Genomic DNA, 144,179 nt, shown 5'->3' with positions numbered 1-144,179 from the left:
AAATATAATAGCCTTGGTTTAGGTCCAAAGCAGACTGACAAAGACTGAAATATTTTTTGTATGTGCCTAAGATCTTTGGACCCAGCTTTACTGCATAATGGTATGAACTGAACAGTTTGCTTAATGGTATGCAAGTATAATTTTCTGTATGGAGACAGTTTTTGTGTTAATACACAATATTTGTTTTTAATCATTAGAAAGTTAAAATAATAGTTTGAAAGACATATATTTTTAGTCTTCTACATATTTGATTATCTAGATCAGAAATGTATCTCTAGTTATACCAGTAAAATCTTTAAAATGTCTTGGCAGGTAGAAATATGCATAACAATTTAAGTTAATAGGTTTCAATGCTGAACTAATTTATGCATAGTTTTTTTTTTTTTAATTTCTGGGCTAAATCTCACTTTTTTACATGAACTTTATCTACCCTTGGGCAATAAATATAGGAAGAAGAAACATCTGTTCACTTTAAATTATAACACCTACTTTTAAATACACTTGAACCAGAAAAGGAAATTTTTTAACGGGGGGACTAAAATACTAAATTATATGAAAAGGTTTTGCAAAGTGTTTGCTGCCATACAAAATCATTACTTTTTATAATCACAGCAGTGTATTATCTGTTATTGAAGTGAATCCCTACCTGCACAGAACTTTCTGTTTAGAAAAAAAAAAAACTAATTAATTCTCTCTTAATTATGGCTACATAGGCTTGTTCATTTATTCATTCCCAACATTTATTAAGCACTCTGTAAATTCCAAGCACTTTTTAATGTGCTGTTGCTGAAAACATAGAACACGGTTTTAACTTTGGGTAAATAATTGTCTTATTGGTGATCCCTGGCCCCCAGCTATTACCTTTTCTTATTAGGAAAAGTGTCCTTAGGGGTTTTCATGACGTCCACCTCTCTGACTTGTTTACTAATACTTCCCAAATCTCTAACTGAGAGCTCTTCCCTTAGTTCCTATTCATATGCCTAACTCAAGAGATGCTCTCTGCTGCTGGATGTCCGACGTAGACTTCGGATTCACCAGCCCCCCCCCCCATCTCACCTCCCAGTTTGTTCTGGCCCACGAAGACCTGTACTGGTTGATAGTCCTACTACCTATTTAGCCCAGGATTTTGACACAGTAGGTTCACATATCTAAGACCATTTTTGTGCACATCCCTTAAATTTTTTTTTTATTTCAAAATATTAAGAGGCTACAAATGTTTTAGGTTACACATACCACTTTTGCAATGCTTGAGCCCTGGCTAAAGGTGTGCCCAACACCCAAATAGTGTTCATAGTACCTGTTAGGTAGGATTTTGCCCTTCCCCTCCTCCTACTCCCACCCCCTTTGGTTGATTTCCACTGAGTTCTACTTCCTTCTGTGCACATGTGTGCTCATAGGTTAGTTCCAACTTAATAGTGAGTGCATGAGGTGTTTGTTTTTCCATTCTTGAGTCACTTTGTTAGCAGAATGGTCTCCAGTTCCATCCACATTGTTGCAAAAAGTATTAATTCATCTTTTTAATGCCTGAATAGTACTCCATGGTATACATATACCATATTTTGTTAATCTACTCATGAATGGATGGGCACTTGGGGTGATTCCACATTTTTTCTATTGTGAATTATGCTGCAATAAACATTCCAGTGCAGGTCAGATGTCATTTTTATGAAAAGTCTTTTTTTCCCTTTGGCTGAATACCCAATAATGGAATTGCTGGATGCTCTTAAGTTTTGTTTGAAAGGTAATGATATTGCATAAAGACATAGGAAAAACTGCTCAGCATCAAGGAAATGCAAATTAAAATCACAAGGAGGTATCACCTCAACCTGTCAGAATGGCTGTTATCAAAAAGACAAAGGATAACAAGTGCTGGCAAGGATGAGGAGAAAAGGGAACCCTGGTATACTGTTGGTGGAAATGTAAATTAGTAGAAATGTTATGGAAAACAGCATGGAGGTTCCTCAAAAGATTGAAAATAGAATTACCATAGGATCCAGCAATCCAACTTCTGGGTATATGCCAAAGGAAATGAAATGAGTATGTTGAGAAGATATCTGCACTCCTGTGTGCATTGCAGCATTATTCACAATAGCCAGTATATGAAATCAACCTAAGTGCCCATCATGGATAGATGGATAAAGAAAACATGGTATATACACAATGGAATAATATTCAGGCTTAAAAAAAAGGAAATCCTATCATTTTCAACAAAGTAGATGAACCTGGAGGACACTATATTAAGTGAAATAAGCCAGGCACAGTAAGACAAATACTGTATCATCTCATATATGAAATCTAAAAAAGGCAAATTCATAGAAGCAGAGAGCAGAATGGTGGTTACTAGAGCTGGAAGGGTGGGAGGATAGGGAGATGTTGGTCAAAAGATACAAAATTTCAGTTAGACAGGAGGAATAAGTATAAGAGATCTATTGTATTAATACAACATGGTGACTGTAGTTAACAACATTGTATTATGTTTTTGAAAATCACTAAGAGAGTAGATTTTAAGTGATCTCACCACCGCCCCAAATAAGTGAGATAATGCATGTGTTAGCTCAATTTAGCCATTACACAATATGTGTGTATAAACATCATGTAGCATGCAATAAATATATACAATTTTTGTCAATTAAACATAAATTTTAAGAAATGATATTCCCTAAAGACTTTTGAAATTACAGAGTTAGATACTGCCACAGCCTTGTCTCTGGTTTTAAGGGAAGCACACTTAAGATCATATTCTGCCTCAGACAAAGACAAATACACAATCTAGTTTGGAATATCTATTCTGTGAGCTCTGTGAAGTTATATATAGGTCTTTGTCCTGCTATGATCACAAACCATGCTCTCACATTAAAAGTTCACTAGAAGCAATATTCTATTATCCTTATTCTCTTTATCAGGCATCTAGAAATCCTACTAAATGGCTTGAACACACGAACTTCTAGGGATATATCTCTAATGCTGCAGCTACATGCATCACTAGAGTTTGATACTCCATTCGTACAAGAGTGGAGGGTACCTTTAAAATATTTTAACCAAAACATATTGCTAAAATAATTTTTTAGCCACCAATAAGAACTATTTTAACATTTTCTACCTGTCAATCAGTAAAGTGTTAATGTGGATATGATAGCTGGGGTTTCATGTGTGTGGGTTTCTGATATAATAGTCATTGACCATCCTTAGATTGGGAATTCTCAATTAGAAAACTGATTACCCTAGTGTTCAAGTTTAAATTAATGGGACAGATAAAAATCACTGGGTGTATTCCAAAGCATTTTGAAATAAAGACATCACAACCAATTAGTGTTTGAAGTAGACTCACACATTACCTAGCTTAGAAATTTGATCAGGTAGTCCTGGATATAAGTCCTGATTGTTTCTACCAGCTATATACCCTTGGGTAAGTCACTTGGCTTCTTGAAACCTCATTTTCTTCATGCACGTTGATTCTGTTAGTTTTTATTGGTGCCTTATATGTGCCAGTTATTGTGGTTGGTGCATAGGATATAGCACTTGGCAAAAATCAGACAGTCCCTGCCCACATTGAGCCACTGGAATGGCTAGAACTTGATTAATAATTAAAAAAATAAAATAAAATAAAATTACAATGGTAACAAGTAATGTGAAGGAAAAAAATTAATGGCCTGTAATTGAGAGGACTAAGTTAGTCTAATGGGTCAGAGAAAGCTTTTTTGGCAAAGTGACATTTAAGCCAAAATTTAAAGGTTAATACACATAAACTGTGCAAGATGGGGAATACAGAAGGACAGTATTTTCAAAGTTCAGAGATGAAGGCAAACTATGAGCTAAGTTAAGGCTGGAGCCTTGGGCAGGAATCTGAATATGTATGCAGCGTCTTGTTAGGAATCTGTTTTAATCCTGAGGGCCACAGAGAGCAACGAATGAGCTTCACAAAAGTTGTCACATAATCAGATGCTCTCTTTAAAAAGATCGCTCGAGTATACCATGGAGAGAACATGCAGCAAGTTTGCAGGAATAGATGGTAGGAAGCCATTAAGCAGAAAGTAGCACAGGCGAAAGATGAGTGTGGATGAGTCCAGCAAAGGAGACTTGTTCTACTCCTCATCCCACTATAGTTATTCTTTTGCAAGTTTCCAGTATCAGTCATAGAAATGAAAATAATTAAATGGTATTTGGGCCTTCATCAGAAATTATCAGAATGTTTTAAAAAAAGGCAAAAAAAAAAAATTCTACTGATTGTTTAGACATACTTGACTAAAGCACTCACACAAATAAATTATACAGAAATAATTTAAAGTTAGTGTTAGTGAACTTGTGGCTCATGGAAAACATTGGCTCAGTGGTAACAGACTAAAATGGCCAGGAAGTGTTAAGGTCATCAGGGTATACAACTAACAGGGCCCTTAGGGACAATCTATATACTTTTGCTTTATTAAATTCTAAATGCTCAGCCCACCATTCTTTTCAGTAAGAGCAAGTCTGAATTTTGATTATTTGTTTACTGTGTAATTTCTAGGATTCATTTTGAAATATCAGAGGCTTTATCATATTTTAAGTTGAGAAAAAGTGTATCTTCAATGACTTTACTAAATTTAGTTATCTAATTTCTATCTCCTACCAAAAAATACAGATACAAGCAAGTGAGGGAGACAACTTCATGGCACATGTTACCAGTTTATAAGCTCTTGAGAAGCCCTGCTTTACTTGTACTGTCTTTATCATGGAACAAAAACAAATGAGTCAGTTGTGTCTGTTTTAACACACTGTAAATCTTTGATGTCCGCACCATGCCACATGAAAATACAAGAAGCTCTACTGTCAGAATCTAACCACCAGATGAACCTGACAGTTAGAAAATAGAAAAATCAAACTTTGAAGGTATTAATACAACACACTCCATCTGTATCCAGCATGACACAGTGCTCTCGACTGGGGAGAGATAACATATGGCTCATGCAATCTTGGATGCTGATGTCACTGCCTATGTACCCTGCCAACATCTCTGATGTTATAAACTTAGGGGTCAAGTAGTACTGAAGGAGTAGAGCAAATAAATATGTTGACTTAAGCAAAGGGAATGAAACATAGGTTTAGATTTTCCTAGTTATGAGTTACTAAGCTTCTCCAGAAGATAAGCTGGGGGGAAAAATCTGGATTTAGAGTGTCAAGTCCAAGTCACTGAGAACAACCAAGGCACATAATAAAACAGGCATAAAAGAAGAGAGGCCGTGAACTATCATATTCAGTGAAATTTATATGCAGCCAAATATGGAACCATCTGAAGTTTTCCCCTTCTTTCTAGGAGGACAGATCACATTCGTGGCAATGTCAGTTGTCCCTAAAAGAAGAAACAGATACAATTGACTCTCTGTCTTCACACTAAACCGTAAAATCACATATACTTAAATCTCTAAAATGACCTAAATTATAGTTTGTTTTAGTAAGAATATGTAGTAATAACATTTGAGCAAGCAAAGCTAATCAAATGGAGACTGATGTTGTTAGCCTCTGCAGCACTTCTGTGACTAACATTTTTATTTTATTTTTTAAAATTTCATTTTAAGGTTGTCCTTATACTTTTGAATTTTTGATATGATTTAAAAATATTAAGAATGAAAGAGAATGCGTTAGATTGACCATTTGGTGTGCTTTAACTGCTGGACCACCTAAAAATCATCTCGGAATATAGACTTTCCCCAGGGATCATTCTAAGATACAGACTCAAATACTATCTGTACAAAAAATGTATCATTTAATAAGAAGGGTAGAGAACTCTTTTGATTTTTATTTTTTCTTCAGAGATAGTTCAGGCATGATTAACTAAGAGGCAATATAGTGTGGTGGTTGAAGCAAAGCTGTGTTTGAATCCCAGCTCTGTCTTTTACTGGCCATTTTCATTTAGGGCACGTTAACCTCATCTTTAGAGTAGGGAGAAGAGTAGTCCTTACCTCGTAGAGATGGATGAGGACTAAACTAACTAAAATTTATAAGGTTTGGGACAGTGTTTGGCTCACAGTAAGAACAAGGAAAGTATTTATTTTAATTTTAAAAATTGAGAGCATTTCCCCTGAGAGAGCTATTACATATTGTGATGATTAATTTTATGTATCAATTTGGCTAGACTGTGGTACCCATATTTTTGCTCAAATGTCAGCGTAGATGTTGTTGTGAAGGTATGTTTAAGATGTGAGTAATGCTTAAATGAATAGACTCTGAGTAAATAAGATTACCCTCCACAGTGCAGGTGGGCTTCCCCCAGTCAGTTGAAAGCCTTAAGAGCAAAGATTGAGGTCCACTCCAAAAGAAGTAATTCTACTTGAAGACTGAATTTCCAGCATTCTTGGCCTTGATTGTGGAATTCAGACTCAAGGCTGCATTATTAACCTTTCCCTGAATTTCCAGCCTGCTTACTTGCCATGTGAGCCAATTATTTTTAAATGTCTTTCTCTTCCTCTCATCTCTCTTTCTTATTCTATCACTCATTTACATGCACACACACACATACATATATATGCACACAGACATATATATATATACATACACACTTTCCAATTGGCCTAATTTATTCACTCAATGCAAATTTATTGAGGGCCAACTATGTAAGGTTCAAGATGGATCAAATTTCCACTGTCACAGAATTTGCATTCTTGAGAAGAGACTCACATAAATAAATAACTAAATAAATCCAATTCAATATCAGATAGTTACAAGAGTTATGAAGGGTACTATTAAAAGAATAACATAATAATATGACTACATGGCTACATATAACTTCAAAATATATTTGCTGAAATTAGCCCCTGGCTATTGCAGTTCCCTCTCTAAATCACTTGTAACTATTATAGTACTTATCATGTGTGCTGATTTATTAATACATACTACTAATTAATATGTATACATGCTTATCTACACCTGTGAATTTCTTAAGAACAAGGACTCTTTCATGTTTAAATTTGTATTTCTAGAACCAATATATTGCCTTATATATGGAATATGTGTGTACTAAATATTTATTTAACACATATTTATTTAGTACATAAGTGACTCCTTCCTCCTCTTCTGTCAGTCTCTGGGAAACTCCAAAACTGACTATCTTTCAAAAGCTATCTTTTTAGCTTTTCAAAACTACATGTACATGTATATAAGTGTGTGTATGAATTCAATATGTACACAAAGTTCCAAAAAAATCAACTAGTACAGAATGGCTTGTAAGAAAATCATCATTTGCCTAAGTTGTTCATCCTAATGCTTATTCTTGTTCTACGAAGCCATCCATATTTAACTGCTCTGGTTAGTTCTTATGGTGGTGACAATATCCATGTGGCTAAATAATATGTTTGTATCACTTGTTTATGATTTATCAAGTTTGGCTTCTTGTATTGCTTTATTCACATGCAGATATTTAAATTATTATTTTAGATATTTGAAACTATTTTTGAAAAGTTAATATTACATTTAAATATTTTCCACACAACTTAGAGGTCTAGATTTGTAAAATGTTAATAGCACCTCCCCTAGTTTTGCTTTGCTTTGACTTCTTCACACACTTTCATCCCAACTTCTGTCAACTAGACATTTTATTGTTAAGTTTGACAACATTTACGCTGTATTCTGCAAATGTACTTAAATCTTCCAGGCTTTCTCCACAAGAAGATTGCCAAAATTGAAAGTTAGTGATCTATAGCATTGCATAATGGCACAAAATGCAAATAAAAGAAAAACAATTAAAAAGTCAAAAAATAAAAAGGAAAATGAAAAAATTGAGATACAAAAATTTTGGTCAAATCGTCAAGGAACTCAGTGGGCCTATGAAATCCAAGGGATAGATGAAATGAGAGAAAATGCTAAGAAGTGACTATAAGATGGATGTTAAGATGAAATGATATTAAGACTATGCATCCCCTCTTTTATTGGAAAAAAGAAGTCAATTAGAAATCTAAGAAGCAACAAAAATCTATAACATGATTCAATATCCCAGGTATGAATTTAATTATATTAATATAATCAGGTGATTATCATGAGCAACTGGTGGATTTTAAGGAGGGAGAAAAAAATCATTTCCAACATTATCCTTTAAGAGGGAAAGGCTCTCTCAAATCTGAACCAAAGGGAAGAAAATGCAGTTATCTCAGCACTTGCTCTATAGTACATGTTTATGACATTACAGTGATACAGGAGTTTTTGTTCTCTTTCCCCCTAAGGCAATTTAAAAGTAACATCCTGTCAAATACATTTTTTATTTAGGAGTGATGATTTTAAAATTTCTAATTAGCCTATATCTTTTGTTTAAACTGAATTAAACTGTATTCCTAGTCACTGTGCCATCTGAAGCATGTGTGTTTGTAAACCGTAATCTAAAATTTTGTGTTGACAAAAAACAGGACAAAGCATTTTACTGAAATCATTTGGAAAAATTTCTTCACATAGTTTTTAAACCAATTATTTTCCTTACTATATCGCAAGTAGAGAATACATGGGATTGAATGAACAGTTGGGCGGAGTATTTGTGACCTTATTTTCAGTGAAGTCAGATACCATTTAAATCAGGTCAATGACAAATTAATTTCACGTGGGTTTTTTCTGCTTTTCAGTATCCAATGTATTAAAAATTTTTCTTATTCTCACTCCAAACACTTCTACTCTTCTGAAACTTTCGTTTTCTGTCCACAGCAATCCTGAGCACATGACTATGATATATAATATGTTTACATAACTACCTTGATCACTTCTGTCTATAATATTCTGCCCTAGATTTTTACATGACATTTTCTAATTTTCTAATTCAAATTTCAGCTTCAATGTTACTTCTTCAATGAAACCTTTCATGTTTATTTAAATTAAATTATTACTGAAAAATACTTTCAAATACCTTCCAAAGAAAATGCAAAGGAGATAAATTTTCATAATCTGAAATACTCTTATTCCATCCTTGCACTTAATTGATGGTCTATAGAATTCTTTTTTTTTTATTGCAGAACATTACGGGGGTACAAATATTTTGGTTACATGAATTATTTTTCTACAGTTTGAGTCAAAATTAAAGTGTGTCCATCACCCAGATAGTGTGCGTTGTACACATGACGTGAGAATTTACCCATCCCCTCCTCCCTTCCCCCATCTGTTTGATTTCCATTGAACTTTACTGCCATAGGTGCACATGAGTGTTGATCAAATTAGTTCCAAGTTAATATTGAGTACAATGTGGTATTTGCTGTTCCATTCAGTGACTTTTCTGAACCTGAAAAAGTTAAGGTTGATATATTAGTTGTCCTATTCCATGCAAAAATAGCTAGTTCTGAGGAACTCATCTGCCCTTAGAAATCTGTTTCTACAAAAATAAAATTGAGTGTAATGCTTTGTTATTTTGAATTTGCTTTAATTGAGTCCTTGATAATCTGGAAAGTAGAGAGTCATAAACTTCCTTATATATTCATTTATAATCCTTTGAACAATTTACAATAATACATATATTTAACAATAAAAGAAAACCATGGAATCCAAACTTTCCTCTGCCTTTTGTATTGTAAAAGTTTGATTCTACTGAATACATATTTATTTGTCTTTTCTGTAGTCTGAAAAGTTTCAGAACTTGATCAAAATCAGCATTTTGTGTAGTTATTCCAGTTAAGTATGTGTGGTTTACCTATAGAAGGGTAATTTCAGAACAGTTCAGGAGAAATACCAGCATCCTTTAAAAACACAGAGAAAAAAGGCAGAAACTTGTCAAAATACCTGATAAGATCTGGCCATTCTTTTCAATATGTAAACAGGTAGGGGATGGAGCCAGTATCTCGGGCCACTTTCAGAGAGCGGTGTTGTTGTTGGCAGATGACCATTTAATCACTAACTGGAGAGAGGTAACTGGGGCTGAAATAGAGTTAAATTCCATATGGTATCTACATTCCTTCGGCATGATTCAAGCCTATTCATTTAGGAAGTTAACAGTCATTACAAAGCAGCTCGGGATTCTATAGGATAAAAATTTGGAGGTTATTTGCAGTATAATTTTGTACTCAGAAAAAGAAAAAACAGGGCCATTCATTTAATCATGATCTTGGAAAATGTCTTCGCTGTAAAGATTTAAACACTTTAACTAATGGTTACTGGAATCCCTCCTTTCTCATCAAATCTTTGCCTTCTGTGTTCACTTTCTGGCCTTCATTCAACCTCAGCTTCTAATCAGGTATACATATCTATAGCAGAGATTCCCAGAGAGATGATACACTATAAGATCCCTTAAAGAACTATTTTTCTCCAAATTAAACACAAAGTCATCCAGTTCCCTATTTCCCAGATTTTCACGTATCTCACTCTTAAAAATTGCTTAGTAAATCTTTGTAACCAATGGAAACACAATGTTTTTTGTCCCTCAAATATTTTAAGGTACAAAAAATGTTGAGAATAAGAGTTTTAAAGTCATTACTTCCTATTCTATCATTGTTATTGTTATGCCAGATTACTTGGGACACAAAATTATAATTCATGTGTCTACTTCTTATCATCCATTATTGACTTTCTTCCTCCAGCTGATAGCCCAGGTCTAATTACAAACTTCTTATCATATTTTAAATAAATGCATAGCTTTTCATTCATTCTCAACTCTACTGAGTTCAGTACTACTTAACGTGTTCTTCATTGCCTCTGTTTTTATCTATTTTCTCTCACCTTCCTCTAGAGCTTTGTCATACTACTAATTAAAACCATCCAGGAGTGATTATTTCAGCAAACTAGAGTGTGACAGCATTTAAATAGCATAAAATAAAAATGAAATAAATCAAAACATATGGTCCATATAAAGAATATTATTAGTTTGAATGTGTCTATGTTTGTGTGAGGGGGTGTTTATGTGAGTGGTATATAGCAGGTGATGTCTGTATACATACTGGGTCAGGATATAAAATGGATTTCTGACAGTGGATCCTGGTCTAAATAAAAGTAAAAGCCACTACTCCAGGAAAAGCTACACTATTAAATTTCCCGATTTTTCATTTCCATTTTCATGTGAGGAACTGAATTGTTTTTATGATCTTAGCTCTTCCTTTTATAGAAGTTATGTGTGTCTTCTTCATAAATAGTTCACCTATGACCTCTCCAAGATCTCTTGTATCTTATTTTGAAGATGAGATGGATAGGGGTGAACATTTATCCTCTTACCACAATATTTTTCCAATGTTTACCTGATCTATTTTTGCTACCATCCTGCATTTTTCCAATTCAGTAATGTGTAATGATTTATTATTTATCATTCAGACATGCTTTCCATCATGCCTGTATTTATCAGTTTCTGTCATTTACGGGAACATACTCCATTCATTCCGTGCCTGTTTTTAAGCACAGGATGGGCATGTAGTGGACTGAGTAGAAACACACAAACTACGCAACTCTGCATAGCTTTGAAACCTCTCCTTACCACTTAACAGCTGTGTGAACCACGGAAACACAATTAACTTTTGTGTAACTCGTTTTCCTCATCTGTTAAATGGGCCAATAACAGTAAACTTCATGAGTAGGAAGAATAAGTGAGTTAATAGATGGGGAGCAGTTAGTGCTGCCCTAGTACACAGTAATAACTTAGCAGATTTTAACTGTTATTAGAATTTATGGCAGCAATATTTTTTCCCTTGAGGGAGCCATCCAAAGTACTTTTATAGTAATAAAAGAATGCATTGTGATGGCCTACTTAGTTTTCCCATGTTCAAAATCTGCCAAGAAAACATCTGGAGATGAGCTTGAATCTCAATAAAAGAAATTGGAGGGCAGCAGACAGTGGAAATCCACTACTATGTACAAATGGAAAATCTTTGAGCAAGAAAAATGAAGGGCAAGCATTAAAAAGCAAAACAAACCAATAATTAGAGCCTGAGAATAAAAAGAAAGGAAGGAGAAAAAAAGAAAGAAAGGAGAAAAAATGGAAGAAAGGAAAGGAGGGAAAGAAAGCAGACAGGCAGGCAAGAATTTTGAGCGAACTGCTGTGTTCTTGGATTGGAAGATTCAATATTAAAAAAAATACTTTCCAAAACAGATTTAATATAATTCAAAATTAAATCCATACTTTTAAAATATGAAATCCTGGCCGGGCGCGGTGGCTCACGCCTGTAATCCTAGCACTCTGGGAGGCCGAGGCGGGTGGATCGCTCGAGGTCAGGAGTTCAAGACCAGCCTAAGCAAGAGCGAGACCCCGTCTCTACTAAAAATAGAAAGAAATTATATGGACAACTAAAAAAAATCTATATAGAAAAAATTAGCCGGGCATGGTGGTGCATGCCTGTAGTCCCAGCTACTCGGGAGGCTGAGGCAGTAGGATCGCTTAAGCCGAGGAGTCTGAGGTTGCTGTGAGCTAAGCTGACGCCACGGCACTCACTCTAGCCTGGGCAACAAAGTGAGACTCTGTCTCAACAACAAAAAAAAATAAATAAAATAAAAATAAAAAAATAAATAAAATAAAATATGAAATCCATATGAAATAATTGAAAAGTGAATGAACTGATTATTATTTTTATGTGAGAGTATAACAATGACAGTTACTATGTTATGGTTTTATATAATAAATACTACTTGAATGGCAGCCTTAAATATTAAGGCATATTTTAAAATTACAATAAAGAAAATTGGCCTGATAATGGAAACAGAGTAAATAGGTCTGAAATTGATGCTAGCTTACATAAAAACTTTAAAGAGAGAAATTATATTTTCATAAATGATATGGTAAAATTAACTAGCTAGAGGAAAATTTTAGAGGTTTCCTCTGTAGCAAACAAACTATAGGAAGAAGTAAGAATTCAAAATAAAATAATAAGTAATTATTTGTATTAAAATAAAATGTTGGAAAATATTTATTTGACCTTTAGATAGAAGGATTTATTTATAAACAAAAAGTCTGAAAAACTGAATTAATCAAAGACTTAAAAAAGACTGAAAGATGAGCTGAATAAAAATATCAAACTTCTTAAAATTATTATGGAAAACCACAAAGAAATGCTCTATACACTCGCTAAATGGTTAAAGATGTGGAACAACCATCCTTTCTCACATTGGCTATGAAGTATATTTGGCACAACTACTTTGGATAATATTTTGACATCACCTACTAAAATTAAAGATATATGGTCCTTAGGACATAGCAATTCCACCAAATAGTTCCAGCAGAAATGTGGGCAGGAATACACTGTGTCATTAACAAGATGCTTCATAGCAATTTTATTGATAACATCAGCAAGCAGCATACATATGAGCCTCGCAAACATGATGTTGAATGAAATCAGCCAACACAGAAGAGCGTACACTTTATGACTCCATGCAGATCAAGTCCCATGGCAGCTAATACAAATGTATTGGGTTAGAAGTCAGGATAGTGGACAAGAATAAAGGGATAGTCCTTGGGAGTGAAAAACGAAGGATTTCTAACGTTCTGGCAAAGTTCTAGTTCTTGAGCTGGTTGTTTCACAGGTATTATTTTTTCTGATTATTCACTGAGCTTTAGGTTTGGTTTATTCACTTTTGTGAAAATAAGTAGGGTAGCCACGGAGTTGGGTTGCTAAGATCTCCCTTCAAGAAAAAAATGACCCTGTGAGGAGAGTAGTTGATAGACTACGGGATCCCCTATAGCATTCACCCCAGAGTCACACCCTGCCTGAGCTGCCCCAGACGATGGCTGAACACAGTGGGGTGCAAAACCCTGTCCATTTGTGCCACAGGAAAGATTCCTCTGATGGACAATATTTGCTCTGAGAATCCCCAGTGGCCCACCTAAGACTTTCGCAGAACTCTACTATAGTCTGAGGCATTCACTGTCCAATTCTCTATTTTTCCTTTCTTTCCCCTGTCCCAAGTCTTAGGCCTTCATTATGACCTATGATCTCTACCTATTTACTTTTGCTCCTTCTCTCTTGTATCCTTTACCGACATCTCCCCCAATAAATCTCTTGTGCTTCAAATTCTATCTTGGGATCTGCCTCTTGGAAGATCTGAACTAACACTGTTGGGAGCAAAAGTAACCACAAAAGTACTAACAGTAAGATAATTTTTGTGAGTGGATCACTCACCTTCAACTTGCAAGGAGGACCCCATTTTGTGTGATATGTGGGGACAAGGAAAGTCTCTAAAATAAGATTGCCTAATTCTCCAAAACTTAGTGAAATATTAATTTGGAGAAATTTCTCCAGGGGCAGGGAGCCCCTTGCTGATGCAACAATTCTAGCATTTCAAAGATATGAAGGGAACAGGCTGAACTGATACCCTGTAGTGTAATACTGAGGAATAGAGGATGGTAAACCCTTAAAGACAAAGTATGAGATATAAATGTCATCTTTGGTGGTTTAAAAAGAGGTCCAACTCCAAAAGTGTGATAATAAATACAGCTGAGGTTCAAGCATTTATTAACAGAGCTGTAGAATTCCCGAGAGAATTGAATGCCCAAGCAAGGCAGATAGCTCATGCTAAGGTCAGAGACCAGGTTGAAAAAATTTGAGGTCCTGACACATAGAATAAGGAAATCACAGATGTTCTCCCAACAGACTATGGCTCCAAAGAGAAATGTGATGTTTTATTTCCTTTTCAAAAAACAAAAAAAAGAGGAAGAAAAAACTAAATCAGATGTTTTGTTTCCTAGAGGGTCTTCCCATCAGTAGCCAGTTTTCTGAAAGGCAAATCAACAAATGCTTTAGGGAATATTATAAGATAGAAAGTTAAGTAAATTTATCTTTATGAATTTCATTTTTGTTTATATTTGACATGTAATAATTATACATATTTATGAGGTACAACATGATGTTTCAATGCATATATTCATAGTATAGTGATCAAATTTGTGTAATTACCACATCCATCACTTTAAACATTTATTATTTCTTTGTGGTGGTAACATGGAATACTATTCAGCCATAAAACTGAATGAAATCCTGCCATTTGTGGCAACATGGATAAACTCTGAGAACATTATATTAAGTGAAATAATACAGGCATAGAAAGACAAACACTACATGATCTCACTCATATTGATTTCATAGAAGTAGAGAACAGAATAGTGGTTACCATAAACTGGGGTGGAGAGAGGGGAGAAGAAGTTGGCAGAGGTTCATCAACATATACAATATTACTATTAGGAAGAATAAGTTTTAATGTTCTATTACATAGTAGAATGACTATAGCAAATAACAATGTATTGTATATTTTAGGATACTAGAAGTGACTATTTTATTTTTGGTTTTGGAGCACTAAGAAAATAACATAAAAGGAAAGCCCATAACATGTTGTATGCATTATGTTCATGCTTAGTGTATTTGAATCTGGCAGTTAAATATTCAAAGGGTAGTAATTCTATGAATATGTGAGGTCTTCCAGAGCATAGAAAAGGCAGGACATTCACAAAGTGTTTTATAAGGTTAGTATAATCTCAATACCAAAATCAGAAAAGGGAAGTATGTAATAAAGGAAAATTACAGGTTAATTTTACCTTTGAAAAAATTATTTTGTATATCCTACACAAAAAATGACAACTATATTGACATAAAAATCCATCATAATCCAGAAACTTAGAGATGGTTTTGTAGACAATCTATCTGCCTACCTACTATGCATTCCTCTCTCCTTGCTTACTAATAAAAACTATTTACTCAGTAATTTCTCCTTTAAAGTTCCCTTTCATCTCCTCTTTTGCAATGATTTCATTTAACACAATTGTGGGCAAAAAGATGTTATCTAATCTGGTTGAGCATTTGAGTGGAAAGCTTTTTCTCTCCCAATGAAGGGGACAGAGGTTCTGAAACCACACTTCCCATCTCTTCTTTTCCTGAATAATGACATGTTCTCTAAAGTTCTAGTGGCTACCTTGGAACAAGTAGGTAAAACTATGAGGATTAAAACCAATAAGCTAAAAATGGCACAGTGAAAAGATGAAAAAAGATTAACCCCTTATCCCATGATTAAGAAATGACTCAGCTTCATCTACTACCATGTCTCATCTTCTTATTACGTGAGAAAAAAAAAAAACACGTAAGACATTATTAGTTTTATTTTCTGTTAAACTTCAGCTGACAGCATTCCTAACTGATTAAAAAATTCTATCATAAATAAATACTATTCACTGCATTAATAGATTTAATGGATGAAATCCAGATGGTCATCTCAATAGATGTAGAAAAAAGATGTTTGAAAAAAGAACACTAGTATATAATTTTAAAAAAATGCATGGTAGGAATCCAAAGAAACTTTCTAAATCTGATAAAGACCATTAGCTTGAAACCTGAAGCAAACATCATAATTTATAGAGGGATATTTGAGACAGTTTTAAAATCATAAAATGAGTTTGAACAAAACACAATACATGTTATAAGACACAGCTCTGCCAAAATGATAATGATGACTTATAAAATTAGATGGATGTTGAATGGGTTATGTACTGTTATTCTCATAGTTTTGACTAACATCCCAAAGCACTGAGAATATTGGAGAACCACACCAATATTCTAAGGAGATGGATAGCTAAACATTCACATGTAGGACTTGCTAAACTATAACTAACCCTCTGTAATTACATTAAAAAACAACCCATCACTCTCCCTCATCCCATAGACAAGATAGTATTCTATATAATATAAGTATTTTTTCTTAGTTCTTTCTAGGGTCAAGGTGGGAGATTTTCTGGAGCTTTCTGAAATGGCAGGACGTTGCCTGCATTCCCAGAGTTTCTCATGGTAAGCAGAGCCACCAGTTGCACAACCCCATAGGGCATTTCCTCAACTTGTTCAGCGCACAATCCCATGAACTGAGAAGCAAACATTGTGTTCTGTAATGTGTGCATATGTTTTTCTGGGCCAAGCATCTGCCATGGAACATAACTGGCCTTGAGCTATCTTTATGTGGTCTCCCAAAGGAGGGCCAGCTTCCCGAGCTACCTCCATTTGGAGAAATATTTCCAGAAGGCAGGAGGTGAGTTACAAGAGGCCACCTGAGAGTTAACCTTAAGAAATTACAGTATGTATTAACACATATTTACAGGAGAAATTTTGAAGACTCTGTTAACACAGCCCTTGGGAAAGAGAGCATTCGGTTGCTTGTCACATTCATACACTGTCAATGAAGGAAGACTTGTTCTATGGCAGATGTGTGGGGGGAAGGGATGGGTGTATACATACATAATGAGTACGATGTGCACTGTCTAGGACATGGACACGTTTGAAGCTCTGACTCAGGAGGCTGGGGGGGCAGGGCAATATACGCAACCTAAACTTTTGTACTCCCACATATGCTGAAATAAGAATGAAAAAAAATTACTCTCTCTTTCTCAACATGCTTTTTCTCTCAATTCAGGAAAATATCGAAAGAGGAGAAGGGGACAACAAAACAAAACAACAAACACCTAAATGAAACTAAGAGTTTTAGCCCTTCGTCTTCTATGGGTTGTGTAGATATGGATTAGACTTCAACTGAAAGGGAAAGAAGCAGCCTTGAATTAAATGTAAACTTGAAGTTTTGGGTTAGACTGGGAATTTAAACCCTTGAAGAGTAATGGCAATTTTCAAAAACAAACTTATATTTGTAGCTGAAAGTGAACCAAAAGCCAAGGACCCTCCTCGGTTCTCATTATCCAGAGGCAGAAAACAGATTTGCTGTGACACATAGCAGCTAATGAAAGGAGGAAACATAAAGTGAGTTTTGTTTACATACAACTGAGTTCAGAAATTTCAAAACCTGGAAAAATTTAACCCCAGTGATTTTTTTAGAGATTGCAAACATTCTAACATGTTAATCTGTTTAGTGTTAATAATGATTTATGTATAAGTAATAAAACCTGAATCTAATTTTCCTGCAGTCACAATCATGATGAGTAAGAAAACAATACATGGTTGTGTGATTCCTAGTATACTTCTCTGCCTTCTAAATATGATTGACAAGTCACCTATTTTGTCTAGTTTTTTATCTCAAATTCTCTGTTTGCATTATGAGATTAAATCTTTGCTTGGGCCAAGACTTGGTCAATTAAGTCATCTAAGCTCACTCTAAAATTTATCAATATCATGTGTGAATGCAGGGAACATTTGACACTAGCAGTAAGCATACGACAGGGGTTTGAGTTTTACTCTCATATCCCATCTTTTTAGTCACATGAGATTAGAGACATACCTTTCAGACATGCACTGGATAGATAGAGCTACATTAAAGGGATTTTCTTTTCTTCCAATGTGCTCAGATATTACACAGTGAGAACAAAAAAATATCATTTCATAGCAAATGTGGATTTTCAGACTACTATGATTAAATAAGTGAGATAATGAGGCTGAGATTACAAGGTTGAAAGCCATGATTGCTATTCCCAGAGGAAAGAAGAAAGCAAAGAGAGGGAGAAGGAGACTAGGAGGAGAGGATGTGGGTAGAGGAGGAGGAGGAGGTCATGGACTGGCATCCTGAATATTCAAAGCAAACGCTTTTGAATGACACAGCTGGGTTTATTCTGTAAAATCAAGTTCTCTTCTGGTTTTTGAGTACAATCTGTTTACCTAAAACTGTTTAAAAGAATAACAAGAGAATTATTTTAATCAAGAGTCCATCTACTATTATAATAAATTTTGAATTTCTGAATCCTATTTCTGAATTTTACCCACCTGGTCAAATATAGAATAACCAGGGGAATTATTTTCCCTGATGAGGTTTATTTAGCATATTCTCTCAGTTTTGCTGCCCATTCGGATGCTGCCCTCTCAGTTATTGGCTCTGTTTGAGAGGAGCCTGTGGTGTTGTCATGAAAGCTGCAAAGACCTCTGTAGGTGGAAGAAATGAGTATTAACTGAACGCTGAGAACAAAGCACAGTATGTTTAGACTATGGCTGTGTAACAGTTTAGTCCCACTCATTTACAGTAGCTGTTCAAATTGATGAGCTGAAATGTTTACATGTTGATATCAACTCTGCCCTGGTTGGTTTTTGTATTTGCAGGGTTTCCACTTTCAAATGCATGTAGATAAAACAGTCCCCATCAGGGCATCTGGCATTGCTTTTTAAACTATCACTTCACCCAGCCTTTGACTGCTAATTTGTTTTTCTTTCTAACTTGTTCAATTCAGGACAACTCTATCATGATCTTTAAAGCCTCTCTGTGGTGTTTCTCCATTGGGAAAAACAATATGCAATGCAAAGAGAACCCTTCCACCAAGCACTGCACGAAGCATGTGCTGTGCAAAACACAACCATCAATGAGGGGCAGCGATAGTCTACTATTTATTAATCTTTTTTCCCCTCTGTAGTTCTCTTACATAAAGTTTAATTTTCATATATAGCTTGATATATTGTATATTGCATTCCTTGTAAATCAAAACAAAACAATCTCGATGTGTTCAATTGGTCCAGAAAAGGGCCATATGCAAAGAAAAATATTGGGTAAAAGTTTTGAGTTTTGAATGGCTTTGAATTATACTCCCATACTATCTTTATAATAACTATCATATTATCCCCATAGTTACAAAAAGGAGAAAAGAATACAAAATAGTAACAATGAGAGAATATTTTCCAAATCATTGGAAGGTAGGTCCTCATGAAAAAGAGATTACTAGAGAAGTTATTCCACTGTGTTACCCAGTAGTACATTATTTTCATCGGTTAAACACAATGTTGGACAAAATAAGTTTAATCTTGGTGGTAGGGTATAACATTTTGTTCACTGTACATCAGTGTTAAAACATTAAAAATGATTTAGGCCGGGCGCGGTGGCTCACGCCTGTAATCCTAGCACTCTGGGAGGCCGAGGTGGGCGGATCGTTTGAGCTCAGGAGTTCGAGACCAGCCTGAGCAAGAGCGAGACCCCATCTCTACTAAAAATAGAAAGAAATTATATGGACAGCTAAAAATATATATATAGAAAAAATTAGCCGGGCATGGTGGCGCATGCCTGTAGTCCCAGCTACTCGGGAGGCTGAGACAGGAGGATCGCTTGAGCTCAGGAGTTTGAGGTTGCTGTGAGCTAGGCTGACGCCATGGCACTCACTCTAGCCTGGGCAACAGAGTGAGACTCTGTCTCAAAAAAAAAAAAAATGATTTAGTTTTGTCAAAACAAACTATTTAACTGATATTTATCTTTAGCATTGACCTCCAAGGATGAATAAATGTATTTCTTGGTAATTAACCAGTTTTTCTTACTCTAATGAATGCTAAATTTTTGAGAGGTCTTTGATAACCAAAATAATAAATAATACTTTACTTAATTAAAAATTTTGTTTCAATTTGGAAAAAAGCAGAGATTACTATATTTTTAATTGTTTGAAAGAATAATTTTTCTGTTGGACTGAATAATGTATCTTTTGTCTCTTTGAGTAATTTAATTTCTCCAATCTCTATGTAACCTTCATATTTGGAAGGTGTTCAGTAGAGCCATGGATAATGATGTCATTCATCTTTGGATTTAATCGTTAGTGTGACTTCTGCTTATTCAAAGGCATTCTACTTCCATCATCAATTACTGTTGTAGTTTCAGTATTGTCCTATTCAAAAAATAGACTCTCAAATCCTTTTGATCACCCTCGAACAGTGGCCAAATTACTTCATACTTGGCTGTATTTACCTCTTAAAATATGAGCTACATATTGAAATTTATCATCCAGTGTTTTATCTGAAAATGTGTATTCCAAATATAGTAACAGGTTACTAGTGGATCTAAAATGCCATATTACTTAAAAATGGAAGACATGTGATTAATTTTGGTTAATAAATTTCAGAATCCAAGATTAGAGATTCATCAGTCTACTCTATTAAGTTGGTTATCAGGAAAGTAAGTAAAAGGATAACTGTTGGTGAAAAAAAAAGGGACAAAAAAAGATGTCTGGTTTTCAACTAGATTAAACCTTCAAAATGCTCAAGATATGGACTTCACAGTTTTAAAAATAAAACCTGAAGTATTATGTCACATTTTCCAATTTAAGTATGTATAAAGATGATAGGTTTGAAACATAAAGTTAATTTTATTTCTTCGTATTTATGATCATTTTAACTATAAAATATAAGCTATGCTCTTTCATGTCAAGTTCTACATTAAAAGATTATTCTTTTCAAAATTGAAAGAGTTTAATTGTGGTATTTATGGTATAGTTTTATTATACTGAAAACTCTGGCTTTAAGCCTCATCTTGCTATTGAGCACATACTTACTATACAAAAAACTTATTTTATGTAAATCAGTGGACATGGTTACTATAGTAAAATTAAATATCATCAAATCACAAAAAAACTCTTTTACATTAAAGCAATATTTTATCTTTCAGTAATATTAAATGTCAGTGAGAAGAAATGTTCCCCCTTTAAATGATGCAGAGATTGGTAGAGATATGTGCAAAACTCATAATATACCTATTATACTTTAACTTCAAATTAGAGTTAAAAATCTCAGTGTTCATGTACCATGTTCGTAGGTTTTAGAAGTATATCCAAAATGCCAAAGACTTAAATTGAGGTCTCATTGGGAGAACAAAAAAGAACACAAGTGTTCTTGTTCAAAAAGCAATTCTATTCTAGGGAATGCAAGTCTCTATGGTCAAGCCTCAGTTTGGAAATGAGAACAATTATGAAGATAAAGCATCCATCTTGCCAACGCAACCAGCTGAATCAACATTTTTGGTTATAGAGGTAACATGTTATAACACTGTAGGACTCAAAGCTTATAATTTGATACAAAAAGTTGCCATGTTTTCTATAATCATGAATGGTAACATTACATATTTACAAAGTGCTGATTTAAAATGTTAAAGTCATGTTAACTTTCTTTATATGAGATATTTTTCAGCCCAATTCCAACGATGGGACTCAGGGTGTTATGAATCTTTCCTGAATGCCTGAACATTTCGATGGGATAGGTTTATGTATATTCCAGTGGGGTGGCGGGAGGGGGTTAGAAGATCTATGTTCCTCATCAGAGTCTTCAATGAATTTTGACCCATCCGAAAGCTAAGAATGACTGCTATGTTCCATTCTGTTCTGGTAATGGGCCACTTTCTTTCATTGTACTCTTCTATCATTCTCCTTCCTTGTGCAGTGATTTTGCTGTAGGCAAACATTCTGAATAGTTGAAATGAAAGTTTCACTTTTAATTGTTTGTTCCCCCATAATGTAATTTAATAATTCATGGAGCTTTGTTAAATATGTCTGCAACAGTATGCTACTTGTTTCTAAAACCATTTTATATTTTCTGTCACACAGATATGAGAAAATTGCCATTCTGACAATTACAATGAACTCAAATGCCTCCAGTCTCAGAATGATACCAGATGTAATTAACAGATAAGTTTTTTGTTTTTTCTTTTAATTAGACCCTTTAAAATGAACTGTTTCCCCCACAACTAGGTCCTCCATTGTGATGTAAGTGACTTAAATATTGCTGGTGTTTTGTAGGTACAAATTCCATGGGCAAAGAGGAATTTTGAATATCATTTACATGGTTAGTTGGATACATTACTAACAATTTTTTAAATTACTATTAGCTTTTATTACCTTATAGTCTAATTTTTATTACTTTTATTATTGACATTCACAGTTGATTTTTCCTAGGTTGTGATAATTCTACAATACCTCTGTGACATCTCTCCTTTCTATCCATACAACTCTAGAAACAATGACAGCAACAAAATAAAAATCAACATCTGGCTGTTTTTTAACCATTTAAATGCATTTCCACATTTATTATTGTATTTTATATGTTGACACACATGTACACACACACACAGACACATTTACACACACAGTCTTGTGAGATAAGTATGTTATTTTCATCTGACTTTTCTCCAGGCTGTTCTATTACCTGCTGAAATGGTTTCCTGCCATGACTCTCTTGTCCTTTCCATTCATCTTTTTTACTATTGATGAATAATTATCACCAGGCATCCATTCATTGATCTTCTTAGGAAGACCTTAATAATTTCTAACTAGTATTCTAAGTGCCATAAATAGTAAATAAAAAATAATTAATCAAGAAAATAAATAAATGGACCTTGACCGCTATCTTTTCTTCTAGGAGAGGATATCCTTATAGATCAATGCCAAAATTAAGTGTGATAAGTACAATAATAGAAATATATAGAGGTCTTTACAGAAGGCAGAAGAGGGACATCTAAGTCAGATTTGGCAGGCGGGGAAAGCTTCCTGGAGGAAGAAACGCAACATCCAAATTTTGATGGCTGAGAAGGAAGTCAATAGATGGTGAAAGAAGGCAGGACATTTTATTTTCAAGGAATGGTGAGTGTTAAGAGCACAAAGGCATACGACACATGGAGACAGTGGGTGGTTTCATTAACTGAAGAGTGGGATATTAGTGCTCTGGTGGGAAATAATGTTGGAGAGGAAGTAAAACGTCAAGTCATAACAGAATTTGTGGTAAATATCAAAATGTTAACTTAAAAATTTTAGAGGAAATGGATGAATTTCAAGCCTCTGAGTAATGTGATCAAAATTTTAGAAATATTACCCTGAAAATAATTTAGAGGGTGGATAAGACATGAGGTACAGGAGCTGGTGAGGCCAAGCAGCCAGATGCAAGGGTAGTGCAGTGCTGCAGGATACAGCAGTGAGTGTCTTGATTTGAAGAGAATTTGTGTGACAGCAACGAAATGAGAGGGGCTAGAAAGGCAGAGCTCAGAGGTATAAGGAGGAGGTAAGAACAGAAATCATGAATTAAAAAAAAAAAACTTTGACATGTATGATGTGGGCTTGCAGATAAATGGATGTCTCATGGGTACAAATATAGATGTAAAAGAAAGAGCAAGTGCAAGAAATAAATATAGCGCATTTTATTTGGAATATTCTGTGTCTAACAGTAGATATTTGGTAGGCATTTGACTATATTTCAAGTGTTGAACACAGAGGTGTGAGATAGAAAGTTGGCGTTTATTATATTAAAATACACATGAATATGGAGCAAAAAAAAATGGATAAGTTTACTTAGGAAACTGATGTAGGAAGGACAGAGGACGATAGCTTAGGGTACATGCAAGGAACAAAGAAAGAGAAGGCCATGCAGGAGGCTGAGGATACAGGCTGGGTGGTTTTGAAGAAAACAGAGAGAGCAGTAGCATGGATACCAAGGAAGAAAAGGGGTTTTAGGAAGAAAGAGGTGCTCACATTTGCAAAATGCCAAAGAATTTTAGTTAGAAAGAATGGAATAATATTCATTGTATTATCAGTATTAAGTCACCAAAGGACTTACAAAGAGCATTTTTTTCGATTGATGGCTCATGTTGTGGACTCAGGTATGTCCCCCAACATTTGTATGTTGAAGTTCTAATCCCCAGTACCTCAAAATGTGACTGATTTGGAGGTAGGATCTTAGTTAAGGGGTAAATAAATGCAGTTAAATAGAAGTAGTAAGTTCTAATATTCTAAAGCATAGTAAAGAAATTATAGGTAACAATAATTTATTGTATATTTCAGAATAGCTATAAGAGAAGATCTGTAATGTTCCAAACACAAAGAAACAATAAATGTTTGAGGTGATGGATATCCCAACTGCCCTTATTTGATCATTACACATTGTATACAAGTCTCAAAATATCACATGTATCCCCACAATATGTACAGCTATTATATATCAATGGAAAACCTCAAAACAAACCAAACAAAAAAATTCAATTGGAGTCTTAGGGTGGGTCCTAATACAATCTGACTGGTGTCCTTATAAGAAGATAAAATTTGGACACTCAGAGAGACACCATGGGCTTGTGTACATTAAGGAAAGACCATGTGCAGAGGCAGCTGCCTGCAATCCAGGGAGAGCCCTCAGAAGAAAACAAACCTGCTGACACCTTAATCTCAGACTTCTAGCCTCCCAAACTGTGAGAAAATAAATTTCTGTCACCCAGTGTGCTATTTTGTTATGGCAGCCCTAGAAAGCTAAGTCAGCTGGGAAGGAAAGCAATTTTACCAAAGGATGAGGACTAAATTGGACCAATGAATGTGAATAACTCCTTTTTTTTTTTTTCCAGAATATTACAGGTGTACAACTGTTTTTGTTACATGGATCACTTTTGTAATGCCTGAGTCACAGCTATAAGTGCATTCATCACCTGAGTAGTGTTTATTGTACCCATTAGGTGGCTTTTTCCCCCTCCCCTTCTTCCCCTCCCCCGATTGATTTCCAATGAGTTTTACTTCCCTCTGTGCGTCTGTGTGTTCCTCTGCTAGTTCCAATTTAATAGAGAGTACATGCGGTGTTTGTTTTCCTTAAGGTAATGGTCTCCAGTTCCATCCAAATTGTTGCAAAAGGCATTAATTTATATTTTTTTATGGCTGAGTTGTACTCCATGGTATACATATACCACATTTTGTTAATCCATTCATGAACTGATGGGCACTTGGGTTGATTCCACATCTTTGCAATTGTGAATTGTCCTCTGATAAACATTCAAGTACAGGTGTCATTTTGATAAAATGACTTCTTTTCCTTTGGGTGGATACATAGTAGTGGGATTGCTGGATGGAATGATAGGTCTACTTTTAGTTCTTTGAGGAATTCCCACACTGTTTTCCACAGAGGTTGTACCTATGTGCAGTCTGTGTATAACTCTGATAAACCTTAAAGTAAAAGGGAAGTATTTGTTAGGGTAGAGAGAAATGTGAAGTAGAGAAATGGCTTTAAGCTTGGTTGGTTGGTTGGTTTTGTTTTCTTTAAGATAGGACGCAGGTAAACATATTTATACACAAAGAGGAAAAACTTAGTAGTGAGGAAGGGTATTTTTAATGGTCAAACCTTTTAAGGAAACTCAAGAAGAGAATAATCACTCATGCATTTATTTATTTTGGACCAACACACTAGTGAGTACCAACCAAACAGCACTACGAATCATTAAGTGGATATAAAGATAAGTAAGGTTAACATTAACCTTAAGAGTAAGGTTAAATTCTTTCCTTAAAGAGCTCTTTTTGCAATGGAGAAGAAAATATAGTAAGATATGATATACTAAGCAGTATATTCCTGAATATAAGAAATACTAGACCAGAACATACAGAAACATCTGGAAAAAATATCTACGCTAGCCAGATATAGTCTGGGAATGTTACTTGGAGTAGGCTATACTTGACCTGAATATTAAGGGACAATAGACTTTATTCAAGAAAAAGAAGGAAGGATAAAGTTACTAAGAAAATAACAAGGTAAGTTCAGTAGCTTTTGCAAAAGCAGAGAGGCAAAAAGATATCCCAGAAAAATATTGTTGAAGAGGTATGCTCATTGTTTAGTTAAAATTAATTGTTTTCTTTTTCTCATGCACTAAATTGGGTTTACTGAATTTGTTCAACTAAAGATTGTATATGGGAATTTAATAACTATGCTGCAATTTTTCAATAATTATATTTATGGCAGTGCAAAATGGAACAAACGAAATCTGTATTGATTTGGGGTCCAGAGAATTTAGTTACATGGATATCATAAAGACAGTCAATGTTAGTTTCCTATTGGTGCAGTACCATACTACTACAAATTTAGTGTCTTAAGTCAACACAAATTTATTATCCTACATTTGTGGAAGTCAGAAGTCTGAAAAAGGTCTCACTGGGTTAAAACTGATATGTCATCAGGACTGTGTTCCTTCCTGGAGGTTCTAGGAGACAGAACATTTTTTGAAGATTCCAGCTTTTAGAAGCTGCCTATATTCCTCACTCATACCTCACTTCCACCTTCAAAGTCAGCAATGTCCCTTCAAGTCTTTCACACATTGCATCACTCTGATACTGACTCCTCTTCCCCTTTCCAAATTTAAGGAACTTTCTGATTACATTAGGCCTAATTGGATAATCCAGGATAACCTCCCTATTTTAAGGTCAGCTGAATAGGAATCTTAATTCCATCTGCTATCTTAATTCCCTTACAATGTAACAAAATATATTCACAAGTTCCAGAGGTTAGGATGTGAACATCTTTGGGAGGACATTCTGCCCATCACTGTTTGTGCTCTGGCCCCCAAAGAGTCATATCCAACCCACATGCAAAATGCATTAGCCTATCTCACCATCCCCCAAAGTCTCAATACATTACAGAATCAACCCAAATATCTTCAATTTTTATCAGCTCTATCATGGAGTAAATGTTCGGAAGTAGAGGATGTGTGGAACTATTTGTAATTCATTATTTATTTAAATTGCATTGATTTGCAATTAAATGAAAATAACATTGATCAATTTCAAGGAAATATTTTATTCAAGTCTCAAAACTCATATTAAGAACATTGGGGCCGGGTGCAGTGGCTCACGTCTGTAATCCTAGCGCTCTAGGAGGCCGAGGCGGGAGGATTAGTCGAGGTCAGGAGTTTGAGAGAGTTGTAGGAGGGATACTGTGATTTCATGTATCTCTGTGCAATGTCATCAACTAAGTCACAATTCTGTTACTTAGGTGTTGTTTACACTTTGCACATTCTCTTCCTTGCCCAAAGTTACTACAGCAGAGTTGGATTTTGATACTAAGCTTTTCTAATTCAAAATCCTGTAATTTTTTCACTTACCTCAACTTGAAAGAAAAAATGTAACGGTAGATGTTTTCTAGTGAGATCAGTGCTCTTTTTCTGACTCAGGTGATCTGTGAGAACACTACAATACTCTACCCATGAAATGGTTTCAGCAGTCTCTCCCAGGGAAACTGGCATCTGGAAATACTGCAGCCAGCATTTGTGTCCATGTGATTGTGCTCGTCCATTTACAAGTGGACATAGTCCATCTGCTTTCACCCAGATGCCCATCTTCAACTCTCTTTACAACTTCAATTGCCTTACCTCTCTCTCCACATACTTAATTGTTCAGTGAATGCGCCAATCCTGGTTTTGAAAATTGCCTTCGGGCTTTTCAGAGCTTCAGTTCCTTTGGGTTCTGCAGTTCTGGGGGGAATATACAAAGGCAAAGTGCCATACTCATCACAACACATCAAGGATACCTACTACCAAAATGATTTGTTGATATTGACCTTGATCACTTAGCTAAGGCTGTATTAGTCAGATTTCTCCACTGTAAAGTTGCTCTATTTTTCACCTCTTTCCATACTGCCATATTGTACATGTAGCAAGGAAGTCACTACTCACAGCCCACACTTAAGGAGTGGGAGCTATTCTGACTATTGGGAATTTTTCTACAGAGCAGATTTGCCTTGTTTCTACTATTTATTCATGTATCAATATCTGTATGGACTCAGATATTTATTTAATATTTTGGTATATAATCCAATACTGCCTGTTTATTTTGTTGCCAAAATTGTTCCAGCTTTGGACACTTGGAGATCTTTCAGTTAGTTCTGCTGTATCTTTAATAAACTGCATCAATGTGGCTTTTCTTTTCTTCCTTTTTTAAATTTTTTTTTTTGAGCACTTTCCTGACACTACAAGATACAGCTCCAGCCACATCTTATATATTAGCTCGATTTTTAAAAAACAGTATTAAATAGTGTTCACCCTATGATCCCAATTTGGGGAAATGAATTTATAGGCATATATAATAACATGGAATGATATCAAACAGAGTAACAGTGGTTATGCTATCTCTGGGTAATGGAGGTATCAGTGATTTTCTATTTATCTTTTTGCATGTCTATTTTTATTATGATATATCACTTATATTAAAAAAATCAATAATATTGGACGATCAGGAAAAAAAAAGTAAACTGAAGGCAATAATAACTTCTTTATGAGCCTGTCTCTTGATGGTCAGGAGATGAAGGCAATTTTGAGGAGTGGAAAGTGCCCTCTACTGGTCGACAGTTCAAACCCTTTATAGATGAGGGGCCGCCTCCCTTTAGAACACATGGCCCCGCCTCTGTTATCCGAGCACTGACAGATCTGATAGCTCAGGAGTTAAAAAGTATTTGGGCTTCTGCTAGAGAACATATAGGCAGATGAAACTTAGCTACATATTTAAGGGGTCATTATGTGAACTTAAATATTACCACCTATAAAATGTGAAGTCTGTGCTGTGGATTGTGAATAGAAATGGGTACATGTGATAACAGGCCTAGAAAAATATCACACATGTTGACATTCCAATGTTGTACCTCTTGAGTCTGATCTTACAAAAATCTTTTTGGATGAGAATATTTTGTTCATGACCTCTCTGCTGAGAAGGTAACCATGTCTGCTACAGAGTTTAGATAAATAATGCTGAGACTGTTCGTTACAAAGGCCCAAGACTGTTCATTACAAGGCCTATTTCATTAAGTTTAAACTGCCTAGTGTGAAGTTTCAATGAAGGACAAAGTTTAATAAGTGATTTAGCCTAGATTCACGGCTTGAGTCAATAATTATTGAGCACACGCCCTCCTTATATGCTAGGTGCTGCCCTAAGCCGTGTGCAATAGATTAGCAAATACTGCAGAGCTCTCCACCACATGGTGCTTGCACTCTTGAGCAGAGACAGATAATGGACAACAAACATGTTAGATAAGTAAAAATGTGATTGGTTGGAGCAAAAAGAAAACAACAGTGGGGTAAAGGTGATTGGAAAGGGTAGACCTGAGAGTGGAAACAAGTTGCTGTACTGAATAAAAGAGTTGAAATAGGCCTCTTTAAGGTGAGGTTTGAACAAAGTATAAATAAATAAACCTTTTTAGATCCTTTTTAAAAAATCCTGGTAGTCATCTTTTATATGAAAAACTGCAGCTATTTCTAATTCCTCTTAGGATAAAATGCAAACTTTTTAAGGAGGCCTCTGTTTTTTTCTCCAGCCCCTCTCTGTGTTTACTCTGTTTCAGTCATGTTGATTTTAGTTTTTTGTTTGTTCGTTTAATTATTTCCTTTAATGACCAAAGTCTGAATCTAAACACCTTCTATTTCTTCTGCCTGGATTCTCTCCCGCTCTCCATTAACTTCCCAATCCCATCCCTACCCTTCAATTCCCAGTTTGATTATCATGCTCTCAAAGAAGCTTTTTCTGATTATACCTCCCTGCCCAAATGAACAACTCCCTGAATTTCACCTTCTAATGCTTAATGTTTGCTCTCTCCCACCTCCTGCCCTCCTCCACTGCTGGACTGCAAGGTTTTGAGATCAGGGGCTCTGTCTTCATTGTCTTCCAGCACCTGATATATTTAGTTCATAATAGTTGCTTAATGGATATTTTCTTTAAAAAAAAAGAATGTAGTTCTTTGCAGAGTTCCCCCTCTTCCCACCTGCCAATATGGGTAATTATCTGAACAATTAGGAGAAAACCCATGTAGTTATCTTTTCGTAGTACAAAATTTTCCTTACGCCTTCTTTGCTATCAGCCAAGTTTGAATCCTGGAGGCAAGGAGTTAGATATGACGGAGGCAGAGACTCTCCACTCAAGAAGTGTGCCTTTTCCCTTTTGGAAGCTGGTATTTGTGTATGTTCCATACCTTACATCATGCACAGTGATGGAATTATGGGAAAGTGAACTGGCGAAGTTTTTTGACTGTAATAGTGATTAGTTGGGCATCAGTCTCAAAGCAGAAAAGAGAAATGAGGGAGGAGAATAGGGATAGACCCAGAACATCTGATCTTCTACATGGCCAGCAGAAGTAGCTTCCCAAATCACTTTGAGGAGCCAGAGAGCCCTTAAATGAAAGGGCAGGAGCCTAGGTCAGTGCATTTAAAGTGACATGCTTCTTTAGGGCAGCGGCTCTCAATGCTAACTACATATTGAATCACTAGAGAAGTTTTCATGAAATGTAGGAGGTACAGGCCTACATCCTAAGACCAATTACATCAGAATCTCTAGGGTCAAGAGCTAAGTATTGAAAGTTTCAGAAATTCCCCTGGTATTTCTAATGTACAGCCAAGTTTGAGGATCACTGATTTAAGTAAAGAAAACTTTCTTAATACACAATAGGTGAATTACAAGGGCTGTCCGGAAAGTATGCAGCCATTGTTAATATAACGAGACTGCTTACCTGGCTGGATACTTTCCACAGCCCTTGTAATTCATATATTTCATATTAATATTTTTTCATATTTTTATGCATATTATGCACATAATATGCATATTATGCATATTAATACACACATTAGTTTAAATAAAATAAGTGTAAATGAAATAAAATGTCAGATTCTTTCTAGTTTACCTGTCTAGTAAGATAAGATTTTTGAAGAGGGTAGAGAGGGCACTAGTGGGAGAAAGTTCTAGAACCTCAGTTGGGCAGTGAGTGGCTGGGAAGGGTAAGAGGAGTTCTAGAAAATTAGAAATCAAAAGCAGGAGGGGGCAGACTAAGGATGGAAAGTATACAGAAAAACTTGATGGTAAAGTTGACAAAGTACATGTCAACATTCTGCAATTGCATCTAGATGTGTAGTGAACCCCTAAAAGAATGGAGCTCTCAAAGGTCCAGTAGCTGGGAAAGAAATGACCATTCCCAAAGGGTCTGAGAGAGCAGGGAATAAAAATTGTGTGAAAATATGTTCGGGAGAAATAGTCATGGGGGCCACGATTATAAGGCTAGAAACAAAGATCTTCAATTTCTAATTAACAGGGGTGATACTGTGTCTGATATAGACAACACGAATGGAAATTGGCAGTAGCACTCATGCAAGATTGTGGAGCTTGTTTTGATAAATCTGTGCCTGAATTACCTTGAATAGGTAACATAATCTAGAAGTGTTGAAGATTTCAGATCATTGGGGTAAAATCTGGCCAATGAGAGTCAGGAGAAATTGAAAAGCCACAAAATTATTTCTTCACCTTTACTCACCATCCTGCCCCAAAGGGTCCTCTTGAGTAAAGTGTTTTCATTAGCCTCTTCACGACACCTTGCATCACTCATTACTCAGCTGTGTTTCTTGTGGCCAGCTCAGTGACATGCCACGTTGTACGTGATTTCCCCCCCCCACCTTGATGACCTGGTACTGCACCCATTCCTAAAGTACTAACACATAAGCTTTGCTTTGAACTCTATTTTCCAGTGGTACTTTGACTCATCACCCCTTCTACACCAACGCACACACAGAGGCCCTGCCAGGTAGCATGTTTATTTCACTGATGTCAGCAGAAGCAGACCTTCATGTCCAACTATACTGATTCCTTCCTTTAGTCTATCTTGGAAGTAGCTAAGAATTTCTGTTCTGGAGCTTCTCTTTCAATTGAGGACACACATCAAGACACAGCTGTTGCACCAGGAGCTACAATTCTGCAGGCCTGACAACTGGCACATTCCATCGCAGAACAAGAATTCTTGGGATGTGGAGTCTAAAAGGCTAGAAAAAGGCCATGTTTAATATCCTGACAGTGGTGTAATATGGAGTAACTGTAAGCCTTTATGTTATTTATTTATTTTTTTTTGATGAGTGGAAAACTGGAAATGGTACCTTTGTATGGCCTCTTGCTATAGGTGGATAATGCCTTTTCACAAAGGCTTGGGACTATACAAGGGAGCCTGAGCATTCTCTGCTGAATTGATTCTTAACATCTGAGAAGAGAAGAATTAATAACATGTAGTCAGTTGAATAGTGTCTCTCAAAAATTCAAGTCCACAAGAACCTCAGAATGTGATCCTATTTGGAAAAATGATATTTTCAGATGCAAATTAGTTAAAGATCTTGAGATGAAATCATTCTGGCCTTAGCATGGGCCCTAACTCCAAAGACTAGTGTCTTTATAAGAAGAGAAGACAGAGAGACATAGGGTTGAAGGCCACATGAAGATAAAGGCAGAGATTGGAGTTATGACCCCACAAGCCAAGGAATGTTAGGAGGCCCCAGAAGCTGAGAGAGTCAAGGAGGCATTCTTTCCTCCAGGAAAGAGTATGGCTTTGCCTACACCTTGATGTTGGACTTCTGGCTAGCAGAACTTTGAGAGAATACATTTCTGTTCTTCTAAGTCACTCAGTTTCTGGTACTTTGCTATGGAAGATTGAAGAAACTAACAAAGAACACAAGAGATCCTGAAGCAGCTGCAGAAAATGGCACTGGGCTAGGAGAACTAAGTAAGGAGCAAGAGCATACATGGGGAATGGACATAGACAGCAAGAGGCTTGATGCCAAGTCATGTCTTTGCCTCATTGCACAGCTTTTACCTACTTATTAGAAAGCTAGTAGTAGTCCCTCCATCTGGGTTTGTTGTCATATCTGCTCAAGTTACATTCTAAGAGTAGAGCGTTTCTTAATGTTAAATATATTAAATTGTATAACATAGGTGAGATGACACATTCTTCCACAGTCACATGCATGAGTCTTGAAACTAAAGTTTTAAATCTGATGCCTTAAATAATGATACTCCTATGAATGTACCAGATATCTAAGTCAGTGTATTGCTTATAAACCAATTAAAATAAATACATCATGATTTTGAAAGTGTCATAGTTGGAGGTTTTTGATGATTACTTTCGATAACTTGACATTGCTGGATATAATAAACAACTTTAAATTTCTCTCTTATGTGATGGGTTAAAAAAAGTTTTATCATAATCTAAGGATTTAAGGATAACAGTATCAATAATAAATCTAATAACAGATCCAATTTCATATCATTTCAAGATCACAGTTATAGAAAGCTTGAAACCAGTACTTAGAAACTGAAACCACTTTTCTTGTCTTAATTTGCCTGAATTTATAAGTGATGTACTAGCTCTGAAACCTTCTCTGAACCAGTTTTGATTCTCTTTATGACTTATTCTAACTCCTCTATAATTCTGTAATCTTCCATGTGAGAAAAATATAGAACAAAGTTATTGGTTTGAAATCCAACATTTTATTTTTGATTCACTTTATGGTCTTACATCTCATATAGTTTAACTTTTCTCAACTGTGAGCAATTATATAGTTTCACCCTGTAGCTTTTTGAGGTTTCTGGATGTTACACTACAGATAAAATGAGTCATCATAAAAAAATAATGGACTTGTTGCAACTATTGAATGACCTCAGTTTCTTTTACTTGGATGTATTATAGTAACTTCCCTAATTCTAAATGAAGAAGGCTTTGCATATCTAGAATATTTCATTAGGGAGTCAAATTGTCTCCTGGATATAAACATCAACAAACCAAAACAAGCTTACACAAGTGGAAAAGTTGACATTGTTGAAGAGTGAATGACAGAACCTCAAATGTGTGAATAATTCATTCACAGCTGTTGTGGTTTCTGTCTATTTGGCAAAACATGTAAGTCTAGCCATTACCTACCTACTCTAGTCTGAGCAAATTTTTCTTTAATATCTGATGGCTCTCATCATGTAACTTCTCAAGGTGGTGTATTTTCCAATTGATTTTACTCTCCACCCACAGTCATAAAGAGGATGAGGAGGGCAAGAGATGCAAACCTGCATATCTTTAATTAAACATTTTCCTAAAGACTTTAATGTAGGCTTTTTGTAACAAGAAGTTTTAAAGTAGGCTTTTCTTTTTGGTAACAGAATGCTACACATGTTTGTTATGGGTTCATAATGTTTATTATGAGTGCTCTGATGTTGCCTCAATGACCATTTCTTGATAATGGGGCATTTTGAAATTGGTAATTTTCAGCATTAGATGTGCTATTATTTTTAAATGGAAGTTAACTTATTTGTAAATAGCCACCCTCACACAATTAAAGGGGCCATTCAGACCAATTTCCAACCAACTGAAATGATGACACACTTTGCAGGAGTCTATTGATCAAATATGTTGACATTACAGTTCTTACCTGACTTTAACGGCAAATTCCAACTTTTGCAGAATGGGTTTACATTGCTTAGATAAATTCTTCTCATCAGAGCCCAATGGTGTGAATCTCATTTTATGTTTTTCTGCAATTAGGCTATGGACATCTCTGGGAAAATGTTTTTTTAGTTTTTTTTTCATATGGTTCATTAAAAAATCAACTTAAATAGCGTGTGTGTGTGTGTGTGTGTGTGTGTGTATGTATGTGTGTGTTTGTGTGTGTGGTGTTTTCTGGAGATTAAGTATAAATACATAGTGTTCTAACAACTGAAATAAATAAACAAGAGGCAGTAACAGTATACACAGCACTAACAAAGTAGCTCTTTAGTAGTGTGACAGTATTTCTCTTTTCCTTGGAGAATGCTTTGTCTCCAAGTCATTCCTATCACATTTTATTTCCAACTCTCCATTCTAGAGTCATGGGATTTCTTCAGTCATGGATCATTATTTCAAAGATGAGATAATTCCTCAGGAATGTCTTCCAAAGTGGTTTTGCCTCAATGAATACTCTGTTGAATCATTAACATAAGGCTAAGCAATTTAAATTTTATGTCCCATGATTTCTGCACTGAGAAAGTCAAGGAGAAATTACCTATTGTCAAAAGGAATGTGATTTTGACTATATTAACATTCTTCTGAAGAGAAGAGAATAGAATAAATTTAGAAATTACATTTTAATAAAATAAGACTAAGATATAGAATATAAAGTAAGGCTCTTTAAATAAGATTTTAGTGATAATTTGTGTCTTGATTATATTTTTAAGAGAAAAGTAAGATTAAATAACTAGCAATTGTAAATTTCTTTCTCAAATCACAGTTCCCCAAATATTTTATCTAAAAATTAATATCAAACTTATATAAACAATTTTATATCCAATAGGTAAACATAAAATTTAAACTTTTTACAGAAACCTGAAAGGTAATATAAAAATAGGTATTGGCACTAATTACATGAATGAAATGGCTTTTCTCTGGATCTTATTGCACTGAACATTTTCAAAGCCACAGTAAACATTTAAATTGTGCTGAATATAAAATCCACCCAGTCAACAAATAGTTCCTCAGTTCTCTACCTCAGACAACTCATGCTGTAGGAGAGGCTCAGGAGTTAAAATGAGTATAATATATTAATAGAGGATGTGAGTTAGAGAAGAAAAAAACATGCTTTCTTGCATAGATGGAAACTGAAAAGTGACAAGGACGCGTCTAGGCGGAGAAAGGAAGAATGGGAGGTTGAGACAAAAGAATATAATGTGCAGAGTCCTAGATCATGAAACAGACCATTCTGGGAAAGCCATGAAGGGAGAGATGGAGCTAGAGGTAGAGGTAGAGGTATAGGTACAGGTATGCACTTGTATGAATGCATGTGTGCCTCTGTGTGTGTGTGTGTGTGTGTGTGTGTGTGTTTGACGGTTTCTTTACAGCATGTTAGGGAGTTGAACACTAGCATGCAAGACACTGTGAGTTGGTGGTGAATGTCTCTAAAAAGAAACTCACATCATTATATAAATGAAGTTTTAGGAAGGTAATTGTACAACACCTTCTTCCACAAAAGACAGTTTTTTTTTTCTCCTGAATGTATGTTTATTAACTTCAAGCAATTCCATCACAAGAAGCAGAGTAAACTACTCCTCAAAGATAGATAGATGTGAAATTTAGACTCCTAAGATATTATAGATGCATGTTACTGGATAGAACTATGGTGACCAGAAAATTTATCATCCATCCTGGGATACTTGTGAGAGTAATAGAGCACACTAAAAACAATTAAAATTATTTAATTTTTGAAATTTTTGCTGACAAGTAAATTGATTTTACTTGTGGACTTACAGCATAGTTTTATTTTCAAAAGTGTTTTCAAACAAAATCTTTCCAAAAAGAAAAGCACACACACACATACATTAAAGCAATATTTAAAAATAAAATGATACAAACAGAATAATTATCCTTGGCATATATTCACATTCTTAAATATATTTGACTTAGATGTATCTGTCTACAAATACCAGGTCAGTGGTATTCTTCTGAAGTATCTTTTTCCAGTTTTGAGTTTTACTTCTAAGATTATACAAAATTGTCGACAATTGTCATCAAAGTTGCAGTTAATGGTTAAAATGACTTTTTCTCTGTAGACGTTAACATTTCTTTTTATTTCAGCATATTACAGGGATACAAATATTTAGGTGACATATATTGCCTTTGCCCCACCCGTGTCAGAACTACAAGCGTGTGTGCACCACACCCATTAGGTGTGTATATCCGCATCCCCTCCTTCCCCCTCCCACCTGCCTGACACCAGACGAATGTTACTACTATATGTGCACATCAAATTGGTATTAACAGACATTAACATTTTTAATTGAGAAAACACTTTCTCAAAATTTCGGTAGGTCATGGATACCCTTAGGTGTACTATTGGTTTCATACTGAAATATTTTAATACCTCAGCCCAAATACTTTACTAGGTAGTGATTTTCCTACTTTTAAGTGCTCTTCAACAAATATTTGAAAAGACAAGATTCATTATATAAATTGTCTTTATTTATGTTGTTTTTATTAGATTCTGAAACCTGATAGGGCTTCTATTTCACTCATTAACATTTTCACAAATATTTTGTTGTTCAGTTACCCTGTGCATATATAAAATATTGGTAGATTTTGTATAAAATTTACAAATGTCAACCATGCCAAAAAGAAAGAAGTCGAACTTCAGTTTTAATTGTTGTAATATCACAACTTATTAGGATACAATTATAACCAAATTCAACTTAAGTATATTTCTACTCCACGTGTCTTTATTAGATGCTAAGAAATGTAAAGACTTCTCAATGCCACTCTATGGCAGTGAAAAATAGAGATATATTCAATTAAAACTAATATCTCCCACAGGTTTAGCTTTTCCAAAGTGCAGCAAAAGAACATAAAATCCATCAAGTTAACAAATATAATTCTCAGTTTCTTTTCTCAATATACTTTGAACTTTCATCATTTACTTCATTTAACTCTTCCCTCATGATTTTAAAGGTGAAATTCAATGTCTTCTTGCTTGCCAGATTTTTTTTAAATAATTTCAATTTACTAGTAGATGAAGTATTTTAGTTTTCCACTTGTTGACTGTTTTGATTAAAGATTTCCAAATAGTCTGGAACACTGTACAATCAAAATTGAGAAGACTTGTTTATAAAAATATGTAAATGATTTTAGTTAATATTCCAAATATAATAATTCAATGACAAATAGAAAGTACTTACTGCAGTACTAAAGTTCTTTTTCTTTCAAAATCAGCATTTTCACAAAAGTTTTATAATTCAGTTATGTTGAATATATATAAAATATTTATGAATTTTGTGTAAAATTTATAAATTTTGACCATGCCCCCAAAAGTTCAATTTCAGTTTTAATTAGCACAATTTCACAACTTACTATGCTATGTTATGAATTATATGCCCATCATAGCAAAATTCAAGTACATTCTACTCTTAATTTAATGAGAATATTGTTTTTACCATGACACTGTTTTCAAAAGGTCTATTTACATTATCTTCAATATTAAAATTATCTTCAATATAAACTTTGAAACCAAGTTTACAATAACATTAACAATAACATTATACATTTCACTTTCAATAGAATGAATCTTCAAAATTTTACTTTGATTTCATGATTTTTTGAAATGATACACCATTACTGGAATTTACTTCTATGATTCTCTCTCTATTTGAAGAAACTGGTATTACTGATATAAAACTAGAGCCATGACAATCTTTCATTGTTAAAGACACCAACCATTAGGGCTTGTTTTTACACAATTTTTCTTATAGTTCATGCAAAAGGAAACTTGAGGTTGAAAATGAGCAAAAGCAATTTACAATGACCGTCACTTAATCCAAGTGAAAAGTCCATGCTTTAAAGAGTGATAAGGAAACACACCTACAGCTACATGTTTTAAATTGCCATATTGGGCATAAACTTCTTAACATGACACATAACTTTTGCACTAGTTGCTGATGATTCTTCCTCAGAGTTGTGTCTAATTTTCACGGGGCCTGTGAAAATACTGCGGCTCACATAGTGGATGTCAATGTCTACAGCGTTTATGTAAAATCAGTGGTTATCATCAACTTTCTTGAGAAATAGGGATCTGGCCTTTAACATTTTATTAAACATTGTGCAATATTTAATGCCCTTCATTGTTTACTTCTTTGCTCCCTCGTGGGTTTACTGCAAAATTTAAAAACCAAGCAAGCGCATTACCAAACAATAAAATAAATACTTCCCACTAATTACCATGAGGAGAACTGAAGTGGCAACAATTAATAGTTGGTATGTATGAAGTGGTCTCATGAAGAAGGAAACAGGGCCCCTCCAATGAACCATTAGGTCAAAAACTATGCAAAGTCTCAGTCTCTGATTTGACCCTACTTACAAGTTAATGCATTAGCCTACCACAGATTCACATGCATGTACTGAGAGAAGACACCAGATCCCTGGGCCAGAGACACAGATGGCTTATTCCTCACAGCAGAAGGTACAGCCAGAGTGGCACCTTGCTTCAGTTGCTCACCGCCCCACAAATCACGTCAGGGCTGTGTGTTCACCTGTGCATGCAGTGGGTTGCACCAAGGATTTAAGAGAATTTGATCTTTTATCAGAGCTGCTGCTGACTTGTCAATCTCTTCCTGAGAGAAATTACTAATTACCCTGGAAAGTAAGCAAATAGCTTTCAGGGAAGAGGGTGAAGGCACCTCCAGGTCTATTGCCCTAGAATAAAAGCAAATCTCCTCCAAGAATAGGAGGGGATAACTTAACATCCTGAAATATCTCCAAGGAGAGAGATAGTCTCATTTTCTGTATATTATTCAGTCATCCTTGAATAAAGTTTGCTTAGAAGATCTAATGTGAAAAACCGTGGAGAATTATCTTCCAACATGGGTACATAACCCCTTTCCAAGAGGCACACCCTTGATTGATCATAGTTTTAATGGACAAGCTCAATGGCTTATCAGAACAAAAATTTAAGTAGTGCTTTGAGGAGGAGGATGTTTTCCACTTTCCTCATCTGTCTGTCCTCCTGGAGAGTACTCTAGTAGTGAAACATCCCTGTTTTTTTACAACCCCTCATTTCCTTATCTCCAGACAGGATTGCTTGACAAATTTGTGATCAGGATTAGCATGCTTTGCTCCCTTCCTCCGTCTGCTTTCTGTTTTGAGCACCAGTTTGTCCATAGACAGCATAGTTACCAGCTGTTCAAGGCCATGAGGTAAACACTGTATTCTATCTAGGTGGTTGCGGTAGGTGGAAGCTTAATCCAATCCGGTACTGCCTGGGACCGAGTGGGTAAGTCTCTCTGATTCTGATTCTTTCAAGAAATTTGGTAGTGAAGGAAAGAAATGAGGGAAAAAAAGATTGCAATATGAAGTAGAGGTTAATGCAAGATCTATTTACTAGATTTTAATTTTTCAGTTGGAAGCGTTTTGAACATATTTATTGTTTAAAGATTGAGCCCTGGAGAGGGGAGACAGATTAAAAATATACAGATAGTATAAGTTAGGTGCAGAGTAAATTTGCATAAGACAAAAGGATAAATGTCGCCGGGTGAATCTCCTGTTCTAAGGGAGTAAGTATAGGTGCTGCTGAGATAACTGCAGAAGTAGGAGAACAGAAATGGAGGGAGATTGTGGGTTATGACATCTGTTTCCACCTTGAAATATAAAGCAAAGTCATCTCCTAAGGCATAGTAACTATGAAAATATAGCTGAGACCTAAAAGAAAGTGGTAAAAATTTTGACACAATGGCCAAGGATTTTGTCTTAGAACACCGAACTTCTCTACTGCTAACATTACTTGTAAAGATTAACCTTTGTTATTCCTTGTAGATTTCTATTTCTATATATTCCACATATTTTTTTTCTTCATTTATAATTTGAGCCTTTAATTATGTCATCAAAATTACCCATTGGAGCATTTAAATTATTAAGATAAAAATCTAGTTGATAAGTTACATCTACTTTAATAAAAAGAAATATATATATATATATATACTTGTAGAAACACCTTAAGGTCCTACACATATTTTTAATGAAATGAAACAATATTTCTGATATGAATCACACAGTATTCCTCTAATATTAGTAAAAGTTTACAACAGGAACTATGACCTATTGTCTAGTTGAATACATCATTCTTCTTTTATAGAGAAAGTGTTATATCTGAGAGTTTCACCTCCTGATTCACACCACTGAAGTTGTAAATGGTATTTTACTTAGCAGTGTTGATTATGAGTCATCCATATCAAAGAACTCTTAGTTATAATGTGTCTTACACATTCGTGTATCATATAAAAAGTTGAGGTGGAGTTAGGGTGCATTCCACGAGTATGCCTCTCCTCTTTTAAGTATATAATTGTAAACCACTCATCAGTGAAACTCTAAGTCAGTGACACATCTTTAATGATACATATTCATAGAAGGACATCATGGAAACTTTGAGACAGTAAAGTTTTCAATGAAGTCAATTCTATGGGATTCTTCTTTACCCTAATATTTGGCTTTGATAGTTCACCTATATTTTAAAACATAACTTAAATACTATATATACTTACACATACATATATAAACATATACAAACTGTAAAAATTAAAACACAAGTTTAAACTATATAAATGCATTTAAGTTTGAAATTCTTAAAACTTCAATACCAAATTATTTGTAAACATTCTATAGATTATATCTGTTTGTATGTATGTAAGAATGTGTGTGTATATATATTCTTTTCTTTAAATTTTCTTAAAAAATGCTCTAGAAGTATTTTTATATCAGAGCATAAAGAATTTTATTATTTCATGATTTAAAATTATTATAAATGAATAGCATTTGTAGCTTTGCTGGATTTGACTAAATTAAAGATTTCAATACCTCTTTGTGTGTGAATCTATAAAGGCTAATTATACTTGACCATATTGAATACGTTTGCTGTTCCATTTTGAACATGTTTGATTTTAATTCATTTATCATGAGTGATGTTTTAATGCACCTATGTTATCTGGACCACTTAGCATCCATTCTTCCTTTGGGCAGTAACATTCTGATTGACCTACTCATGATTTGGTAGAAGTGAAGGGATTGCTACCAAGTGGTAGAAGGGATTGCTACCCAGGTCTTGGGGTGGGCTAAGTCCTCAGACTAGGACAATCAAAGGCTTCCATCTCCCTTACCTAAGGCAGATCATAGCCAATGAAAGGGGATCTTGAGACTTCCAAATATAGACATACACTGAAGCTCACACTTGTGGTACATCTCTTCTGGGAAATACTTCAGTTAAGCTGAAGTTTCTTTTTATTGTTGGTATTTCCTTCTTTCTTTTGTGAATTCATATTCTTCAACCTAATTTTAATTGGGATATTCACATCTTATGCATATCATTGATAAAGTGTCTCCATTTCCTGAGCCTCATGTTTCTATTTCTATATGAAGGGACTTCAGTTTAAATGCTATTTCTGGCATCTCTCGGTAATTGTCACTTGTTTTTCTTCATGGGAGACAATATGACTTAACTGATTGGCATGTCTGAGGGAGAAAACTGATCATACCGGGACCTGCTCCTTTACCTCTCTTCTTTTCATTGCCTATCTATTAGCAGGACATCAATTCACATTTGATCTTTAGGTTTGAGTTAAGCTTAGTGAGGAGATCTCTGTTTCTGTGACAAAGAATCCATCTGTCTCTACCAAAGCTGCCTTGGTTTGCCTGTGACTAGAGCAGGAACTGTATAATATAGTGAGAAGCTTAAATATTTAGTCAATTATTTAAGTCCCATCTACAATCAAGTTTCTACCAATAATAAAGCATTTATCTTGTACTACATGAAATGACATCTGTCATTTCACGGACTCTTTTGGGGAGGGGATGAAAGAGACAATATTAACTTACCTCTGTTGAATCCTGCACAATCTGTCTACTCTACCTGTTCAATATGCCTTAACTTGGAGCTATCCTATTACAGTATATTTGTAATGCACCTCTCCTCACTTTGTGACTTTTTTCTCCACAAATAAGAAGCCCTCTTCACTATAGGTTTTTGGTTATTATTACCACTGTAAGGAATTCGTAACTATCCTTATAATACCTGGTTAGATACTTTTCCTATTTATAATACTCAGATATAGTATATAGTACTATATTTAAGAATTTGTCCCACAAAATTTTCATTGACTCTTTACTTATCTATGTCTAATATCAGTTCTAGAGGTTTTGATGGTATCAGCTGTTCTTATTGATGATTCTAATGCCCACAACCAATTATATAAACAAGCAGAGAACAATTACATGAGCAATGTGTTTTTAAAAGATTGATCAAAATGGTGGATTGGTAAATAAATAGTTGAATATACATGTGGTCAACAAAGTATTTTTTCATACATGATCATTTTGCAACTTTATAATAGCTCTGTTCAAAGAGAAAAATGTGTGACATTTGAAAACATAAGATGACATATTTTAATAATAGTGTTATTATAGATGTACTTCAGTTAGCTTTTGTTGCATTAAAAAAAAACTCCTAAATTTAGTGGTTAAAACACACACACGCACATTTATGGGTTGATGATTCTATAAGTCTACAATTAGGGCAGGGCTCATCTGGGATGGCTCATCTCTGCTTCGAGTGGGATCAAGTGGGATCACTCATATATTTGTGGTTAGGGGCAGACTGATTGGGGTATGGTTGATCTAAAACGGACTCACTCACATCTCTGAAAGTTGCCTTGAGCTGTCAGCAATGCCACTTCCTTTCTCTTTCAAGGCTAGCTTGGACTGGTAACTGAAAGTGTGAGAATGTTACCTACAAAGCTTCTTGAAGCTTATTTTTAAAGTCCTACAACGTCATTTCTGCCACATACTATTAGTCAAAAGGTCTGACCAAATTCAAGAGAGTGGAGAAACAGATCCTATTTTTTGATAGGAGGAAGAGCAAAGCCATATTGTCAAGGGGTGTGCATGCAGAGATAAAAAATTTTGTGTCCACTGTTGCAATTGCCATAAAATATTCATTTAAGATCATAAGGGTAAAGGAGACTATTTATTGACTGCCTACCATATTTCAGGTATTTTACACATTAGTTCTTTTTTTTTTATGTCAGCTTATTATGGGGGTACAAAAATTCAGGTTATATATATTGCCCATGCCCCCCCCATGCCCCCGAGTCTGAGCTTCAAGCGTGTCCATTCCCCAGACAGTGCACATCGCATTCATCATGTAGGTATACACCCATCCCCTCCCCCCACCCCCCACCTCTGTCCGATACCCAATTGGTGTTATTCCCAAATGTGCATTTAGGTGATGATCAGGGAAACCAGTTTGCTGGTGAGTACATGTGGTGCTTATTTTTCCATTCTTGGGATACTTCACTTAATAGAATGGGTTCCAACTCTCTCCAGGAGAACAAAAGAGATGCCATATCATCGTTATTTCTTATAGCTGAGTAATACTCCATGGTATACATATACCACATTTTACTAATCCATTCATGAATTGATGAGCATTTGGGTTGTTTCCACATCTTTGCAATTTTGAATTGTGCTGCTATAAACATTCGAGTGCAGGTGTCTTTTTTATAGAATGACTTATTTTCATGCTTCCTGTCCAATTATTTTAGCTCTGATAAATTGTTTATTCATTTTACATTTGTCCCAATGTTCATAGCCAATAACTGACCAAACCAGCCTATAAAAACTCAAGCCTCTTTTCAGAGACTGTGTCATGCTATAAAAGGTAAAATATAAGTAAAATGAATAAACAATGTATCAGAGCTAAAATAATTGGGCAGGAAGCATGAAAATGATTTAGCTAGGATAATACTTTCATTGTTTATTGTGTTTATTGTTATCTATTGTTTATCTATTTTTGTTACAAACCACCACAAAACTGAATGCTTAAAACCACTATTTAGCTCACAAATTTATGTATCTGTAATTTGGTCTGGGCTTAACTGTGCAGTTTTTATGCTGTTCTTGACTGAGCTCACTTACATGTCTGCAGAGAGCTGACATTCAACTAAGTAGCTTTCCCTCTGATGATTGACTAACTATTGGCTGATGTCTGGAAAAATGGCAGAAAAATGCTATTAGTAGAGGCCGGTAAAGCTGAGGGGGAAAAAAAAAAAAAAAAAAAGAAAAAAACAACCATAGGAGGATTAGAATATGGTACAAAAACACCTGGCAAAATTATCTTGTGAACTTTGCCAAAGTGATTTCTAGGTAAGATGTTGACAGTATGGTTTGGCTTACTTTATTTCCCTTAATAAGCTATGAAGCAAGAGAGATGAGCCGAAGGGACTATTTATTTCATAATAAGAATTTAGGGGAAATATATAAGGATTAGGACAGGTTGGATTGGAAGACAAAATTTTTCCTAGCCCTAGGCTCAAAAATGAGTAAAATTTCTCAGAATTAAATGTGGGCTGTGGCCAAAGATCATTCACATATAATTGTGAGAGTCTTTAAAGGCTCAGAAGGATTTCAAAGTGCCAGACTATCTTAGCTAGCAAAATGCATTCCAAGAATCTCAAAGCCTGGTCCCACAATAGCACAACACTTGCCTAAGGTAGAGAGAGCTTTTCTTGAAAATAAATGTAGATATAACTTTATTTTTTTTCTAATGGGATAGAGTATAATCTAATGTTTAGAAATCCTACAAAATATTTAGGGAAATTTTCTAATAAATTGCTACCAGTTTGGATTAAGGGGCTGGAAATCCTCAAATTGAAAATACATCTCTGAGCCACTAAATTTCTTTGAAAGGGAAACAGGATGAGAAAACTGTTCAGCTGCCAACCCAGGTTGTTTCTTATGTGAAAGGAAAACAGCTCAGAGGGCAGAGCCCAAAATCTAGAGGGTTTAGCTAAGATCTATGAAATTCCATGAACTAGGGAACTACTTCTGCAAAGCTCTAGAAAAAAATGGAGTGAGGAGTTGCTCCCAGGGAACAGAACCAGACCTTGATAAAGAAACATTCTCTGGCCCCAAATGCTTTCCTTACAAATGTGATATATTAATAGCAGGTGATCCCAACAAGAGATAAAAGTTTTTTTCTCCAGGCCTATAATAGAGTTGGCCACATGGCTTGCTATGGATGATGGGACATTATCAAATGTGATGCAAATAGTCAAAGTGCATTTGCAAGTCATATTTTGCTCTCTTATTGCTTAGAAACTCACCTACTATGCAAAGAAGGCTGGGCTAGCCTACTGGACAATGAGAAATTTATGGTAAAATTATCCCAGTTATGACAGCCAAGTAACACTGTACTGACTATCTGCTAACTAAACAACAATAAATGTGTCTAATTGAAATAAACAGACCCTGGAAGAGATCAGAAGAACTGCTACAGTAGAGTTTTCATTTAAATGCATAACTTTAGTTTAAAGCCAATAATTCTGGGATGGTTACACATCAAAATCTAAATTATAGACCACATAACCATAACTGGCAGTGTTGCTGATGTTATCTATATTTCACACAAATTATTCAAAACTTAATGAGATCTAATTTAAAAGCCATGTTTATTTACTGGCTATATTTATTTATTTGTTATAAATATTTATTAAATATTTATTTCCCATACAGAGATATGCCTGTAAGCAAAATAGAAACCCTTGAAATGTAAAGAGAATAAATTCACCAACCTGTGTGCTTCAATAGTCAACGTATAAATCTGGCAATTCTCTCTATAGATTTTGGTCATCTCGGCTTTTTTGAGCATTTGCTGTAGATAATAACATGAAGTCTAGAACTTTCATAACCAGTTCCAATTCCTAACTCATAGCTCCCACGTCATTTCTTTTTCTTTTTTTTTCTTTGTGCCTGCATATATTCCCAAAAGCTTGTGAATTTCTTGAATGGTTCATTTTCAATATACTACTGGGAGCCAGGAGATGAAACATAGCTATTGGCTTTGGACAATTATTCCTGAAAGAGTTGGACTAGTTATCTGGCTCTCAAAGAACTCTCAGACACTGGAAACTCTCTGGGCATGGATTACCACTACCTCATTTCATGTTTCTGAAGCTCTTAGCCAATCAGTTAGCCACCTCTGAGTTAAAATTATGTCAAATACTCTTTTGGTTATTTCCATTGGAAACCAGGCCATGCTAGAGATATTTGGGTCCAGCCATATTTGGCATTTGTCAGTTGACTACATGAGCAGAGGAGGTTTAGCTTCGGCGAACTGGGCTGTTGAGCACCAGAGTGACACCTTGGCCATGACTCAGGACAGTTAAGGGACATGGCAGTGGTGGGTCCCTCTAGTGACAGATGCAAACTGTCAAATTTTACATTGAGAAACGAGGAGATCCACAGGGGAGTGAGACCCTAGCTATGATGGCAAAACTGGTCCCAAAAGTTTGACTGGATTATAGAGGTAATGACCAAATTTTCTGCTGAGGCTTCTATCACCCAGGCTAAGGGAGCCTCTTCAATAGGAATAGCTGAAGTAATGAATACATCAGAATTAAAACTTCAGGAGTTAATACTCTTTAACATTTTTTTCAAGAAGTTTAAGGAAGATGTTAATCAAAGATCATTCCAATACTAATGGAGATTAATCCCAATTCAAAACTTGAATTGCAGCCTGAAATTTGGCCAAGGTACACGAGCACACATACAAAAGATTCTCAAGTATCATAAATGTTCTAACATATAAAAAAGTTCTTACATATTTAAAAGCAGAATTACTTTTATGTTTTTAAAGGCAATAATGTTGTTTGAATGTATCTGTTCTTGGAAATTCTGAAGTTATCCTTTAAACTATAGGTAGAGGCAACATCAACAAAATTAGGATTGAGAAGTGAGATTAAATAATTAGGCTTAGATGGGATAATCTATCTTTCTCAATATGGGTTAAAAAAACTAGTTACAAGAAATACAAGGCTAAACACATTTCCTCCTTTGTCTTTAAAATTATATTCTCAATGTTAGCAAGCAAAGGGTAAATCCATTTATGATGAAATTATCAGATTATCAGAAAGATTTATTTTTAAAGATTGTAGCATTCATGACAGCATGTTGTCAATGCATTCCTTTTATCAAGATCAACATATTTCTCAGTATGCTGATAAAACAAAAAAGAAAGTTACTCCAAAATATTTTTTCCATATTAAAAGTGACTACCTGCTTCCATTTAAGGTAAAATATCATTTACTGTTTTGCTACATGCATGCTCTTTTGCATTCAAATTTACGGCAATGAGACATATGAACAGGAGCATGAGTTATTTCAAAGAAAGCCACGCGAAACCATGCTATATTGAGGGTTCTGTGAGTCAGTTTCTTTTTGAAGTTGGCTGTAGACTTTTTTTGTGGTTTGGTTTCCATTCAGTAAATATTCCCAGTGTTTGTATAATGCCAAACAAAAGACAACATGCTGTGAAAGTTTGCTAGAGACATTAAAAATTTAGGATGAATCCTTCGGTCCAAATGGAAAATTAAAAAAGAAAGATTCCTCTTGAAACAAAAGTGTATGTTTACAGTATATGAAATACATAAATAAGTAGATGCACAATATATTCATCCAATAGAAGCTTTCTTTTGTGTTAAGGGTATTTAGAAAAATGAAAGAAAAACTCTGTAAAGAACAAGTATTTCCCCTCATAATACGGAATTATGTTTAATTATCTATGAAATTTGGAATTAATAAAAATATATGCATTCTCTTTTACAACCATAACCATAATGGATGCAACGTCGTCACTTTTATTTTCTTTTGGAAACTACTTTTACAATCATCACGGGTTTGGGGGATTTTCAGAAGTCATAATGTTTCTCCGGTATTTGGTAATTCTCAAAAATAAAAATACCGATATTAAGAAATATTAACTGACGTGTAGCAGATTCCTGGATATGCGACGGTCTACAAAACGTGGAAAGTCTGGTGTCCCACTGCACGCCACATCCTGTCAGAGCTAGAGCCACGCTAAAAATCACTCACATGCGGTTGGGAGCCTTTCCAGACAGCAGAACATGTGACCCTTGAAACTGAACCAACGAGTTGCCGGACTACCCTTTGGTCACCATCACACGGAAAGAACATTTACTGGGTAGCAATAAAGAATACACTAATTTTAAGTGGTTGTAACATAAGGTTACAAAGAAAACTGTTTAGTGGCAATGTTTAGTAAAAACTTCTCTTTTCAAAAACAAGTTTTCAAATTTCAGAATTTCCAAAGGGCTTTTAATGACGTGCTTTCCTCTTATCCTTGCCATAATTCTCTTCTTTAGTGGAAATATTTCTAATTTCTCATATATTCTTTCAGAGTATGTCTATTGCTATACAAGTAAAGTTAAATATATACTCTTGGTTTCTCCATTTTATTACACAAATTGCAGCATATATATAATTTTTGAAACCTTCATTTTTTTCTTTTACTCTGTAATCAATATATCTTAAATATCCTTCTACTTTAATGCCTAAAGATTTTTTTCCTGATAAATCAGTCTTATTTAATCTTATTTAAAAATAATCTTATGTAATTATTCACTTAATCATTTACTAAGATGGTATTTCATGTGTGATATTAATTTATTTAAACAGTTTTTTGATGCATAATTGCTGTCGAAACTTTGTCTAAGAAAAAAAAGCCACAGTAAATAACCATTATATTCCCTATTGTACACATTTGTGAGTTACCATTTGTAAGATAAATTCTGAAAACTGACATTGCCTTTTCTAAGGATGTGTGTGTCTTTGATTTCAGTAGCTATCACCAAGTTGCCTTTTAGATGCTTATACCAAATAATGCTATCGTTATTTATGCAAGTTCTTCTTTCCCATACTCTCATCAACTCTGTGTGTTATCAATCTTTCTGATCTTTGCCAGTGCAAAAAGGTAAAAACAGGTAGTATTAGTTTTTCTTACCTTTATTGTAATTAATATGGTTGATGCTAAGCCTATTTAAAATGACTTAGAACCTGAGGTGAGCTTTGAGGGGACAAAAATTAAAAGAAGGAAGAGAGGAAGGAATGGAGGAGGGAAGGTGGGGAAGAGGGAGGAAGGAAGGAAGCAAAGAAAGAAAGAGAGAGAGAAAGAGGAGAAAAAGAGGAAGAAAGGAGGAGGAAGGAAGACCAGGAAGAAAGCAGGAGGAAATATGGAAGAAAGATGGCAAGAGTAGGGAAAGAAAGAGAGAAAAAGGCAAAGAAAGAGAGAAACAGAGAAAGAAAGAGAGAGGGGGAGAAGAAAGGGAAGAAAGAAAGTAGAAAGGAAAGAAAAAGAAGAAAGAAATTTTAAAAGGGAGAACAGAAGGAGGGAGGGAGGAAAGCAGTGGGGTGGAACACATTCCAGGTGGGTGTGAAAGCAAGAGGGGACCCAGGTGAAGCAGTGGATTCACGTGTGCGAGGGGGCAGTGTGTGAGCAGATCAGCGGCAGACAGCAGACTTCAAATGCCTTGGATCATCACTTGACGTTTTCTCAGCAGAAACACTCAAGGATGAGATCTGTATGGCAGAACGATTGGCAGAACAAGATATATGTAGTGAAGGGGACCTGGAAGCAGAGAGGTGGGTCAGATGCCATTCGCAATCATCTTGACTTAAGGGGATATGGGTGGTGAGAGCCAAAAAAGCAAGCAGTGGACACTACAATTTGAAGATTGTACATAGGAGGTGGATGGATAAATGATGACTGCCAAGATTTTCAGTCATGTTATTTTGGCTCTCCTAGAAAACAACGTTTCTGTTTTTATGAAAATAAAGGGTAACAGGTGATACAATAGGCCAAAGGATGTTTCTCCTCTCTTTCAATATAATTTACAGAGGGAACTCTTTTAAATAATAATTTATGATATAACATATTTAATCTATCTAGCCAAGGGAATGATTGAAATGATTGAGTATATTCAGTAATAAACAAAGGGAAACCCTGTCCGTGCTCATAATCTCTATCAGTAACTTCCTCCCCAAATTACTGAAACTACATCTACCATTTCCATGGGGCATCTGAAGTCACTGCATATGTATAGCTCCACCTCCTGCAACCACATCACCAACTCTGACAAAGCTACCATTGACCTGACTCTCTTGAGAGAGAGGATTTGCATCTTTTTACCTAACTTCTGTTTATATGGATAATTTATATGTAAGCTCTATGAGGGTAGGAATGTTTCCTCCCTCTCTTGTGCATCACTGATTTCTCAACACCTAAAATAGTGCTGGATACATCGAAGATACACTTTAAATATCTCAACATTGAAATATCTGTTAAATGGATCTCTGCCTATGGGAAGTCTAATTGCCCAGTAAAACTAAGGTGAGTCCATTCTTCCTGCAGGATTAGGCTTTCCTAGTATGGTTTATATTTTCATTTTTATTTTTTGGTTCATTTTTTTTTTGCAATGTAAGTTTTAAGGATCATTATTATCATGTGTTGAATGTTAGCAATCCAGCTGCTTGAGTCGATTTAAAACATTTAATTTTGTTTTTCTCTCACAGCTCTGAGCCCACCCAAGTGCACTGCAAGTCATCAAGGCAGAAAACCCTGCATTTTGTGGGCCAGAGTATTTGGAATTGATTTAGCTATACCTGGATCCAAGTAGATTTGTCTTCAAACTCCCAGACTTAACTGTTTGAGTGGAGAACACATTATGCATTTAGGTCTACAGAGTCATAGTCATTCGCCCGCCTGACTCTAATTTTCACTTGGAGTTAGTACTATTTCATCTGGGATTTGTGAAAAAGCAAAAATATTTGTCAGAAACCCACTGCCAGGAAGACTAAATTTAATTTCATGACTTTTACTGCAGAAAAAAAGCTAATTTTCCCACTCTGGATTTTTATCCATGGATATTAGGCCACAGTATTTTCCCCAGACTTATCTTTCTTACTTCCTTCTTTTGGCAAGAATTACCTGGATGTGAATTTCCGCAATGTGGGTGGAAAGGTTAAAGCAATAAGAACTCGTGGTTGCAGACCTTCCTTGTAGCCTGGTTTCTGAAGGCACTTAAGTTGATGTGGCATCCTAATACTCTCTAGGGCTTACAGGAAAACTCCATTCTGTCCAGGAAGCTGCTGTGAGCCAGCGTCTATGAACTTGTGGCCCAACCGCAGGGAACTGGGAACTTGTGAGTTAGAGCCCAGACTCAACTGAGCCTCACCGAGTGACCTCAGGCAAGGTACTTAACATTTGCCTGCCCCTAATTTTCCAGCTGTAAAATGGGAAAAAATAATATTTACTCATTCAGGTTCAGCAGTTTGCAAGTTGTTCCTACCATACTCTGGCTTAATTTTCACGTATGATTTTGTTTGGGGGGGTATTCTTGCTTTCTCTTTTAATAACAATTTTAAAAGGGGAATTGGGATTGTAATTATTTAATATATATTTTAAAGGTTGACATATAAAAATTGCCATAATTTGAAATGATCTAAGAAGTGAAGTACATAAAAATACATGTGTATAGTCTTTTATGAACTACACTGTCATGCTCATTAGATATTCACTACCAGTTACAATGTGACTCCAATAAAGTCAAGGATTTTTGTTACATTTTCTCCTTACTATAGCCCCAGAAATTAGTAAAGTGCCTACCATATAATAGATGCATAATAAATATTTGCTAAATGCATTGAATGAACAAATAAATGAGGGAAAAATTAAATGGCAGGTCAAGAACATTATAGACAAAAATAGAGTTTTTAATTTTAGTGTATACAGGAGTCTCAGTTTCTTAATTAAGCAAGAATTAGAACCATAATTGGAAAACAAAAAATATGTTATAGTCATTAATTTATGATACTATAAAATTTTTTAGTCACCCTTTGGCTACCTGTAATTAGTCTGGGGGGGCATCTATAGAAATTAGGTTAAAAGATTCCTGTTCTGTATACTTTCATATTCTAAAGGATCATAAAGCATTTATTAAAACTTTTTATGATTTGCATTATTTTAGAGACATTGCAAGAGAAGAGAAAGTTATTTGACAAAAGCGCATAAAAGGATAATTGCCTAATTAGAATAGATATTTCTGGAATGTGAAAAGAATGGGAAATTTTGTATAAAAGAACACAGTACATTAAGCATTGACACAATGCCAAAACATTTTTCTGAAAATCATTTTATTTGTTGACAAAATTCATTTTTTGTTTGAGAATAACTGAATTTTTTTAAATCAATTACTGTGATATCAGACAGAATTGTTTTAAAAGTAAGTGAGTGGGACAGCAGTTTCACTAAATGGCAAGAATAATGGAAGCTAAAAGGAAGTCTATAGAATATATGAAAAATTAAATACAAATTTTTAGTTTTTATTTTATTATAATCTTTGAAGGTCTTAAAAGGAAAAACCAACACATTGGAGTAGTTTTAAACTGCAGTAAGCAATAAGAGATGTGCTTATTCTTGTACTCAGAAAAATAAAAGGTATGTTTGTTAGCTGAGTATCTAACATTCATTTCCTGTTGGAATTTAAGAATTGAAATCCACTATCAATGACTCACTGAAAATAACTGAACCAAGGTGGAGGTTTAGGTTGTATGATCTCACCATAACTGTTCTCAATGAGAACAAAGTGATTAACTTTTTGATACAGATATCTTTTAGAGATACCCCAAGAGTGAAGATTGCTGTGGACATTCGCTCTACAAATAAACAACTTTCAAAAAATACTCACATTCTCACTAAACTTCTTTTTTTTTGGTGTGTTTTAAGATTGTTCTGAATACACACAGAAGAAAACCTCCATTTAGTGCTATCTTTGACACTCTTCGCCCCCAGCTAATTTTCCTTTTAGTAAAAAGGAATGATGTTTAGAATCAGTGGATCCTTGTACTAGTTTTCTACTGCTGCTGTAAAAAATTATCACACACTTAGAGCTTTAAAAAGCACAAATTTATTATCTTACGGTCTGTAGGTCAGAAGTCTAGGTAGCCACAACTGGATCCTCTACTCTGGATCTCACGAGGCGAATCCCAAGGTGTTGGGAGGCCAGGGCTTTTATCTGGAATCTTCGGAAAAGAACCACCTCTAAGATCATTCTGGTGGTAGACAGAATCCAGTTCCTTGTTCTGTGTGACTGAGGTCCCAGCTTCCTTGCTGGCTGTCAGATGGGGCCTGCTTTTAGCTCACTCTGATCTTTGCACATGGGCTCCATGTCTCAGAATCAGCAAAAGTGGATCAAATCCTTTTGTACTTGAAATCTCTCTGGCTTCTCATTATCTCTGCATCCAACCAGAGAAACTAGACTGCTTTTACAGGCTCATGTGATCAGATGGGTCCACCTGGATAGTCCAGGATAATCTCCCTATTTATACCTCACTCATTTTAATTATATCTACAATTTTTTTCCTGCCATTTAATATACTATATCCATAGGTTTAAGGAGTGGACTTCTTTAGGAAGCTATTCTGCCAATAACATTCCTGAATCCACTGATCGGTAGGACTATTAGGATAAATGGACAAAAACACGCCCAAACCTAGAGATAGCATGACTGGAATATTTATAAAGAAATGCAATACACAAAAATTTCAGCAACCACCCTGTAACCTAGAGGTTCAGATTCAAGGCCTGTTCTGATTCATTTTTCCAAAATGCTAATACCAAATGAACTTGACTCATCTAGAAATAATCAGACTTTTAAAAAAAATTGTTTTTGAATAAAATTTAAAAAAACCCCTGAAAATTAGAAAAGGATAGGATGTTGCTTCAATTAAGATTCTGACCAGCCTAGATGATGATTTTAGTTTAGTGGTGTGCATTTCGATCCTCCTTCCCCAAACATTTTTTTTTTTTTAATTTTGTTTCTTTTCTGTTTCCTTGCTTCATGATTTTGAATCTGGCTCATTAGTTCTAATCTTGGACATGTTTTGTTTTTGTTACTGTTGGTGGCGGTGGTTGGGTGGTTGGGTGGTTTGTTGATTTTTAAGTGCATTATGGTGAGAAGCCTGCCAATGCTCCCAGTTTTTCATGAGTATTTTGAAAGAGCATTTTCACTTTTCTCCCTTCCACTTTCACTCCCCCAATACTGTCCTTCTTGCTGCATCTTGAATAAACCAAGCTCATTCCAACCCTAGGACCTTGTTTCCTTCTCATGGAGTGTGCTTCCCGTGGTGTCGTTGACTAGCTTCTTCTGTCCCTCATTCAGTTCAGTTGTCACCCCCCAGGAGCTCTATTGTGTATACCTAATATGAAAGCATACACTCACTTATTCAGTGTCATGTCATTCCCGCTCAATTATTTTTTTGCGTAGAATTTGTCACCAGCTGACATTTTTCTCATTTATTTATTTTTGTTTTATATTTATTTCCTATCTCCTCCTATAGCAATATTCATGAATGAATGGATAAATAGGTGAGAGTATATAATTGCAGCCTTCCATTTCTGAATTTCCTCAAGGCAAAATGATATGGTTTCCTTATAATTCCAGATTTCCACCTATCAATCCGTTAGAATGAAAGCTAAGAACAAAATATTTGGGGTATAATTTTATGGATATAATATAAAAACTAACTTAAGGCAGTAACGTGTGGTTCCTCTCAAATCCCACTGCCATTTTCCACTCGCTGAATTCTTCCATTGTACCCATAGGGCCCTTATCGGGATTCATTCCCCCATGTTGCTTCCCTGTGCTTGGGGCTTATTTTTGTCCCATTACTCTACCATCAACAAGTTCACGTTGACAGGAAGCTCATGTCTCTATGCTTATGTGTCAGTGAGTCCCTGACACAAAGTGTTAAACCTCCTCTAGTGTTCCTAGTAGCATGATATGTTTTTTCATTCATTATATAGATTATCACATGTCCTATGAAATACTGCAATGGCTACATGTAAAGTTGTTGGTGTGAGAGCAATTTTGAGAAAGAAGGTCCAATTTTTGAACTTTTCGTGAGCACCAATCTGAAGACAGTTACAGAAGCTCTGGGCATAGGTTTATATTTTCCATAGCCTATCACCTCGTCTAAGCACCACAAATGCAGACTGCCACTCTGTAGTCACCCGGGTGGGTTTTCTGTGATCATTGCTGGCATTATCTTTCTGGAGTCTTTTCTTGTTTTAATAACTGCTGCATATATTAATATTAATACTTTTGATTTATGTTTAGTCAGAAGAGTTGTTTTCAATATTCTTCTCTTGTCTAGTCAACAGATGATAAGTTTTTAGGAAGTTAGAGATTTGTTGACATTTTTTAAAGAAGAGATTCAATATATTCCGAGCCCTGAAATCCATTTTCAAAGTCTCTGAGAGTAGAGGGGAGGCCACAGTATCGTTCCTGGTAGAATGTGTAAGACAGGGTGGCGAGCTTCATTTTCTGTTTCAGAGTTTAAAACCATTTTGTGAAGAAAACATCTTTTCAAAATCCTCTGAAGTGTTCAGGGAGCTTTTCTTCTAAGTGTCTATTCCACGAAGGTTAGAAGATGATTCAGCCACATCTACAATTTCTCACTTGGATAAACTTTTGATTGTCTCTAATAAGGGATTTAAGTTTCCAACTTGCTGGACTTTCTGTCCAGTTTTTGTATTATGGGAATTTACTTGTAAAATATAATCTAGGAATTTAAGTCATTTCAAGTACTTCAACAAATGCTTCTGTATAACTGAACGGAAATTGTAGCACTGAAATACATTAGAAATGCATCTCTTTTGCACATTGAGATACTACAAAAAGGGAAGATCTGTATTGGAGCCAGAACTGTAGTGCTTTTCTAAAATATATTTGAGCTTCAGATGTGTTTGCTTAAGGGTGTGATGAAGCTAGTATACTTCCTTTTGTGGTAATGATTACTTGAGCACAGTCTATGACATTTTTTTTTTTTTTCCAAGGGAAGTACATTCTAACCATTGCTTAATATCTGGCAGTCATTTAAGCAAAAGAAAGAAACATTGGATATTTCTTTGCATCATTTTCCATCCAAATAATAATATCAAAGCAAGAAATACCCAGACACTGGTTATAAAAATATAGCAATTGTGGCAACAGCCTATTAGTTCCCAGAAAATCTTTCAGCTTCATAAAATTTTCCATAATAATCAAGCGTTGGAAAAACTTCTGATACAAACAGGAGTCATAGTCAAGTTAATAGGTCAACTGAACCTAAACTCTCCTCCTATTTCCAAGAAAGAAAACACACAGTCTGAAACAGCATTCACAGAATGACAACAAAAGCAACAAAAATCAATATATATTCAGTACACAGTAATTATGAGGGAAAGACACTGTTACATTCGTATTTGTATTAAGCAATTGTTGAGTGCCTGAAACATTTCAACGTTCAATGCCTCTCTGGCCTGAGGTAGGATGCAACCCGGGCAATTCAGGCAGTTTTCCCAAATTGTTTCAATGCAGGGAGCCAGCGCTTCCAAGTTTATGGATTCTACAGTATCACGCCCAGGAAATGTACCCTCTGCTGGCGATGTACCTTCTTGTGATTCTGTACCACGGAAATGAATTTTAAAAAGGGAAATTTTAGGATTGAGACACTCCGGGCTGTTTCACAGGTTTCCTTCAGTAGAATCACTTTGAGGTTTTCAATAAGTACCTTATAAAGTTAAGTAATATGTGTTTTGTCTCCAGCATACTCTGTATATATATGATTATATTATTTTTGGTGGTTAGATCTATACTTTTCAATAGTTGTATTTCTAGCTCAAAACAGAGAAATGCAATTTTAAGCCCCTTTCTCACATGTTTAGTGATAGTAATTACTTTTAAAATAACTTTTTCTTAAATGACATCTGCCTTGATCACTTCACACATGGTAATTTGGATCTCAGACCTTGGCCATATATTCAGTTAATTTAGCTCCAATAAACAGCTGGCTTAAGATCCTGCTAAATTGAATCTAAGTTAACTTGTTCTCTCTCTCATCTCTTTCACTCACTTAAGACAAATATGCTATCTGTTTTCTATTGAGATCTTGACTAAGACAGCATTCTTACAAAAGTTGAATTATGCTATATACAATGATTTACATGAAAATTTTTTTCATTTAATAATACAAACATCTTAATTTCAGAAAATATCCTCTAATTAGACTACTTCTACTTTTTTTTTTGATTGTACTCTTTACTCAAAAAAAAATCTCAAAAGCATATGGAATACAAATATTCCAGGCCTTACAACTTTTGTCCACATACTTTTTTGTGTAATTAGATTATGTTCACAGGACACCCACTAATTTGAAGAGATCAAACATGTCTTATCAAAGAGTGTTCCTCATTTATTTCTGGAATCCAAAATAAATATCTGACATTGGGCCGGGCGCAGTGGCTCACGCCTGTAATCCTAGCACTCTGGGAGGCCGAGGAGGGTGGATCGCTCGAGGTCACGAGTTCGAGACCAGCCTGAGCAAGAGCGAGACCCTGTCTCTACTAAAAAAATAGAAAGAAATTATCTGACCAACTAAAATATATATAGAAAAAAAAATTAGCTGGGCATGGTGGCGCATGCCTGTAGTCCCAGCTACTCGGGAGGCTGAGGCAGGAGGATCGCTTAAGCCCAGGAGTTTGAGGTTGCTGTGAGCTAGGCTGACGCCATGGCACTCACTCTAGCCTAGGCAACAAAGCAAGACTCTGTCTCAAAAAATAAAATAAAATAAAATAAAATAAAATAAAATAAAAATATCTGACATGTACTTAACACCATCTTAGCTCCTGTAAAAAAATTGGAAAGTAATAAGTGCTATTTGCCAAAAATTTCCATATCTCTGTCTTCCAGACAGATGAAAGGATTATAATTTTTTGCCCCTCTACCCTAAAAGTAGGTACGGCAACTTGAGTTGCTTTGGTTAATGAAACAAGAGAAGTGACATGTCACTGCCTCTGGGAACTTGAGAGCCAGTGTGTAGTTCACCAAGCTGCCCTCTTTTCCTAACGCTCCAGAAATTATGGAAGCACTTGTCAAAATGAAGCTTCCATCATTCTGGAACCCTGAATTCATTTGAGGAGAGCCCTTTGTCACGAAGCATGAACATTTAGGATCTTCAAGGAATACACTTTGTTGTTTTAAAATCTATTGAGGTTGGGGAATGTTTTTGTTACTTCAGCATAACCTTGCCTATTCTGACTGATACAAGTACTGTCCTTATAAATTGTCCACTTATTCTTTCTTCTATCACTTCAGCTCAGAAATCCCCCTGGACATGAAACTGTTACAAATGCCACTGCCTATTATGTGATTACCTATGTTCTACAGATGTAGGACAAATATTCAGTCACCCATGTTGTTGCTAGACTCTATGCAAACGAAAAGGAGATGGTCTTCCTTGAAACACTGTGCCACTTGGACAGCCAAAGAACTCTGCTTCTGTTCCAGTTTGACAGAATATCTCTTAACTTTATTAGCTTTGGTCATGTCCTTGCCACAGATATCACTGAGATTTTTTACTACTCTCTTCAATAATGTCAATTCTAAACTAAGCAGGAAAATATGTTACATAATTTTCCCAGTTCTCTCTCTTGTCCCACATAAATACAACAAAAATCCCTCTTTGATTCACTTATAAAACATGTGTTTCCATGCTAATCATTGAATGTAAACAGTTGTTGGTATTGAGAGTGGGCAGACAAGTTGTTCAGGCTAGTAGTCTGAACTATATACTTCACACAGCCAAAAATGTCCTGCTTAGAGATAAAACAAAATCTGGAGCCTGGTGCCCCACCTCTTCTTCTGTTTCACCAGAGACTTTGTCAGAGTTTTAAAATCTATAAAAGCTTTCAATCTGCATAAGTAATATTCCATCATAGATTGGATCTACTATGTACTTTTTAAAAAGTGATTTACTGTTATACTAGATTTTTACAAATATTTCGCCTTTTTAAACAATGTTAATTCATTTAGATGGTACCTTTAGGGAGTCGTCCAGATGGATGTTTACAGGTAAGCTCACACAAAGGGTAAGCATTGACATGAACTTCTTAGAACACAGTGAAAATTCTAATTCTCTATAGATAATTTATCTTAGTTTAAATTTTTAAAAAAGGTGATTCCATAGCATAATATATTTTATAATAGATTTTCATTTTCTAAAAACAATAAAGGCCTGGTTATATAGCATAATTGGACTATCCTTATTCCACAGGTAATGATATAAGCCACAGAGTGATCAACACGGCTGATTTTGAATAGTAATGTAAATCTGTGATATCAAAGGGTCTCCGATCTAATTTCCTTAGCAATGAAATCAATTGTATGTATCTTTTACCTTAGGTGAAGTATTGCAGCATGTTTTCATAGACTATCAGATGTGTGTGTGTGTGTGTGTGTGTGTGTGTGTATAGGGGGAACACTTTCAGAAAAGGTAGGAACTGATTTGGGTAGAGGGAGGTTAGATTTTATTCTCTCCAGTAATCAGAATATTCTTACTGAGAGGGTGTGGGAGTGATAGAAGGAAACTAGGTTGGACTAGCAGGGAAACACTGTCTTAACAGCTGTCCCTGAGGATAGCACCACGACCCCTCCTGCTCTTAGCATCTTTGAGAGCTGGGGTTCTCTCCATCTGTTCTTACCTTCCCATTAACTCTTTTTGTTATTTCAAAGTATTTACGGGAGTTCAAATGTTTTTGGTTATAAGGATCACTTTTGTAATGCTTGAGTCAGGGTTCTAAGGGTACCTGTCTCCCAGATAGTGTTCACTGCATGCATTAGGTAGGTTTTCCCCATCCCTTCCCCTTTTCCGATTGATTTCCATTGAGTTATACTTCCCTATATGCACATATGTGCTCATCAGTTAGTTCCAATTTAATTGTGAGTACATGTGATGTTTGTTTTTCTTGTCTTTAGATACTTCACTTAGGATAAAGAAACACTCAAGACCTGGGTCCTACTGAATGAGGATTTCCCCTCAAAAAGATGAGTAGGAATAATAGTTATCCCCAAGGAAAAGGACTTTATGGAGGCCCAAATACTTGTTGACATTTCAATGTGGCTAAATTAAAGGAGCCAACAAATAACTAGAAGTGAAGCTAGCCATGGCCAGATCACGAATTCTGACCTTATTTAATAGATAAATGGGAAGCCACACAAAAGTATTTATCATGGTATTACCTCTATGAAACTTGAATTTTAGTACAAAAATTTTAGTGTTTTATACCCAACTTAATGCCATTTATTTTAAAATTCACTTTGCCTTTGCTTTGTGGTGAAGGGACAGACATTTTCAAAGCATATATTATGTTCTACATATCTTAATAGTTTCCTTATTTATATTATTTGATTCCCAACAACAACTTAATGGATTAAGTTGAAATAGGGTAGAAAAGTGAGGCACACACATAAAGGATTAAAAAATTGCTCAAGATCACATAGCTTATAAGTGATGAGGCCAGGATGTGAAACTGTTACACTCTAAAACTTGGCCACTACATGCTAGAAACTACTGGAAGTCAGAGCCTTCTGCAATACATTTCTGGGATGTAGTAACATATGTTTATTATCATTAAGTATTTGATAAAGAATAAAAATGTGCAATACGTACTTTATTTGATAGTAAGTAAATGCTTGACAAGTACAATCAATTGGCTATAATGTCTAGTTTAGTTTAAATGATAAGATACTATAAATAGGCAGAAAACATCCTCCAAAGTTTTCTAAAGCTATCTTAATTTGAGAGTAAATAATTTTACTGCTGAAACAAGGAAGATCCAGAGCTTTTATGCACTTAAATAGCATGTGGATTTTCAAAAGTTGAGTTGATGAATTTTGCTCCAAAATATGTTTTGTTTACCCTTCCTTTTATCATTATATTTACCATTTAAATCTCATGACCTGTAGTGATCTTGTCTTACCACCCCTTTCCCCATTAGATGTAGAAAAATTTTAACATTGCCATATGGTCTTCCATATGTTTAACCAAATGTTTGTGAATTTTGTGGTGCTGCACACCTGCAAGTTAATAACCGTCTAAAGAAACATTTTTTTAAAAAAATTCATAATTTTACAGGGGTACAAATGTTTTGCTTACATGTATTGCTTTTGTGCAGTTTGAGTCAAAGTTATAAGAGCACCAATCACCCAGATAGTGTTCATTGTATCTGTTAGGTGTGAATTTACTCAACCCTACCTCCCCCCGCCACCCCACCTGCTTAATTTCTTTTGAGTTTTACCTCCATATGTACATATAAGTGTTGACCAATTAGTTCCAGATTAATAGTGAGTACATGTGATGTTTATTTTTCCACTTTTGTGATACTTCACTTAGAAGAATGGTCTCCAGTTCCACCCAGGTTGTTACAAAAGGTATTAGTTCCCCCCATTTTTTATGGCTGAGTAGTATTCCATGGTATGCATAGACCACATTTTATTAATCCACTCATGTATTGATGGGCACTTGGGTTGATTCCACATCACATTGTGAATTGTGCTGCAATAAACATTCTAGAGCAAGTGTCTTTTTTGTAAAATGACTTTTTTTCCTTTGGGTAAAGGCCCAATGGTGAGATTGCTGGATCAAATGGTAGGCCTGCTTTTAGTTCTTTGAGATATCTCCATATTGATTTCCATAGAAGTTGTAATAGTTGGCAGTCCCACAAACACTGTGTAAGTGTTCTTTTCTCTGTACATCTACACCAGCATCTGTTGCTTTGGGACTTTTTGATAAAAGCCATTCTTACTGGAGTTAAGTGATATCTCAGTGTGGTTTTGATTTGCATTTCTCTGATGATTAGAGACGTTGAGCATTTTTCATATGTTTGTTGGTCGTTACTCTTTCTTTTTTTGAAAAGCTTCTATTCATGTCTTTTGACCACTTTTTAAGGGGGTTGTTAGAGTTTTTCTTGCTGTCTTGCTTGAGTTCATTATATATTCTAGTTATCAGCCCTTTATCAGATATATAGCATGCAAATATTTTCTCCCATTCTGTAGGTTGTCTATTTGCTCAAATGATTGTCTCCTTTTTTGTGCAGAAGCTTTTTAATTTGATCAGGTCCATTTATTTATTTTTGTTGTTTCTGTGATTGCCTTTGGGATCTTCTTCATAAATTCTTATATCTAGAAGAATTTTCCAACATCTTCTTCCAGAATTCTTAGTTTCATGCCTTAGATTTAAGTCTGTTATCATTGTTAATTAATTTTTGTGAGTGGTGAGAGGTGCAGATCTTCTTTCAGTCCTCTACCTGTGACTATCCAATTTCCCAGCACCATTTGTTGAATAGGGATTCTTTTCCCCAGTGTATATTTTGTCTGCTTTGTCAAAGATCAGGTGACAATATGAGGATGGTTTTATATCTGGGTTCTCTGTTCCAATCCATGGTCTATGTCTCTGTTCTTGTGCCAGTATCATGCTATTTTGGTTACTATAGCCTTGTAGTATAGTTTGAAGTCTGGTAAAAAGATGCCTCCTGATTTGTTCTTTTTGCTTAAGGTTGCTTCGGCTATGGAAGGTCTTTTCTGGTTCCATATAGAGCATAGAATTCTTTTTTCTACATCTGCCAAAAATGGTGTTGGTATTTTAAGTGGGATTGCATTCAATCTATAAATCACTTTAGGTAGTATAGACATTTTAACAATGTCGATTCTGCCGTTCCATGAGCATGATATGTTTTTCCATTTGTTTACACACTCTGTGATTTCCTTCCTCAGTGGTTTGTAGTTCTTCCTGTAGAGATCTTTCACCTCCTTGGTGAGATATATTCCTAGGTATTTTAGTTTCTTTGTTGCTATTACGAAAGGTATTGAGTCTTTGATTTGATTCTCATCTTGACTGTTGTTGTAGTATAAGAATGCTGTTGATTTGTATACATTGATTTTGTAACTTGAGAATTTGCTGAATTTATTTGCTAGCTCCAGGAGTCTCTTGGAAGAATCTTTGGGGTTTTCTAGATATCAGTTCATATTATCAGAAAAGAGTGATAGTTTGACCTCTTATTTCCCCATTTGGATACCCTTGATTTCCTTCTCTTGCCTGATTGCTCTAGCTATGACTTCCAGTAGTATGTTAAATAGAAGTGGTGACAGTGGGCAACCTTGTCTGGTTTCATTTCTAAGGGCCAATGGTCTCAATTTTTCCCCATTCAATATGATGTTGGCTGTCAGTTTGTAAATAATGCAACATGATCAGGTGGGCTTCATCCCAGAGATGCAAGGCTGGTTCAATATATGCAAATCTATAAATGAGGTTCACCACATAAACAGAAGCAAAAACAAAGATCATATGATCCCCTTTGCCACTAACAATAATGAAAAAAACCTGTCCCCTATAATAATATTTTGTGTGAATATAAAGCCTTCTTTTTTCCCTCTTCTGCCCTGCTATCTCCATATGTGAATAATTTTGTTTCTGTTTCATTAGGCCATTAAAATATCAAATAGCCTTGTAAGTCACAAGGAGAGCCATTGAAAAATATTTATTGCTATATAAATGGAGCTGTTTTCCACTACTAGTGGTCTAATTTTTATAGAAAAGCTACAAAATCTACTCTATAAGACCTGGAGGTTTAACCGGCACACACAAAAACAGCACTCAGCCTAACTTTTAAGTACAGAAATAAACATTACATATATCCACATAATTCAGAGAGCAATGAAGAATGTGATTTATGTTTAATAATGAAAATCCTTCAGCTTGGTTTTAAGAAACTTAGCGACATATAAGAGACGGTTACTAGCACACTGAGGCCACTCATCAATATCATTAGCTAGCATTTTGGTGGCAGCTTTAATTTTTGGGATTCATTTTATTTTAACTAGGAGACAGAGATATGTTGAAGAGGAAAAATGTTAAACTGAAGAGCAATGATAGCCACAATTTCAGCTTGATTAAACTGTTATAGAATCACAATGAAGAAATATATTTATGGATGTCCATCTCCTTGAAATATTAAACAGTCTTAAATCTGAGTTTAAGGATAAAGGGCATAATTTAATAACTTTCTTTTTCTAATAAATTTTATTTTCAGAACATTTTTACATTTACAGAAAAAATTATAAAGAGATTACAGAGAGTTCTCTTAACTTCCAAACCCAGAGTCTTCTATTACTAATATCTTACACTATGAGATGTTTGCTATAATGAATGGAAAAATATTGATACATAACCATTAACTAAAATCTATGATTTATTCATATTTTTAAATATTCTACTTAATGTCCTTTATCTGTTTCAGGATCCCCTCCAGGTACCATATTACATTTAGGTTTTATGTATCCTTAGGATTCTCTTGGCTATGACAATTTCTCAGACTTCTCTTGTTTTTTATAATCTTGATAGTTTTGAGGAATGTTCTAGGATGTGCCTCTATTGGAATTTGATATTTTCTCACAATTAGACTAAGGTTAAATGTTCCCCAGAGGAAGGTCACAGGGGTGAAGTGTCATTTTCATCAGAACATGTCAAGGGTTCATATTATCAACAGGACTTATCATTGTTGATGTTGTTCTTGATATCAACACTTGGATGAAATGATGCTTTTCAAGTGCATTCATTATAAAGTTACTCCTCCCCAACTTCCTTCCATTGAGATTGCATTGAATTTACAGATCAATTTGGGAAAAATAGACCACTTACTTATACTGAGTCATCCAAACCATGAAAATGAAATCTTTCTCAATTTATCTAGATCTTTGACTTCTTGCATCAGTTTTATACTTTTCCATATATAGATGCTATACATATGTTGTATTTAGACCTCAGTATTTCATGTTTTACTGCTATTATAAATGGTATTGTTTTCATTTCATTTTAAATTCCAATCATTGATTGTAAATATGTAAGAAATAAATGATTTTTATATATGAGCTTTATATTCTGTGACCTTGCTATACTTATGTATTATTACCAGGAGGGATTTTTATTTAGTTACCTTTTTTTTGGTCAAATTTTATGTTTTTTATACATGGGCAGTCATGTTATCTGCAGACAAAGATAGTTTTATTTCTTCTTTTTTTTTTATTTTATGATCTCGTAGATTTTATTTTATTTTATTTTATTTATTTTTTTTTTTTTATTTCAGCTCATTATGGGGGTACAAAAGTTCAGGTTATACATATTGCCCATGCCCCCCCACCCCCCCAAGTCTGAGTTTCAGTCTTTATTCATTTAACTTTATTTCCTTGTCTTTTTGCAGTAATAAAACTTTCAATAAAATGTTAAAAAGCGGGTATGAGAGGGAACATGCTTGCCTTTTTCCCAGTCGGAGGGGGAAGTGTCTAGTTTTTCACCACTAAGTATGATGTTAGCTGTAGAATTTTTTCAGATGTTCTTTATCAAATTGCCTGAGATCCCCTCTATTCCTACTTCACTGAGAGTTTTCATCATGAATGAGTGTTAGATTTTGCCAAATGCTTTTTCTGTATCAATTGATGTGATCATATGATTTTTCTACCTTAGTCTGTTGATGTGGTGGATTACATTGATTGATTTGCAAATGTAGAATCAATGAAACAATCATCACATGGTTGTGGTGTTTAATTTTTTTATATACTGCTGAATTTGATTTGCTCATATTTTTTGAGAATATTTTAATGTTTCCATGAGATATTTTGGTCTATGCTTTTCCTATCTTGTTATATTCCTATCTGATTTTAGTATTATGGTAATTCTGATCTCATAGAATGAATTAGAAAGCAATCCTTCTGATTCTATTTTCTAGAGAAGAATGTAAAGAAATCTTATTATTTCTTCCTTAAAAGTTCTGGTAAATGTGCTGGTCAAAATTCACCAGCAAAGTTATTTTGACCAGTTGCCTTTTTGAAAGATTATAATGTATTCAATTTTTAAAATATATGTAAAACTCTTAAGGTCATTTATTTTTCCTTGTGTGTTTTGGTAGTTTGGGTTCATCAAGAAATTGGTTCCATTTATGTAAGGTATTATATTTGTGGGCATAGTTTTGATAATATTATATCATCATTCTTTTAATATCCACAAAATCATTAGTTATGATACCACTTTTATTTCTGATGTTGACAATTTCTGTCCTTTTTTTATCTTGGTTGGCTTGGCTAGAGTTTATGTTATTGTTCATTTTTGGTTTTCTTGATTTTCTCTATTGATTTCTTATATTCAATTTTATTGGTTTATGCTCTAATTTTTATTATTTTAGTTATTCTCCAGGCTTTAGGCTTAAATTTCTTTTTTCTAAGTTGCTATAAGTTAGAAGTTTAGATTATTGACTTTAGATATTTCTCCTTCTCTAGTATAGGTATTCAATGTTATAAATTACCTTCTAAGCCCTTCTTTCACCGCATTGCACGTATTTTAATCAGTTGAATTTTCATTTCATTACTTCAAAAATATATATTTTTAAATTTCACCTGAGACTTCTTTCACTCATGTGTTATCTAAAGGTATATTTTTAAATTCTAAATGTTATAGGATTTATTAATCTATTTTTTGTTTTGAATTAATCCCATTAATCCCATTATGATATGAGAAAATATTTTACATGATTTCTATTCTTTTAAATTTGTTAAGGCTCAGAATGTAGTCTGACTTCATGAATGCTTCTTGTAAGCTAGAGAAGAATTCATATTCTCCTGTTGTTGAATAGATTACTCTATAACTGTCAGTTAGACTAAGATGATTAATACTGCTATTAAAATCAATTATACTTTTATTGATTTTCTGCCTGTCTGTTCTATCAATTAATAACATGGGAGTATTGAAGTTTCTTCTATCTATAGACTGAATGTTTGTGCTTCCCAAATTGACATGTTGAACTCTAACCCCCAGTGTGATGGTATTTAGGGGTGGTACCTTTGGGATATGACTAGCTAATGAAGGCTCTAACCTCATGAATGTGATCAGTGCTCTTATAAAAGAGGCTCTAGAGATCTCCCTTACCCTGTCATCATGTGAAGAGACAGCTAATAGATGGCTGTTTATAAACCAGGAGGAAGTGGAGGGCCCTTCCTCAACACCAAATCTACTGACTCCTCGATCTTGAAATTCTCAGCCTCCAGAATTGTGAGAAATAAATTTCTTTTGTTTATAAGCCACCCAGTTTATGAATTATTGTTACAGCAGTCTAAACAGACTAAGATAGTCCCCGGATATAAGAGTGGATTTGTGCATTGTTCCTGACAGTTGTTTCAGCTTTTGCACTCTGTTGGTAGGTGTATGTATGCTAAAACTTATTTATCTTCTTGAAGAATTTCTTTCTTTATCATTATTTAATGCTCCTCTTTATCTTTAACAATCTTCCTTGATATGAAGTCTGCTTTGTCTGAAATCAATATAGCTGTGTCAGCTTTCTTTTAGTTATTGTTAGCATGGTAGATCTTTCTCTAACTTTTTAATTTTAACCTGAGCCCTTTATACTTATAATGGATTTCTTGTAGGAAACATACAATTGGGCTTTTTTTTTTTTTTTTGGCTGCTCTGACAATCTCTGTTTTTCAATCGATGTATTTAGACTACTCATATTTAAAGTAATTATTGATATACTTGGATTAGTATCTACTATGTTTTAACTGTTTTCTATTTATTGCATTTGTTCTCTATTTCTTTCTGGCCTTCCTTTTTTTCTGACTTATATGGCTTTAATTGAGCACTATATATTAATCCATTTTATAGCTTCTCTTAGCATATCAATTATACTTGAAATATTTAGTAGATAATTAAAGCATTAAAATACTTTAATTACTCTCTGGTTACCATAGAGTTTATGTATAAATCCCTTTTCAAACAATACATTAATGTTTCATATGTAGTACAGATAACTTCTAACAAAGAATTGCTAATTACCACTCTTATCTTTTATGAAACTACTGCCATTATTTTCAATTGTGCATATGCTATAATCATGAAATGCATTACTCCTATTATGTTAAACAAATATTTTACATCACTAAGAATAATAAAAAATAAAATACTTATTTTAACTTCCTTTGTTCATTTTGTTATATTGGTTTTTTTTTTATGTAGATTTAAATCTAATCTATTTGGTATACTAACTATACATTCCCTTAGTTTTTGTTTTTCTGAGAAAGTCTTTATTTCTCCTTTGTTTTTGAAATATAATTTTACTGATAACTCTAGGTTGCTAACTCCTTTCTTGAGGACATTAAATTATTCACCTAGCTCTGTTTTCACAGGGTTTCTAATGAGAAGTTTAATATAATTCTTATTTCTGTATAAGTAGTATTACTTTCCTCTGGCTTCTTTCAAAATTTTATGTTTTTCTTGATTTTCTGCAGTTTGAATACATTATGCCTAAGTGTAGATTTTTCAATTTTTATACTGCTTGAAATTTTCTGAGCTTTATGGATCTGTGGTTTAGTGTTTGCCATTAATTTTGGAAAATTCTTACCCATTTTAATTTTAAATAATTCCCCTGCTAAATTACTTTTTTCTCTTTTTGTTATTTCCTTTATGTACGTGTTATATCTTTTTAAATTATTCCACACTTCTAAGATACTGTATTTTTTCATTATCATTTTTTTCTCTTCACACATTATTTTGGGAAGCTTCTGTTGTCATATGATCGATCCAGCTCATTGATTCTTTTCTCAGCTGTGTCCAGTCTACTGATGAGATGATCAAAGCCATTCTTCATTTATGAGTTGCAGTGTTTTTGAGTTCTAGCATTTTCTTTTCTTTGGTCACATTACTCATCTGTTCTTCCACATGGTCAACTTTTTCCAATAGAGTTTCTGATGGGTTAACTACTATTCTAAATTCTTTGTCTGATAATTTCAACATTTGTGTCACATCTGTGTGTGTCTGTTTTGATGTTTGCCTCATGTCTTCACACTACTCTTTCATTCCTTTTAGCATGCTTTGCTTTTTTTGTTGAAATCTGGACGTGGTGTATTGGGTAATAGAAACTGAAGTAAATAGTCCTTTAGTGCAATGGTTTATGATAAGCTGGCTAAGATTTGAGCATTGTTTAGTGTGTGCCATAGGTGTAGGTACCAGGAGCTTCAAATTCCTCTAGTATCTTTGATTTTGTTTCTCCTGTTGTCTTTGGGATTTACTAAGAATAATGCCTTACACAGAGTCTTGTCATGCAGCAGTCTCACCTGTAATACACTGTTTCTGACCTGCATCTCTCTTGGTATTGGGGTAAGGTATTGGGAAGGGTAAGTGTTCTATAATCTTATAGTTAAATCTTAATATTTCAGTTGGTCTGTGATGTTCACAAATATTTGTTAGCATTTATTTTCCCCTTAAGTGATACAAGAAGGTTAGAGAGGGCTGGAATAGGGCAGCTACCTTTTCTGTAGGTTCAATGAGATTCTGAAAAAGTCCTTTTCCATGGAACATAGGCCTTTACTATGAAGAACATTATAATTGTATTTCACAATGGCTCTTTTTCCCTCTCCCTACCAGAGCCACAGGCAGATATTTCTTGACTCTTCATCATAAGAACCTGGTGGAGTTCCTGAAGGTTGAACCCATGAAAGTATAGGGAAGCTTCCCCAAGACTGTGGCATGCAGAAGTTTCTCACTCTCAAACTAGTCTACAGTCAGCCTCCAGCAATTTTTCAAAATTACCATTCAAATATTCCTACCAGTTTATGACTATGGCAGCTTCTGCCCAAGATAAAGAGCTCTCAGCTGTGACTCTTAAATTTGCCATCTCTTCAGATGTCAGATGACTGTTTTCACTTTCTCTTACTCCTCTGGTAAGTCCAGGAAAAGTTATTCATTTTCAGTTTGTTCAGTTTTTTCTTATTGTAAGAATGGAGACAGTTTCCAAGCTCTTTACATATTGGAACTAACACTGGAACCACTTCCTTTTTAGTGTTATCAGTTTTGATGGCAAAATACGAGAGAGAAGATAAGAGGGTATCGCATGTTTTAAAAATTGTTAGATTTTTATTATAGTAGTTTTTATACAAGTTGACATTAATAATAATATTGCTCAACTTTGATGCTTACTTTAAAACTTCATGAACAGACACAAAGACTTTTAAAATGAACCCTAAAATACAGTCATATTGATTGCATTAACATTTATTATGCTAATATGAACTATCCTGAAATTGCTCAAAGAATCAAAATAAATGTCATATAAACTTCAATATAAATAGAATTCTTATGTGATGTGATATATTATTATAAGTATGGATTTAACGAATCTACTAAAATTTTTTCTCTTTTTTCATATGTTTAGTTCTAAATAAGTGACATGCTTAACTTCATTTGAAACTTCATATCTGCTAACATAAAATTAACATAATTTAATAATAATGGGGTCATTCTGGTTGCCCTTCATAATATTACACTTTTTGAAAGACATTAGGAAATTATATATGTGTATATATATATATATTTTTAGAATGTAAAGTAAATAATTATGATGTACTGAAGGCAAACAATATATTTGTCTAGTTAGGAAATTAAGAAACTATGTATTTTTTATATCTAGATCAGAGGTCAGCAAAACCCTGGCCAATAGCTTCTCTTTTTAGATAAAGTTTTATGGGAAACAGACATGCCATTTATTTATATATTGTCCATGGATGCTTTCAAGGCTAAAATAGCAGAGTTCCATTGCAATAGAGACCTTATAGAGTACAAAACTGGAATATTTAATATTTTCTCACTACAGAAAAAGTTTGTCTATCCATATCCTAATTATATCTTGATTTAAGTCAATATGATGTTAGAATATAATATTTAAAAATTGAATATATTGTGACTAATTTAATAATTGAAATTTAATGGGAAAGCATTTATCTTCCAATAGTATATTTATTTTGCCAAGGAATGTATAGTTTTACTTGAGTTTTTATTTAGGCCATTCATATTTTCACCAACTTAGAAAATACTGGCACTTTGTATCTAATTTTATGGTATGTTAAAATGTTTTTACCATTGCACATAATAATCACAATAGATGTAACACAGGCAAAGATAAAATACTAATGTAAGCTATTTAAAGACACCTGGTATTTTATATAAAAATCCATAAAATAAAACATTTTGGCTTTCTTTAGCATAAATGTGTATTAAATAGAATGTATAAATTTTTAGTAATGTGTTGTGTCAGCCGAGTTGCATTTAAGAACTTTGGTTTCGTCTATTACATATATGTTTCCTGCCTGTATTTAATAGATGTAAAAGATTTTTATTGGCTTAAGTTCATTTTCTATTTCTTTCCAAGAACCAGCATGATAGATAAGCAAATTCAAAGAGAACTTCTGAATTCTCCTTTCCACATAAAGTTAAAAAATTAACCATGACTCAAATCTTGTGCTTAGGAGTTATTTAGTGTTTATCCTGACTTGTAACAAGCTCTCATGTGACATTGGAAATTTGCACTTGTCATAAAGTTTGAGCTTTCCCGTAGGTTGGTGAATGCTGTGAAAATTTATTAGTTAAAGTAGGGAAGCCATTAATAGGCAGGGTGTGGTCAAGTCGTAAACAACACTCTTTTACAGAAACAAAAAGTTCTGTAGTCTGGGCTTACCCTAAAATATACCCAAACAAACCAAGGAACTACAAAGAATAAAATTCCAACTCTGACTCAGTCCCTACTAGAATACATAATTGTAATTGTAATGAGAGCTTTCAAAAAAGGTAAGCAAGGATATTTGGGGGATTTATTTTATTATAACTGCTTCAATATAATTTAATGTCTCCAAAACCTAATGTAAGTTCTGTTTTAGTAGATGTAAAAGTGCCAGTTTACCTTCAAATTCCATAATCTAAAATAGTATGGACTGAACACAGTGCATCATGCCAGTAATCCCAGCACTTTGGAAAGATTGCTTCTGGCCAGGAGTTTGAGACCAGACTGGGCAACATAGCGAGACTCCATCTCTACAAAACATATTTTAGAAACTTCACTGGGCATGGTGGTGCACATCTGTAGTCCCCTCAGCTACTTGGGAGGCTGAAGCAGGAGAATCACCTGAGTCCAGGAGTTTGGGGCTCCAGTGAGCTATAATCATGCCACTGTGGTACTCTAGCTTGGGTAACCATGGAGATCCTGTCTCAAAAAAAAAAAAAAAAATATATATATAGTATGAATGCTCCAAAAATACAAGCTATAGTATAAATATGTCAAATTGTTGGTTTCTGTTTCTGTTCTGCAACCTTCTTCATCAACTTAAAGCATTGCATATTATTGTATGGGCCACTTTTTAAGGTAAACATAATTTGTGTTAGTTGAGGCCCACACATGCTTCTTATCCAGTCTCTCAAGTGGCCCCACAACAACATTTCCCAGACACAGATGAGCTTTCAATTGTCCAAGCCTCTACAGGATTTGGTGAAACCAAAGGTTTTTAAAAGTTGGCATTCTACTCACCAAAATATACCGGTCCTTTATCCTCATTCTCTCAAGTTTATTCTCTGTTTCTATTGCAAGACCCATCAGCATATATAGTGCCTTTATAGAATATCTGTACTTTGATCTACCAGAGGAAAGGGTGTTTTTGGAAAAGAATGTTTTTCATAGCCATTCCAAACACACCATAGAAGCAACTGCCCATAGAATGCAGCAACCTTGCTGTGGCGTTTTATAACAATGCTCTATATAATACTTAGGGTTCTTGAAATCTGAGATAGTAGAAAATGACTAAGGCTAGTTTAAACAATGAAGTGAATTTACTGGCTTACCTACCTGGACAGTTTAAAGGCTTGTGTTTGTTTCATTTTGTTGCTCATCAGAGATTCTTTCATTAGTCTACTCTGCCTCCTACAAAGAGCCACATCTAAAGGCCGGCTTCCTTCTTTCTGGGAGACAAAATAGCCACAGCAGGATTCAGATTTATACCATGCAACACCTCAAAAGGTACAAAGAGAGAGAGTGTGCCTGTCTAGAAATGATTTTCCTAATCTCCTTTGCTGAGCTTTGATAAAGTTTGGTGGCTACTAATTGCTATCATGCCAGTTAGCTCAGCTCTGACACTCATGTTCCACCATCAAATGCAGATGTGAAAAGGAAGTATGAACACTTGAATAAAAAATAGTGCAGTTATCAAGACAAGGTGTTATGAATGGTAAGTAAATGTGATAGTTAATTTTTATGTGTCAACTTGACTGGATCAGGGGTGCTCAAATATTTGCCTCACATTATTTTGGTGAATATCTGTGAAGGTATTTCTGGATGAGATTAGCATTTGAACCCATAGACTGAATAAAACAGAGGGTTCTCCCCAATGTGAGTGGGCATCACCCAATCACTTGAGGACCTGAATCGAACAAAAAGAGGGAGGAAGGGAGAATCTGCTTTTTCTCTGCCTGTTTGAGCTGGGACATCATTCTCCTCCTGCCCTTGCACTGGGACTTACATCATCCCTGCTCCTGGTACTCAGGTCTTCACTAGGGCTGGAACAACACCATGGGCTTTCCCAGCCCCCTAGCTTGCAGATGTCAAATCATGGGACTTCTCAGTCTTCATCATCACATAAGCCAAACTCTTCTATAAATCTCTTTTTATATATGATATATGTAAATATATGTTTATATGGCTATGTATAGCTCCTTTTTTCCTATTGGTTTTAATTTTCTGAAAAACCCTTACTAATACAGGAAATAAGAAGAATACCCATGACACTCTAAATCATTAAATGACATTTATGACCTAATGATAAATTATTACTATAGTTTTTAAGGAGTGTCTCTATTTTACCGAATAACTCAGTCAGCCAATCAAAGCCATTATTTACTGAAAGATAAAAAGTTCTGCACCTCAGTTATCAGTGACACTGCAATGATCCATGAAAAATTCACTTCAGCCCACACATGTATCTGCATATCTTTCTTCATAAAGTAGAAGACAAACCAGAAGGAAATATTCCAATTTTATTATACAAAGCAGGGGGTGTTAGCAGATGGCTCATCTATTTGTAAGCAGAAATAAGCCTCTCAATTTACTAAGGAAGGGATCAGTAGTACAATTCATTGTACTTATCATGAGCTGCTTAACCTGAATGCCAAATATTGAATTAATGGAAAGTATAATGATCACAAAGAAAAACCAATCTCCAGCAGCAGAGACAAATATTCCTTTCATATTGATGATGATGGGGGGCTTGGAATTAATTAAAAATTTCTATCAATGATGGGGTAATATTTGCCTTCATTTTATTTCAATAACGGCTTTTTGTTGTTGTTGTTTAACCTTAAAACAAAGTTTACTAGAAGTCCTTAACCAATTTTTCAAAAATTATTTTCCCTTTTTTACATATTTCCTTCTGAACAAATAATATCTATATTTGATTGAAGCCCATAGTTTCATGTTTGAAATTACCTTTTTTTCTTTGTGTATATGATTTATCTAAAAATATTTACTGAAAGCCTTATACTAGATAGGCATGGCTTTTTGAATAGGAAATAAAAGAAGAAACAAAATGAAATTTTTCCCCAAAGAGCATACTACCTAATGAATTATGTCAATAGAACATTAGAAAAGGAAGAGAAAATTTTTGTCCTGGACCACCAAAAAACACCATGGGGGAGTTAAGGAGGACAACTACGTCAACTATGGATGATGAGGGACAACCATATAGGAGAGGAATCCCTTAACTGGGAATATAGGTATGAATCAGATTTGGCTACATAGGGAAACAGAGAGAGGGGATTTCAATAAGATGGGATATGTATATGTGTGATTCAAAGAACTACAGAAAGTTAGATTAGAAAACTGAAATGAGATAGGGTCTAGGCCAGATCACAAAATGCCTGAATTGGTGTGAAAGGTGATCAGATTTTTAAGTAATAAGAATTTTAAACTTGAGAGTGGAATTGATATATTTTTCCTCTTAGAATAGTCTGTCTTGAGCACTATGAAGGGGACATTGGCTTACAGGGAGACTGGCTCATCCTATCACATCTCCTAAGTCATCTATGTCTCACCCCATATTTGGTGTTTTCTGCTGTTCTTGTGATTGAATGTTTTTTTCTATGGTTGGTCACTTCACTTGTGTGCTACAGCCATTCACTCTTGACTACTCTTTCCTGTAGCTCTATTTTCCCCTATTAATTATTCTCTTAAACTTTCAATCACTATATTGCTTCACACATCTTAGAAAACAAAAACAAAGTAACTCTCTTTACCCCATGTATCACTCTAACTACAATCTATTTCTCTGCACCTTTTAATTACAAAACTTCTCAATAAAGTGATCATTCATTGATGGCTTTTTTCTTCCACTTTTTCTTTAATCTACTCCAAACAGACTAGCATCTCCTCATATTATTGGCGAAAAAAACCTTAATGCAGACATAGTGCATTCATCAGCAACTTGCTTTCTGCCAATAAATAGAAATGCTCAGAATTTACTATACTCAAATAGTAACAGCATTCCCAGTATTGTTCCCCAGTTTATCTTTCTTGAAATACCTTCTTAGCTTGGCTGCAGGAAGCCACTCTTTCTTGATTTTTCTACCTATCACTGATATTTGCTATTTCATTTCTATCTCCCTAAAATCCAATTGTTAGTGTGATCTAGGACTCATACAGACCTCTGACATTCCCTATATATCAGCATGTCTTTAATGATTCAGTACCAGTAATTTTATAAATCTAAATACTGTCTTCTCTCTTATTTATTATATTTATCTTAGATATCTCTCCTGAACTCAAAACTTATGTTTAACTGCCTATCTGATTCATCTGTTTGGTTGTCTAATCACAATCTGAAGTTTATCCTCTATAAAATCAAGCTGCAAATATTCCCTGTCAAACTTGTGCCTCCTGCAGTCTTCCTTGCCACACCTGATTCTCTCAGTGGCTCAGGTAATCCATTGTCCCCACTTCTATTAGAACTGGGACTTCGATTTTTGTTTTGCTCATGACCCTTTTAGTAACACCTAGAATAATACCTGACATATAGAAGATGCTCAATAAATAATTGTTAAATGAATATATAAATGACTAAAAACAAAAGGAGGAAAATAAATTTGACTTTGAACTATTTTATGGGAATATACTGAGATAAAAAGATTTTTATAGGCAATTCAACATTAAAATAATTATAATGCATATAGAGTGGGACAAACAACTAACATGGAAGGCAAAATCTGAAAATTTAAGGAAAGTGTGAAAATTGAGGCGAGGAAAAATCCAGGGACAAAATTTTGTGGAAAGACAATATTTAAGCATTGGGAAGACAGAGAAATGCCTGAATAAGGAAAAAAAAAGTGATTAGAGACACAAAATAAAAATAAGTGTGGTTAAAGTCAAAGGAATGGAGAAAGGGATTACAAAAGAGTCAGTTTTGTTAAATGCCCAGGAGACCAAGTTAGATAAGAACTTGGATTGACACAAAGGGGATTCTTGGAGAGCTAATTAAAGCAAGTTTAGGGGAATGATTGGAGTGGAAGCCAAATTACAATACATGGAGGACTAGACAAGAAGAAAGGAGATGAAACCATGAACATAGATTGTAGGTTTATTACTCTTGGCTGCTAAAAGAAGTAGAAGAGGTAGAGAAAGGTGGATGAGGGCAGAGAACAGAATAAAAGATTGCACTTTCCTCTGTTAATATGGGAGAGGAAGTCTAAATATGCTAAGGAGATTAAATCAATAGAATGGGAACCTTTTAAGACGTATAAGGGGATAATTTATGGGATGAGGTCCTGGAAGAGACAAGAGGTCTAAAAAAATGTATATCAATAAAAATATTTATTTTATTGAAATTTATCAAATGTTCTGTTATTATCAGTTTTGTAATGAAATTCTTAGTTCTGAGTATTATCAAATTATAAGTCACATTCTTAAAAAATTTCTCCAAGGTGAAAGGTTTAAATAAAGTGATGTGAAGGAAAAAGTATAAACTACATCTATATATTCTTTTACAATGAATAGTAACTAGCACAAGAAGAGCAGGACATTTTTTCTTTTTCTTTTTTTTTTTTTTTTTGCTTTTGCCTGCACATTTTCACCCTGTGGGAAAACTATAAGAGAAGCTAAAATCTCTACAAAAGGCTTGTTCAGTGTAATTTGCCATCCTTGGATAGGACCAAAGGTGAAGTCTCCGGCCCTCCTCACCATTAGATTCTATGACCAAGTGAAGATGTCCTCGCAGAAAGCAAGTTTTAGAACCTGCTGAAAATACAACTTCACCCAGGTGGTTAGTAGTTCCCAGCGTGTATCATTGAGAGCACATAAAATTTAATTCTGTCCATAAAAAGACCGATGGCATAAAATGCGGGAATGTTTTACCAGCAGGCAATGAGTAGTCTCTTGGTGGAGGGAAAAAAAAAAAAAAAAAAAGCTTACCTTGCTGTTAACAGGAAGAAAGGCCCTAGGTATTGAAATTATGATTCAATAACTAGGCACTGAAGCCAATTCTTTGCTCAAAGCAGAAGTAGAAGTATAATGGAGAGGAGAGGCTGGCATCCTCCTCACCTTTATGGGTCCTGGACTAGAGGACTAATGGTGTACCTTATACCATATGTATAAATATTTTTAAAAAATATTCACTAATCATTCCCTAGAACAATTTTTCTTAACCTTGGCCACACATTTGGATCACCTAAAGAGTGTCTTAAAACAGCTATACCTGAACCCTTCAACCTACTGCGATTTCCATTTATTTGGTTTTGTGTTTAGTATTTTATTATAAGCTTGCCAGATGATGCTAATGAGCACCCAGGGTGACAAAATTCTGCTAGAATAAGTAAAAATCCCCTGCCATGTGACCTATTGGTAAGAAGAAACCTATTTAAATTCAGGCTGTGCAGTATTAAAGCACTAGGAATCTCTCATCATGCTTTTGTCTCTGGCCAGAGGGTACATTTGGCCACCTTTAACATTCTGTAAAAAAATAGTGTGGGAAGAAAAGTGCAAATATATGGAGGAAAAAAATACATGTCCAAGTATGAAGTTTTCTGAAACATCAAGACTCTAATTAAAACACACATGTTGAAATTGCCTATCTTTTTAATCAATCTCAGTGTAATTTGGTTTATGTAAACTAGAGAACAAAAAGATAAATACTTCCCGGTTCTAAATTTTTCAGGACAAGTAAATAATCTACCATTATAACATGACTGTTTTGAATAGATAAGTCCATGCTCAGATTTAAGTTTACTTCTCCAAACATGAGAAATTATTTTATTTATATTTCTTATTCCAAGATAAGCATGCAGCCTTGTAGTAAAGAAAGCTTTCTTTGGATAATGCTTGCCACAGCCATTTTACAAAATGCAGTAATGTATTACATTATTGTATGTGCTTTTTATTTCAAGGCAAACTTGTTATGAAGTCAGCAAATGCATATTCCTTAAAGAGAAACTTAAAGAATCCTGTGTTAGAATATTCTTAATTCCTTCTTAGGGCTACAGCTGAGATAATGCACTGCTAAGAAAGCTTAAGAAAGAGTTTTCATTTAGTGCTAAAGTCGTTTTCTAAGATCAGCTTTATAAATTTATAACAAAATGGGATAGTTTATTCAAATTAGCAAATTGTTAGCTTACAAATAGTAGGGTCTAAAGTTTTAATAGACATTTTTAAAGAAAAGATATGAAAATGCCTTGATAATCTGCACAAGAGCATTTGAGTATTTGTTTTTCTTTCATGCAGGACAGAATACTATTTTGAGCTATTTATTAACATATAATTCTCTCTCATTCCTCATGATCATATCTTCATCCTTTGCCAATTTGGAGAGCTAGGGCATCCTGTACTCACTAACCTCAGGGTGAGATTTATTACTTATCAGAAAAATACAAATTTCAGAAATGCCTTGTTTAAAAAAAATCTTGGATTCAAACCAAACATTATTTTCTGATGCAGAACACATTTTGGCTCCCGATAGTTATAAGTGCTGAAAGCACAGGAGATTTTTTTTTTCACATTTATACATTTTGTATTGAACTTTAATTTCATATTTGTATACTATCCATTTACTTTTAAAAATATTCTTTTTACTACTATGTTTATTTTCATGAAATATTGTGATGCTCAAAATTAAACACCACAGTACTTTCAGAGATAAACATTTTATGATTCTATTTTCTCAATGCCAGTCAAAACTGGCACTGTTTCAGGTTAAAGGCACTGGAGAAGAAACAGTACCATTCAAATACATTGAGATACCTGCCACTATTTAATGTGCACTAAAATATACAAAAGAGTCATTGTTAGTTCATATGTTATGTTCTTAGTTGAAGTAAATTGAAATACTATGTGAGTTAGCTTAGCAGAAAGATGCATGGATTTTCATGACAGTAAGGCATTTTCCAAAAATAAAAATAAAGAAGTGAATAATACTTATATAGGGAAAATAACCAGAGAATCTCATTTTTATGAGTAATCTCTCTCTAGATCAGCATTTCTCAAACTTAGCACTATTGACATGCTAAGCTGGATAATTGTTTGTGAGGGGAGGTTGTCCCGTGCATGGAGGATGTTTGGGAGCACCTCTGGATTCTAGCTACCAGTTGCCAATAGCACTTCCACTTAGCTGTGATAGCTAAATATCACCCAGAGATGAAATTTCCCATAGTGTAAAAATTGCTGCTATAGATATACAGATAGATCTATATTTCATATAGATATTGATTTTGTATAGATATAAATGAAGGTAGATATGGATGAAGATGGAGACATAGATATAGGTATTGGTGTAGGTATATCCCACTTTTTTATCATGACTCTTTCTGCATAGTGGTAAATGTGAACATTGAATTTTGCAACCTAAAACTTAGCACCTGGAAATCAAACAGCTTTATATGTTTTTCTAGTGCCATGGTCAAAAATCTCAGAAACTCATTGACCCTTTTTGGTTTACATGTCTCCCTCAGACCAATCAGTTTTACCCAGGGCACACAGAGTGATATAAATACTAACGAAATACAGAAGAGTGGTGTCAGGAGACGAATAATTATGAGAAAGGGTTAATGCTGGCCCCCTCCAAAAAGAAAAAGGATTACAAAGAACCCAAATGAAATGGAAGGTGGAAGATTTTTAAAGACCACAATACAGGAGATTTTCCTGAGCAAAAAGCATATAGAAGTCTTTGAAGTGAAAGGTCTTCCCCCACCTCTGAAAAAAATTAACAAAAATAGATATGTAGATTAACATCTAGCAGATGGCTTCAAAGTATCAGCTAAAACTCTTTCAAGAGAAAAGACAGTTTATCTACAAAAGAATAAGAATCAATTTGTATCAGTCATCTTGTTTGTAATAACTGAAATTAGAAGAAAATGGAGATTTCATTTTCTGTAGGAAATTATCTTCAGCCTATATTTTTATATCTATCACAGTACATTATAAAACAAAGATATTTTAAGATCTCAAAAATTTTAGGTCACTTCATCTATTTTTAGATTTTAATGGTGAATTACCAAAATATAAATAATAAAAAAGAAAACACGAGAAGGAGGGAATGGATCCAACGAACAGAGAAGTGAAGGGAGGGCACAGAAAGGTATTTGTGCTAAAATCCTGGAGGACAACAAAGCCAAACTAGCTAGAGCAGGATATAGACTGCAAAGGCGGAGCCTTTGAGAATGGGTCATTCATGGGAGGGTAGAAATAAAATCTTGGAAAATACTGAAAATATGATAATATCAATGTTTAAGAAAAAAACAAAGGTAGCCACTAACTCTATGGAAAACAAACTACAGGATGACATGAGGCCAGTCTGAAGCAAACTGAATTGAGTCACAAGGTTGTGCTATGTTGGAGAATCCATAGGAATGTATGTTAAGAATATTCTTAAAAGGGCAAAGGATTTATACATTTGGAACCACAGAGAGCAAACCCTCAGATTCTGTAATGAATAGTATTTATCTAACCGTAATACTCTTAAAAAAATGTTCTTTTTTCTTGTTCTGGTTCAGATGATTGAGGAATAATTTATACATGCTAAAATTTTACTTTGTTAAAAGATATACAGTTCTATGAGGTTGATAAATGTATACAGTCTTGGAACAATGACCACAAACAAGATATGGAATATCTTGTTCCTTCATGTGGATTTGTAATGGTTGCTCCTTGCAAGTACTGACCTGATTATACCCCATTATTTTCTTCAGAATGTCATATAAATGTAATGATACAGTTGACAGTCTGCTTTGTCTGGCTTCCTTGCCTTGAATAAAGTCTTGAGATCTCTCCACATAGTCACATCTATCAGAAGTATATTTCTTTACATTGCTGATAAACATTTTATTGTATGGATGTACCAATTTATTTATGTATTCATCACTGGATGTACTCTTGATTTGGAGAAAAGGGGATTCTTATTATACAGTGGCAGAAAGCTTAGTGGAATTGTATCCTTCACATATGTGGAAAGCAGAATTTGTAAGCAATGAATTTGGATAGCTAGCCGAGGAGATTTCTCAGCAATATGTTGAAGGTAGAGCTTTGTTTCTCTCTGTGGCTTATAATAAAATATGAGAGGAAAAAGAGAGATTGAGAGAAACACTGCTAAGGAAACAGGACTTGATGATTTGGAAAATTTTCAGGCTATCCAGATTGCAAAGACACGGAAATTTAGGAGATTCATTGTCAAGAAAGCCTGCTCTGGAGAGGAAGCCAAAGGTGTGGCTGGACAACCTTTTGCTAGTGCTTTGGAAGGATCAAAAGATCAGAGTGTTCAATTACACATATGGCTCTTTGAAGGGATTAAACAAGTGACTCATGGATCCCCTTAGCTATCTAAAGAGAAGCCAGAAATAGAGATGGTATTATCCAAGACAGATTTGTGGATGAGCCTCTTGTCTAATGGAGTGAATCCCTGAAACACACAAGGGACATTTATAAAATTCTTGAGAATGTTATGCCAACAGACACTCTAGCTGCCAGCTTAGATGAAAAGGGGCACAACAAGAACAAAATGCTACGACTACTTAGCTGCAAATACGTAGAGCTGTAGCCCAGGGGCAGAGCCCAGAAACATAGAGGATGATTCCCAGGCCTTGAAACCTAATGTTGCTTGCCCAGCTAAATTTTTAAATTGCTTAGGACTGGTGACTCCTTTTTTGAATCCGGATATCTATTTCTGTTACCCAATACCTGTCTTATCACAGTATTTTAGGGGCAAAAGACGTTTAATAGTCTCACAGATGCCCTGACGGAGAGGAATGTTGCTGCGGGATGGGTACACTGAAAGCCCCACTCATACTTAATTTAGATGATTTAGAGGATGATATTTAGGCTGTTCATGATGATAAGACTTAGATAAGATTTTTATCTTGTGATGATGCTATAATAGTTTGAGACCTTGCCCCTCCAAGATACCTGTATCCTAACCCCTAGGACCTGTGAGTGTGTTACTTTATGTGGAAAAGGGGACATTGATTGTATATGTTAGATTGAGGATTTTGAGCTAGGAAGATTAGTCTGGATTATCTAGGCAGGCCCAATGTAATCATGAAAGTCCTATAAGAGAAAGGCAGGAGGGTGAGAATCAGAGAAGATCATGTGATTGACGATGGGAGCTGAGACAGAGGGGGATGAGAATATATTTGCTGCTGGCTTTGAAGGTGTGGGATGGTGCCATAAGCCAAGAAATGCAAGAGCTGTCTAGAAGCTAGAAAAGGCAAGGAAACAAAGGTTCCTCTGGTCTAGAACTTTAGAAGTAGTACAGGTCTGCTGACCAATTTTAGACTTCTAACCTCCAGAACTATATGAGAGTAATGTGTTTTGTTATAAGACATTAATTTTGTGGCTTCCTCTACCTAAGCATCCTTTTATATCCCCAGCCCTCTCCCCCACCCCCTCCCACCCACTCTGCAGTAGAGGAATAGAAAGGAAAGGAGCAGAAGCTGGCAAAACACTAATGCAACACAGACCATTTATTATATGGGGATCATAGCAAACTTTAACCAAATAATTACAGAATTCTGGGAGAAACAAATACCTGGTGCCCCATAGGAATTCCCCATCCATCATAGGAAAGATGCAATCAGTGTATATTGGACCACACCAGCCATGCCCAGTACTAAAATGGTGAGTGTCATTTCAGGACCCATGTTCCATTCTGGAATATAAGCAATATGAACATGAGCATAAACTTGAATAAAGCCCTTAGACTTACCAGTCTGACTGGGAGTCACAGTAAGGCAGGCACAGGTGCCCTTCTGAAAAAATACTTGAGGAGGAGGTTTTTTTCAAAGCAAAATTACCCAAGTCAATTCAAATAAATTTGTATTGTTTTAAACCACTAAGTTTGTGGTAATTTGTCACAATAACAATAAAGAGCTAACATAGCACCCAAACTATTAATCCAATGTGAAAGCAAAATAAAGACAATCTCAGACATATATGGACCCCAAAATTTATTGTCTTACCCTTTCTCAGGAGGATCCTGAAGAATGTCTTTCAAATGGAAGAAATTAACTCCCAAAGAGAAAGGAATGGTATCTCAGCAACCAAAAGTACAACACAAGAGACGCATGGATTTCTTCCCCCTGTAAACTACCATTGCCTTTGGCTTTCTGCAAAACAACAGGATGGTGCAGCTTCATCCAAATCTACTTATTGGTCCACCAAAGTTTACAGCTATAGGTTTCCAAATAGAATATCTGAGCACTGGTGTATGGAATTCTGAAACAGCTCAATTCAGAAAGGGTTTTGATGAAGTTTGATAGCAAATTGTGGTTCTTTCTGAGAAAACAAGAAGAAGAAGAAGAACAAGAATAAGAACTCTAACATTTGCAATGAACATGCTCTCTGCCTGTTATTGGGTTAAATTTTATAACATACACAAATAAGTTTGCTATCATTTGGTTATTATTAACATACATAGATAAGGAAAGTGGGGTTTAGAAAGATACAGGAACTTGCTGATGCAAGTTGAACAAATAAATTAAATGAGAATTGGCATACTTTTATTTACAATATGGGCTACTGTGCCAGCTTCTTAGTGGATACCATCAGCTCTTATCACACATAAAAATTTCTAGTTTTACTTAAAGAATAAGGGACAAAATAGAACCAGCCACAAAATCAAAAGATATTCCCACTTGCCCAGCTGAAATCTCATTAGTGTCACAATCATTTTAACAACAATTTAAAATAAGGCCACTCACCTGGAGGTAGTTAAGAGCCATGGTATATATGTACCTGCTATGAAAATGTTTCCCGTATACCTAGAATCTGAAAAGTATGGGATTTTATTTCCTTTTTCACAGCTGGAAAAGCTAAGTAACCAATTCACTTTTCATGGTGTAATATCATCTGGTTTTAGGCAGAGCCAGAAAAGAAATGAGAAAAGAATTTAACAAAATATATGATTTTCAATGAATGTAAACCATATACATGGGTTTCATATCAGATTCTGAAATAGTTTTTCAATTGAAAGTGAAAATATCTAATAAATGAAACAATCCAACTAAAAACCAATGAACTTGTTTGGGAAGTTGTTTTTAATTTAAAAGAGTCAGTAAATATGAATTGCAGGCCTATTAAGCACTTGTTGCTATGATATGTTTCATTTTTTTATAATACTAAAACTAGAACCAGTCTTATGAAGACATTTTATAAATATGCTCCCTGTAACACAAAGATAGATTTGTTCACAGAGTTATAGCTATTTATTAACAATAGCATCATTTGAAGCAATAATCTTGACTTCCATGGTAATTGTGTTGAAGACTTTTTTCCCTAAAGTTTTCAAAGAAAACCAAGTTAAGTATATGTATTCTCTTCAAGATGTTTAAGCAAACTGGCCATTCAATAAAAGAATGAATGAATTCATTTTTTTTTCAAAGAGATGATTTTTCTTAATTACTTATTCCTATTTTGGTGCAATTAGAGGGGCAACAGTGCAATTTCTGAGTAAAACCAAAAATATCAGAGTATTACATTAAGTAGGTCGATTATAATAAAGGTGCTCTGGAAGGTTACAAAAGAGCTGCTGTTCTTACCTCAAAAGCTCTAAAATATTCAATAAATTACAAAGAAAACACATTAGTTAAGTGTTAATTTTACTCAATTACTTATTCTCAACTTCAATTTTCAGGGGGAAATTATTACTTTGTTTACACAGCAGGAATTTTTTTTTACTATATAGAACTTTCAGGAAATTATTTTATAGAAATAATGTTTAAAGTACTAGTAGAAGGTGGCAGATGGAGGATAGGAATTTACCTCCTTCTCTCTTAATATCCTGTGGAAAAGAAGAAAAATTTATTTTAAGATGTGTAAATCCAAAACATGGTTCTGGAAAGCAAGAAAGTATGCTATTAATGAATTGAACTAATTTTGAAGCATTTCTGGAGTGTAGAAATGGTATTGGATTGAAGGAGCAATTGAACAGAGCCAGTGTAATCCAAAACAAATACAAGGTTACACTGCAGAGAATCCTCCTTCCCAACTGTATCCCAGAGAAACTCCTAAGCTCTGAGTGAACACACACAAAAAACACGAAATGATCCTAGGGAGAGTTAAATGCAAAATCATCTATAGAACAGCTGAGCCTGTTCTACCTACTTTTCCTGATGACCCAGCTATACAGAAGAGTGGGATCTTCCTTTCTAGACTGCTTTGCTGACTTCTTACATCTACCCAACTTCTAAATTAGGTCCCATAGTGTTAGGTCATATGCTGTTTTCTCTTCTCTATAATCTCTTCTACTTGATTTGAATTTTTCTTATTGCTTGAATATCACCTGTCTGTTGATCACTTCCATTTTTCAAAAGTTTCCAATTCATATCTGGATTCTGAGGTCCAGACTCATGACATGTCTGCTTTGATTCTTCAAAAAATCTTTAGTAACCACTCATTGGGCAGTGTTCATTTTTGTATTAATAACTCCTCTATCATTCTTTAAGGAACCACTATTTTCCCATTCTTCCCATGTGGTTCAGATTAGGTTGATCCCTTTATCTGCTCCAAGAATTAACCTATATTCCAGATTTAGCCAATCACATGAAACAATACTGACCAATGAGAGAGAGGAGGGTGTTTTTGCTAAAGATATCAGAAGAAAGAAAATCTTATTCTACCAGGATGGACAAGGTTAATAAAATGTAAACATGGATTTTTAAATGGTGCAAAAACACACACCCACACCTGCAAACACACACAGAAGCAGGCCCCAGAGCAGAGAGATGAAGACAAATTTTACAATATAATTTGAACCTCATACTTCTGATTTCTTCTTCAAATTATCACATTCTTGCCACCTGAGGGATGTTGCCATGCAGTTGCATCTCTATTTACCAGGAGTGCTCTATGACCTATTCTCTATGCTCTAGTCACTCAAAATGGCACCATGAATATTCTGTATAAAGGAAAAGAAAGATTTTTCTGTATTTTCAAGTTGTAATTGTTACATTCATTTGTTTCTTATTACCTGTCCTTTCCTCCAAATTCAAGCTCCAAGCCAGCAGGCACCAAGTCTGTGCTGTTCATGGTTGTATTCCTAGAACCCACAAGAGTGGCACAGAGTATGTGCTCATTAAATATTTTTGAATGAATAAATGAATTAAAATGATAATTGTATAGCTACCAGAAGTTGAGAAATTGAAGGAAGGGGAATGGAATTATAAGTACTAAATTCCTCATCTTAAATGTAAATGACTTAATAAATACTACATAAAATTAAATTAGGAGACATCAATTTATCAGATTTTAAGCTATACTACAAGGCTGTAGTAACCAAAACAGCATGGTACTGGCATAAGAACAGAGACATAGACCAATGGAACAGGACTGAGAATTCAGATATAAAACCATCCTCATATAGACATCTAATCTTTGACAAGGCAGACAAAAACATACACTGGGGAAAAGAATCCCTATTCAAGAAATGGTGTTGGGAACATTGGATAGCCCCATATAAAAGACTGAAACAGGATCTGTGCCTCTTACCACTTGCAAAAATCAACACACAATGGATAATAGACTTAAACCTGAGGCATGAAACCATAAGAATTCTGAAAGAAAATGTTGGGAAAACTCTTATAGGCATTAACCTAGGCAAAGAATTTATGAATAAGACCCCAAAATCAATCACAGCAATAATAAAAATAAATAAATCGGACCTGATCAAATTAAAAAGCTTCTACACAGCCAAGAAAACTATCATTAGAGCAAATAGACAACCTACAGAATGGGAGAAAATATTGGTATGCTATACATCCAATAAGGGGCTGATAACTAGACTCTATAAAAAACTCAAGCAAATCAGCAAGAAAAAAATCAAACAGCCCAATTAAAAAGTGGGCAAAGGACATAAACAGAAACTTTTCAAAAGAAGATAGACTAATGGCCAAGAAACATAAGAAAAAATGCTCAACGTCTCTAATCATCAAGGGAAATGCAAATCGAAACCACAAAGAGTTATCACTTAACTCCAGTGAGAATGGCTTTTATCAAAAGTCCCAAACCAACAAATGTTGGCATGGATGTGGAGAGATAGGAATACTCATACACTGCTGGTGGGACTGAAAACTAGTGCAACCCCTATGAAAAGTAGTATGGAGATACCTCAAAGAACTAAAATTAGAACTACCATTTGATCCACTACTGAACATTTACCCAAAGGAAAAGAAAAGACATTGCATAAAAAAGACACCTTCACTTGAATGTTTATAGCAGCACAATTCACAATTGCAAAGATGTGGAAACAGCCCAAGTGCCCATCAATACATGAGTGGATTGATAAAAGTGGTATATCTATATCATGGAGTACTACTCAGTCATAAAAAATGGTGAAGTAATACCTCTTGTATTAACCTGGATGGAACTGAAGCCCATTCTTCTAAATGAAGTATCACAAGAATGGAAAAGCAAGCACCACATGTACTCACCATTAAGTTGGAACTAATCAATCAACACTTATGTGCACATATGGAAATAACATTCATCTGAAATCAAGCTGATGGGAGGGGGAGGAGGGAATGGTTAAATTCACACCTAATGGGTGCAATGCATGCTATTCTAAGAATGGGCACACTTGAGGCTTTGACTCAAATGGTACAAGGGCAATTTATGTAACCAAGACATTTGTACCCCTGTAAGATCCTGAAATTAAAAAATTAAATAAATAAATCAAAAAATGGAAAAAATAAAAAAAGAGAGGCATAATTATAGCAATATTATGATGGTAAACAGCAGAATAATTTAGATAGATACTGTTAACAGGCTTCCTTCCAAATGTACAATTTGATTAATCATAGTCTGCTAGTCTGCTATAACATGCATGACTCAAGGTGACAGTAAAGGAAGGAGTTTTGGGGGTTTGTTTTTTTTTTTTTTTGAGACAGGGTCTCACTCTATCACCTGGGCTAGAGTGCCGTGGTGTCAGCCATCAGCCTAACTCACAGCAAATTCAAACTCCTGGGCTCAAGCAATTCTCCTACCTCAGCCTCCAGAGTAGTTAGGATTATAGGCGCGTGCCACCACACCAGGCTAATTTTTCTATTTTTTGGTAGAGACAGTGTTGTGCTCTTGCTCAGGCTGGTCTTGAACTCCTGACCTCAAGCAATCCTCCCACCTTGGCCTCCGAGAGTGCTAGGAGTACAGACATGAGCAACCGAGCCCGGCCAGGGAGGAGATTTTTAAAATTAGACATGCCTCTGATTTATTCATTTACTTTCTCACATATATTTACTTTTTACACACGTTTTACTACTCTAAATTAAAGGTATCATTGCATCAATTTATTAATAGTTTAATTCTTAGAATAAATAAAACTCAACACTAAAATGTTAAATATTCTCTATATCTGCAGTCCTCAACCCCCAGACCACACACCAGCACTGGTCCATGTCATGTTAGGAACTGGGGCGCACAGCGGGAGGTAAGGGACAGGCAAGTGAGGGAAGCTTCATCTGTATTTACAACTGCTTCCTATTGCTGCCTGAGCTCCACCTCTTGTCACATCAGCGGCAGAATTAGATTCTCATAGGTGCTCAAACCCTACTGTAAACTGTGTATGCCAGGGATCTAGGTTGCTGCTCCTTATGAGAATCTAATGCTTGATGATCTGAGGTGGAGCTGAGGCGGTGATGAGGAGTGGCTACAAATACAGATTATCATTAGCAAAGAGATTAACAATGTAATAATCATAGAAATAAAATGCACAATAACTGTAATGCACTTGAATCATCCCCAAACCATACCTCCCCCCAACACCTGGTCCCTGGAAAAATTGTCTTCCATGAAACCAGTCCCTGGTGCCAAAACGGTTGGGGACCACTGCTCTGTATTATGAATTAATGAGTTGGTTTTGTCTTAAAGTATAATTTGGACTCATTTGAAATAGCTTATTAAAATTCTATAAAACAATGCTATTAAAGTTAGATAATAAATCAATATATTTTACAAGCATTTATTTTATGTCTACTCTTTTCAAGACACTAGAGTATGTAAGGATGATCAAGACATTGAACCTGCTCCAAGAGAGGAGAAAAAGAGCAAAAGGCTGACATTCACTTAGCTCTTACCTGTACCTGGCCATCTGCTATATCCTTGTCCTCCATAAACCCTCACAAAAACCCTGAAAGAAGGGAGCAACATTTTGTAGTGAAAGGAACACTCAAAATACTGGAAAACTGCCCAAAGTTTCTACAGTTTATGTGACAAAAAACTAGAATTATTTTTTTTCCTGGCCTAGTCTATTTCCCTGTCATATTGTCTTTCCTTAAAAAAAAAAAAAAAAAAAAAGAACACTTTGGAAATTTGTATTTAAAAACGTAATATGCTTACTCACTTTTAGGAGTTTTTTTTTTAAATGTTATGCTATTACTATTTGTCATTTAAATATATGATGCTGATTTATATTTATTCTGGCCTAATATAATGTGTATTTTAGAGAAGACCCTATATATGGAGGTAGGTAGGTCTATGTGTGTTTAGTTATTCAATTTATTTGCGCTAGAATGGGGCTAATAAAACACGGTATAGCTAAAACAGTCAGTATTTTTTTCAGTGAAAAATATAGCACTGTCTTCAGTGGGAAAAAGGTCAAGAAAGAAATTAAGGGTTTTAAAAATACAATGTTTCAACAAACTTAAAGGAAATTTACTTTGGGCAATGAGATTTCTTAATTGTGTGATATAGAGTTATTTGTGAAGATGGTTTTGGCTTTAGTGAAGGGAAATCAATTTGTAATAATTTAAATTGAGTTATTACAATTTATTATTCCAAAAGAATTTGACTTTTTACTTATGCCAACACTCAGATTGGGAAAAAAGCTCAACAACATTGTGCAATTTCAATTCTTTCCTACTCTGTGCATGAGTAACATTTCTTCCGTCCGATCACAGTCTCCAAATGCAAGATTTGCTATCCAAAGACAGTTCTATGTTTTTAATGAGTACCATAGCAATTCTTATATTGGAAGATGCATGTTGGCAACCTAATCAAAAGTTTAAATCTAAAGGCCATGTTGAAAGAGATGCCTCATATTGTTTACCAAAAGCAAAAGAAAGATAAAAATTAAATCTCTTTGTCTTCCTTTACATATTGTTACTCGAAGGGTGATGTGGCTTGGTGATTTTCTCAAGGAAAACATCAATGTCACTAACAATGAAGAGTTTTCATGTCTGAGTAAATTTCAATTACTATGCTTATTTAAATGTTCATATTATTTCACTTTATATCACTAGTTACTATATTTCAAAGTTTATTGATATTTAATTTCACTTGGGATTATCTTAAATGGTTTGGAAAGACCTACTGATAATCTTCAAATTTAAAATTAAGAGGTAAAGCAAATATGTGTGTAATTATATAAAAATTTTGGGGGAGCCAGTATATGTATATGCTTGAATCATGATGGAGAGCCTTAATATCTATCTTTCACCAAGAAATTGTATTACTTAATAGCTTTTTTTAGATTCTGAGATTTAATACTTCAAAGTTATTCACATTGTGATGTCAGCTGATTATCACTTATGTTGGAGATGTGGGTTAGAACAGATCTCAGCTTAATAACAGGGAGAACAGAGGAGAAGAGATTTATTCAGCTTCAGCTCTCTCTTTCTAATAAAGCAATTGAATATTACGTACCTTACAACATTCTTCTATTCTTTGAGTGCTAAAAGTAAATGAGCCCTGAAAAACCCAAATAAAACCATTGGTTAACTAACATTAAATATTTATGATTAAGACAAAATAGCATAGCTATCCTTTTATAATTAAATGAATAATGTTCTTGTTTATGTAGAAATAGATACTATGTTGTAAATTTAGTTGAGTGAATTTTAAAAAAATTTTTCCAAGTGATTTTATACGTGAAATTTCAAATCATATTTTTAAAGCTGAAATAAGTAAATAGGTGCTGAACTTTATTATATTGATTTGTGCTGAGCACGTGCTCCAGTTAACAACTATTGCCTGACAAATTAAACCAAACTTAGTGGTGTAAAGAATGACTACTTTATCAGGTCCACAGATTTTCTAGGTCACGGATCCAGAGTGCCAACACGGATGGCTTGTTGTCTCCCATTCATGGTATCTGCAGACTTAAAGGGAAAGATTTCAAAGGTTGGGAATAATTGAGGCCCAGAATATCTGGAGACTTTTTCATATACCTTTATGACAAAACTGGTTTAGGAGGATTCAAAGGCCAAGCTCATTTGGGGCTATCAAATGAAGCTCTTACCCTGGTTTCTGTCACAAATTCCATGTGGCTCAGGCTGCCTTGAAGCATGGTCACACTATGACAGTTGGCCTTCCTATATGGAAGCTTAAAGCTCTGCTAAGGTCAAAATTCATATCCTGAAATCCTAACCTCCAAGGTGATGGATTTAGGAGTTAGACCTTTGGGAGGTGATTAGGTCATAAGGACAGAATTTTCATGAATGGGACTTGGCCCCTCATAAAAGAGGCCCAATGGAGCTCTTTTGCCCCTCCCACCATGTAAGAACATAATGACAAGGCACCATCTATGAACCTGGAAACAGGTCTTCCCCAGACATAGAATCTGTTGGCACCTTGATCACAGACTTCCCAGCCTCCAAAATCATGAGAAATAAATTCCTGTTGTTTATGTCGCCCAGTTTATGGTATTTTGTTATAGCAGCCTTAATAGACTAAGACAGGTTACCCAATAGTGTTTCAATGAATAAGTCAGATGTTTCATGGAATCTTATGAAATAGCCTTGGAAGTTATATAGTATCTTCTGCTGTGGTTTACTGGTTATGACAATCCTCTTACCAAAATTCAAGGAAGAGATATACTCCTACCTCTTAATGGAACAGTATCAAATAATTTGTGGCCTTGTTTTAAAACCACCACAGTCTACCTTCTATCCACAAACTATTCACATTTCTTTCACATGCAAAGTATGCTCACCTCTTTCCAAGACTATCCAAAGGTCTCATCTCATTACAGTATCGTAAGATTGAGACTCAAAGTGCAGAATCTCAATCTAAATCAAATCCAGATATAGATGAGGCTTCCCAAATCTGATTGCTCTTGATGCACAGAAGAAACATAGTACCACCCCCAACATACCATAATGGGAGAGTCAAGGAAAATGCAGTAAGAAAGGCCTATCAGCATAATTTGAGTTAATGTAAAATTATTTAGTTACTTCTGCCATATGCAAATTAAAAATGATTACATTTTAATGTGCCAGATTTTAAAATGTAATTTTGAGCATTTCCTACCTATCTGTTATATCTGCTCATCCTCAGAGTCACCTTATTCTCAATAGGATCTCATTATTTCAAAGTAACAAAGGAAGATATTCTAAAACTGTATTCAATTTCCCAGAAACAAGAAGATGAAGACACCAGCTAGATGATCAAACATTTTTAGAGATATTGCCAATAGCTTAAACAATCTTACAAGACATGTGGGGAAGATGAAAACTTGCTGAAGCTTGAATCGTGTCATCCAGGTAAGGAAAACAGCAATGACTAATTGCCACAGGATACGGGGAATTGCCAGGTTGTTTCACGGAAATAGGAAAAAAAATAAAACTGTTAATCTCAGACACTTTACCTTATAAAATTGAGAATAAATTCCTCTAATCTCAAATATTATAGCTATCACAATGCATTCCAAGGTAAAGAGAGTAATACCATGCCGTGATTATAAGAGGATGAAAATATTAATAGATATTTGCCATAACAAAAAGACTTTGGCAGAAAACATTCTAATCTGGAGACCAATAACACAAAGGCAAAATATTACAATTCTGAACAGGAGCTAAAGCAATATGTTTTACTGATCCTTAGCTCTGGAAATGATAACAAATAGAAATAGGGTGATTATATGGATTAGACCAAATGTTTTTCCTAGTCAAATTCTATAAGTACTTGGAATATACAGAAAATAGAATAAAAAGGAGATAAAATTCCATACCCTGGAGCCTGTGGGAATTCTATACTGTATTTTTTAAAGTCAAGTGTTTCAATAAAACCAATTCCATCTTTGTGCTCATCTGCATTCTGGAAGTCAATAAATTTTGGTTCTAAATTTTAAATCCACAATATTGGACTCCACTTGACAATACCAGGGCTTTTCGTCTTTGGCCCCATTTCAGCATGTTGCATTACTCCAGTGCTAAGCTTGCAACATCTCTCTGATCCTATCTGACTTAGCTTGGTGTGTATTCCACTGAAGTCCTCCCCCAGCTCCCACACTTATTCTAATAACAGGATCTTCAAAGAACGGACAGGAATTCCTGGGAAAAGGGAGTGCTCCTAAAAATTAAGCAGAGGTTTCTCCCTGGTGTTGCCCCAGCTAAAGGAGGCGGAAGAGGGGATTCCCTGACAGTGTACAGGAATTTCCACTGCCTTCTCTCACAATTACAGGGAAATAAGAAACTTCTTATAATCATTCAGTGTAGTGATGACTAAGGAAAATATAATAATCCCTCAATTTAAAGATAAATAAAAATAAAATAATGGTTGTTCAATTTTTTCTTACTGATTTTCCTGAGTTCTAAATAGATTCTTGCTATCAGTCCTTTATCTGATATGTAGTATGCGAAAATTTTTTCCCATTCTGTAGGTTGTCTGTTTACTCTCTTGACTGTTTCTTTGGCTGTGCAGAAGCTTTTTAATTTGATCAGGTCCCATTTATTTATTTTTGTTGTTGCTGTGATTGCCTTAGGGGTCTTGTTCATAAATTCTTTGCCTAGGCCAAAGGACGTGAATAGAAATTTTTCAAAAGAAGATATAAAAATGGCTAACAAACATTTGAAAAAATGTTCAACATCACTAATCATCAGGGAAATGCAAATCAAAACCACAATGAGATATCACTTAACTCCAGTGAGAATGGCCTTTATCAAAAAGTCCCAAAACAATACATGTTGGCGTGGATGCAGAGAAACAGGAACACTCATACACTGCTGGTAAACTAGTGCAACTCCTGTGGAAAACAATATGGAGATACCTTAAACAGATTCAAGTAGACCTACCATTCAATCCAGTCAGCAATCCCATTATTGGGCATCTACCCAGAAGAACAAAAGTCATTCTATAAAAAAGACACCTGCACCCAAATGTTTATAGCAGCACAATTCAGAATTGCAAAGATGTGGAAACAACCCAAATGCCCATCAATTCATGAATGGATTAGCAAAATGTGGTATATGTATACCATGGAATATTACTCAGCTATAAGAAATAATGGCGATATGGCATCTCTTTGGTTCTCCTGGATAGAGTTGGAACCCATTCTATTAAGTGAAGTATCCCAAGAATGGAAAAATAAGCACAACATGTACTCACCAGCAAACTGGTTTCCCTGATCATCACCTAAGTGCACATTTGGGAATAACACCAATTGGGTATCGGATGGGGGGGCTGGGGGGAAAGGATGGGTGTATACCTACTTGATGAGTGCAATGCGCACTGCCTGGGGAATGGACACGCTTGAAGTTCTGACTAGGGTAGATGGGGGTGGGGGGAGGGGATGGGTGCATAGCTACATGATGAATGCGATGTGCACTGTCTAAGGAATGGACACGCTTGAAGCTCAGACTCAGGGGGATGCGGGGGCATGGGCAATATATATAATCTGAACTTTTGTACCCCTATAATGAGCTGAAATAAAAAAATAAAATAAAATAAAAAATAAATAAAATAAAATAAGAAGTAACAGTCCTCCAAAAAATAAAGAAACAAGAATAAAGGCCTATTATATAGTTCATATGGCCTAGCATTAATCAGAACAAGAATAAATAAATAAATAAATAACTTTAAAAAAATAACTTGAGTATATCTACTTATATATTGCCTATCCTATTTTGTCATAAAACAAAATAATAGGATTCAACAAGCTAGACTTAAATTATTAGCTTAGCACAGGCAAGCCCAACAGTAGCTATCATCAAATTCAGACCAGCCCACCCTCGTAAGATGGACTACGATAGTTATGCAATATCTGCAAGGCATTTTAAATCCTCTACATAAAAATGTGTGCTTGGCATATTATGCTATAGCAGGCATTATGATGGTATTCCGACTTTTACCCTGAGGAGGGTAATTAAGTGCAATGCTCAAATGGATGGTTTGCAGTGACATGTGTTATGCTCCTAAACTGGCTCAAAAGAAGCTTGGAGTCTTTGCTACAAGTACTCACCTTGACCTATCTTTAACATACATTATGTTCCCTTATATTTCTTGAAATGATTAAATAGAAATGTATTACTTGCCTCAGTTAACATTCTCTTAGATAACCACAAAACTTAGAATTGTTTTACACAAATGCTCACTCTTCCTAGTAGATATATAATGCCATTAAAAATTAGAAGAAACATCTAATTGAATACTGAGAATCATTTTGTGTGTTTGAAGCTGCATCAATTTGACTTCAGCAGAGCTACCACTTTGAGAAGTAAGCCGGGAACATGAAATTGCATGTCTTCAAATAAGTGTGATGACATCTCTAATTCCATAATAGTTTGGCTAAAATAAGTGCCGGATATATGGTATAAAATTAATCTTATAAAATGAGGACACATTGACATTTCAGGTCAACCCAGGATAGTGACTCTCTGTAATTATTTGATGTGGAGTTTCGATGGAATTACACGCAATATGTTTTCTTTTATTAATAATGTAAATCGCTCATCCCATAAATTTGGGGATGAAAATCATTACTGACACATCAAAGATATTCCTCTATAAAAGTAAGCACATACTAGATCAACTCAGAAACCAAGTTAATTTATGAGAATGTGCAAATCCTACAATGATGTCAAATGTTATAGTCAGCCAGCAACATCAATGAAATAAATTATACCCTAAAATCCCAATTTTTTCAGCATTTAAACTAGTATTTATGGAGTTCACAAATATTGTAATACAATTGTGAAAAGTTAAGATTAATTTCTATAAAATATATCTTTATGATAATATTTACTTCTTGAAAATTATGAGTTTAGAAAAGTAAAATATGGATGAGGAACAAACATGTAATAAAACTTGAACTATAAGAGAAATAAGAAAAGATTATAGCACTTTATTTTTCTGATATAAATAATGTTCTTATAATTCACTCACTGCAGAATAAAATAACAACAAAAGGGAATAAAGCTTTGCTTTTGAAATTTAGTTGTCTTTATTTAAAATTTATTAAATTTCTCTCATTCTTCTAGAATTTATTATAATCTAATAAATGTGGCCAAACATCTGGTTAACTATTGTTATTATTCCATTAATTTTTTTGAGTTTTATTGAAATGACTGTCTTTATCATTTTTCATAAATATTTAGTATCTCTTCCTGATGGATGGTTATAAAGTTCATGCAGTTGAACTCAAGTGCAGCCACATGACAAGCAAGTTTTGCACAATAAAATGTTAATGGAAGTGACTTGCTCTCATTATCCTTGTGATATCATGTCTGTCATTGTTCCAGATAGAAAGTACACGATCTGTGTTCTTGAATGAGGATGACGTGGATCAGCTGTGATGAGCATGGAAAGTGAGTTGGAGAGTTATACTTTTTTTGTGGTATGAACCATTTATTTAGAGATCAAATAATTTTCTGGACCCATCAATGTACATTCCCCCCCCCACAAACCTGAGCCTGAGAGCTTGTTCATAGATTATTTGTGTGTATAATGCCAGAAAAATGGAATGGAGGACTAGGAAGGAGACAAAGCCAATATGAGAGTGTGTTATGATCTATGAGTAATTGAGACTTGATTCCATGGGGATTCTTTGAAGAACCTGAGAATTTGTACAGAATGCCTCATTTTCAGTTGTCCACCTGAATAGAATAAAAAAGAGAATATTTATCCATTGGTGCTTGCACTTCATCTCCCACCGATTGAGAGTTGTCCTATGGGATGTTAAGCCACTTGTACTTTCAGGTTTCCAGAAGTGTGGAAGCCGAAGCATCCAAAAAGCCGGGAGCAGGAAGCAAGCGGAGGCAAGGTGGTGTTGATCATGGCACACCTGTGTGAAGCTGCTGTTAGCAGCAATTGTTGCTGAATGAATTTCTCATTTCCTCTAAGTTACTATGTTTACCAGCATAAAGTTGTTAATGATATATTTTTAGAACTCTTTAAAAAACATAGAATATCCATTTACTTCCCCTCTTACATCCTGATTTCGGCAGTGTGTTTTCCTCTCATGTTTTTCTTGATCAAGTTTGCAAGGGATTATCAATTTTATCAAGCTTTTCAAACAATCTGCTTTTTAATTTGTTAATTTTTTTATTATATGTTCATTTTCTATTTTATCAATGTCTTTTCTCTTTGTATTATTCTTTCCCATACCTTTAGATTTAATTTGTTCTTGTTTGTCTAATCTGTTAATAGGGAAGATTAGGTTATTGATTCTTAGCAGTTGTTCTTTTGTAAAATTATGAATGCTATTATATATAATTTATATATAAAATGATATTTCAATATATAAATTATACCCTTATAGACATAAGAATTATAAACTAGAAATATCACCCTAAATGCTTCATTAGTTGTATTTCACAAATTTGATATGCAATGCTTCTATTAATATTTATTTTGAAATGTATTCTAATTTCCCTCATGATTTCTTCTTTAATACATGGATTGATTACAAGGGAGTTGCTTAATTTTCAACTATGTGAGACTTTCCCAGTTCTATTATTGTATTCACTTCTAATTCAACCCCCTTATGGTTAAATACTCTTTGTATCAGTAAAAAACTTTGTATGATTTCAGTATTTGAAAATGTATTGAACAGTGTTTTATGTTCCAACACAGTGTCTACCCTGGTAAAGCTATTACTTGCACTTGAAAATAATATGTACTCAGCCTCTGTTGTCTGAGGTGCTCTGTAAATGTCAATGAAGTCAAGCTGTTTGATGGTATTCAAGGTAACTTTTAGATCTCTATGATTCTGGTAATTTTTTATCCATATGCTTTCTCAATTATTGAGAAAGGAGTATTAATATCTCCAACTATGATTAATAAACTGTTTCTCCTTTTAATTCTGTCAGTTTTTCCTTCATGCAGTTGAAAGCTCTGTTACTGAGTTCATAGATATTCATGATTGCTCTTTCTTCCTGATGGATAAATTGATCTCTTATAATTTATGAAATTTCCCTCTTTATTTTGGTAATGACTTTTGTCCTGAAAACTTCTTTTTTAAGAGACGGGGTCTCTCTGTGTCACCCAGGCTGGCCTGTAGTGGCACCATCATAGCTCACTGTAACCTCAAAGTCCTGGGCACAAGGGATCCTCCTACCTTAGCCTCCTGAGTAGCTGGGACTACAGGTGCACACAACCATGCCCAGCTAATTATTTTATTTTTTTGTAAAGAAGGGGTCTTGCTATGTTTTGAAGGATATCAACCTTTATTTGTCTTTAAAATAGAAGTATGCTATTTTTAGGTAGGATACAGTTAATTTTGCTGTGTTAATTCTTCAAATATTACTTTTACTTGGATTGTTTAACAATTAATGCAATTATTGACATAGTTGTTTATGATCACCATTTGTTAACGTTTTCTGATTTTTTTTCTCTGTTTTTAACTCTGATCCTTTTTCTTGTGATTTTTTAATTTGCATACTTTTAGAATTTCACTCATGTTTTCCTGTTGGATTTTAGCTACACTTTTTATTATTTTTTCATGTTTGGCATAAAGATTTCAATGTACATCCTTCACTCTTTATAGTTTATTTAATAATGTATTACCCTGTTTAAAATATCAAAGTTTTGTACATCACGTTCCCCTCCTTATGTTCTGGTTGTATTAAATTTACACACATATAAACCTATAAGACAATAATACGTATACACATACACACACCTATATATGTGTATATATATATATATATATATATATATATATATTCATCCTTTAACAGTTATATGATTTATCCAAAAATTATGAAGAAAATGACAAAAAGAAAAAAAATCAGTCTTTTTCATCTACCCAGACATTTATCACTTCAGATGTTCATTCTTCTTTGCTAAGAATACAGTTTTTCTCTGCTGGGATTTTCTTTCAGCCTAAAGACATTCCCTTAACATTTCTTATAGGTTAGGTCTGCTGGTGATGAACTCCCCCGAATTCCTTTATCTGAAAATATTCATATTTCATTTTCACTATTGAAGGATGTTTTTGCTGGATATAGAATTTTGGGTTGGCAGTTTGTATTCTCTTTTTCTTTCAACACTTTAAAGATATTTTTTCCATCTTTTCTTGTCTTCATGGATTCTGGTGAGAAGTCAGTCAATACTTGGAATCTTCTCTGCTGTGTGTAATGTGGCCTTTCTCTTGTTGCTTTCAGGAATGTACTCTTTATCTTTGACTTTCAAACATTTAACTGAAATGCACCTCACTTTGGGCTTATTAACCTATTTTCTACTTGATAGGCATCAAGTATCTCATATCTCAAAATGTATGTCTATCATCAAATTGGAGAAATATTAAAGAGTTTTTAAAATATTTTTTCTCAATTCTCTCTCCCTCTGCTATTGCAATAACACATATGTTAGACTATTTGAGATCACCAAACAGGTTCCCATGTCTCTGTTTATCTTTCTAAATTTTCTTTTTCTCATTGTTTTTCACTTTAGATAATTGTTATTGATTTATCATGAAGTTCCTTACTTTCTTCTGTCATGCCTATTCAGTTATTAATTCCATCCAGGAAAGTCTGTTTGCTTCAGAAATCTTATTCTTCAGTTCTAGAATTACCAATTAGCTTCTTTTTGTTTTTTCTGCTTCTCCATCGGTATACCTACTGTGGCACAGAACCAGTTTCTAGGATGCAGTAGAAAATCAAAATTATATACAAAAGGAATTCTGAGACAAAGGACAAAATACATATTTTACAAAGGTGGTAATGTAATATTTGTGGGTATTTTTCCATGTATTTGGCTATGAAAACTCAGAGCAATTTGGATGCATTAGTAAAATTTATGGTGCTTTTGTAACTAGGTAACATAGTTCACTAACATAACTATTGTTAGTTCTTGGCAAGTGTCCATGTTATGAGCTTATGCTCAATTATCTAATTCCTAAAGAATCTTAATTAAAAACGAACTTAGATGAGTGTTCCTTAGGTATATTTAATGCCATCCTGGGACTACTGAAATAATTTTACTACTATTGTGATATTAAGAAAAGGTAGATAAGTGTTATGTATGTGATTAAGTGATGTTCACATGATGAAACCTCGCATATTGGAAGTAGCAGCAGATACAGTATTGCAATATTTTAGGTGCTCCTTGGAGAACAGTGACAGATGAGATTAGATTGACATATTTATTGTCAATTTAGGAATTTTAACTATTCAGATACCTTAATAATAAACATATTGTGATTACATAAAAACAATTTCTATTTTATGTTAGACAAGCTTATAATGTTCTAGAATAATGCATACAAATGGAATACACATTCTTGTGTATATATAGAAACATGCATGCAAACATCATTTTACCTATTGGGTGATCTCACTTTCCTCAGCCTGGGTGTAAGCCACATCTCTGTGCAGACTTCATGGGATTTTTTTCAAAGTGCATGGGCTAAAGCTCCTGCACGTTGCTCACAGAAGAACATTTCAAACATGTATGCCATATCTGATTATGTGGCATTCCGGGAAGTTCACAACATATTAGAAACAAAGTATTTGGAGGGAATGAGATGCTAAAGTGAATTTGTTAACAACTGCAATTAATGCTAACACAAAATATCACAGTATAATCATATATACCATAACACATGCATATCTCAAGGACAAAAATGAGAGCCATAGAGATGGAAACACAAAACCATCCTAGACAGGAATGGGTATTCTGTCAATCTAGTTCCCGATATTTTCTGTTTCTTTTCTTTTGTAAAAAAAATTTTTAATTTTTTCAATTTGACAAATAAAACTTTTATATATTTATTATGTACATGTTGCTTGAAATATATATACCTTGTGGAAAAGGTAATTGAGCTAATAACATATATACTACCTCACATATTAATACTTATTTTTTGTAATGAGAGCACTTAAAATCACGTAACAATTTTCAAGACTACAATATATTCTTATTAACTATAGTCATCATGTTGTACAATAGAAATTTCAAATTATTTCCTACTAACATTTTATTTTTTCTTTGGGTCATTGAGTATTACTCTCATCTTTTTTTGACAGTGTGGGAGAGAAGACTGCACCCCAGAAAGGCAGGGAGGTACCCAGATTACATCTATTCTTTTTTTATTTATTTCAGCTTATTATGGGGGTACAAAAGTTCAGGTTACATACATTGCCCATGTACCAGCTATCCGCCCCGAGTCAGAGCTCCAAGCGTGTCCATTCCCCAGACAGTGCGCATCGCATTCATCATGTAGGTATACACCCATCCCCTCCTCCCAGCCCCCCGCCCCCCGAGTCAGCACCTTCAAGCATGACCATTCCCCAGACGGTGTGCAACCTACTCATCATGTAGGCATACACCCATCCCCTCCCCCCAACCCCACCTCAGTCTGATATCCAATTGGTATCATTCCCAAATGTGCATTTAGGTGATGATCAGGGATATTTACAGGAGTACACACATTTTTGGTTCACAATTTACTTTTGTACAATTTGAGTCAAAGACATAAGTGTGCCATTCACCCAGCTGGTGTTCATTGTACTGATTAGGTGCAAATTTACCCATCCCTTCCTCCCCCTCCTACCTACTTGATTTCCCTTGAGTTATCAAAAAGTCCCAAAACAACAGATGCTGGCCAGGATGTAGAAAGAAAGGAACACTTATGCACTGTTGGTGGGACTGCAAACTAGTACAACCTCTAGAGAAAGGAGTATGGAGATATTTCAAAGAACTAAAAGTAGAACTACCATTTGATCCAGTAATCTCACTCTTCTCATTTCTTTAAATTTCTTCCAACTTTCAAGGATTCCCTGCTTTCCTTCCTTGATGTCTGGTCTATAATGCCATAAACACTTCCCCATCTTTCCCATTAGTGCAAATAAAGGAAAATGTAGTGATAATTATGGTAATAATGATAATAATATATTAGCCAAGCCTCTTCCATAGGAAATGATTAAGATTCATCTTAAAAATTTGTATCTCACCACCAAAAATTTTGCTTGTGTTTGTGGAGGAAGAAGTCAGTTGGTTCCATTAACTTGGAAGGCTGGACAATGGGTTTGAGTTACAGGTCTTTCCAATTAATCAATTGATGTTGGAAAGGCCCTGTTCCACTCTCCATTGTTTTTTTTTTTTTCCCCCACTAAAATCACTATGGTTTCAACAAATCTGTCTTTCCCTTTCTCTTCACGCTTTCACTCAGCATAGGCAAGTTGTCAGTAGTCATCTACAAACTTAGGAAATAACTGGTCAACAATCCTAGCAGAAAGAGGAAGACTTTCTTCTGTAATCGGAAAATTCACAAAGAACTCTACTTGGACACACTCTGTTGCCTGCCAAACCATCTAACATTTATTGTGATCATGGTCTCATCATACCCTGCCAAGGCCTCAGTCATAGCATAACCTTAGAGAAAGAGTGAGAGATTGGACAGGGTCAACTCCACCAAAGGCACCTAGAATGGATTTCCACAGAAAAGAGGTATTCTGCTACCAAAAGAGGAGTGCCATATCCCAACCATGATTTGAGATGTGCCCTTCCCCCCCCCACCACCACTGAGGCCTTTTGTTACCACAAGGGACCTGCTCATCATCTGTGGCAATTGTATCTTGCTCTTGCCCTGTAAACTTGTATCTTGCTCATTCTCTATAATACCATCTTTCTCTCCTCAATATACCTAGTTTTGGGCTTACCTAAAAAAAAAAAAAAAAAAAAAAAGAGGAAGGCATGAGCTAAAACAACAGATTTCCACCATAAATTATGATAATGAAAATAGAATTATCTTTCTTAATCCCCCCAAAAATTAAATCCTAAAATTAATTAAATGAATAATCTTTAAAGCCAAATAAAAGTATTGGATGTATACGTTCTGTAACTGTAAGATAAAGACATTTTGACAAATATATTCTATATACTTGAGTTCAGCATCATTCAAAGTCCTTCACTGAACTATTCTTAATGTTTTACATAAAGTAAATACATAAAGTAAAATACATAAAGTAAATACATTTTTAAAATCACCTAAGAGATTAAGCACAATCTCAACCAAGAAATCTTCTAAAGATTATGAACATTTAGGAATGACTTTATATATCTACAAGAAGAATTCCTATTAGGTATGTCTAAGGAAAACACGAATTTTTTTAATATATTGGTTGTAATGGTCATAAAAAGAGGCATTGCTGTTGAAAACCATCTTTCATTAATTCAGAGTTTTGCTTATAGTCAGTCCTAGATATTTGATGTAGGATGTTCAGACACTTAAAAAAGAAACAAGTGAAAAGATAAATATACGTAAAAAACCAAGATAGAACAAAACCAAAAAAAATTCAGATAACATACAAATGACTTAAAGAGTTACAATGTTTCAGAGCCAAGAAGGAAGTTGGAAGTTCCACATAGTCTTTGGACAGGACCAGAGGGAAATTCCTCTTTGTTGCTTAAATGAGTTTATGCTTAAGACTCAGAGACCTCCAGAAGATATGAGTGGAGGGCTGCCACCTGCAGAGATGGAGACTGAGAATCCAAGCAGAGCTGATATTCCCCTGATCTTACTCCAACCCTCCTATACGCCTAAAATCTAACTTGGATCATGCTTACCCATAGATATCACTGTGGACTTTAAAAACATAAATAATGTCATATTTGGTTAAGAATTAGTCTCAAAATTCGCCTGTTACAGAAGGAAAAGAAAGATAAACAACATATTTGCATGATCAGAAATATGGTATGATTCATGAATTCTTATTCAAATTTATTTAAATTATTTATCAACAGCATCAGCTTGTCACCACATAGAGGTGTTAGAAGAGGGGCACCTGGGTGGCTAATGGGCAGGGAGGGAGCATTTGGGAGACAGAAAAGGACTGTTGACATTGACAGGCACAGGACAATGGAAGAACTTCTGCTGTAAGCTTGAAGCAAGTCCTAAACCAGAAGTAAGAATTAGGTTCTAGTCTCATTCCACTGCTTATTATCACTGTGATCTCCAGGAAAGCATTCATCCAATCTCCAGCTTCAGTTTTCTCATATCAGAAAAAAAAAAGATAATATTTTGAGACAATGCATGTAGAAGTGCTTTGTAGTTTTGAGTTTTTCATGAATGCAAGGTTGGGGCTAGTGCTATTATCAAATGTTTATTGAATTAAACCCAAATTGAGCTATAGTATCATAATGGCAATATGTCAACTAATAAGCCTTAGCCAGGCTTCAGTTATTTACAAGTTGTGTTTAATGTTAAAGTATCAAACCATAATAAAACCTTTGTTGTAATTATTTCAGCCAAACAAGCTAAAACACTTCTATTTTACTTAAATGGCTACAATGGGAGATTAAGAATTATAGAGTTAAAAAAGAAGATAGTATTAGAAATACATAAAGCCAATGCCCTAGATTTACTAAAACAAGTGTTTGACTCTCCACAATATGAATTATCAGTTTATAGACTCTTATTAAGTCAGTAAGTCAGTTTGTGGACTCTGTCACTGGAGCCAATCTCCTCTTACGCTCTTTCATCTCACCATCTGGGCGATCCTGGGTAAGGTTTCAGCGATCCGAACTTCAGCTTCTTTGTCTACACTTTGAATCTGGTAGCTTAAATGCCTCTAGTTCTGATACTCTGTGATTCTCTCACTCATGTATTTTGCATGGCTAAACTTGGACTGATCATATATCCTAAAGGAAGTCATTGATTACCCTTTATGATTGCAATGCTGCAATTACAATGAAACAAACCATTTTGTAGTAAATTTGAAATTCTCAAACACACTTTTAAAATGACAAACTTTAATATTCTAATTTCTTATCTTTTGTTAATTATTATATATATGCACGAAATAATTGCAAGTTCTATGAGAGACAAGTTTAGTCTATAGGGACAGAAAGCAGATTAGTGTTTGCCTAGTTAGAGTGTGGGGAGAAGAGATTGAAAAGGGGCCAAGTAGACATTTTGGAGGTGATGGAAATGTTCTATATCTTGATTTCTCTAATCTCATCAAACTACGAGTTTAAAATGGGTGCAATTTTATTGTATATTATTCATACCTCAGTCAAGTTGATTTAAAGAAGAAATAATTACCTTGTATTTTTGTTGTTGCATTATCTTTTCTTCTCTTCTTGAATCACATGATTATTTATATAAATAAAAAATGAAATTCAGTACCTTCACCCATGCCCAAGTATTGCTTATATCTTCAATATATTTACCATTTCCCCTAACTTTTGATTAAAGATATGTTTTGGTATTTAGTTTTTAGGTCAAAATTATTTAATAAATAGATTATAATTGAAAAATATGATTAATTTTATCATCTTTGCCATCCACATATGTCTGTAAAAAACAATAATTTAAACACATGCAAACTAGTATGAGTGGCCAAGAGAATACCTAGTAGGTTTTAGGTGTTCAATAATCGTCTGTTGAATGAATGAACAAGCATCACTGTCCTAGCTTATGCCTGCTTTTGTTAACAACACAAATGAGCAAAGTTTAAAATTTTGATCTAATGATGATAGAGCAAGAATCCCTATTAGTAAAGGAGGATCTGATCTATAAGAAAAACTTTCTATAAAAATAACTTGATATATAAAATGCATAATTGCTCATAATCATGTGACTCCAGCATGTATTTGTGTCAGATGAGCTAACTTTGTTTGCTTCAAGGTCTTATCCATAAATCCACCCTTTGGGATTTGTCTTATCTAGATGTTGCTTTTGCATAACTTCAATTTCTTTGATGCTCTTCCATCCAGGCACTCTCTTAATAGTTGTCTCCTCGAATTACATTGGGATGTGGGATTCCCCTCCTAATCTTTCAAAAATACCCTCAAATTTCTTTCTAGCCCATAAAAACTTATCACGGCATCTCTATGAGGGGATTTAGGGGTTAGAAGAGACATTTAGTTATAAATAATTACAGGACATTAAACTTTTAACATCTTTTCTTGTGTCTTTTGCTTTCACAATAATCATTCAGCCCTTAGCTGTCCAACATTTAGCACTGAAATGAAACTCTTAAGGAGAAATGTCTTCCTTTGGTTTTTAATACCGGGCAGAACAAATCTTGGTTAATGGAAATTGAGAAGTATATTCACCATGTTTAGAGTTTATCCCAAATTCCTGCCTAATTCCCTTTTTAAAGGGATTTAGCTTTAAATCCTAAATCTTGTATTAGTAGAAGATATAAATAGAGAGTTCAGAGGACCAGTAATTATGGAAATTTTATAATCATCACAAACTGTAAGAATTTCTATAATAATCAATCTATTGATGTGATGTTAGCATTTCATCTCATCTCACTTAAAATAGTAGCAAGTCATGAATAGAAAGCAAGCAGCTACTTGAAAATCACTTCCTATAAAAACATATGATTAATAGCTAGAAATATCCTTCTTAATACTAAGAGCTAAATTTGTTGAGTACTTATTATTATTAGGCATTATTCTTAATGTTTTACTTTCAAACTTCACAGTATTCCGACAGATTAGATATTATTACAAACTCTACTTCACAGGAAACTGAAGCCCAAATAAATCAAAGTAAATTGCCCATTATATAACTAGAAGAGATAGAGGTGAGATTTTTAATTCCAATCTGAGACCAGATCCCTTGCTAGTAACCATTACATTATGTGGTTTCGAAGTGATACAAAAGACTCTAAATCATTCATTTGAAATCCTCATCTCTTCTTTTTACTCACATGATCTTGTGGTCAGTGGATTGCTTAAGGAAAACAACAAAAACAACAAATCTAAGAAAACCTGGAAGTGATTTTTTTCTCCAGCAGAAAGACTTAAAAAGGCAAGATAATGCTGTTATTTTTTATTGAAAGGTATATGATCAAATAGCAATAATCTTCCTTCTCCAAATGTTAATTAGTTAATGAGGACTAGTACTCTTCATCTCTAAAGGATGACTTGAAATATTGTGGGGAAGGTGGATGTACCAGAATTCACAATCCAAGCATCATTTTCAGATACACTGAGTCCATCTCCTCATGGACACAATGATGTAGGCGCCATGATGGTGCTCATATTCTGCTATCTCCTTTGCTACTTTCTTTGGTCCTTCAGAGCCCCTGGCAGTGGCTTCTCCTACATTGTTCATCAGCCCCATGGCTCCTGGCAACAGCTTACCTGGAAGAGTTCCCCAGCATCCTTTATTTCTGATGACTACGTTGATTATGGTTCTGAGACGTTCCAGTAATCAGTCACCATATTGCTGGGATGCAATAGCTAGTCTGAGAGAAGAATTAATCAGAATTAGACCATCAATTTTATATTTAGGCCTTGATACCAAGGTAATCTGTTGATTATAATGCTACTTCCCAAAGAACTTTGGAACTAAAAGAACAAATTCCTTGGCCTCAGGTAGAATACAATTTCTTTGCTGAATCCATGTGGGCCTATCACAGGGAAAGTGCTAGAGAGAAAAACTACCATAGAAAAGCTGTGAAACATCATCAAAAGCAACCAGTGGTAGCAAAAATCCATCTTTGAAACTGAGATCTCTGGGAATAATAGTTCAAGGCTTTTTCTTTGACTCAATCTGACATGACCTCACCTACCTCCTTCTTTTTCAGTTGTGATCTGGGTTAGCTGACCAAGTCAGTGGTTGGTTTAGATCTCTGTAGGTAGCTAATATTTTCTTAATGTACTAAGGATTCTCTATGTCCATGCCTGTGACCACCTGCTGCATCTCAGCTCAGCCATCTGCTGTAGATTGTGTATTAAAAAGTGCCTGATTGGTCTGGGCCTGGCTAATTCCTTATCTGCTCCCCGTAAGGCCCACACAAAAAGTCCTTCTATGTTGTGAGATCCCGGTGTCCCCTCAGGCCTTCAAACAACTGCAATGTGTCTTAGCCTTCAACAGTTTAGTGTTATTCCCCCAGAAAACCTTCTACGGCACAGCTCAGAGCAGTGGTCCTGCAGAACTAGTCACTTTTCAATGACAAGCATCTTAGCTTTCTCTTCATTGCATAGACATAATCTTTTGGTTACTCTATGGGTCTGCTCATAATATATTATAAAATCCAAAACTGCTACACTTCTAAAATCTTAACACTAACATGCAATATTGGAATAAATTTTCCTATCCTTCTACTTGGCTCATTCTTACTTTTATTACAAACCCTTCTTGCTCTTATTTCTCTTATGTTTTATTTCTCTTCCCCCACATTACCAGAATAAACTGCCAATCTTCTTCCAGCTTTGCATTCTGCAGTGCACCTCTTGGCCACACCTTGTGTCCTTTTACTACAATGACTCTCTCACCACTAATCCTGGCTGGTTTTTCTGTGTGTCTGACTAGTCTGTTTTTAAATCCTCTGTTTAAAATGTAAGGCCAACTATTCTACCTCTTTGTTCCAACATCCAGGCAACTTAGAGCTGGTTTTGAATATCAGAAAATGTTGGAGATTGACAACACTGCAATTCATGAACTCCAGCTTTAGACTGGCTCCTCAATACTGCCTAGAAACCTTTCTACAAGTGCACTCATGTCTCTCTGCTGTGCCCTTATCTAATAATTCTTTGTCTACTAGAAGCATAGCTTATGTAACAATCTCCTGCATATCTAAGACAGGGAATATCACAGTCACTTTCTATTCAACAGGTCTAAATCCATAATCAACTACTTTGCATTAAAACTGATTTTCCCTCCTAGAGTCCTCATTAAAAAAGGGAATAAAAGGCATTCGGCAGCCCTTGTGAAAAATCTGGTATTAGTCTTCTCCTCTCCTCCATTCGAGCAGTCACTAAACCTATAGATTCCACTTCTTTATTATTGCTCCTCTGTTTCCTCCCCTCCCTTATTTCTGGCCACTATTATTTCAGGTCTGAATTACAGCAATTGCCTCTTACATGGTCCCAAGGACTTTGTCCTTACATTGCTGTCTGAGAAATATTTACAAAATGTAAACCAGGCCCAATTATTGAACTGTGCACAATCACGCATTTCCCGTTCCCACTGGCCATTTCTCCTTCATAAAAATCACACTTAGATTATCACGCAACCCCCCCAACCCCATCTCCAGCCATTTCTCGTCATGATCTCTTCATTTCAGGCAGCCTGATTTTCTCACCACTGCCAAAGTGTAATTCTGCGTACTTGTTTTTTTTTTTTTTTGTTAAAAACATAGACTTAAGTTGTTGCAATTATGCAGACTTTTTTTCTCAATACCAAAAGTGCACATCTTAAAATCTTCTAGAATTCTCCATAGGTCACACATTATATGTGCACACTTGCCAGAGAAAGTATGTATGGGTAACCTTTTGAACAACTGAATTTAGCAAGTGCTACAAAGATCACTTGATATCATTTGCAAAAGAAGAGATTGCAATTGTAAATGATAAATAAAATATGGGGTGAAATCACTGTGACATCCTAGTGTTCCAAATCATATTAAAATATATGGCATTTATCCTGTGCCAAGAAGTGTTCAAAATGTTTTACATATAGTAACTACTTTTAATTGTCTAAACAATGGTATGATTCCTACTATTTTATTTTTGCAGATGAAGAAACTGAGTTATATAGAGAGATGAAGAAGCTTGCCCAGGAGTACACAGCTAGAAAACAGAACAGCTGACATCTGAACTCAGCAGTCTGACTGAAGTTTAATCCTGTGTGCTTAATCACAGCCATATTGCCTCTTCAGAAGAGAAGAAAATGTAGAGAATACTCTAAAAAGTGATGTTCATGTATTAGATGTTTAATAGTCAAACAGCACACAAAATTTCCCAGAGTACCACTCCCTGCCATGTCAATAATAGATGTAATAATACAACCACCAGAAAAGCCAAGCCAAGAAACTCAGCCCTGGAGGTCAGGCCAGGCTGGTTTCCAGCCAAGAAATAGATAAAGGAATGTTTGGGGGCAGAGTGTAGGGGGGTGGGAGTGTGTGCTCAGAGGGCCAAAGGGAATAAGGGGTGAAGTGTGGTTAAGGTTTACCGGTTGGGGCATGGATCACAGAGGTCAGAACAGGGCAGGGAGTACAGGAAAGAATTCCAACTCAGTGAGGAATCATGAGCTGCAGTGTTCCATTCTGAAGCTGCCAGAATGAAGAAGGTAGGCGTGAATTTACACAGGCCGGTGGAAAACAGAGGTTTCTGAGTCTGGGAAAAGTTTGTGGGTTTACACAGCTGCCTTATTGGGGTAACGCTGGTTGATTTCTAAGCAAAGACTCACTTGGTTTGAGACAATTTCCTGGACTAGGAGAGACTGCCCAGCTCCTCAGACAGAGGTAGGGATTACATAGGACAGCAATGTCATACGGGTCATCTCTTATGGGACATCCTAGGCCTTCTGTTGTGAGTCCAGAGGCAATTAGACAAAGCTCTGCTCCTTGAAATCTATGAGAACTTAAGTTAATTACCATTTGTAAAATGGGGCTAATAAGGTCTGCCTTATACAGATAAATGAAGTGATAAAAATCTTTTGACATATACATTGAACACAGCTCTTCCAGGTATTTATAAACATTATTTAGATAAATAAAATCTAACTAAATATCCACATTCCTCTCGTTAAATTTTTATAAGGATTCAAGCTAGAAAAATGTAACGATGCTGATAGAATTGGAGAAAAATCAGGTGTCAACATCCTGCTGAATAATCTCCACCTGTTTCTTATGAGCCCTCTGTACAGTTTACTTCATGATAAGTAGAATAAATTAATCAATTAATTGAGTTAAATCCACTTACTGAGTGGAAGAATAAATGAACTAAAACATCACTGACATTCTTCATTCTAAGAAAGACATTGTTAGCCTGGAACTCACTTAAGTTTTAACATGGACATTTTATGGATTTACAGACACACTAGTTAGTGTGTCATCAGTATGTGTTTATGAAAAAATGGTTCTGAAATCTAAAGTTAGCAAGTTTCTTTTTTCTTTCTTTTTTTTTTTTTTTTTTTTTGAGACAGAGTCTCGCTCTGTTCTCCAGGCTAGAGTGCCATGGCGTCAGCCTAGCTCACAGCAACCTCAAACTCCTGGGCTCAAGAGATCCTCCTGCCTCAGCCTCCCAAGTAGCTGGGACTACAGGCATGTGCCACCATGCCCGGCTAATTTTTTCTATATATATTTTTAGCTGTCCATTTAATTTCTTTCTATTTTTAGTAGAGACGGGGTCTCACTCTTGCTCAGGCTGATCTCGAACTCCTGAGCTCAAACAATCCGTCTGCCTCAGTGTCCCAGAGTGCTAGGACTACAGGCGTGAGCCACCACGTCTAGCCTTCTTTTTTCTTGAAAGGTAAGAAATGGAGCCAGAGTTGTGAGGGACGTTGCCACATTGTAATAGATATTGGGGCTTCAGAGCAAAGTCTTCATGTGAACATTGTTTTCTTAATAGCTTAAATTATTTATAAACATGTGTTGGATCAATTCTTAAATTCCATTAGCTAAAATGAGTTGAATATGGGCACAGGGTAGTCTAGGCTAGGCCAGTTCTGTGAAATATCTGCTAAATCATGATAGCAAAAATAATTCTGCCTAATCTCTGATTCTCAACCACAGGGAGCTGATAAGAATAATGGAAGTTTTCATACAGAGGCAGCCACTTATGATTCAGGGATTGTCCACTGAGCAAGAACCTTAGTTTCCACTGAAATACTCATAATTAGTGCCACTGTTGAATGCCATGCATTAACATTTATGTAATTATTGATTTATAATATCTTAGAAGTGATCAAGAGGTTAATATAAGAATAATCATCTACATCAGAGTTTCTTGAAGCTTTAACTTCCGACATCCTGTATTGGAGTCATTTGGGGAACTTGGGAATCTGCAGATGAAGAAAATCTCTGTTAGTGTAGCCCCATAATCTTCACATTTGATTATTTTAGGGCTTCTGTCAATGCTTTCTAAGACTTGTCCACTTTGTAGATACACATATATGAGATCCTCAGAGACAGCTCCTCTTCCCAGCCCCTGTTCTTCCAACAGTTGTGGGTACCTCTATTTGCCTATATTGCATCTCTTCTTACTCGAAATATACAAAGTGGTTTCTGCTTTCCAAACTGAATCCAAACTGATACGATCAAGTAGGAGAGAAAAGCATAAAAATTAAAAATATGACACTGCTTTTATTATTGCTGATAACTAAACCTCTTTTTACCCCTTTATAGCAGGTGATCTTCAAAGTATACCAACGTATTGATTAATCAAGATAAACTATTAAAATGTGGCAAAAAACTATTAAAATATCTATTTAAATATATTATTACTTTTTATTACATATTAAAAACATAATGAATGTCAATATTTATATGGCTAAGCTATTCAGAAATATAACAACAAATGCTGCAATACTCATTGACAATCCTGAGAAATCAAACTTCGACAATCTTTCCGAGGTTACGTTATGTTCCTCCTCAATTTCATATCATCTCCTCTGCTCTCTCTCTCTTCCCCAAACCGTGCAGTGGTAACACAACCAGAATTTTTGGTTGTCATTTCTTTATCCCTCTTGCAATTTGCTTTTTATAAACCAACATAATGTTTTTGAGATTTCGTTGCATTGATAGTGTTGTAACTACAGTTCGTCGTTTCTTACTACAAAACAGTTTCCCATTATGAGAATATAACACAATATATTAATTTATGTTTCTGTCAATGCATATTATGGTTCTGGGTTTTTTGTTCATTTCTTCACCTGTTTGTTTCACCTGGTTTTGCTAATATACACAATGCCACTGTGAGGAGCATTCACCATTCATTTATGTGACTCCTGGTGAATATAGGTCAATGTTTTTGTAAAATATATTCCCAGGAGTGAAATTCTGACTTGTTGGATCTTCACAATCTCATCTTCATTAGATAATGCCAAATTGCTTTCAAAAATGTTCCCACTAGCATAGAGTCTATCTGTCTTGTATGAGTTCCCGTTATTCTACATCCTTGCCAAAGCTTCATGTTTTGGGACTTGTTAATTTTTGCCAATCTGGTGGGTGTAAAATGGTATCTCATTGTGGTTTTAATTGGAATTTCCCTGATTACAAAAGAGGTTGAAATCCTTTCATACAATTAAGAACCATTCATCAAAATGTCCATTTATGCATATTACCAATTATTATGTTGAGCTATTTATCTTTTCCTTACTGACTTGTGGGAGCGTTTTTATATTTTCTGGATAATAATCCTTTGCTGATCATATGCTTCTTGATCCAGTATTCATTGTCTCTCTTTAACATTTTTATGATATTTATTGATACATAAAAATCACTAACTTTTGCCTTAACTTTTTTTTGTTTCTTTTAAAATAAATCCTTTAATACCAAAAAGACATAAAAATTCTTTTGATTTCCTTTAAAAATGTTTCATAATTTTTCATGTTACATATAGTCCTTGAATTCACACTGCAAATGTCAAAATAGGCAGTGGATATAAAATGAACTTCAAAGCTTATCCAAATAACCAAACCACAATAAAAATTATGAAGCATGTGTTTAGACTTTCCATGTCACTGCTTGTTTTAAGATTAAGAGAAAAAATTCAAAATGAAATGGACACTTGGGTCCCATGTCTTAAATAATAATTTTATTTTAGGCTAGGAAGAATCCACTAATACAAAAACATTTTCCTTTAACTCCTCTATGGTAATTTTGTTAAAATAAAGAATTCTTACAGGTCACTTTGGCACACTCAAAAATATAAATTTTGAATTTTGCAATAAAGAAATCTAATCTCCCTTAGAAACTTAGTGACTGTGCCATAGCTGTTATAGGAAAAGTAAATCAAACCTGGTAAAGAGCTACACCTTTTCATGTCTGTCGTATATTAACCCTTAGGAGACATGTTTAAAGCATCCAGATAGAGGTAATAGAAAAATCTAGGTTTATTTATTCTGTTTGTTTGCTCTTTGTTATAATATTTGGTCTTCTTACATTGACTCACTAAAAAAAGTATCTGTTAGGACTTTACTGTTTCCAGTAGACTATCTGGTTTGTTCAGTCACTGGTATATAAATTTGTACTGCACTTTCACAAATGTAACTCGTAGGACAGGCATGGTGACTCACACCAGTAATCCTAGCACTCTGGGAGGCTGAGGCTGGAGGATTGCTTGAGCTCAGAAGTTTTGAGACCAGCCTGACCAAGAGTGAGACCCCATCTCTACCAAAAATAGAAAAATTAGCCAGGTGTCATGACATGTGCCTGTAGTCCCAGCTACTCGGGAGGCTAAGGCAGGAGGATCCCTTGAGGCCAGGAATTTGAGGCTACAGTGAGCTACGATGACACCACTGCACTCTACCCCGGGCAATAAAGTCAGACTTTGTCTCAAAAAATAAATAAATAAATAGGAAGAAAGAATGAAAGAAATGTAACTCATAAAACATTCTTGTGAAAATGTTTAGTCTTCATCATAAACAATCAAGAATTGAAAATTTGACTGCATTGGTACCCAAATTTCTTGTGACTCATAACATTTTTAGAAGTGTTCTAATATGCACAGACTGGTAAATGCTAAATTTAAGTCAGTTTAGGATCTTTTCCCTCATATAAAAAAGTGTTCTACAAGACAGTTATAACAAAATACTTTTATTTCATTATTTCATGAATAAAACGAAATAGAGACACTCATATCTCTTCTCTATACTTCATGCTGGTGTTGAAAAGTTCACAAAAAGCATCAAATAGTAAAATAAAAAGAATAAAAGAAATCTATAATCCCCTTTGAAGTGTTTTATCTTCACAGAAAGTATTTGGATTTATTTTTATAAAATCTTTTCAAATTTTGCTTGTATAAGCTTCTATAAAATTTAACATTGATGTTTTGGAAAATAGAGAGATCTGAATTCTAAACTTTATTAAATAATAATTATCTGGATGACTTTGGAAAGTAACTTAACTTCTTTAAATCACAATTAGTTTTCTTAATTATTATAAATCACACAGTTATGTGAAAATGAAATGAGAAAGTGCTTTGTAAACCCCAAGATTTTTATATTCCTATAATATATGATGTGGAAATGAGACAAAACAATATTATTATTATTTAGAAGTCCCAGAGGAAACTTCTAGTGAGTTCATTAAATTTATGTTACATCTATTTTGAAATTAAATATTTTCTATTCTTTTGAACTACATTTCATAAAATTTGTACGGTTTCCCAAGAGAAGTTATAGACCAGGTTACGGATTTAACACTAGCTAGCTAACAATTTAATCTTGTTTTAATATTGTGGGCCTTCAGCCAGGATTATACCTCATGCGTTGCTTAAATATTTTCCTTAAAGAAGTCAATACTTTGGAATGGAATTTTATATTCACCGAATATGCCAACCCTCAAGCCTCAACTAAGCTCAACTTGAAAAACAATGCTGTACACATCATCTCAGCAGAAACTTTCTCATATTAATCAAGAGATTCTGATTGGATCCCAGCAATCAACCCATATGGTGCCATAGCACCCAGTGTTATTTGCTGAGTAGGCCATGGTGTTCATTACTGTTGGTCTGGCAGTGGTGTCTTCCAGTCTTGGAGGTGGTTACAGATGGAAATGGCCACATGCCCCAAACTTTCTTTCCTTCTTTATTACCTCATTTTTTTCTAGCACTTAGGATTGCATTTATGATATTTATCTGTTTCGTAATACTGCCTCTGTGAGAAAGGTTAGCAGCAGCAGCAACCATGAATACAGCTGAACAGAATTCTCTCCAGAACGATGGAATGTTCAGAAGTAGTGATTATATCTGATTCAAATTATACATTTCGTTATTTTCTCTTCTTTTCTCCAAATTTATTTGGCTCAAATATAGTTTCAGAAATAACCAAGTTGGGTATATCACTATGTTTAGGAATAGTGATTATTTAAATAACAACTAAAAGTTATATACTAATTGTGATAATTTTTTATCAATATTAATTACTTCTTGGTCCATTAAAATGTAAATGAAATATAAATATACATGCTAAGTATTAGTCTTATTTTTATTAGATCGACGAATCAGTTTTCTTTAGGTGTGGTTAAGGATCAGGTCTTCCAAAATTAAACCCATAGGTTTTATTACATTGAAAAAAAAAATAGATGCAAATATGAAAAGAAAATAATATAAAGAGAAAAATATTACACTTCAGAGCTTGAAGGAATAACCTTCGGCCATAGTTTGTTTATATTAGAATAACTTGAGGTTGTTTTTTTCTCTGTTTCTCTGTTTGCTTATTAGAATTGCACACACATTAAACATGTCTAGTGAAAGCGATTGTAAATCAGTGGCCAAAATTCACTTCCCTGTGCATATGTCTTTGCATAGGCCCTTGTCACACTGACTTTTCCCTTCTCACAGGTGACTTTCTTGTCCAATGGGACAATAACAAATTAAAGTGCTTGTGGGCTGGGCATGGTGGCTCACGCCTATACTCCTAGCACTCTGGGAGGCTGAGGTGGGAGGATCACTTGAGCTCAGGAGTTCGAGACCAGCCTGAGCAACAGTGAGATCCCGTCTCTACTAAAAATAGAAAAATTAGCCAGGCATCATGGGGAGGCTGAGGCAGGAGGATCGCTTGAGCCCAGGAGATTGAGGTTGTAGCGAGCTATGATGACGCCACTAACCTCTAGCCTGGACGACAGAGTGAGAATCTGTCTCAAAATAAAGTAAAAGTGCTTGTGCATAGGGCTTACACTCTCATGCTGCTGGGAACCTGTGCCACACCATGTGAAAAAGTCCAGGCAACAAACACTCTTGGAGGATAAGAGAACACCGGGATAGGTCTTCCGTGTGCTCCTATTCTACCTCTGCCGGCCCACCACTTGACTGTGAAGATCAGCTATGTGAGCACAGACCAGAAGCTCTACCCAGCTGATCCACAGAATCAAAGACAGATATGTGATTATTGTTTTTGCCATTAAGCTTTGGAGTGGTTTTTCACAAAACAAAAGTAATATGACTATCATCATTATATTTTTGGTAAAAGAAAAAGTATAAAAGAAGACAATTTTGTGGTGAGTTTATTAATCTGATCATTATTCCCTTATTTACATTTTTTAATATGTAATTTCTAGAACTGAATTTTGGCAAATCCTCATATGTGCACATTTATGCAATTTGGAAAGACGACAGTCTTGTATATAACGTTTTATAGAACACCTTGAATGCTACATGAATTCACTACAATTAGCTAAATTAAAAATTTTTAAATGGCTTAGATGTGCTTTTGAATTTAAAATTTTAAAAATTAACTTTTTAGAAAGTATTCTAATAAATTTAATGCACTGGCATTGTTCCTGGTGATTTCTGGGTATGTTAATGTTAAAGGGAATCATTGTTAAGAGTTGTTTGTTTATCTTTGGGTAATCTGTGGCTTCTAGTACCCAAGAGGGAATTTGCATGTGGTTTTGAATGGCCCCGTAGGGGAACATACTCAGGAAGTCTCTTGGAGATTCCCAAATGTATCTTCCTGAAGGAAAAAAAAAAATAATGGTGCAAGGATGAACTCTATAAAACAGCCCTTATGGAAATGAATATACACTCTAAACCAACAGAAGGGTTTTAGATTGTGCCTTCCCACAGGAAGTACAAGAAGAAGCTGATGGAACAGCAGGCAGAGGGATGCTGTGGGAGTTGCAATAAATTTCCATAAGACAAACCTGCAGTTCATTAAACAGGTTCTGAACAGTGGTATTTGTTAATCCTCACGTCTCACTAACTTACGTCTATAGAATGAATTTGTATATATGTTTTATATCAAATTAGTTTGTTGAAGCCCACGTTGCCCTGGATTTTAAAAACTGGCTTCCTAGCTAATTCTATTAACTTCCTGGGAACTGCCTCATTTTTATATCTAGAACAAAGATCAAATAAGCTCATGCTTCTCCCCTCTGATCTTCTCATCTCAATAGCATAGCACTACCTTCAATGCTGCCAAAACTCCTGATACAGTCCCATTTCTGAGACTTATAGCTATTAGTGACCACTTCTGACACTCCCACAGTAACCTCTGTTAGAGAGAAGGGCTATTATTTTCCCTAATTCCCCAAACACAATAGAGACAGAGCTGTGCCTTCTGATAAGATATGACAAAACTGAGAGGAAAAGTAGCTTATTGCTGCTATCCACTCTTTTTTTTTTTTTTTTTTTTTTTTTGAGACAAGGTCTCACTCTGTTGCCCATGCTGGAATGCAATGGTGCAATCATACTCATTGCATCCTGGAACTCCTGGGCTCAAGCAATCCTCCTGCCTCAGCATCTGGAGTAGCTGGGACTACAGGCATGTGCCACGATGCCAAGCTAATTTTTCAATTTTTCATAGAGAAGGGTTTTTGCTATGTTGTTCAGACTTGTCTCAAACTCCTGGCCTCAAGGGATCCTCCTGCCTCAGCCTCCCGAAGTGTTAGGATTAAAGGCATGGGCCCTGGAACCCAGCTCTATTATCCACTCTTAAAGTCCATGGTCCTAGGGTCTACCTCACTATCCTTGATGAATTCCTGGTAAGTTTTCATGTAGGAGTGCTCACCTCAGCCTGACCAACAGGAAGACCGTCCTAAAACTCCCCACCCTTCTTCAAAAAGGAAGGACCTTATTCACTCTCCAAGTTCAAGTCCCATTTCATTTTTTGCACCCCATAAACATAATTCATGATGGGTAATAAATTAATTCCCTTTGAGGATCTCTCCCAGCAGGAAATTGTCTGTATCTGAGGCACAGTAAACAAACATAGCAGTTGGCAGTACATTATGCAAAGTGTGTATTTATTATCTTAAGTACGCAATACGTATGTCACCCTCAGTAAGCTCGGGTTGATTTTTAAACAGATCAGGGTATCTCCTTTACATGATCTATCCCCTAAAATGAAGTAAAAGCAAGATTAGATCTAAAAGTCCTTCCTAATATGATCTGGTTTTAGTTCCCTTTGTACTTTGAGTAAAGACAGAGACTGAAACAAAGAAACAAATAGTATACATACATATGGCTGAAAATGAATTTTTGCTGCTTGCAGTACTTTAAATCTCTAGTAGCCATTCTTTTCCAAAGTACATTTTTTAAGTTATTATATGATCGAGTAATTTCACCCAAATTTTATTGCTAAACAGAATGACCATCATCTCCATATATAGCATTTCCTTGGGTTCCTATCCTTAGAATGTTTTTACTTTGTATGTGCATGATATTAAGCAGCTCTCCTCACAGAATAAAAGTGTCATCTTTCCTGATGGCAAACTATGGTACTATAAAGGCAGAAACAAATCTAAACCCTCCAAATGGTGGTTTTTCAGCCACAAATGCCAATACAAGTTACCTATTGTATGTGAAAATTCATAGCAATATCCAATAGATTGTCAGAAGGCACAGTAAGGTAAGTTGATCTTCTGGAATGCTGAGAGAAAAATGTGGAATATAAACTTAGTAAAAATGATCTGAGGTATTGAGAACTTGAAAGATAAACAAACAATGGGACTAGGACATCAGTTCTTTGAAAGATGACCGACATGTTATTAAGAACCAGCTTAACCTCAGGAGAGCTATGCAAGGAGGAGAGGTGGGCCTTAAAATGCCCAGATTAAGTAGCTTCCAGATGAGATAAGTTTATGAAAAATAACTCAATGACTTATTACCCAGAGGCTTTGATCCCATCATATAGAGATATGATCTTTGAGTGAGAGAATTATCAAATATTTTCACATTTGGTGATGAATTAAAAACTAACTATCCGATAACCTTCTGAGTAGACCAATACTATGCGTAGTTTATGATAATATTTCTAGGATGAACATCTAGTTGAGCCTAAGAAGGCCCTTGGTGAGCATTGCTGAAGTCTTCAGAGAATAAATGGTATCTAAAGGATCAAGGCTATATGAAAATTTTTAAGGCCCATCAACAGATAAGAGAAAACATCAAGACTGCACTTTGAAGCACCACAGAAGTTAGATGTCAAGGAGAAGAGGAGGAACCAAAGAGGAAACTAAAAAGGAACACCTAATGAGGTAGAAATACAACCAAAATAATGCAGCATATTGGAAATCAGTAGAAAAGAGTATTTCAAGAAGACAGGAGCAACCACCTGGGTCAAATATCACCTACGCTATAAAACAGAATGTTACCATAGAGAATGCACCGGGGGTTGGGGGGCTATTTTTGTTTCGTATCAGTTCTGATTGGCTGATAGCCCTGCCACACCAAAGAAGGAAACGTTAGTCCAACTTTTCTGGGATTGACAAGGGAAGTGCCCAGGAGAGTTAGAGTTAGTTATAAGCCCTCTAACTTCCGCCAGAGAGGTAAAGTCGACAGGATCTTCCAGGGGCAGAGGGCATGTGGGAACAGTGAAAGAATGACTAGGCAGGTAAGAGAAAGGAATAAGGTGAGGCAAAGTTTGGCTTGTACCTGTATCACTTATTCATTCATAGGAATTCACTTATTCTTCATAGGAATCAACCAAAGGAAATGGAATTAAAGATTTTCTCCATTTTTGCTATTCCCAAAGACTAAGAATCAAACTCCTCATGAAAACTAAACTATACTGAAAAAGAAATACATAGGGAATAGTGAATATTTGATGAGCTCATCAATATCAGGACCTATTGATCACCTTAAATATCTAAGAAACATACACAATTGTGTTTTTATAATTGATTGTATTTCACCATGACTACTGCGGAATAGTCTTTTTTTTTTTTTTTAACTCCGTGCTTCCTATGGTGCACAGTCATTTCCCGTTCTTCCTATGGCACACGACACTTTCTTTAATGATCTATGTGGGCTGGGAAATGTCTCAATGAACAGAACCTGCAATCCCAGTCGTTGAACACAGCCTTCCATGTCAGTGCATGTTGCTTTTTGCCATTGGCTGGTGAATTCCCATTCACTTTATCAGCAACATCACCTCCACTAAAATCTAGTTGTCAAGAATAACTACATCTGGCATTTCACTCATAAGAAAATTTCACATTACATCATAATACTTAGAAAGGGAATGTGGAAATTTGATATGCTCTCAAATTCTTGTGCTTTACTTCACCTTTTTACGTGAAAAGTAATATTAACAAATACTGACATACTTGGCACATGCAGTCAGGTGGTGAGTAAGAAGCTACGCATCCAACACATCCTTGTTGTGTGGGTGTTGTTCACATTGCTCCTCCCCCACCCCCCCAACAAGCAGGGGAAACAATTTTGTTATGTGATTGTCTTCATGGCCAAATCGATTCATGGTGACATACTATTTAACCCAGTAACTTCTAATCCAACATAAGGCTATGTCTGATGGAAATCAGGTTACTCTTTTATATACAAGAAATTCCATTTTTTTCAGGGCTAACTCACTTGTGATTAATATAATCACATCCACAGGAGCTGGGATGAAGTTTGTATAATCAATTAAAAATTTCAGATTCTCCAATTAATGCTTCAAACAAATGTTAGGGGTGAGCTATCTGTATCTGTATCTGTCCATAGGTAATAGAAAACCCATTCGATCAAATAAAAATGTTAGTTATGACTAAATGCAAGACATGTAAGTTTTCCAGCGAACAGCAAATACAATGTGATCTTAAGAATAAAATTTGAAAATCAGACCAAAACAAAACAATATGATTCCGTAAGTATGAATGAGTAATAGTCAGGAGGCACACTTATTCTAGGAAGAAATCATCAGAAAAATCAGTTATCTATATTTTGATCTTAATTATTCAAATAACTGCACATTTTTAAGTTGCTAAGTAGCTATAGGAAATGCCAGAAGATGCTAGACTTGGAAGCAGGAAGCCTGGCTTCGGAACTCCACATTTTCTGGATTAGTTTTTTAACCCCGATAAAGTTATTTTAACATCTCTAAGCCTTGCTTGTGAAAAGAGGAGTTTTCATTATCATTAATTTTGGGGAGTGTGGAAACTTCTAAGTCTAGGATTAAAGCTAATGACTTTTTTACACAGCAAAGCACATGTAAGAACAACACCTGGTTTAAAGATATTTAATATAACCTAAAAGCAACATTGCCAGTATTTTTTCTGCATATACATTTGTCTTTTTTTTCTACAAAATATATTTTATATGTATAGTTCTATACCTTTGTATATGTTGTATGTACAGTTCTGTAATTTCTTTTCTTTCTGTGATGGGTAGAATTTCATTAAATAATTTTTCTACATCAATTGACGTGATCATATGACTTTTCTACTTTAGCCTGTTGACATGGGAAATTGGTTGATTTTTAAATGTTGAAATAGCCTTGCATACATGGAATAAGTCATACTTGATTTTGGTGCATAATTCTTTTTACACATTGTTAGATTTTGTTCACTAATATATTGCTGAGAATTTTGGCCTCTACTTTTGAGATGCATTAATCAATATTTTTCCTTGCTTGTCATTATTTAGTCGGTTTTGGTATTAGAGTAAGTCTACAATGAATTAGGTAATGTTGTTCTTCTTTGTATTTTCTGGAAAAGATTGTGGAGAATCGGTATCTTTATTTCCTTATATGTTTGATAGAACCAACCAGTAAACCACCTAGGCTTGGTGCTTTTTCATGAAAGGTTATTAATTATGTATTCAAGTTATTTAATATGTATAGAAAAATACAGATTATTTTTCCTTATATAAGTTTTTGTCTTTCAAAAGGTAGGTCCATTTCATCAAAGTTACCAAATTTGTAGAGATACTGCTATTAATGGTATTCATTTATTGTATTAATATTAATATATCAGTTGCTATGACCACACTTTCATATCTGATATTGGTAATTAGCATCCTCTTCTTTTTTTTTGGTTAATCTAGCTAGAAGTTTATGAATTTTATTGACATTTTCAATGAACCAGATTTTGTTTCATTATTTTTCTCTACTGTTTTCCTGTTTTTGATTTTGTGAATTTCTTCTGTAATTCTTATTATGTTTTTTTATTTTCTTGCATTAGGGTTAATATGTTCTTCTTATTATAGTTTTCTAAAATGAAAATATAGGTTATAAACTTTAGATATTTCTTCTAACATATGTATTTCATGCTGTAAATTTCCCTACAAGTATCATTTTCATTGTATCACACAAATTTTGATAAGTTATACTTTTCTTTTTAAATTTTTATTTTTAATTATTACGGGTACATAATAGTTGTATATATTTATAGGGTACATGTGATATTTTGATATAGGCATACAATGTGAATTAATCAAATCAAAGTAATTGGCAGGCATTTATCATTTCTTTGTGTTAAGAAAATTCTAATTCCACTCTTTCATTTATTTTAAAGCATACCCTAACTTATTGTTAATTATATTATGGTCACTTTGTTGTGCTATCAAATATTTTTCATTCTATCTAACTAACTATATTTTTGCATCCATTAACCATCCCTGCTTTACCCACCCTCCCCACTACACTTCCCAGCCTCTGGTAATTATCATTCTACTGTCTGTCTCCATGAGATCAATTGTTTTTAATATTTAGCTCCCACGTATGAGTGAAAACATGTGCGATTTCTATTCTGTGCTCAGCTTATTTCACTTAACATAATGTTCTCCAGTTCCATCCATGTTGTTGCAAGTAGCAGGAATTCATTCTTTTTATGGTTATATAATATTCTATGGTATATATGTACCACAATTTCTTTATCCATTCATCCATTGATGGACACTTAGGTTGATTGCTTATCTTGGCTATTGCGAATAGTGTCATAATAAACATGAGAGTGCAGATATCTTTTCTATGTACTGATTTCCCCTCCTTTGGATACATGGGGATTTCTGGATGATATGGTAGTTCTATTTTTATGTTTTTGAGGAATCTCCATACTGTTCTCCATAATGGTTGCACTAACTTACATTCTCACCAGTAGTGTACAAGGGTCTCCTTTCTCCACATTCTTATCACCATTCGTTATTGCCTATTTGATAAAAACCTTTTTAAGTGGGGTGAGATGATATCTCATTGTTGTTTTGATTTGCATTTCTCTAATGACTAATGATGTTGAACATTTTTTCACATACCTTTTGGCTATTTGTATGTCTTCTTTTTAGAGATGACTATTCAGATCCTTTGCTCACCTTTTAATTGGATTATCTGATTTTTTCTTACTGAGTGGTTGGAGCTCCTTGTATATTACAGTTATTAATCACTTGTCAGATGGGTAGTTTGAAAATATTTTATCCAGTTCTGTGGGTTGTCTCTTCATTTTGTTGATTATTTCTTTTGCTGTGCAGAAGCTTTTTAGCTTGATGTGGTCCCATTTGTCTAATTTTGCTTTGGTTGCCCACCCTTTGAGGGTATTACTCAAGAAATTCTTGCCAAGACCAATGTCCTGAAACATTTCCCCAAGGTTTTCTTTTGGAAGTTTCATATTTTCCAGTCTTAGATTTAAGTTTTTAATCCATTTTGATTTTGTTTTTGTATGTGGCAAGAAATAAAGATCTAGTTTCATTCTTCTGCATGTGGATATCCAGTTTTCCCAGAACCATTTATTGATGAAACTGTCCTTTCCCCACTGTATATTCGTGACAACTTAGTTAATACATGGGTGGATGTATTTCTGGGCTCTCTATTGTGTTTCATTGGTCTATGTGTATATTTTCATGCCAGTACCATGCTGTTTTAGTTACTACAGCTTTGTAGCCATCTCAGGATGGCTTTGGCTGTTCTGCGTCTTTTGTGATTTCATATAAATTTTTGGATTATATTTTCTAATTTCTGTGAAGAATGTCATTGGTGTTTTGATGGGAATTGCACTGCATCTGTAGATTATTTTGGGTAGTATGGACATTTTAACAATATTAGTACTTCCAACACATGAGCATAGAATGTATTTCCATTTTTTTTGTGTCCTCTTCAATTTCTTTCATCAATGTTTTATGGTTTTTATTATAAAGATCTTTCACTTCATTGGTTAAGTTTATTCCTAGGTGTTTTATTGTATTTGTATGTATTGTAAATGGGATTACTTTCTTGGTTTCTTTTTCAGATTGATTGTTGTTAGCATATAAAAATGCTACTGACTTTTGTATGTTGATTTTGTGTCCTACAACTTAACTGAATTTGTTTATGAGTTCTAATAGTTTTTTTGTGCAGTCTTTAGGTTTCTATGGATATAAGATCATATCATCTGCAAACAAGAATAATTTATTTCCTTTCCAGTTTGGATGCTCTTTATTTCTTTCTCTTGTCTGATTGCTCTAGCCAGAACTTCTAGTACTATGTCGAATAATAGCGGTAAGTGTGAGCATTCTTGTCTTGTTCCAAATCTTAGAGGAAACTCTTTCAGTTTTCCCCATACTATCATAGTAGTATGATATTATCTGTGGGTCTGTCATATATGGCATTTGTCATGTAAGTTCCTTATAGACCCAGTTTTTGAGAGTTTTTAACATGAAAAGATGTTGAATTTTATAGCTACTCCTGCTCTTATTTGATTTCATTGCATGGAATATCTTTTTTCATCCCTTTATTTTAAGTCTGTATGTATCTTTATAAGTGAAGTAGGTTTCTTGTGGACAACATATAGTTGGGTCTCATTTTTTATCCATTCAGCCACTCTATATCATTTGATTGGAGAGTTTAGTCCATTCATATTCAATGTTATTATTGATAGGAAAGGACTTATTACTGCCTAGTTGTCTTGAGGATTGTCTTTAGAATACTACTCTTCTCCAAGTCAGTGCATGGAATTTCCTTCCAGCCTTGGGAAAAATCTGAAAAATGAGAGAGAGCCTTATGATTTTCAAAATAACTGGGTGGTAGTATGTAAGTGGTAATTAATCATTTGTTTTTATACCTAGTGATTCACCTCTTATTCAGGAAAAAAAGTCATGAAACAAAACTTTCTCAGCAGTGCTATTTTGTTACCAAGACATAACAACTTAATATGAAATGGATAAATATAATTAATATCTTATTATGTCCCACCTACAAAGATAAAAACACTACACAGGTGATTCTTTCCCTTTATTTCTAGCTGTTGTTTATTTTTTTTTCAAAAATTTCTGATGAATAAATATATGTTTTAATTTCTTATTGTTTTTAAAAATCAATGCAAAAGGAGTTTAGACTGACCCAATTATATGAATACCACCCTCATTCCAGCAACTGCTAGGTGTAATAAGACATACTACCGTTATAATGCGACATCCTAGTCATTTTGTATAAATTTTGAACAATCACACAGAGGTGGTGCTTACATTTACAAGCACCATCAATTGGGCATGCAGAAAAAGCTGTGAAATAAACAACTTTTCATTCTTTTTTACTTGCCATCCCTTTTCGGAATTCTCCAGCAATGTAGTTTTCTTATTAAGTAATCACATTGTCCTTTGAATTCCATGTCACAGGGGGCTCAAGAATATTCATGCTGGAGCTTCATTTTGCTCAACTGGGTCTTCTTTGTAGGCATGAAAAAATCTGAGTAGATGTTGGAGGCAGACAATGGTCCTGATTTTGCTCTCTCTCTTATTCTTGTCTTCTCTATACAAAGAACGTCTCTCAGGTGTCATTACTTAAGCACTCAGGTAGCTTTCTGTTGTATTGCTTCAACTCAAGTTGCTTCACTTTGTGTGAGAGTGTGTGTGGGGGTATGAGAATGTGTGAGTGTGTGCCATGAAGCCGAGGAAAATGGGGAGAGGTGTGTTATTCCAGAGATGACATTTCAATAGAAAGAAGTTACCTGAATAGGAAGGGAAGGGTTCATATATAGGAGTCAGTGTGGCTAGCTGTGAATAGGCGACAATTTTGATTTCCTTCAAATGGCAGATGACCAGGGACCCATCTTTTGGAAATTTGGTTTTAAATTACTCCTCTTTATATAAGCATAAGTCACAAAATCATAAAAAATATACAACAGACCACAAATAAGCAATTTTCATATATATATATATATATGTGTGTGTGTATACATATTTATTCTTCCCTTGAAAAATGTCATTAACCTTTTAGTTCTTCTTTCTAGCATATAGAGATAAGGATGTTTTATTCTATCTTCATCTACTAGCAGTCAAATATTCACATTGTCCTGTAGGTCTGTTACACTCCTGTCTCCTGTTTCTTTATGCCACCGTAGCCTAGACCTCTGTTAGCCTCCTTTGTCTGAAGCACTCTCCACAATATTTGGTAGCCTCTAAATGCCTTTTCCTGGTCCAGAGTTCCTCAGCCAGTTTTCTTTATTGGGAGAACTGGGTAGATCTTATTGAAAGTAGCTAGAACAGCAAGGAGAATTCATTTTGAATAAAATTAGACAATTGACTCTGTTTTTCTAGACTTCTGGAGTCCCTTGCTTTCTCTTTTCTTCTACAGATGCCAAGGAGGAAAAAAAAAAAAAAAAAAGGAAAGCCCAAAAGAAATCTCTGGTTAATTGGAGAACACAGGAAATATGTGTCATTTCGAAACCCAATCTTACATCAGACCAAAGGGTGGTAGTGACACATCTTACTAATAAAACCATTCAGACAAGTCCTCACAAGCTTGCAGTGTGTTTTTTGACTTCTAGGGTGACCTCACTTAGAGGAGATGCCCTTGGTTTGATGGATATTACTGAAAATGAACAAGAGGAAATGAATCTTAGGAAGTGAAAATAAAATCTTTTTGATGAAACTGTTTTTAGTTTTTTGTTCCATATTTTTGTTTGATTTTTTTTTCCTACCATGATCAACTTGAGGAATTTTGTTCCTTTTATATTAGTCAGTGTTATAAAGGAACAAAATATACTGGGGTGGGGAAGATGTTGTTACAGTTTGTATGTGTTGTGGGGTAGGGGATTCTGCCAGGAGGACATAGGAGTTAAGAAATTGCAAAAAATAGTTAATTATATTTAATAATACCAAAAATTCTTTAAAATAAAAAGTAAAAATATATACTATAATTTGTTATGTTTTTTTTCATATTTTATAAAATGGCTTAGTAGCTTTATTTTTTAATTAAGTGACACTTTGAAACACTTTTAGTAAAAACAATGACATTTTTTAATTATCAGCAGTCTCTGTATGTGAGGTTTGATTTTGATTTACTTGCCAATTAATATTTATGAAGATAGAAATATTTAAACACAAAGTTTGAAAATAACTAAACTATAAAATTCAAACATCAATCAAAAAGTAAAGTAATGAAGTTGTTTCTGACAACTATATTTTAGACACACAACTGTTGAATTATGTGAATTATATTGCAAATGTTTTAACTGCTCTAGTAATTCTCATCAAATATTGATTGCTTACATATATTAGTCATATAACAACCATATATATCCCTTATTGTTTTCTTTATCATTTTGATAGAATGTTTTTATAATTTTCAAGAGAAGGGAATTATTAAAATAACACTTCAAGCAGCTCTTATACAGATAAACCTGGGTACATGTTTAATAAAAATGGCTCATTAAAAATAATTTTTCCCACAAAATGAATACAAATAGAAAATAGACAAATAGTTAAAAAAAAAAAAAAAGTCTTCTGAGATCTTTCACTTCTGAGAGGTCTACTATTCTAATGGGCTAAAATAAAAGCAATGGCTTTATGTAACTGGATGCACACCCCTTAAGACTAAAATGTGTTGAGAGAGTGTTGAATAAAAGAAACTGAGCTGACAGATTATATCATCTGATTTACACCTGCACAACCACTAACTCCTGTCTTTATAGATTTCAAATAAAGCTCCCCTGAGTCTTAATGATAGTGTCATAAAACCTCAGATCTACATGGCATTCCCATTTGTGGTGTTTCTCCACCAGGGAAAGTTGGTGAAACTCAAAGTTCCCAGGACTATGCCGGGAAGAACTTAGAGATAACGTGTGCTGTGCATAAGGGGAGTGGAATGTGAATGGAGATGAGGCTGTGGACCCAGGCGGGGGTCTGACCTAAGGACCATGATGTCATGCAAAGAATGTGTCATGGAGGGAATTGGACTGAGAAAAGAAACACAATGATATCTGCCCTTTGTAAACCTCATTCTAAGGAAAAGTAGGATTCATTAATACCATTTTTTAACCAGACAATTTATTCAACTATTTTAAAGGGACTGTTTAAGGAATATACAGTTTTCTTGAAATTTTCAGGAAATTTTTATGAAGCTTTTATTTATTTGTTTATATTTATTATTATTATTTTTTTAACCTAGCATTACAATCATGGCTGTGGATATCTTAAAATTTCCAGCTGAAACGTATGTGTTTTATCCTTTAGTTTTGAAACTTGTAAAGGAATACCTGTTTAAGCCGATTTATTGAAAATATCTTAAGACATTGGTAGTATGTATTTGGTCCATTGTTGCTTAAACATATAGTCATATTTTATTATCCATGTAAGTTTTTTTTTTTTTTAATGTTTGGCCTCATCAGTGTTTCCAAATATTCTATCCACTGTGTTTCCCTGTGAATTCAGGAGGAAAAATACGTTTTTAGATTACAATTTTCAGCTTGTTATCCTACAGCAAATAGAAACAAAGTGGAATAAACTGTGTTAAAATAGGCACATATTATTTTAAACATATGTGGAGTTTGATGACATGAAAGTTAGTTTTACATTTGAAAAAAATTGTAATTTATTAACTCATTCATTCCATTAATATTTATCAAAACACTACACTCTGGCAGTTTTAGGAATTTCGCATACATTACTGAACAAAACAAGATTCATGCCTTTGTGGAGGTTACATTAAAGTAGGCAGTACATTCAAGAGAATAATAAATAATTGTATGTCACCTTGCTAAAAAAAAAAAAATTGCCAGAAAAGAAAGAATAAAAGAAAGGAAAGGGAAGAAGAGAAAAAGAAAAGAAAAGAGGAAAGAAAAGAAAAGAAAAGAAAAAGAATGAAACAAAAGAAAAGAAAGAAATCAGAGGAGTTTAAGGAGAATTGGGGAGGTTGAAGTGGAAGTGGTGATTGCAAATCTTATATAGAGTAAAATTCATTATTTCTAGTTAAATCTGAACAAAGGCATGAAGAAGCTGAAACAGTTAGGTAGGAGCATTTCTAGGCAGAGTGATCACAGTGTTCCTAGCATGGTCCGGGAATAGCGAGATGACACCAACATGATTATGTGTTTTTACCCAGTCATACCCAGCTGCACTCAGACATCTAGGAGAGTGGTAGGTGGAGCGTTGTATTACAACCAGGGTATGACTTTGCAAATGAGTTCGATGAAGGGAGAGAAGGACAAAGAAACATGAGACGGTTACTATAATAAGTGACAAGAGGAGGAAAGAGGATATACCAAAATGATGATTAAGGTGAAGAGATTGTAGAATCAATATATTGGAGATCATAGCAGGGCTGAAAAAATCTTAAAGTTGGAGCACCAGGGGCAATAGTCTTAAAAATACAGGAGGTGATATCAAGAGAGCCAGGTGCATGAAACTAGAATAATGAAGAGGTTGTAGTTTTGGTTACATTGGTGCCAAGGCCTAGGGCAGCAGCATCTAGTAGAAACGCAACGTGAGTCACGAATATGAACCACACGTATATTTAAATTTTTCTAGTATCTGCCTTTTAAAAAAGTAAAAAGAAAAGGTAAATTTATTAATACATTTTACTGAATCCAATATAGGTAAAGTATCATCATTTCAATTTGCAATCAGTATAAAATTAGTAAGATATTTCACATTATTGAACTGAATTGTTGAGAAACCCAGAACAACAACCTTGGTGGACAATAATGACATAAGAGATGTTGAATTAATTATCATTTGAAGACATAAGATTTAAGGTTAGGAGGTTTTAGGGAGCAAAAAGACAACACCAACATCAACTCCAGACCCTCTAGAACAAGATCTGTGGGAGAAGAAAAAGCCCTTAGTTGGGAGAAATTTAGGGAAAGCTCTAAGGTGAGAACAGATGCTTCTTTTAAAACAAAAGGTAAGACGATTATTAGTAGGGGAGGAATGAGGGAAGGTAAAGGAGCAGGACATGTGCAGAGTCTTACAGTGATCAGAGTGGGAAGGTAAAGGGTGACCTGGGATTTTGGAGGGATAAGGAAATAATAAGATTGATTCTAGTAAATAGTGCTGGAGAATTTTGGCCAAACCCTGAGTGTGGGGGATGGGGGATAGGGAGGTGTGGCTAACTCAGACTTCTTTTTTATAAAAACAGCTTTATTGAAGTGTAATTAATATACCACACAATTCACCCATTCAATGTGTACAATTCAATGGGTTTTAACACTACATTAACAAAGTTGTGCAAACATGACCAAAATCTAATTTTTCAGCATTTTCATCACCCCAAAAAGAAACCTTGGATCTATTGCCAGTCACTCTCTGTTGCCCTTCCCTATCTCCCAGTCCCAGGCCATAGGCAAGCGTAATCTACTTTCTGTTTCTATGGATTTGCTTTTTGGGACATTTTATAAGCATGGAATCATGCACATTAGCATTTTGTAATGGCCTCTTTCACTTGGCAGAATGTTTGCTAGGTTCATCCATGTATCAGAAGTTCATTTTTTATTGCCAAACCGTATTCCACTTTATGGATAAAGTATATTTTCATTATCCATTGATAGATTTAGATTGTTTCCAAAATAGCACTTTTGTGATATTTTGAATCATGGTGCCATAAACAATTGTGTACAGATTTTTTGTGTAGACAGCTATTTTTATTTAGAGGGGAGTGTATATGTAGTAGTAGAATTGCTGGGCCATACAGTAATTCCATTAAAAATTCTGCAGAACTGCCAATCTGCATTCCAACGTGACTACACCATTTCACATTCCCACCAGCAATGTGTGAGGGTCTGAGATGCTTCTTGACTCCTGTTCATGGAGGCAAAGAAGTCCAGGAAGCCAGGTCTTAACTCTAGTTTTTGGCTTCTCTCCTACCACTGAAATTGGGGTTGACATTTTAGAAATGGCACCATCTTTGACCCAACACCTGGGTTTACTCTTGATCTTCACAGGAAGGGAGAGGGTTTACATCAATTATAAGGACTGAACTTGGCCGGGCGTGGTGGCTCACGCCTGTAATCCTAGCACTCTGGGAGGCCGAGGCGGGTGGATCGCTCAAGATCAGGAGTTTGAGACCAGCCTGAGCAAGAGCGAGACTCCGTCTCTACTAAAAAAATAGAAAGAAATTATCTGGCCAACTAAAATATATATAGAAAAAATTAGCCGGGCATTGTGGCGCATGCCTGTAGTCCCAGCTACTCGGGAGGCTGAGGCAGTAGGATCGCTTAAGTCCAGGAGTTTGAGGTTGCTGTGAGCTAGGCTGACGCCACGGCACTCACTGTAGCCAGGGCAACAAAGCGACACTCTGTCCCCAAAAAAAAAAAAAAAGGACTGAACTTGTGTCCTGTTAATAAGTATGAGACTTTGGAACAGCCCAATGTCACACAGCATGATGTCTACCCCAGTTTTAAAGCCTGTTAATAGAGGTCAGTGGGCTCAGGTTCTTTATAAACGAACACTTCAAATACTCATGGTAACCTTGTAAAGAGAAATATGTTCAATCCTGTTTTACAGAAGAGGAATCTGGGGTTTAAGATGTTTTGAACAACTTGCCGAAGATCACACTGATTGTAAAGTTTGCAAAATCCATATCAGCACAAACACCACCATGAAAGATGAGTTGTAGTTTCCAAAATCTGAATAGTCCTCAATAGCTATATTTCTATGTGTTTAGGAGTCATTCTAAAATCACTGCGGTTTAAATTGGCAGTGGCATGTGGAAAAGGTGGGAAACATTCTATTAAAGTATTGTTAAGTGGCATTAGTAAATAAGGATGACTTAAATAATGGGAATAAGGTAAATTTCTCATACTGTTAGTCACAGTGAGGAACCACATTTCAAATTACTTCTTTTGGTGAGTGGTTATTTAATTCAATTTGACATAATGCCACAGGGAAGAGAATTATGTGATTAATACCAAAAATGACTGTGAAAATATCTAAATTGCAATTCACCTTTCTTCAAGAGGCTGTAAATTAGTGTAGTATCCTTATCTTTTACTTTGAAGGTTAACATGCTGTTCTCTTCAACATATAAAAAGAAGTTCTGAATATGAAAAATGTTAACTTTATAGGCATTATGGTCCATCTATCTTTGAAACAAAAGATTGTTTCATGTTTTATGTTTATTTAAAATATGTTTTATGTTTATTTAAAAAGAGCTAAGCAAAGAGCAATAATTTAGATAACTTAAAATAAGGCATTGAATATATAAATTATACACATTGATACAACATCATATTACAAAACTTTCACATTATGATGTGGAAAAATAGTCAATGAAAGGAAAATTGTCAACAATAAGTTACTAAGTGAAAAGTAGAATCAGGCTGCACAGTGTCTTATCCTTAAGTTGGGAAAGACAGAATGAGATATTAATAGATAGAGATATCTTGATCTAAAATGCATCTTACCAGAAAAGCACCAACATGGTAACAATGGTTCTCTTTGGGTGTTGAGATAAAGGCTACTTAATATTTTCCTCCTTTTTGTATGTCGTTAATTTGTGTTCAGTAATAAAATAGATATTGCTTTTGTAAAGATAATATAAAATTATTTTTAAAAGACCTGAGATTCCCAATTTTAACAATATGCTAATGAGTATTTTCTGTGTATTCTTTTAGCTTTACAAAATTATTTTTTTATGTACAGGTAACATTTAGAAGACAGTTACTATCTGTAAAGTAAAACTTATTCACCTGTATGGTAAGAGTGAAATTAAATAGAAAATCGGAATTGAGAAAATTTATTTTTTTGTTTTACAAAAATATTGAATGTAAAATTTTTATATGAATGATACCTCTTGAATTTGTCTACATGATACAAAATGGCTTATTCTTATCAAAGATCCAGTTTGTGAAAAATTGCACCACCCTTTTACGAAGAGAGCCATACACATTTCTGTTGAAGTTAGTTACAAACTTTTGTGATCCAAGCCTGCCCCCTGGTGGCTCGCTGGTCACCATAAGCATGCAGACTGACTCAGGCAGCGCCCTCTTCAAAAACTGTTCAGAAGTAACCACTAAATGAAAACATGGGAATTACCTGAGGGACATTGCCCTGTAGTTCCCCAGGCATCTCCATTAGTGTCTCGACACCAACACCGCCATGTTTGCTTAAAAATAATATAAACAGTAACTTGAGGTATAATGGGAATGTAGAAACTTTGAAAACAACTGGGGTAAATTCTCAACACATTCTTCTAGTCTTTCCTAATGGATGAAAAAATAAGTACAGATTTGGCAAATTTGAAGGAGGATCTTGAATAGAAAATAATCTGATAAAATTTATTAGCCAGGTGGCAAATATTGCATTTTTGAATCATTTTAAAGTCTATCGAGTCCTGAACATCAAGCGCAATAAAGAAACTGTTCAACCATAATGTTAATCAAAGTGTCTTTTTGTCTCTAATTATGAGAGAAATAATAATTAGACGGAAAATTCAAAGAGGAAATAAGTGGAGTTACAGAGAGTAAGAACTGCTTTGCCAGAAAAGGCTAATGGAGTCATTGGCCCCTTGCTTTGGGGAAAACGTCACCAATGCTACCTGGTATTTTGTTAAAACAAGACTACATTTTTCTGCTTTCATAAAAGGGAGTATTGATACATTATAACAAAGTGAGGAAGAAATGTGGTAAAGTGCAGTGCTTATAGGGTCTCCATCTAGGTGGTTCAAAGTTGGACTTAACAACAACTACACTACACCCTAACAAGGCAAAAGTAAGAATACGTAGCTCACACTGACATCACTGTATGTTTTTTGTGATGGCTTTAAATGCATTTGTGAATGTCAACATAAATCATATAATTTCATCTTTTCCTGAGATATCGAAGCCAGAATCTTAAATTTTACATTTGTGTTACAAAATGATTCAATTATTAATGCTATTACTTTTTAAAAAAAATTACCATAGGAAACTTGAGGTCAGCTAGAAAAGTTAAACAATTATTAATATTTGATTTGGGACTCAATAGTCTTTAAGGAAAGGCTTGTATGTTAACAATGCATCAAAAATTTGGGAGAAGCAAGGTCTGAAATTCCAACTTCAGAAAGCTGAAATTAGGACAATGATAAAAGGTCCACGAAACTTTTCCATTTTCTGGACAGTGTTAGCACTTGCAATTGTTAAAATGCCCTATAAATTCAGTTCATATCAGAGAATGTGATCAGTGAGAACAACAAAAAACACCTTATTTGTTCACTACAGCTCACACCCAGGATCTTTATGAACTACACACTCCGCTAAAAATGAGACCAACTATGCACAAAAAATCTAGTGGTATGCAAGATCTAACCAGTTTCTAGCATTGGCAGAATTGAAAATAGGAAACAATTTAATGAATTTTAGGATTGAAAGGAACTTATGTGTTAAGTTATCCAGCCCTATTTCTTTAGTTTGCGTATAAAGAAATAGGCCCCCAAAATGTGGGCAAGTTCTCCTCATGTAGACAGAGACAGAGCCCAAAATGGGATGAAAATTCAAATGTAAACTTTCCTGCATCTGCACCCATCCTGTTTTCCAGATGGGGACTTCTTCCATCTCTGTATGGAACCTATCCTCTCTCTAGGTCTTAGGGACCTTAATTGTTGTTTTCCCTCCTCCACCTCTTACCAAGATCCTTCTCCATCAGCATTTGGATATATCCAAATATATCTAAAACAGAAATGAAATGATGTCTCCTTCTAACAAACACGCTCTTCCAAGCATTGTCCTATCTTCCTGACCTCTTTGCAGCCAAGCATCCTTAAAAGAAATTGTCACCTTTGCCAATCTCCATTGATTCACCCCTCACCTGCTTCTCACCCTACTACAGTATCTGTCCTTCCCCATAGTTTCTCCCCAAAGCTCACCAATGCCTTTACTGTGCCTTTAAATCCAGTGCGGAGCTACCAGTTGTTCTCTCGCTTGACATCCAAGCAATGGCCAACATTATTAGGTTATTAGCTGTGCCCTTTAAAAACATTCTATTTCTTTTACTTTCAGCCTCTATCCTTTCCTGGGTTTGTCTCTGTGTTGGATTTTGTTTTGTTTTGTTTTGTATGTTTGCTGTTATTTGTCTTACTTGCTGCTCATTTTCTGTGTAATTCTTCTCCTAATGTAGACCATTAACATAGTTTTTCAAGGAGTGGCCCTGGGCTCTCTTTTCTTCTTATTCTAAGTTCTCTCCCTGGCAAGCTCAATTATACACATGACTTTTATTTATTTATTTTTATTGCAAACCATGCATTAGTAATTCCCAAGTTCACAGACTTCTCTTCTGAACACCAGAAATGTTACTGCCTATTTAGCATCTCCATTTTGACAATTAATAGATATCTTTTACTTAAAACCTATTAACAGATTCTCCTTTTAAATGATTAAGGAACAGAACTGTTTCGTGTGGCCTGCAAGGCCTTGCAAAATTTGGTCCCTACTGACCTCAGAAGACTTATTTTGCACTAAACACCCACTGACTCTGTGCCCCACTCAAATGAGCTTTCTTTCACCATGTTTTCCCTATTCAGAGGGACATTTGAGTTTCCCCAGATCTGGCCAGTGGGGACCCTTTAAAGCTGGGCTCTGTGTGTTTGTTATGTATCCCCAATGTTCTCCGAGTAGTTCATCTTTTTTCATGTTACACAAGATGTTCCTTCTTGTACTTTCTCTGACCCAACCCTAGAACCAGCTATTTTTTTCCAAGAAGCTCTGGTTCCTTTTGGTGAGGAATACTATTTAGAGATCAAGATCATGGGTCTGAATGTGTTTATTGGTAGTAGAGCATCACTGCCTGGACCATCTTAGTGACAAGAGCTAGGAAATATTTGTACACACACACACACTTTTATATCCATATTTATTTGTAATTTATTTATATGTCTATTTGTCTATATATATTGAAAATTATGGGTTTGCACCAGTGCTTTTGATCCCAGCCCTGTACCACAATACTTACTGTCACAATCTCTTTTTTATTTTTAATCTCCCTCCTCTGATGGTGAGAAACCTGGTTCTATCACCCCCCACATGTTGACTGGACCCCCCATCTTGACCCTGCCAGGCCCTCTCTCAACTTGTTCAGCCCTCGCTCCACCAGACTGCTGCACACTTGGCCCACCTTCCTCGCTCCAGTCTCTACCCTCACTTCCGCCCTCCTCTCTTGGGCCCCAACCCCTGCCAGGCCAGGTCTCCTTTCTCACTCAGGTTTTTTGCTAAATTATTCAGAAAATAAGGAAGTAGGGAAAGAAGGGAATGAGGAAGGAAAAGAGAGAAATAGAGTGAACGAGAGTGGGAGGAAGGGAAACAGGAAAGAAAGAAATTAAGAAGGAAGTCAATAAGCTTTTAGAATGACATAGGCAGAGTTTGAATCCAGTGAGTGTTTGACTTCAGCTTCTGAGCACTTTCTTCGACATCATGTTATTAATAGACCCTAATGCAGCTTGCATCGGATTGTATTTGTGTGTATGTTCTCTGTCTTCAGCTGCAACACAGCAATGCAATTCTGATGTTAAAAAATGCTTGGCTGTGGGAATTTCTCACCAAACCAATCAAAGTGTTTATGTGTGTGCATGTGTGCACGTGTGTGTGCAGCATGTGTGTGTTTGTGGTTTTATCGGTATAGAACAAGTTATCTATCTTAGATAGCATTATAATGTAAATTATTCTAAAGATACATATTGTTTAATGTAACATTTTCTAATTAAGATGCATTTTCTCAAAGGGGTGAATGTGAAGACAGAGGATGATGATGTAATGAAAAGAGAAATCACTAATGGTTATTAAACCTGGTGCCTACCCTTAGGTTAATTACTTTTGTACCAGCTATATGACTTTTAGCAGGACAATGAAACTCTCTGGGTGTGAGTTTTTGCTCATACTTTTAGAAAATGTCCTAGAGATGATCTCTGTGATGTAACATACTTGAGAATGTTATACAATCCCTTCTCTTTGTTTTATGCTATTTAAAAGGAGATATTTTCAAGGATGTACACAGCACAAGTATTTGGCACTTCTAATATAAAATTTATCAATGACAGCATATGAACTTGTACAGCAAAATTTAAGAACTGACAAAAGAAGTATAGCTTTGATAGAGCAAATAGAAAATGCATACAAATATTTCATACAAGATCTCTTTTTAATGACACTAGTGCATTTTAAAATTCAGTTTGTCATCAACTATAATTTCTAAGTTTTTGGTGAGGTCATATGCTTGCTTATAAGTGTAAATTTTGTGAACATATTATCTTTAAAAGAAAGGCAAGCTATCAACTAGCTATTTGACCCCAAAAATATACTACCCTCAATATGCAAACACTATTTTTTTTAGTAGAATGAAGCTCATTAGTGGTAATTCTCTTCCATTTTTAAAAAATTGTGATAAAAACACTTAATATGAGATCTACCCTCTTGACAAATTTTTAAGTGTATAATATCTTATTGTTGACTATAGGTTCAAGGTTGTACAGCAGATCTCTAGCTCTTATTCATCTTGTATAACTACAACGCTATACTTCTTGAGCAACAACTTCTCATTTCTACCTTCCCTTAGCTCCTGGAAACCACCACCATTCTACATTCTGTCTCTATGAATTTGACTACTTTAGGTACGTCATGTAAGTGGAATCATGCAGTATTTGTCTTTATGTGACTGGCCTATGTCACTTAGCATAATGTCCTCAAGGTTTGTCTATGGTGTCACATATGGCAGGATTTTCTTCTTTGTTAAGGCTGAATAATGTTTCATTGTATGTATATGTCACATAGTCTTTTTTTTTTTTTTTTGAGAATTCAGGCAGCTATTTATTTAGTTAATTAAGCTCCTTCAAAAAATGATTAAACTTATCTCCCCCCAAACCAAATGGTTACACCTTGAGTGTCCCTGAGAGACAAAGAGTTACACCTTGAGAGAGGCTCCTACTTCAACTCTGAAGATGTGATTTATACTTCAATTGGGTATGAGGCCAATGACCTGGAAAAATCTACATAAAAGGAGATTATACCACGTATTCTTTATCCATTCACCTGTTAATTGATATCTTGGTTGTTTCCATAGGATCTTAAAATAAATTGATAGTATCTCTACACTTACAATTAAGAATAGGAAAATAACACTAAAGCAATATGTTCACCTTTTTGTCTTATTGAGAAAATGTTGTATTTCCTCTAAGTAATTTATTTGTCATTAAATAGAGGAAAATATTCACATGCTATACATCTGATAAAGGGCTAATAACCAGAATCTACAATAAACTCAAGCAAATAAGCAAGAAAAAATCAAACAACCACATTAAAAAAACTAGGTAAAAGACATGAACAGACGCTTTTCAAAAGAAGATAGACTAATGGCCAAGAAACATGAAAAAATGCTCAACGTCACTAATACAAATCAAACCCACAATGAGATATCACCTAACCCCAGTGAGAATGGTTTTTACAAAAAAGTCCCAAACCAATAGATGCTGGCATGGATGCAGAGAGAAAGGAACACTTACATGCTGTTGGTGAGACTGCAAACTCGTGCAACCTTTATGGAAATAGTGTGGAGATTCCTCAAAGAACTGAAAGTAGACCTACCATTTGATCCAGCAATCCCAGTACTGGCTATTTACCCAAAAGAAAAAATCATTTTATCAAAAAGACACTTGCACTAGAATGTTTATTGCAGCACAATTCACAACTGCAACGATGTGACATCAACCCAAGTGCGCATCAACTCTTGAGTGTATACCTAGATGATGAGTGAGATGTGCACTGTCTGGGGAAAGGACATGCTTGAAGCTCTGACTCGGGGGGATGGCAGGGGCATGGACAATATATATATCCTGAACTTTTGTGCCCCCATAATAAGCTGAAATTAAAAAAATGTTGTATATGTATACCATGGAGTCCTACTCAACCATAAATCAAAATGAATTAATTCCTTTTGTAACAATCTGGATGGAACTGGAGAACATTCTCCTTAGTGATGTCTCCCAAGAATGGAAAAACAAACACCACATGTACTCACTATAAAATTGGAACTAACAAACAGCACTCATGCACAGAGGGAAGGAAAACTCAATGGAAATCAAGCAGGTTGGGGGGAGAGGAGAGGATGGGTGAAATCACACCCAATGGGTACAATGTACACTCTCTGGGTGATGACCACACTTACAACTTTGACTCAAGCAGTACAAAAGCAATCCATGTATGTAAGCAAAACATCTGTACCCCTATAATATTCTGAAATAAAAATAAAATAGGAAAATCAATAAAGAACTTTTGAAATCTATTACACAGGTTTATAAACTTTTTAATTGCTAAAATTACTTTTAAAACTAGAATGGAAGCACCATTTTATATTGAATTAAGAAGTGAAATTAATTAAATGTTCAAATCACGTTTTTCTGCAAGTGGAAACTCAATAACCTCTACTTTCATATATATCTCAAGGAGATTTGTGGTGAAGTAAACATGAACAATCACCTGGTTCAACTTTCCTATTTACTGTTCTTCCTGTAAATAATTGTTTACTTTTTGCAAAATAATGTAAAATTTAAAAACCACTGATTTTTGATGATTTTCTCATCTTTAAGGTTTCAACCTGATCTGTGATACCGATGGAATTTCTCATTTTAGTATTTATGGACTTTATAAATTTATAATTATGCTATTAACTCATTAAAAATAATAATAGGATATAGTAAAGATGCATAAATCCTTGGCTACATGTAGTTGATTTTCAGCTACAGGCTTCCGTTTAGACTGAACATGTGGCTTGTCTAAGTGGCCTGGACTAAGTATAGATAGCTACATTCTTTTGCATCCATGCCACCTCAAGTGGTCAACTAAGTCCACAGACATTTATTTTACATTTTGTTTTCACTTATTGAATTATTCCCATAAGCTTCTATATTTTAAATTAATAAATTGTTTAATGAAATATTACTTTGTTATCCTATGTTCACTGAAGTGGGTCTTATTGTCCAGTGTCTATGTCCTGAATAACTATTGATTTATATATTTATAAAATGTAATAGTAGAAATGTTTTTCTTATTTTATTAATATCAATAACTGTTTTAAATATGTCTTTTAAAAGGAATAATGTGACTAGAATAGTTTGCTAACTCTTGGAAAGTCTATTTAAGCTCCATCCAAAAAGCATCTCCACCAGCTAAAAATACTGGAACACCTATTGCTCTGAGCTAAATGTAGCCGGCTGGAAGATCCCTGCTGCAAAGCTAACAAGGTGATGAAAGACATCCTTGCCTTCTGTTGTCATTGAAGAGAGAAGACCAGATTTAGTACAAAGTCATGAAAAGTGATTGGACAGATGTTTGGATAAATGTCTTTGCAGAGTTCTCCTGATATAACCAGTGATTTATATCATTGGGATGTCTGAGAGAGACAGCAAACACTCCTCCACAAATGGTGTCCCCTTTCCTTCCTCTGCCTTCTACATTTCCCTCCCCCTACCTTGGATGGAGCAGCAGTTTTAGTGGGCTTTGCCCCCTGACAGTTGGCACTGTGAATGTTCACCCAGAAGAGAAGATAAAAGAATTCTCAAGGTCAATTCCACCCGTCCATCCTTTTGCAGTCTAGTGCACACACTTAGGCACACACTTAGATCACAATGTCTGTGTCACATACAGAAACCCATCACCCTTGCTCATTCTAAAGAACTGTTAATGAGAAGTGTTAGATAAAAGGACCTTTTCACTGATCACTTTGTTTTTGAAATTATTGCTGAAATGAAAGTAAAAAGGCCATAGGAAAGGAGGCAGACTTATGTAAAATGCTGTAAGACATCAAGAAATTAATTTTGGCCTTTACTTTGCTACACCTCCACCTATCTTTCAAATACTTAAATTTAGAAATGATATCAGACAGGATCTGAGTCAGGTCTTGAACATGTTGATATATTTTCAGCTGCATCTAGGATTCTCTGTATCTAGAGTCACCATGCTCACGCCATTGGCACTGTTGGTGCTATTTTTAGGTACCATACTACACATCTGAGAATACACATTACATACATTTTCAACACATCAGAACATTTTTAACAGGCAATTGAAATATAGATGGTTAAAAGTGGTCTATATTTGGCAAAGTATCTTGAGGCAACTTAATGAAAAATAAAATAGTGAATAATCTATAACACAATTTTATCTCCTTTTAAAGCCTTCTTAATATGCTACAGTTGCATTTAGACACCTGATCACTGACCTTTAGATTCCCATTTTGATTCTCCTTAAATCTCCATTATGAGCAAAAACATCATAATCACATAATCCACCAATTTTCTCCTTTCTCTTATTTGAATCCTTAAATGAACAAGAAAAGAGTGCTTGTAGATGTCTTCTTCTTCAGAGCAAAAGAGGTACATTTGGGTTATGTTGTTTTTGAAATGTGGACATTAATTTCACAACTCCAGTGTCACATGCAGGGGCCCGAGCATGATATTTATTTATCCGTCCTCCTCCGCACAGCCAGCAGTGCTGACAGCCTCTCTTCTGAAGTGACTGGAGCCAAGACCTAGGTGGATTCCTAGAGGGATGTCCTTGGCAATGACATTGCTCAGACACAGACATGTGAGCTGAGTGTTACAGCAACAGAAGCATTTCAGTCTAGGGTGGTGTTACCCTCAAAGTCAGCCTGGAAATAGAAATTTCTCGATTATGCTTTAATAAGTGCTTTTTGTTCTATTTTTCACTTGGCTTATGAACTCCAAAATGCTTGGTCTGTCTAATATTTTAGATTATACTGCTGATAGAATGATAAATAGACTAAATTTTGCCAATACGGCATATGGTGACTGTTGAGATTGTTTCTTGTGTGTGTTCTTAATTTTCTTAATGAGCCCCTCTCCCTCATGAGGGTAAATTGACCACTATTTACATTTTCTTTGGATGCCCAGAGGCTTAAATATAATTCATCGAGGAAAGGAGAGCTTAGTTTCTTTTCTTTTTCCAAGCAGAGCATAAAAGACGTGAGGTAAATTGTAGGTCATTGAAGTGAAAATAACACTAATGTTAGTGACTCTACATCTCAGTGAAAACACAGAGAGACATGAACTCCAATGTGTAAGACTTTGACAGTATGTCAACATTTGAGAAAATCTACCTTCCATAGCCCTGGTTAAAAGTTTCCCTGACTGAACAGTTCACAGAAAGGCAATATGTCTGGAAAAAGAAATTAGAAAAATCCCTATGTAGTTTTGACCACTAAGGCTATAGATTTATCTAGAAGAAATATGGTCAATGACCAGATCAATGGGAACAATTTTCGTAGCTATTTCCTGATAATGTCTGAGTTTCCAGAAAAATTAAGCATGCCCAGGCTTGCTGAGGGATGGCAGTGAATTTGTATATCAGGGAAGAAAAAGATGGCTGAGCACACGAGCAGGGACAGAAACAGGTGACAGAAGCAGTGACAATGACAACCTCCAAGTCATGGCCGTGGCAAGTGGTCTTTGCTTCATTTAGTCATATGTGACAGTAGGAAATAGGTTTTTTGGATCATATAAAGGCTGTGGGACTTGG

This window comes from Eulemur rufifrons, chromosome 7, assembly GCF_041146395.1.
Source record: "Eulemur rufifrons isolate Redbay chromosome 7, OSU_ERuf_1, whole genome shotgun sequence".
Classification (NCBI taxonomy): Eukaryota; Metazoa; Chordata; class Mammalia; order Primates; family Lemuridae; genus Eulemur; species Eulemur rufifrons.
This window is presented reverse-complemented; position numbering follows the sequence as displayed.